This window comes from Equus przewalskii, chromosome 1 (assembly GCF_037783145.1).
Source record: "Equus przewalskii isolate Varuska chromosome 1, EquPr2, whole genome shotgun sequence".
Taxonomy (NCBI): Eukaryota; Metazoa; Chordata; class Mammalia; order Perissodactyla; family Equidae; genus Equus; species Equus przewalskii.
In genome coordinates this window covers 164195008-164339186 of record NC_091831.1, presented here as the reverse complement: position 1 = coordinate 164339186, position 144179 = coordinate 164195008, and the positions used below count along the sequence as shown (strand labels likewise).

At 36.8% G+C, this 144179-nt stretch overlaps 2 long non-coding RNA genes across 4 annotated transcripts; both read right to left on the bottom strand.

The window, feature by feature from the left end:
• Nucleotides 1-23574: 23574 nt before the first annotated feature.
• LOC139084678 (uncharacterized) lies at nucleotides 23575-32947 on the bottom strand. Its single transcript, XR_011542242.1, has 3 exons — nucleotides 32808-32947; nucleotides 31228-31657; nucleotides 23575-24291 (listed from the first exon to the last, which is right to left on the bottom strand). It is a non-coding gene; the product is annotated as an uncharacterized lncRNA (long non-coding RNA).
• A 4834-nt stretch (nucleotides 32948-37781) lies between these two features.
• Nucleotides 37782-133489, bottom strand: LOC139084679 (uncharacterized). Of its 3 annotated transcripts, XR_011542244.1 has the most exons (7): nucleotides 125004-125082; nucleotides 120572-120704; nucleotides 113547-113671; nucleotides 113029-113246; nucleotides 74550-74702; nucleotides 73624-73950; nucleotides 37782-38162 (listed from the first exon to the last, which is right to left on the bottom strand). It is a non-coding gene; the product is annotated as an uncharacterized lncRNA (long non-coding RNA). The 3 variants fall into 3 exon arrangements; XR_011542245.1 differs by lacking the exons at nucleotides 120572-120704; nucleotides 125004-125082 and adding an exon at nucleotides 133406-133473; XR_011542243.1 differs by lacking the exons at nucleotides 37782-38162; nucleotides 120572-120704; nucleotides 125004-125082 and adding an exon at nucleotides 133406-133489 and having other exon boundaries at nucleotides 69252-73950.
• Nucleotides 133490-144179: the final 10690 nt, after the last annotated feature.

The following is a 144179-nucleotide window of genomic DNA, read 5'->3' as shown; positions in this document are numbered from 1 at the left end:
GAAAATAGCATCTGTTTGTTATCTCCCAGTTCTGTAGGTCAGAGTCTGGGCAGGCATAGTGGGATTCTCTGCTCAGGGTCTCCCAAGTGCAGAACCAAGGTGTTGGCCAGACTGGGTTCTTATCTGAGGATCTAGGGAAGAATCCACTTCTAAGCTGATTCAGGTCATCAGCAGAATTTAGTTCCTTGATGTTGTAGGACTGAGGTTCACATTTCCTTGCTGGATGTTGGCCAGGAGTTACTCTTAGCCACTAGAGTCCTTGCACATGGTCCCCTCCATTTTCAAAGCCAGCAATACAACAGCACAGCACAGTACATCTTTACTGTGCTTTGAATATCTCTGACTTTCCTTCTGCCACCATCAAGAGAAAATTCTCTGCTCTTAAAGAGCTCATGTGATTAGGTAAGGCCCATCCTTATACTCTCCCTTTCAATTAACTCAAAGTCAACGATTAATAACTTCAATTACATCTGAAAAACCCCTTTTTCAGTGTAAGGTAACATAATCAGGGTGTACTATCTCATCATACTCAAAATCCCAGAGATAATGGCAGGAAATCTTGGGGGTCCATTTTAGAATTTGATCTACTACACCTGGTTAAATGCAAATATTTCTATGTACATGTAAACTTTGAAAATACTATCTAAGAAATTATAAGAAGGTTTCTTTTCTCTTCACAATGTCTCCACATGCTTAACTGGTTTATGTATATTATTATATTCTAAGAAGGGAATACTCTGTGCTGGTATTTTTCAAATAGTATATCATGTGTCATTGTATCACTTTGGTTCATCATGACCAGCACTGATAATAGAAAAATGAAACTGAATAGAAATTATTAGAATCAATCACAAGAGGTTAAAGGTATTTTTGTGAATCATTTTTATTCATATGTGTAAATATTTCATATTCATTCACATCATATTTATTCACATATCCCTCATGCATGTTTATCATGTGTCAGCAATGTGCTAAGAATTCTACCAAAATTAACACATAATGTCTTGGTTTTTTCTTTTTTGTGAGGAAGACTGGCCACGAGCTAACATCTGTTACTAATCCTCCTTTTTTTCCTCTCCAAAGCTCCAGTACATAGTTGTGTATCATAATTATAAGTCCTTCTAGTTCTTCTATGTGGGACGCCACCACAGCATGGCTTGATGAGCAGTGTGTAGGTCTGTACCCAAGATCTGAACCTGTGAACCCCGGGCCACTGAAGTGAAGTGTGCAAACTTAGCTACTCAGACATGGGGCCGACCCCAACACATAATGTCTTAATAATAATCTTTACTGATAAAGAAACTGAGGCACAGAGAGCCTAGCCAAAAGTGACACAGTTAGTGAGTGATGGAGCCAGGATATGAACCCAAGCTCCACTGGGTTTCTAGAATCTAATTTAGCTGGGTGCTCTTAAGCTCTATAGTAGTGCTATAATTTTTGCTTTTATTTCACTGGTTTTATATTAAATAGAGTTGAAAAATAACAGTCTATTTAACGTTTCCCAAAAATAGATGACACTGAAATCTTTTGTTGAGTCCATCTGTAAAGTTCATCGTCGATCCTGAGAAACATGGCTTTAGAGATGCTTCTGCTTATAGCGTAACAAAATGGCGAATCTTACACAAATATTTCATTTCTAAAAGAATTTCAGTAAATTAAAAATCAATTCTGTCATCAAGCATTGCAAAATATTTTAGAAACCCATTTAAGTAATCCCTCTCATTTCAATATTTCATGAGAGAACTCAGATTCAGATAACCTTCAATGGTTGTTTAGATTTATAAAACAGACCAGGAATTCACTGTGGTAAAGAAATTCTCATCTCCCACTCGAATTACACTCATGGAAGCAAGAGTGAAAGGTATTAAATACATACCATAATATATTAAGCAGCATGTAGAAGCAATGAACTGAATTACTTAGAGCAATATGGAAGAATCTGGAAACATATTGTTAAGTTAAAAAAATAGATGGAAAAAATTTAAATCTTTGAAGTAAAGATAAAGGGCATAGGTACAGACATACAAACAAATAAAAATGCCATGATTTCTTTTCCAAAATGTATACATATCTACAATATAATGGGTGCAAAGTTCAAAACTATTTAAAATATTAGAGACACCACCAGGAGTCATTTAAAAATTGTCATGACCATATACTTCTGCCAAGGAGCCTTGCCAAATCCTGGCTCTCTCGTGGAAACTTTCTATCTACTGGCTTTCACTCCCAGAGGAACTCTGGCTGTTTCCTCCTGTTCCCACCTTTTGTCCTTGATATCCTGCATATCCACTGCCATTGATTATTCAATTCATTAATTAAGTGCAATATTAACGATTGCATCATCCTATTTAACTGATGTGTGTGCTCCTTAGGAAGTCATTCATGTAAAGTATAGATCATGTTATTTTTAGTTGGTTAACTATGATGTCAGTGATCATTTCTTCTAGAAGTTAGGCATCAAGTTTTCAGTCAAGAAAGTTACTTTCTATGGTAACATAGTTTCTATGAAAATATCAATTTAAATTGCAGATTTTAAGGTATCTTTTCATGAACATAAGTTCTCATAAAGTCCATGAATATCCATAGATTTTTGAGGGCTAAAAAAATAAAGCTAATATATCCTTTAATATTTGCCTGTTTATTTAATTAGGATAAAAACTAAGGTTATTCATGAGAATTCACATCAAATATCTGTATCTTTCCAAAGCATTGTTCATTAATAATGAGTTGAAAATTTCCTGAATGTGTTTCTAGAAGTCGCTTGTATAAACATTATATACAAAACGCTCAGCTAAAATAACGCAATTAAAAGAATTTCCTAAACTCAAAAGCAAAGAAATAGCAGTCATGACAACATCTACTATTTCTGTCATTCATTCACTACAATAACAATCAAAAAGATAACAATACCTCAAATTCTTGCTGTGCCAAGATTTGATAAGGTCATTCTACTTTTTTTTTTGACAGAAGTCATATGAAAAAATTTCATTGAGCTTATAGCAAATTGGAAAGCTGAAAAAGCTGAATATGTCAGCTATGGGATGACATTACTCATTGAGATTGCTCATTCAGTGGTGACTCCTCACTTCATTGTACGGTATTACTCATAACAATGGAAAGAGTGTAACAATTCCTCAGCTTCCAGCTTAGGTCATAAATATGCAAGCTTCTTTCCGACACTTTTATTTAACATTAAGAAATATCTTCCAGACGTTACTCGAAAATTGTAAAGGTTCTAAAAAACTAAAGTTTGAACAACAAATATTTGCTTACACTTACTTTGATGAATGAATGAAAAATAACATCTTAGAATAGTTATTATCTAGAAAAAGATTCCCTTCTCCATGTAGGCAGATGTATGGTAAGTCACCCTGTAGAAGCTGAATTACCTATTGGAGGCCTCAGCCTCTATTATACTTCAATAACACACCACAATACTATATCCTTGAGAATATGAGTATATTCTCTCACATAACAAAACAATTTATAGATAATACCATCAAGACAGTTGCGTTGATTGAGAGGAATCCTTTCACAATGCATACGTATATCAAATCAACACAATGTACACTTTAAATATTTTACAACTTTAGATAATTATACTGCAATAAAGATAATTGTTTTTTTTAAAAAAGACAGCTTCATTGAGTCAAATAAAGTCTTAGGAATGCATTTCAAAAACAAATTTGATTTGGAAACCAGGAAACAGATGTGTTGGTCTGCTGTCTTGCAAGATCTTGGATTAATGTTCATTTCGGTTGATAAGATTCAGAAACAAATCACATTTTCATCAATACTTTCCTTAATGAACTCTTGTACATTTTGTCTATTTAGATGGATTCTGCAGTGCTATCCTGTAAATTGACTAAAGAGAAGCACAATTGATTGAAACTAGAGAAACAGGCTTCCTTGAGACAAAAGAATTTATAGACCAAGAAATCAAAAGGCCCTAAAATATTCCAGCTATTATAGCACAGATTCAAATGTAGTTTCAGTTAAGCAAGATAAGTTCGAGAGATCTGCTTTATGCATTGTAGCAACAGTCAACAATACTGTATTGTATGCTTAAAAATTTGTTAAGGAAGTCAGTCGCATTTTAAGTGTTCTCAATAAAACAAAATATAAAATAAAATTTAAAAATAAAATTACTTGGACTCAACGAGTGCTTTCTTGTGCGTACCTCCAGCATTATTTACAGCTGAATTGCTCTGAAACCTAGTCTGCTCCACCTTTTACTTTTTTCTCTTTTCTTGCCATTTGCTCTTTATTCCCTTTTAATCCTTACCAGAGAATTTATCTTGTTCTTCCAAAGTTTAACAATAACTTAGTCGTCAACTCAAATATGTTTTCTTCATCCTCTCCCACGACCTTTGAGTGTCCACTGGAGACTCTCTCTGATTATGACTGCCTGCCCCTGTCCCTTTCTCATGTTCCTCTGACCTTCTACAGCTATTTCTTCTCTTGTCTTCTTTACCGGTTCCTTTTCCTCAACCCACCTTCCAAAATCTGTGTTCTCATCCCGTTCCCCCAATCTCCTCCTTTTTCTGTTTTTTTTTTCTCTTAGCCATCCCTCACAAAATTTCAATGCTTTCAAAATTATTTCTCTGTAGTCCACCAGCAAGTTGACATCTATTACCTTATTTCTTCATCCTCACTTCTGGCAACCTATTTACTTAATCTGCTTTGAGACCATAAGAAAATCTCAAAGGCCAGATTCACAAAGTTGAACTTCTCAGATTCCTAGTTAAAATAACTTCTCCTTTTACAGTCCGTCTTTCCTCTAGTGGCTTGACCGTTTTCCCCACTCATGCACACTTGAAACTTCAGGGTTTCATTTTTTTAGTTCACACACCTTGCCTCCTGCCTATAGTCAGTTGGGAGGCCCTGTGGATTCTCCCACCACAATACTTCACACCCATCCCATATACTCCATTTCACTCTACTGCCACCATCCCCTGCCTGTTACACTGTGTCCATAGGTTTTGTCAACATTGGCATAAATATCTCACTTTTATTCAAATATTCTTTATAACATCTTTTCAAATCTCTTCTTAATTCTGTTTTTTTCCTTTGGAACATACAACTTAAACACATTAATCTTTTCTTAATTTCCAAGATCTCACAAAAGTGGATATAAAACTTTTAAATGGAACCATGATTGTTACCTCCTGGGGAAATATTTAATTGTGAAAATATTGAAGTAGTTTAGGGTTAAAGATAGCTTCACAGTATGAGAACTTTTATCAGACTGCATCTAACTTGAAAGCACTATCCCCTACATTCATTCATTTAGTCAGTCAATTGTTTATTCAGCAAATATTGAGTACTTCCTATGTTCCAGGCACTGTTTTAGGCGATGGGTACATAGTAATGAATAAAACAGACAACTAATAATGCTTATATGCTAGGAATAGTCGGGGAGTAGACAAAAAAATAAATAAGATAGGAGTTACCTACAATACCCTGTGTGCCACCACAGTACAACATAGATAGCAGAGTGCTGGGGCTCAAAATGACCTAGAGAAAAACAAGTCTGTCAGTAGCAGAAGGTATCAGATAGGCTGCACATTGAAAGAGAGCAAAACTTCTTTTATTTCAGCACTACACAATTTAGCACAGTAGAACGTGAGTTAAAGGAAGAGCTGGAGCTGTAGCAACAGCCAGGCTTGAAGTGCAAGCTTCGTGCAATTACAGAATGAAAGACTAGCAGTTCCCAGCTGTTGATATAAGTCTTGATATAGCATTAAAAATTACCAACTAGGACAAGGCCACATTTTACTGGACCAACTTGTTCTTTTTTACTTTGATCACACCTGTTTAATAATTCCCCCAATTTCTTAGTAAGTGTATTAGTTAGAGTTCTCCAGAGAAACAGAACCAATAGAATGTGTGTGTGTGTGTAAAGAGAGAAAGAGAGAGACTGACTGATTATGAGGAATCGGCGCACACAGTTATGGAGGCTGATAAGTCCCGAGATCTGCAGTTGGCAAAGCTGGAGACCCAGGGGAGCTGATGGTGTAGTGCCAGTTCAAGTATGAAGGCCTGACAACCAGGAAAGCCAATGATGTAGTTCCAGCCCAAAGACTGGAAAGAAACCAATGTCATAGCTCAAGGCAGTCAGACAGAAGGAGTTCCCCCTTATTTTCAGGAAGGTTAGCCTTTTGGTTCTATTCAACCTCTTCAACTGACTGCATGAGACCCACCCACATTAGGGAGGGAAATCTACTTTAATCAGTATGTCAATTCAAATGTTAATCTCACCTAAAAACACCCTCGCAGAAACATCCTGAATAACATTTGACTAAATTTCTGGATACCTCATGATGCAGTCAATTTGACACATAAAATTAACCATCACTGAGGAATGAGTGAACTATACCATATATATATTAATTACCTTTAATTAGTGTATAGAGTGTTTATATTATCTATGTAACCTATTACTAAACCTTGATATATACTATTAACAGTCAAAATGAAATACTTACTATTCTTTATTCATATTTTCCTCATCCTATTCTTTTTTACTATAATGTAACACTTCCTCACCATTTTACACATTCAAAATCCCTCCTACTCTTAGGGCGCAATTCAAATGTTATTTCACCCATGAAGTTTTTCCTACCCAAAATAGTCTATTTTATACAGGGCAATCGCTCTGTACTTTGCACATGCAGCACTGTCTCTTTGAATCAACCTCCTAATTTTGGATTTTCCAAGGTTCAATCACTGAGCACCTCCTCCTCTTTATACGCACTCATTTCTTTGGAAAGCCTGTCCAACCTCGTGACTTTTTTTTTTTTTTTTGAGGAAGATTAGCCCTGAGCTAACATCTGCCACCAATCCTCCTCTTTTTGTTGAGGAAGACTGACCCTGAGCTAACATCTGTGTCCATCTTCCTCTACTTTATATGCAGGACACCTACCACAGCATGGCTTGCCAAGCAGTGCCATGTCCACACCTTGGATCCAAACCGGCAAACCCCAGGCCATCAAAGCAGAACGTGCACACTTAACCACTGCACCACCAGGCCAGCCCCCCAAACTTGTACTTTTAAATGCCACTTATTTGACAAGGACTCATAAATTGACTTATCCGACTGAGTCTTCTCTTCAGTGTTCCAGACCTATGTAACCAACTGCTGGAAAGTTTAACAGACTTTTCAAACATGCCATGCCCAAAACTGAACTGATCATCCACCCAAAATTACTCTTTTCTATCCCAGCAGTAAGAACGCCATCCTTGCCGTTGCTCAGGCCAATAACTTGAAATAGTCTTTTTTCCCCCCCAGAAATTTTATTGAGATCATAATGGTCTATAACATTATGTAATTTGGGGTGTACATTATTATTCATCAATTTCTGAATAGATTTCATTGCTATCACCACCAGTAGTCTAATTTTTATCCATCACCATACATATACACCCCTTTACCCCTTTCACCGAATCTCCGAGCCCCTTCCCCTCTGGTAACTACTAATGTGTTCTCTTTATCCAAGTATTTGTTATCGTCCACATACGAGTGAAATCATGCAGTATTTGTCTTTCTCCGTCTAGCTTATTTCATTAACATCATATCCTCAGGGTCCATCCATGTTGTTGCAAATGGGACAATTTTGTCTTTTTTTATGGCTGAGTGCTATTCCATTGTATATGTATGCACATTTTCTTTATCTATTCATCCATAGAAGGGCACGTGCATTGATCCACATCTTGGCTATTGTGAATAATGCTGCAATGAACATAGGGGTGCCGAAATCTATTTGGATCATTGATTTCAAGTCCTTTGGCTAAATACCCAGTAGTAGGATGGCTGGATCATATGGCATTTCTATTTTGAATTTTTTGAGAAATCTCCTTACTGTTTTCCATAGTGGCTGCACCAGTTTGTATTCCTACCAGCAGTGTATGAAGCTTCCCTTTTCTCCACATCCTCTCCAATATTTGTTGGTTTTTGTCTTGGTAATTATAGCCATTCTAACTGGTATAAGGTGATATCTCATTGTAGTTTTGATTTGCATTTCCCTAATAAACAGTGATGTTGAACATCGTTTCACACGTCTTTTGGCCATCTGTATATCCTTCTTTGGAAAAATATCTGCCCATTTTCTGATCATGTTGTTTGCTTTTTGGTAGTTAAGTTGTATGAATTCTTTACGTATTTTTGAGAGCAACCCCTTATTGTATAAATGATTTGCAAATATTTTCTCCCAGTTGGTGGGTTGTCTTTTCATTTTGTTCCTGATTGCCTTTGCTTTGCAGAAGCTTTTTAGTCTGATGCAGTCCCATTTGTTAACATTTTCTTTTGTCTCTCTTGCCTGAGTAGACACGGTACTTGAAAAGATGCAGGGACGGGCCGGTGGCATAGTGATTAAGTTCACGCACTCCACTTTGGCAGCCTGGGTTCACAGTTTGGTCCTGGGGGCAGACCTAGCACTGCTTGTCAAGCTATGCTGTGATGGCATCCCACATAAAATAGAGGAAGATTGGCACAGATGTTAGCTCAGTGACAATTTTCCTCAAGCAAAAAGAGAAAGATTGGCAGCAGATGTTAGCTCTGGGCCAATCTTCCTCCCACACACACACAAAAAGAAAAAATGCTGCTAAGACCAATGTCAAATAGTGTACTGCTTATATTTTCTTCTAAGAGTTTTATGGTTTAAGGTCTTACATTGAAGTCTTTAATCCATTTTGAGTTAATTTTTGTGTATGGTGAAAGATAATGGTCTACTTTCATTCTTCTGCATGTGACTGTCCAGTTTTCCCAACACTGTTTATTTAAGAGACTTTGCTTTCTCCATTGTATGTTCTTGGCTCCTTTGTCAAAGATTAACTGTCCATAGATGTATGGTTTTATTTCTGGGCTTTCAATTCTGTTCCATTGATTTCTGTGTCTGTTTTTGTGCCAGTGCCGTGCTGTTTTGGTTGCTATAGCTTTGCAGTATGTTTTGAAGTCAGGGATTGTGATGCCTCCAGCTTCGTTCTTTTTTATCAGGGTTGCTTTGGCTATTTGGGGTCTTTTGTCATTCCATATAAGTTTTAGGATTCTTTGTTCTATTTCTATGAAGAATGTCATTGGGATTCTGATCGAGATCATATTGAATCTGTAGATTCCTTTAGGTAGTATGGACATTTTAACTATGTTTATTCTTTCAACACTGAGCATGGAATATCTTTCCGTTTCTTCATGTCTTCTTCAATTTCCTTCAATAATGTCTTAAGTTTTCAGTGTGTAATCCTTCACTTCTTTGGTTAAGTTTCTTCCTAGATATTTTAGTCTCTTTGCTGTGATTCTAAATGTGGTTGTATCCTTGATTTCTCTTTCTGCTAGTTCATTGTCAGTGTATAGAAATGCAACTGATTTTTTAAAATGGATTTTGTACCCTGCAGTTTTCATGTGGTTGTTCATTATTTCTAATAGTTTTCTGATGGATTCTTTAGGATTTTCCTTATATAGAATCACATCATCTGCAAACAGCAAGAATTTCACTGCTTCTTTTCCCATTTAGATTCCTTTTATTTCTTTTTCTTGCCTGATTGCTCTGGCCAAAACCTCCAGTACTATGTTGAATAGGAGTGATGAGAGAGGGCACCCTTGTCTTGTTCCTGTTCTCTGAGGGATGGATTTCAGTATTTCGCCATTAAGTATGATGTTGGCTGTGGGTTTGTCACATACTGCCTTTATTTTGTTGAGGCACTTTACTTCTATACCCATTTTATTTAGAGTTTTTATCATGAATGAGTGTTGGATCTTGTGAAATGCTTTCTCTGCATCCATTGAGATGATCATGTGATTATTAGTCCTCATTTTATTAATGTGGTCTATCACATTGATTGATTTGTAGATGTTGAACCATCCATGCATTCCTGGAATAAATCCCACTTGATTATGGGCTACGATCCCTTTAACGTATTGCTGTACTCAGTTTGCCAATATTTTATTGAGAATTTTTGCATCTATCTTCATCAGCAATATTGGCATGTAATTTTCCTTCTTTGTCTTGTCCTTGTTTGTTTTTGGGATCAGGGTGATGTTCACCTCACAGAATGAGTTAGGAAGCATTCCATCGTCTTCAATATTTTGAAATAGTTTGAGAAGGATAGATATTAAATCATCTTTGAATGTTTGGTAGACTTCTCCTTTGATTTCTTCATTGATCCAACAGTTGTTCAGTAACATGTTGTTTATAGTCTCCACATATTTTTGACTTTTCCAGTTCTTTTCTTGTAGCTGAGTTCTGGTTTCACAGCATTGTGGTCAGAAAAGATGGTTGAGATGATTTCAGTCTTAAATCTATTGTTTTGCTTGCCTTGTTTCCCAAGATATGGTCTATCTTTGAAAATGATCCATGTGCACTTGAGAAGAATGTGTATTCTGCTGTTTTTGGATGGAATTCTCTCTCTATGTCTATTAAGTCCATCTCATCAAATGTTTCATTTAAATCTACTATTTCCTTGTTGACTTTTTGTGTAGATGATCTGTCCATTGATGTAAGTAGGGTGTTGAGGTCCCCTACTGTTATTGTGTCAATGTTAACTTCTCCCTTTAGATCTGTTAATAACTGTTTTATGTACTTTGGTACCCCTGTGTTAGGTGCATATATATTATTAAGTGTTTTGTCTCCTTGGTGGAATGTCCCTTTTATCATTATATACTGCCTTGCTTTGTCTCTCATTGTCTTTTTTTTATCTTGAAGTCTACTTTGTCTGATATAAGCATAGCAACACTTACTTACTTTTGTTGGCCATTAGCTTGGAGTATTGTCTTCCGTCCATTCACTCTGAGCCTATGTTTGTCTTTAGAGCTGAGATGTGTTTCCTGAATACAGCATATTTTTAGGTCTTATTTTTTAATCCATTTATCTACTCTGTGTCTTTTGATTGTAAAATTCAATCCATTTACATTTAGAGTGATTATTGATATATGAGGGCTTAATACTGGCATTTTATTTCTTGTTTTCTTGTTGTTCTATGTTTCCACTGTTTCTCTTCCTTTGTATTTCTAACTGCCATTTCATTTGGGTGGTTTTCTGAGGAGGTTTTCTCAGTCTTCTCTCTTTTTGTGAATTTTGGCCCTGGTCTGATTTTTTGTTTAGTAGTTACTATGAGGTTTATATAAAAGATCTTGTAAATAAAATCGTCCATTTTCTCATAGCCTCTTATATCCATTAAGCTAAGGAGGTTCCATCCCTTTTCTCTTCCCCTCCTGAGTTATTGCTGTTACAAATTATTCTGTTTTTAATGTTGTGAGTTTGTGACTGAATTAAAGTGTTTATAGTTACTTTTGATGCTTTCTTTCCCTTTATCTTTTAAGTTATAATTGAGTATTTGCCGCCCTGTTCTGACAGAGAGCTGCAGTTTTCTGATTTTTTCTGTTAATTTATTGCCTTGCTCAAAGCTTTGTAGACCTTTGCCTTTTTATGTCCAGTGTGAGGGATTCTTCAATCATTTATTGTATAGGAAGTCTAGTAACAAAGATCTCCCTCAGCTTTTGTTTATCTGGGAAACCTTTTATTTCTCCATCATATTTGAAGAAAAGTTTTGCTGGATAGAGTATTCTTCGCTGAAAGTTTTTGTCCTTTAGTATTTTGAATATATCATTCTATTATCCCCCAGCCTTTAGGGTTTCTGCCAAGAAGTCCACTGAAGCCTGTTAGAGTTTTCTTTGCAGGTTATTTTCTCCTTCTTGCTGCCCTTAATAGTTTTTGTTTGTTGTTGACTTTTGCCAGTTTTACTATTATATGCCTTGGAGAAGGTCTTTTAGCATTGATGTAATTAGGAATTTTATTAGCTTTGAGTAATTGTCAGTCTGATTCCTTCCCCAGGTTTGGGAAGTGCCCAGCTATTATTTCTTTGAACAAGCTCTCTGCTCCTTTCTCACTCTCTTCTCCTTCTGGAACATCTGTAATCCTTCTGTGGCTTTTCCTAATTGAGTCAGATATTTCTCAAAGAATTCCACCATTTTAAAAAAATCTTAGTTCTACCTCCTCCTCCACCTGTAGAATGTCTATATTTTTATCCTCTAAATCACTAATTCTTTCCTCCATAACGTTAGCTCTATTTCTTAAGGATTCTAGATTATTTTTTATTTCATTAATTGTGTTTTTCATATCCAGAATTTCTGCTTGATTTTTTTGGGGGGAGGGGGGTTGAGGAAGATTCACCCTGAACAAACATCCATTGCCAATCCTCCTTCTTTTTCTTTCTGCTTGAGGAAGATTAGCCCTGACCAAACATCAGTGCTGATCTCACTCTACTTTATATGTGGCAAGCCTCCACAGCATGGCTGATGAGTAGAGTAGGTCCACATCCAGGATCTGAACCCATGAACCCATGCTGCCAAAGCAGAGCACATGGAACTTTAACCACTTCGTCACAGGGCAGCTCCCTACTTGATTTGTTTATAGTTTCAATCCCTTCGGTGAACAGATTCATTTTATTCGTGAGCTCATTTTACTGTTTTTCTGTGTTCTCTTGTACATCATTGAGTTTCTCTATGACAGCTATTTTGAATTCTTTGTCATTTTGGTAGTTACTTTCTGTGCCTTCAGGCTTGGGTTCTGGAGAATTGTCATTTTCCTTCTGGTCTGATTTGCTGTTGCAGTTTCTCACAGAGATTGATGAACTAATCTTTTGTCAGGGCATTTCTGATAGTATTAGGTCACAGATTCCACTTGTTACTACTATGGGGAAGCAGGACTAGACTTTCTGGTCACACCCATCCTGCTGGAAGCTGGGGAGGGGTGGGTACTGTGGGTGCTTGCACCAGCCTGGAGAGTGTTCAGGCACTTGTATGAACTGTGCTTGGTGGGTGAGCCACTCCTTGGGGCCACAGGGACACAGTGGGCTCTCTCCTGCAGGGAAAGCGATCATGAGTGGGCTAAGGGTTGCCGCCGTCTCTTTCTACAGTCACCCTGGGGCATGTTTCAACATTCAGAGTGTTTGTGCCAGGCTGAAAAGTGTTTTGTGCATGTGCACAGAGCTACTAGGGGAGGGTGAGGAGTACTCACCTATCTCCACCACTTTCTGGAGGGCCAGCCAATCCAGCCTCAGATGTATAGCTGTGTATGTCTCTCAGGTGTCCTTCTGTGCTGTATGGGCTTCCTTTGTTGGTCAATGAATGTCCATTTAGCTGTAGTTCAAAAGGGGGAGAAATAAAAGGAACAGCTCACTCCACCATGTTGCTGATGCCACTCCCCTTGAAATAGTCTTTTATACATCTCTCTTTCTCTCACAAACCCTGTCCCATCCATCAGGAAATCCTTTTGGCTCTGCCTTAAGACTATATCCAGAGTCAAACCACTTCTCAATAATTCCATTGCTATCACCTGGTCTTATCCACCATTATTTCCTTGTGTGGATTTTTGCAACATCTCCCTAGCTTATCAGTAGGCTTTTATTCTTATCATTCGTGATACAGTAGGTGAAAGTCTGCAGAGACCTACATGAACCATCATTTCCATTACTTTTCTAACTTCATTGTTTACTCCTTTCTCCCTTGTTCATTCTACTCAAGCTTCGCTCATCTCTTTGTAATTCCTCACATATACCAGGCACACTTCATCATGGGGCATTTTCAGCCACTGGTTTATCTGTCTGGAACATTCTTTTTCAAGACAGTCTTGTGACTCACTTCCTCATCTCTATCAAGTCTTTACATAAATACCACCTTCTCCCTGAGGCCTCCTCTTACTACCCTTTTTAAAATTGCAACTCTCCCCACCCTACACTCTTGATCACCTCCACCTGTTCTATGTTTTTATCCACGGTAATTATTGCCTTCTAATCTGCAATTTGATTTACTTATATTATGTGTATTTGTCCACCTCTTCTCACTGAGACATAAGATCTACAATAACAGGTATTTTAATATGTTTTGGTCACAAATACATCTCAAGTGCCTAGATTGGTTTTGAATGAGTGATTCTTCCCCAATTTAAGCTATTTTATACTGCTTATTCATATTTATAACAAAAGATGGCTGCCTCTAGCTCTCTAGCTTAACCCTCCCTCAAAGAACATGTGACCCATTTCAGTTTCAAAGACTTTGGATTACCTAATATGAGCCATAAAATTTAAACTGCAAAATTTTTTATTCAAGCCTTTTTCTGACCGTTTAAATGACCCTCACTATAGGCCCTACTTCAGGAAACCTGCCTAGTTCAGCAGATATTGCCAATGGAGCAACCAAACTCATTTAAGCAAGTAATAAAAGAAATCTTGACTAGGTTGAAGAATTCATTCTAACTAATTAAATCGATTCCTTTGTCCCATTCATCAGTCATTCTCTTTAAATAGCTATGCCAATTTACTTTGTCTTACTATAAGATTTATAACCTTGCATGTTTATAGTAGAAAGAAATGGAAAGGCAAGGCTAAAAGAAAGTTTCAAGTCCAATAGGCAAAAAGTATATCATCTGCCCAATTTTCACCTGTATCAATGTAAAACCTTTAGGCAAGATGTCTCCAGTTATAGTTCTTAAAAAATCTCTATGGACTAAATTTTCACCCTTTTCCTATCCTAAATGGTCATTTTCATGTCATTTCCTCTGGTTGTCATAAACAGACCAGATCCCAGTTTTCTACATAAGCCCTGGGACAAAACATTATTTAACAAAAACTACAACAAATTTTTAAATTAAAGACAGAGATCTCGTCTCCTTGATATTTCTTTTTTCTTTTCCTTTATTTCTTCTAAATGAAAAATGATGTTTAACAGCTAGAGGCAGCAATAGAGAAAGCTTATGATCAATGTCACTGCTTATCTGGAGATTGAACTATCTCCCTGCCTTCTTTCTCCACTCCATCCCACTCCGATGCAGTTTTAAAACACAACCATAAATTCTTTGACACTCCTCCCATTGATAGGTGGGATCCATGTCCCCTCCCCTTGAATCTGGGGAAGGTTATGTATGCTTTGACCAATACAATACGGTATTTGACTTCCAAAGCTGGGTCATAAAAAAATCTCTGGAATTTCCATCCTCTTTACTGTACCACTTGCTCTTGAAGCCCTGAGCAACCGTGTAACAAGTCTAACTGTTAGAAGACTGCCATGCTGGAGTGGAGTCTGGTAGATCCCCCAATCGACATTCTTAGCTAAGCCCATTCTTCTGTCATCCCAGTCTAGGTGACAGATACGTGAGTGAAGAATCTTGAAAGGAGATCCTCCAGCCCAAACTGTTGCAGTCTTTAGCCCTTTGAATCACTCCCTGTCACTGAATCACTCTACAAGTATAACAAAATGGTTGTAGCTTTGTACTAATAAGTTTTGCGGTAGTTTGTTACTCAGGAGTAGATAACTGGAACTCATCCCAAGGCAGTAGCTGTTTCTTTGGACTTCTGAACAACCTCTCCACTAACAAAACTTTTACAGCCGGTTATCATTTGTAAAGTAACTGATAAAATTCACAGTAACGCATTAATAGGTGATAACTCATTATAAACCAGTAAGCCTCCAACTTCCTAATTATGAAATCAAGGGTACATGCTTTGTAATCTCCTGGGTCCCTTTCACTTTTGGCCTTTAGGGCACTCATGAGCAGTGCCTTAACTTAAAACAATGATGCACCAATGGCGTACTTGTGGGGATACAATTTGATTTCAAAATATTTAGCTTTAGCTTAGAGTCTCTAAACTACATCACTAGTTGTCATCTTCATCAGTTTTATCTATGATTAACTTTAGTCTAGAGACTATGTGAATTCAACATATCTTAAGGAAGAGGTGGATGTTTATGCCTCTTCCTTAATTACTCTTAAATAAGGTGTGTGATTTCTGTGGATAAAAGATCCAGATACTTTCCCTTTTCACAATAATGGATAGACGCAGTTCTCTCAGTACCATGCTAATGTCATTAAATGGATAGAATATTAGACAGAGAAAAATTTCTGGTTATTTGCCTGGCAGGCAAAGAAAAATGTCTGGGAAGTTTCCTAAGGATCAGATTTACTCAAGCAGTATTTTGCCACAAGTATATTCTTTTGTTCATTCCTAGAAATTGCAGTATATTGCTGAATTTTTTTCCTTAAATAAGTAATTCTTGTCCATAGTTATTTTTTTGTTTAATTAAGTATTAGAAGCTGAGGAATTTCCTTCTAGATTTTTTCTCTCTCCCTCCTAATGGTAGATCAGCAATCCTTAGTAAAGAAACTAATGAATTCAGGTCATTAGGGTCTAAATGGAAAGAATGGCAGTTGATCAAGTTATGTTAACTGTTAAAGTTTAAATCTGTGCCTTTCTGAAAATCCAGACATAACCCTCACATCACGGATTGTATGCGTTGTTCCTTTGGAAGTGGAGAATGACGTTAGAATAACTAAGAAATTATTTTTGACTGAGGACATATTGAAAATTATCATTATCCAACTCTGGTGCTTTGACTAAAATGGAAAACACTTTTACTAAAGCACTGAGGCTCTCGTTAAGGAGCCTTAGCTTAGGAAAAGCGCAATTGTTGACCCTCTGCGCTTAAGGCATGTGCTGTTCCATGCAGATAGAGGCTTTTCTACCACATTCCTCTTGATGGTGCATAATGGGAGTTACATGTGCATATCAGGAGGAGAATAGACCTTAATTTGGAATATTAAGTAGCATAGGCACATAAAAAGCCTTCATTAAAATATTAAAAGTGTGCTAAACCCGTAAAAGCTAATAGATGTGTTCCTATGGGAGGAAAATTCCAACCTCAAGCTCCCTCCTTATCTCAATTTCTGACATTTGTTAATAAGAAAGAACATCAACTTAGAAAGCCACTTTTATCCAGTGGTTGCTAAAGTGCTCCTAGACCACCAAAGGATTAGCTCCTACTTTGCCTGTTGCAGAACACCACAGAAGGTTATGATAAACAATCATTGTATGCCTGAAACTACCAAATCAGACAGACTTAAGGCTCATTTTGTCATCTTGAGCTAAATGGGGGGAAAAAAAGTGCTTACAATAACTATTTTCACCAAGACTTTGATAGCCTCATCAAGGTTTTGTTGTTATCGCTATGCCAATGGACAGAAAATGCTCATATTTTCAATGAACATTTAGGAAGCACCTACCATATGAAAATATCCAGAACCCAGGGCTTTTAGATTCGTATTTGACTTTGTAAAATATAAAAAAACAAACCGTCTAGAGATTAATTGTTATACATGAATCATTAAATAAATTTAATAATTTCTGTATTTAAAGAAAATTCATCTCAGAACACCTTTTTTTTAAATTCTTTTGAGGAAGATTAGCCCTGAGCTAACATCTGCCACCAATCCTCCTCTTTTTGCTGAGGAAGACTGGCCCTGAACTAACATCTGTGCCCATCTCCCTCTACTTTATATGTGGGACGCCTGCCACAGCGTGGCTTGACAAACAGTGGGTAGGTCTGCACCTGAGATCCGAACTGGCTAACCCTGGGCCACTGAAGTGGAATGTGCAAACTTAACCACTGCACCACCAGCCTGGCCCCTCAGAATGCTTTTTGAAATCTAACTTTAAAATAAACATTGCATTAGATACACAGGGTTCTTTTTCCCTCTTAAAATTTAGTGCCGTAAAGAAATTACTGTCATTTGCCAAGTAATGGGTGTCAGAAAAAGTAGTTGCAATAGTTATACATACCTAATCCTTAGATATTGTTATTTTTAATGATTTAAAAGTCCTAATTATATATCTTGGGATCTTCCATAGTGCCTGAAAATTGGCTGATCCATAGTAAGCATTCAAGGCCTTCTGTTTAATATACAAATATTTGAATTTGCTGATACTTTACTCTTGCTGAGAATATTTTAATATCATTGCAAGGATAAACATGGAGTGGAACAGTAAGAATTGTTTCTGTAGCAATTAGGCTATGAAGGAGTTTGTGGATGTACAGAACTGAGAAGAAAGCATATAGGAATTGGTAAACGAGTAATGGCTGCTAATTAGTGTATTAGTTTGCTAGGACTGCTATAACAAAATACCACAGAGTGATTGACTTAAACAACAGGAAGTTTTTCCCCACAGCCTTGGAGGATGAAAGCCCAAGATCAAGTATTGGTAGGGTTGTTGCATTCTGAGGCCTCTCTCCTTGGCTTGCAGCTGGTGGCCTTCTCACTGCATCCTCACACGGTCTTTCCTCTGTGCACAGGTACATTTATGGTATCTCTCCACGTGTCTAAATTTCCTTTTCTTACAAGGATGCTGTCAGATTGGATTAGGGCTTATGCTAAAGACATCATTTTCACTTAATCACCTCTTTAAGGACCTTGTCTGCAAATACAGTCAAAGTCTGAGGTACCAAGGGTTAGGGCTTTAATATTTGAATTTGGGGGAGGGGGACAATTCAGCCCGTAACAATTAGTTTCTTATCTCTAAGAACCCAGAGACTCACGATGTTAAAATAGGCATTTTGAAAAAACTGAGAGTCATATTTTGGAGGATACATTAGAAAAAGCCATTAAGGTCCTTGATTATCCAGAAAATATAATAAATTTGAAAAGGTATGAGTCAATTGTGTAATCAATAAAAGTAGACCTCGTATCAACTACATAATGATCAAATTAATGACATGGTTTTATGCTATAAGAATGAAGGGTCACTCTGCTGAAAACAGGTTCTTTTATAACCTACTTGGAAGAAGAAAACAGACAAGATATGAGCTTGAACAATAACCGATAGTTACATTCTGGAATCTTTCTCCCAAAAGATAGGTGTGGGGAGCTTGGGAGGAAAGGCAAAGTTAAATGCTAATTACTAGCCTAAGGCTTACCAACTCCTACAAACCATCAGGGCTTTCCTGATGACCTTAGTTCCTAATCCCTAGAATGACTACATTCCAGTTTGCCCAGGACTGTCCCAATTTATGCCTGTTATTTCTCAGTGTCAAGTCCAGTTAGTATCCTAATTCGCAAAAAGTATCCCAGTTTGGATGATATGATCACCCGCATATCACTATATCCCTTCCCCAAGAGCATGTGTAAACAAGACACCCTTAGCAAGTGTTGGAGATTCAAAAGAACTTTCTTCCATCCTCAATAGATGCTGCTTCCTACCTACATTTACACATCCAACTTATTTTCCTCTTGACCAGTGAGGAGAGGCTGACAGACCGGAAGTTCCATTTTATCCAGTATTTTATATATCGACAATATAACCTAGGTTCTGAAGAGAAAAGAGAAGAGTATCTGTAATATTTTTCAAATTTTCAATTTTAGTTTCAACAGGCATCAGGGTATTATGGAAAGAAGTCTGGGCCAGAGACAGTATCAGAATTTTGGCCCATACTTTGTCAAGAAATTCTGAGACTTTGTGCACGTCATTTAAACTATTTCAGTCTTCTTTTCCTCATTTATATCAAGGGAGGAGGGTGGACAGGAGAGTATAATATCCATCCTGCCCATTTCAGTGTTCAAAGGAATCAAATGAGATACTGACTCAAGGCTTTGAAATCCTTTAAGTATCATAAAATGATAGTTACTGTTACTCTTATCTTCAGAGAGAGAAACAGACAGCATAATAATTAAATAAGTTGATAAAATGGCTTGCCCATGACAGTAGTGATCCTCTCTAGAAGTCATATCTTCTCACTTCTAGAACACTACCCTTTCACACTACCATACTTGACACCATCAAGATTCATGAGGAACCTGGGGAAATGTGACAGGAGAAAAACTGAATTAGAGACTGTATGTGGCTGAACATACAGCTGAATTAAGAATGCATGATTGAGGAACCTAGAAGTTCGGACTGAAGGGAAAGGTGAGGTACAATAAGAACATGATGACACTTACAAGCTTCCCAGTCAGGTCTTCAATGAGCATTTGTGCATTGTTTGTGATATGTTGGGTCCTCTATGCTTTTTATACTTTGGTTGTAGGGGACAGAGAGCCAGAGAATGAGTGAAGGGAGGGAGAATGAGAAAGAAGAAAAGAAACAGTACAACACCACTGAGTAGGCGTTTAGCTTTTCACTTGCTCCATTTCTGACTTTTTGTTAAAAAAGGACATGGGAGAATACAGAAAAATAATGATATGAAACTATATCAATCGACATAGACCTGAATGTATGAAATGGTACCTTCACCTACAATATCCACTGTTTTTAATATGTGTGCACATTTTGTTTTGGGTTTTTTTTTTTTTTTTGAGAAAACAACATACAAAAATTTGTGGGTTTGTACCAGGAAAGAAGGAAGAAGGACCTGGCCACAGAATTCCAAAAAAATTGGCCAGAAAGCCCTATGAATAGCAGCAGAGCATTTTCTGATACAACGCTGGATGATGAGAGGATCGTGCAAAAGACCAGCGGGGTTCCACACTGCTGAACACAGGGTCGCTAGGAGTCGGAATGGACTTGTCAGCACTAACAACAAGAAACTAGGAAAAGCTGTTGCCTATGCCTAATCCTCAATTAGGGCAAAAATTTTTTAAATAAAAAATAATGCATGGTGAATATGGGAAAAAGAAAGTGCTTACCAACATACGTGTAAGCATAATACTCCCCACTTGGCACTATCCAGTATACTGTCATCTTATTCTTTATCTTTCTTGAAATTCCCAGCATCTCCATACCCATAATTTAGGCTATAAATTGCATCTTAGATTGAGGATATATCTAGCTGTGGGTGCTACATATGTGCTCTGGTTTCTAAACAGTCATGTTTATGCTCAGAGAGAATAAGGTCAACATGGTTGAGAAGACACTTGGTGTCAATCCTTGCAAGCATTGCAAATCATTTGAAGTGTTTCTTCAAAAAACACTCAAATCATAATCACTCTTGTGACTGAATGTGGTACTATGACTCTATGATCCTTTGACAGACAGTTTGTTTTGTTTTGTTTAAACAAAACTATCTCATAGTTTGTATTGAATCTGTTTGTTCTTTGATGGATCCAAAAGCATCAAAATTTGGCGAAGGTTCTCTCAGTGATGACTCTTGGCTATGACCATGTCTAGTTGAGGAAACTAGAGAATTAAGATTATTGTCAAGACACTGTGACTCCCACAAATCTAATAACAAAGCAGTTTCAGCTTTTTTCTACTTATATCAGTTATCTGTTGCCACAATAATGCTGTGAATTGAATAAACAGAAAGCCTCAGTGACCTCCGGCACGAAACATTTATTTAGCTCACAGGTCTGCAGGTTTATGGTTTAGGCTGAGCTCAACCAGATAATTCTAGTCTCAGATGAGCTCACCTGCACATCTGAGGCTCTGCTGGCTGCCAGCTTGGAATTTATGCCTCTGGATTAACCGGGTTTTAGCTGGAGCAACTCAGCTGTGCTTTACGCATCTCTCACCTCCCTCCAGCAGGCCATGCTGGTTGTGTTCTCATGGCAGAGGCAGAGGCGTGAAAACAGAAATGTCACTGCACAAGTGAATTTTCAAGCCTCCTCATTCATCGCTCCTGCTAACTTCCCATTGGCCAAATCAAATTACAAGGCTGAACTTAGAATCATGGGGCAGAGAATAAACTCCACCTTTTAATAAGAGTAACTTTAAAGTCACATGGCAAAGGGATGTGAATGCAGAGAGGGATGAAGAATTGGGCTCTTTGTACAATTAGCGTACTTTTAGTCTTCCTCTTTGAATGTCTCCCTAGCACAGAAGGAGGCATGACTTATTTATTTCTAAGTCTTTAGACACCCTGTGAAATTAAGCTATCTTCTATACACACATTAACTAACTTCTAACATATTCTCTTGTGTAGATATATCAAAGGCCGTTCTTAGATAAATAACCTCACAGATCTTTGGAGCAGCTCTACATGGTCTCATTGATAATGAGACCTCTTCCTCCAGTTCACCTCCTCACCCACCCTGAACTCGATTTCACCTGCCTACATGGCTCTCAGATTTCTCAAACTGAACATTTTCATTACTGATTTCATCATTCTTCTCCACCACACCATTACTGACATATTTCTTCTCCTGTATTCCTTATTCTCTATGCTCTATAACTGATCCCACCATGCACTGGGTCAACGAAGCCACAAAAATAGCTCTCTTCCTGCCTACCTTACCCCTGCATTTTCAAACTTTCATCATGTCCTATAACTGCTACTTTAATATTTCTCTTATCTATCTTCTCTTTTCTATTCCTGCCACCTCAGTCTTAATTCATACCTCACCTTTTATGCCTGAACTCCAAAATTGTCTACTTGCCTTTCTATTGTATCCTGCCCCAAAAGAATCTTTCTAAAACAAATAGTTTCATAGGTATGTGCCAACTTAAACATCTTCAATGGCACCTCATGGCCAATAGGATATAAACTGTGAGTCCCTTTGTGATACAGCCCATTCTTACTTCTCCCTATCACTCAGTTGTCCTTGTAGTAATACTAATCTAGAATAATTTACTCTTGTTTTGACAAGCCTGACTGATTCTACTCATATACCACATTTGATCTGAATGAGGTATACACGCACATAAATACACACACGTACATAAACACACACACACAAACACACACACACACCAGTTGATGTAATGTAATCATTAAAGACACAGACTCTGGACTGAGGAAGAGCCAAGTCTGAATCCTGGCTACACTGCCAGGATGTAAATTTCAGCATGTGAAATAAACTCTTTAACACGGTCACTTTAACTGAATAATAATATATTTATTTGTGTAAAAATATAACAACACCAAGCTCCTAAGACTTTGATGGGGCATGATGAGAGCAGTAGGTTAAACACTTAGTTTGGCACATAGCATTTAATAAATTCTCAATCAGTGGAGGCCCTATATCTGTCAGATCTCGGTTCAGAAACTGTCTCCTGTCTGAAATCCCTCCTAAATGACTCAGAGTTCCTTTCACTCCGTCCTTTATACCCTCCCTACATTCTGTGTAGATCTTTATCATAACAGGTGTGGAGCTCATCAATGCACTTACTGGTATACATCTGTCTCCACCTTTTTTTATACTATTCTCCCCTTATATAGATAACTTCTTATGCATCTTTTCAACCCCAGATTCTAGCATGTAACAGATTTGATGTCTGAATGAGCTCAGAGACAGGTGGTAGGAAAAGAGTTGGGTTAAAAAGGAAACAATATAACACGTGTACCCAGGATGCATGTAATATAGTCTCCTGATATTAAATAATGCAGATTTAAGAAAATAGACTAAGCTTAAATCCTTCTCAATTCTATTAAACAATATTCCAGGAAATATGCCACTCTCTCCTTTTCAATCAGTAGTTTCTTCTTAGAGCTCTCTCCAGATGTATAAAAAGACTTTGGTTAGCCAGGCTTACAGAGTAACTGCCAGAGCCAGCTCTCCAGATGGTACTGAATTTGTCAATAATGACAGCATGGAAGTGTTGATGCTGTCCTTCATTTTCTTATACCTGATGAACCAAAAACATGAAAGAATGTCAACCCTACCCTGCTGTGGCCTGATTCTTTCAAATGCACAATTTACAATAGATGAGCCACCTGCTAAAATAAGAATATTCTTGCCTTGAGGAGTACTGGCCAATCATTAAAAATTTTGTTCTACCCTCAGACATAACCCTTTTGATCTCTCAAGGATATTGTTAACAATGAGGAAACACACATAAAAGAAGGTGAGAGATTTAAAATAAATTTTAATAGACAGTATACCATATTAATTATTTATTGACTTCAACAAATTGTGCACATTCATTTAAATGATATACATTCAAATACCATTCAAGGCCTCTGTGTAAGTGGTCAGACAGCAAGCAAAGCAGAAGAAAGGTAATGTTGTGGCTTCAGAATTTCACCTGTGTGAAGGGTCTTTTTCCTTCCTACCCTTCCTGTCACAAACTAGATACTCAGTTATAATATTTTAAAGTCAGAATATATCTGAGTACATCTGAGAATGATTAATAATGAACTTCAGAATGGAGTTTCTGGAGAGCTAACCATGATTCTGAGTTTTGTCCACACTCATTGTCTCCTGCTGCATGAAATACCAGAATGGTGTCTTGATTTGAGTGTTCTGAACTTACAAGGTCATACTAAAATTGACAACTACTATCCAATCCAAGTAGAGAAGGACCAAAGAGTAAAGGAATCTAAGAGACTCACAGAAACAAATAAATAAGCAAGAACTATGAGAAAGTAGATATCAAGAGTAAGCAGAAGCCAGGAGGTAAAAATAGAAAAGCAAGAAGTGGACTCAAATAAAATCAGAAAAATAAATGCAACAGCAGAGTGACTAGAAAAGGGAGCAATGAACCCTTGCCTCTGACAGAACAACTAAAACTTTCTGGGGGACACACAGAGAAATCCTCAAGGCGTGGATATTCGGTTGCTGAAGCAGTTTCTTGGGCTTTCCTTCTTCTCCTGTAAACCTACAAGGAAATCGCATCATGAGTGGAGATCTGAATATGTTTCTTTCTTACCACCTAGAAGTATCTTAATAACAAAGTGAGAAAGCAGAAAGAAGAGACATGTGTTTGTGGTGGGAAGAATTTACAAGCCATTTTTTTCTGGAATCTAGCCAGGATCAAGGCTTTGAGCTCTTAACCCTCAGAATCATATTCATCTGTTGTGCCTCTTTCATCTTACTCAATACACTGTTAACTCTGATATTGCTCCATCACGGGTCAACATCCCCAAGCAGTACATAGCCTACTAGAAAAATGTTACATTAAAATAATATCAGCTCTTTCAGACATGCTAAAGTCCTCCTCTTGGTTCATTAATGTAAATCAAAAAAAAGTATATTAAACCACTAGCCATAAAAAAGCAATATTCAAGCCAAAACGCAAATGAAAGAAGATGGTCTCTGTCTACCATACTTTCCCCAACCAGTATTTGCTCTTTAGTAACTCTCAGATTTCAACCAATTGATATTTCCTGCCTTGAAAACCTCCCATCATGGAATATAGAATGTTCAAAGAAGTGATTTTTCACTTCTCCCAGAATCGCCTTTTTGCTGGTTTGAGCAGATATTCATTCACCACCAACTATGCAGAGCATCACTTCCACCATATATTATTAGCCAAAGCAGTTATGGGGCCTGTTCAGATTCAAAGAGTAGACAAACAGACTTTACATTTTAACGAGAGAGTGGTAAAGTCACATCGCAGAATAGCATATAGGATGGGAGGTATGGTTGTGGCCATCTTTGGCCGATACAATCTGCCATTCTCCAAAATTAGAATGTAAGCACATTTTACAAAATATCTTCTCACCTTCTCTATTCCCATAGTGTTAGCATAATACTTGGAACAGAGTGGATATTTTTACACATTTTGTTTCATTTTCCAAGCAAGCTTTGAGATATTTCTAGTACCAACACACAGTACAAAAGGTAGAGTTTCTTTTTCCTCTTTTGGGTTAAATATAGACAAGAGGATGCCACCTATACAAAGAGGTTTAAATTTTTACCTGTAATGAAATTACTGTCTGCCTCGTTTTCCCTCATGGAAGAAGCAGCTTCCATTTTGGACACAGCAGCTTCTAAAAGCCCCACTTGGTAAATATATTTTCATTATTACATGACTAAATCTGATCTCTGGGTATGGAAAATGTATATTCTTAACCTGAGGTTGATTTGTCTTTCCCCAAAAGATGTAACTTTTTTATTTTAAATTTTAATTTAAAATAAAAAATCTATTTTTTTGAAAGGTCCATTAACATTTTCATGAGATAAGTTTGTGTTTGGGGGAAAAAAACCAAAAAACAAACAAACAAACAAAAACAGCCTTCAATACTCTAGATGAAGGACCTCCTTTCGATTGTTGCCAAGGAGACCTCATCCGAAGCTTCCCTCTGTGCTCGGCATGCATTGGCTCATATTCATCACTATTGACAGTCTCATATGTGTCACTGTCCAGCAAAAATCCTATCTGTTACTATTAAAAGCTACCCTTTGCCATATTGATTAATTGCTTATCTGAGCTCTACAGACAACAACCTCTGTTTGTCTCAGAAGCCTCATGTTAGTCAGAATGGTACCTCTAGCTCTTCACTTCCTGTCTTCACAACATTAAGTACACACAGCTCTGACCTTAGATATTTTCCCTGTACCTGTGTCTTAGCACTTAGACATCTCCCTATACCTTGTTGCAGTATTAACTCTCAGACAACTAAACTCTGCTCCGTCCATACCCTCCAGCGCTCTCTGGACGTTGGGTATGGATCCTCTACCTAACCTAAAAATGTCAGAAATGTCCTGAGCTAACGTGAAATGTCTCTAAACGACGTGCACTGAAGAAATTTTATAAAAACATACTCAAATACCCCACTTTCTACGTGGCTTAGCCCCATTTCCTGATAACAATAACACCAGTTAAATGGAACTGGCATAAAACTATTAGATGTGATATGGTACATCAGCTTTACAGCACTCACACTACACATGAGGAGAGAAAGGCAGAGCTTGTTCTCAGCTTAGCCACAAACTGCACTCAAACAAAGATTCAGATGTTACTGAAACTTCCTGGACAACCAGTGGGTTCAGCCCACTAGGAATTTATTTCATTGGCATCTCCACCTAGAAAATATTTTATCCTGAAGAACGAGCCATGTCAGCTCAACTTGAGAATGATGTTTCAAGTTAGAAGGAGGAGGCAGCTACGAACAGGTGCTTTATTCTTTCACCCAGTCTTAGCCTCACATCTGTATTCTGGGGAAATTGGCTTCAAGAAAAAATAAAAGATACTTTCAAAAAGTCTCCATGAGATATTGGGAGCATGAAGCTGCTACCCTCTGGGACACGTATCCAAACACATCACAAAGGTGAGCAAAAGGGCTTCTCTGTCCCTCAGCATAGAGAAGAATGGTCACACGGAGCTTCTTCAGCATCAATGGTAACTTTAGCTTTGCCACAGCAGAGCAGCCTCAGTTCAGGAGAACATGGACACAACTCAGTTTCAGTGATTATCATCAAGAGACCATCACAACATCAGCAGCCTTAAAGTTCCTTTGAAGGATTATGTGGGCACTATTTTGGTAGCACATATTATCTTAGAAATATGGAGCAAGAACCAGAGCAAAAAGCAGAAAAAAAGGTTACGCCAGAGGTCATAAATTAATTGGGAAAACCTTGAGAGGAGCTGCAGGTCCCACAATAAGAAATTGAGGGAAATAGAAAAAAAATACTATTTGCCATTTTTAAGGGATTTTTTTTCTGCATAGAAATAATCTAAAACAATAGGTGAATTAAGAAGTAGAATTCAGAAAAGCCCCAGCAATTTAGAGGGTAGATAAATATTTGGAATAGGACACAGTGCAAGCCAGGCTTGGCTCAGTTGGCTGTTCACATCCTGCCAAATAGCAATTGGGTCAAAGTCTAATCTTCCAATGTGATCAGGTAGAATGGATTGTGCGCCTACAACAGTGCCTAGAACAGCGGGGTGAATGGTTGCTGTTGGCCTCCCTACGCCCACTCCTTTGTAATCTCTTCCCTGGCCACTTCTCTATCTTTCCTTATTTTGTTTATAGATATTAAGGATATGGGACAGGGCCATTGACCTGAGCCTTTACATAAAATACACCTCATATATACATATGGAATAGACAGAGAAAACATTTTTTTAAATACACTATGCATAAAATTAGAAGAAAAACTTCCCGTAGCACATTCAGCTCAAGTTGCTGTTTCTTATTTAGGATGCTATTATAGCTTCCTTGCTAGAATGTTGATTTCTAGAATTGTTCACTGTTAGCAATTCACCATAAAATTCCAGAAGTATGTCATACGAGATTTCATTGAAGATAAGAGTTAATCAGATTCTTTTAATTCTCTGCATACATTTTCTCAAAATAACACATACTATCCTTAAGAAAATGTGTTCTAAAATATGATCAAAGCAAAAATAACTTGTTCCCTATGGAAACACAAAGGCTTTAGCAAGTACCTTTCCAATTTATATAAACAGAGACAAATAGGTTAATTTTGTTTATTGTTTTTTTAATGGCTCTCAGCCAGGATCTCATTTACACAAACGTTTTATATGAAAACTCTCTTTTAAAAGGGTATTTCCTCAAGACAAAGGAATCTCATGGTAAAATTGGCATGAGTGTGTTATGTGAAATTGAATTATGTTAGCCAGCATTCTTCTAATTACCATTTTTTCATGGGCATCCATTTTTCAACAATAATATTAGAAAATAATTAATACCTTCAGGACAAGAACCTGAACTTTATGCAAACATAGATTAGAGAAGTCCAAATTATTTTTTAATGAGCTATATGTATTATGTCTCCCTATCTAGAGTTCATCTGGACCATGGCATTAAATCAGCCTTGAGTTAATTAAGTGGATTATAAGTATTCCTGGCTTCTGCCTTTATTAGTATGAATCTGCCAGCTCAGAGGCACTCAGCAAACATGGAAATACTTTATCAACACCCACTCCAAAACACCTTGAAATATTTCAATCCTGTCTATACTCTTGGGATAATTCTAGAAGCTCAAACCTATTGGACTCTTTTCAAAATCCATTAGTTTTCTATTTATATAAATATGAATTGCAGGGATAGAAGAGGCTTTCTTTGTAGATGTTGATTTATATTAATAAGAGCTATAGTCAAACAATTGCTCTCGAGCACATGCACCCGCGAAGGTACGATATCTCTTGCTGCAGATACTGGCTCAGGCATCAGCAGATTAAATGAACAGATTTGCTTCATATTTTAGTGTGCTAAATTGAATACCAGTCATAATGGAAATCTCAACATGCAAATGAAATCAGAAGAGCTTTTCTAATTTTCAGGAAGGGAATGAGAAAATCAATCTTTCAGTTAAAAAAAGAAGACCTGCAGATCACTCATTAATAGCTGATCACATTTGGGCAGCAGCCAAACTAATTTAACTTATACCTACTTGTGTTACGTTAGTAAGAAGAGCAAACCCTTTTGGAAATAACTCTATTAAAATCTACCCCAAATTTGAAAGAAACATCACTTGTGTGAAATACTCCTATGGAAAAAAACCACCGTGAATATCAACAGAAAAGCAATAGACATTCATTTTCTGCGAGGAACTCAGCAGGGAAAGAAAAAAGAGCAGAGTCAAGATGTATTTTCCGTGGATCTGGTTCACATTCTATCATACACCCGAAGGCCATATTTCCACAGCTGTGGCAAAACCCTTTATAGGAGAATGATTTGACATTTGAAAAGTCATCTTCCCAGTCTCTTCCATGTAATTCTGTGATGAAATAACAAACACAGGCACCTCGGAAAGGGGGTGGGATATCAAAAAGGCAATGGATTTTGGATTCAGACAAACTAGACTTTAAATACAAGCACTGCCATTCACTATGTGAATTACCTTGGAAAATCAGTTAACTTTTCTCAGCCTCAGTTCTTTCTACAGCAGAGGGAATTCACTCCCCAAACAGAACCATTGAAGGAAAAGGACTCAGCAGATTTTCTGGAAGATAATGGGTACTCAGTAATTATCCATTCACTTATCTCCCTTTCTGCAGGCATTATCACCACTCTCTCATTCTTTATTCTATCACCTGCTACTCAAAAACTTTAGATTCCATCATGTGACTTTTTTTATATTCTACTTTATCCCTAGGTGTTCACAAGTTTTGACTACACATCCTGTCTATCGAAGTCCTCAAGACTTTCTCTCCCCACCACCTCATTCCACTCCTCACCTAGGTCCAGGGGGAAAAAACAGAACAATGAGCAATGGAATCAGCATGGTTAGGTTTTTGTACTAGAAGGTGAAGCTTCTGTTGGAAAGAATAAAGGAATTTTAAAGATAGCCAGACCCAGGTAAAAATACTCTTGGCTCTATGAATCACTTTTCTCTTGAAATACTCTCCTTCTTAGAATGCCTTGTGGCTGGTAGCTTCTTTTCCCTATTGGAAGAGGAATTGTTCTCCACATCCACAACCCTAGAGGAAGATCCCAAGAGAAAGGAACTAAGGAGCAGGCTGCTAAGGCCAGACCATTGTTTAAGTCAAGGTAGTCCTCATGGTACAGATTGGGTACAGCTTTGTTCTCCAGAGAGTTGGATACATAAGCATTTCAAAGCCAAATGAGTAATTAATTCTTTTTCTTTTCATGAAATGATATATCTATGCACATGAGACTCAGGTTAAGATGGGCAAGGAGAGCTGCAACTGCTGTGTGAAACAGGGAGGAGATTCAGAGGTTCAAATCCTGTCCACAGACTATCACTATACCTCCACTGATTACATAAATGTAAGCCAGCTTTCTTGAGTTACATACAAAACACTTTACAATATTATAACATATAATTTTATTGCTTTACTAGAACCGTAAAGATTTCATACCTCAAAAAAAATGGTCTTCTTTTCCAAAAATAAGTGCAAAATATCTAATTATATATTAAAGGAACTCTATTAGATTATATAGCTAGATAATTATTTATGAATACTAATTTTTGATGGACCAGTGTGGTCGGCTGAATAACAGCCGCCAAAATATCATGTCCTAATCCCTGACCCCTGTAAATCCTTTTTTACATGGCAAAGGGAACTTGGAAGATGCGATTAAGTTAAAGATCCTAAATTAGGGAGATTATCTTGCTTTATCCAGATTGACTCTAAATGGAATCCAGCATGTTCATTTGAAGGAGGTAGAGGGAGTTTACTATAGAAGAGAAGATGGCATGTGAGCATGCTGCTGGCTTTGAAGATGGAGGAAGGGGCCATGGGCCAAGGAATCCAAGGGATGCATCTCCAGAAGCTAGGAAAGGCAAGGAGACAGATTCTTCCATAGAGCCTCCCTAGAGAGTATGACCTTGCTGATACTTTAGTTTTGGCCAAGCTTTTGGGGCCCATTTTGAACTTCTGGCCTCCAGAACTATAAGAGAATACAGTTCTGTTTTTTTAAGCCAAAAATTAGTGGTAATTTACTACAGTGTCGATAGGAAATTAGTACAGTCCGAGATGTCTAAGGAAATAGAAACTTACAGAGGATCAAATAATTTGGGAATGTGAACAAGAAATAAAGTTTTTCTCAAATTGTCCAAACCTACTTAGGTGCCTCCCACAGCACAGCACAATCCTGTCTCCTGTATTTCTCACATCCTCTGGAATTAAATTATTTAGTTGTCTCTTCTCCACAAAATAGAAAGCCCGTGCGAGCAAGGTCCCTGTCTGCCTTGTTCATCTCCGTATCCTTGCAGTCAAGCACAGTGACTGACAAGTAGCACAATCTGATAAACATTTGCTGAAAAGATGAATAAACGAATGAGAGAATGAAAGAATAAATTATTTAAGAATGGTGCCAAGCAGAGAGAAACAGGTGAGGTGACATGGGAAGAAAAGAGCATAACCTCAAACACTTACCAAATTGTTGGGCAGAGTAGTGTGAAAAAATCATCCCCTCTGATCCAGGGGATTGTTTCATATTTTTCTTGGTCACCTTTGCCAACTTTTAAGAAACAAAGCACAAAAAGAAAGTCGGAATGAAACCGAAGTTTTGTAAAATTCATAAACTTTTAAACAGCCCTTAAATAATCACAAAATGTAAGCATTTATAGTAAGCATAAACAATATATTTAACTCATTTTATAAGTTATATTTAAAATGTATTTTAGAGGCCGGCCCCAGGGCCAAGTGGTTGGGTTCACATGCTCCGCCCCGATGGCCCAGGGTTTCATGGGTTCGGATCCTGGGTGTGGACATGGCACCGCTCATCAGGACATGCTGAGGTGGCGTCCCACACAGCACAGCCAGAGGTACTCACAACGAGAATATACAGCTATGTACTGCGGGGCTTTGGGGAGAAGAAGAAGAAAAAAAAGATAAGAAGATTGGGAACAGATGTTAGCTCAGGTGCCAATCTTTAACAACAATAACAACAACAAAATAAAGTAAAAAATAGAATGCATTTCATTGTATTATATATCATATAGATATTATTGTTATACTGTTATACTGTGCTATTATATACTCTAAACAATGATCCTTAGTAACAAATTACATATACAGGGCTATTACCATTTTACAGAAGCCAAGAATCAATAGTGGAATTCAAGAGGAATTCTTATCTTTAGAGCTAAACCTTTCACACACCCCAAATGGGTCTATTTCCCTTCTCTACACAGGAAAGGCAGACAACGTTCACCAAAGTTTTACTCTCTTCAACAGCCAAATGCAACAATCAACTTTTCTTTAAAACATACTCGTACACATAGAAATATGAAAGCCTGCTTTGATAGCACTGGACAAGCTGTCTCATAGGCTTATGTGTCCAGTGACTTGCTTGTTACAAGTACTCATATTGCCCAGTCATGAGGGTTAGTTCTCTGTCTTAATCATTTTAATGTAACATCTGTGAAAACCTTATACTTATAAAAGTTTACTGTTACTATGTGTATTCAGGCATAGAAAATCTAATAGATATGTATCCCAAACAAAATATTTCCTCCACACGGAGCGTATATCCTGGGATCTTCTGCACCTGTTAATCTGAAAGCAAAATTTGGATCTGAAATTTTATTTTTTTTTTATTTGAGCAGTTTTGTGCAGCTGTTCAAACTAGTATGCTAATATGAAAATCAAATATCATTTATTCAGAAGGGGAATTAACTTTTATAATAACACACATTTCAGAAATTCCCCATGTAGATAAATATTGTTTTTCCTCATATTTAGATTCTCTTTACAAAGATTTGTTCTGTGTCACTGAATTCTTCTTGTCTCTAGTTTGGGAGCTATATATGAATATGCAAATAAACTGGAGCGGCAGTCATTCATTGCAAACCAAGACTACTACCAATGCCATGAGCATCTTAAAGAACTTCTGCAAGTTAATATATAGTAATATATAGTATAGTGAAAGGCCAAAGAAAAGACCTGACTGGAGGTTAATGTTTATATTTACCATTACAAAAGATATAAATCCAAATGAAGAGATTGCTTACCTGTATATAGTATATAAAAATATGCCTGCCTCAGTGTAACCAAAGCTGAATTTGAAAATATTTCCAGCACAGAATTCAATTTCAAACATTTCCAATGAAATTCAAACAGCAATTAAGAAAAACATTAAAAAATGCAGTTCAAAAGCTTTCTAGTTCATCCTATTAATGCAGATTGGAGGGCGTTTTCTCTTCCTGTTTCCTAAGTTTGCTTGATTTTCCCATCACTACTAAAAAGGAAACATAAGTTTTGTCCTAAAGTATACTACAAAGATTTTGTGAAAACAAATGAGATCATGTGTTTAAAAGTATTTCAAATGTTTTAAACAAAAGTTTCATGAATGTTTAGGGCAGTCATTACCACGATTCCCTGACTTTAAGATGCACATATTTTCATATTTTAACGTTCCTACATTTGTATGAAACTTAAATTCAGTGACATTTCACAACCACATTTTTTTTATTAGTGAAACATAATAACATCTAACAAATGATGGCATCTTAGATTGGTGAAATGTAGTAAATTATTTGGCATATAAGATAAAGCAAATATATATTTTAATTTAAATTTCATTCTATCATGTGGTATATAAAAACAATCATAAACTAGTGTTAAATATTAAGCAATCATAACGTAGCATTATGTATTAAGAAATGTATTAGGGGCCAGCCTGGTGGTGCAGTGGTTAAGTTCGTATGTTCTGCTGCGGTGGCCAAGGGTTTTCCGGTTCTGATCCTGGGTGCGGACATGGCACTGCTTGGCAAGCCATGCTGTGATAGGCGTCCCACATATAAAGTAGAGGAAGATGGGCACAGATGTTAGCTCAGGGCCAGTCTTCCTCAGCAAAAAGAGGAGGATTGGCAGCAGATGTTAGCTCAGGGCTAATCTTCCTCAAAAAAGAAATGTATTAAATAGGGGCCAGCCCAGTGGGGCAGTGGTTAAGTTCGCATGCTCCACTTCGGCAACCCAGGGTAGATGGATTCAGATCCTGGGTGCAGACCTACACACTGCTCATCAAGCCATGCTGTGGCGGCATCCCACATTCAAAATAGAAGAAGACCGGCACAGATGTTAGCTCAGCCGCAATCTTCCTCAAGTAAAAAGAGGGAGATTGGCAACAGATGCTAGCATTAAATGAATGTTAGATGCTTTTTTTGTGGAGTGTATTCACTTATGAGGAGAAAGTAATAGCACATAAATGTAAATGATCTGTCTGGCACTTATGTCCAGTCCTTAAATCTGAAAACATTTTCATAAATTAGAAATGGAAAAAACTATTCAGTACTTTCCTTTTGCTTCCTAAACAATTCTACAGATTAACACTGCCTCACAGGTCTAAAAATCGTACTGTAGATTAGTGTGCATCTAAGGAGAAATATATGGTGCTTATTTACAAAATACATATTTTTATAACACCAGTAAGTATGAAAAAAGGTAAGCAGGTGTCAACCTGTGTCAAAAGATTCTAGAGAATCATGGAAAGCTGGAACTTACACAAATCTATTCCTAAATCTCTCTGACAAAGTGCCTTATAGCCTCAATCCACCAGGTAAAGGCATTGCTGTTGAAATGCCATTATTATCAGAGATGGGTCATTCCTAAACTGCTATTGCCCATTAACACCTAGGATAAGATAACCTAAAAGATTGGTCAGCCATTAACAAATGACTCCCCCAAGGAGTTTTGATCAGGAGCAAGGAAATGTAGCCAAAATTGCAAAGATTCATATCACAGTCTAACTTCAACCAATCGGTCAAGTTAAGAAACATCAATGAGTGATGTCAATGAGAGGTGAGTGATGAGAGAGATCCAAGTACTGTAAGAGATAGGGTTCTGGGCTAAAGGGTAAAAACTGCCACAATCAAGATCTGGCCCTGAAAAGGGAAAAAAAAAATCACGGAGCAGTAACCTCGATTTAACAGTTATCTACTGGAATATTGTTGTATTAAGATCTTGCTTTTTAAAGATTAAACAGATGGCCAAATTCTTTTCTCACTCTAGTGCATCATGGAATAATGGCCTGGATTAGATTTTCATTGAGGTCATCCATCTTTACAGGAAGATAGATGAGAAAAAATAATTTAATTTTGAAAACTGTAGCACTTATAAAAGAAGAAAGTGAGTATTAAGAAACAGCGTTCTTCTTTCCTTTATGGGTAAGAGAAGAAATACAACAGGCCAATTTGGAGCTTGCAAAGAAATTATTAAAAAACGATCACTCTAATTTTGAACAAGGGCTCTACAGACATATTGGAGCTGCTGAACACTTTGCATGTGCAGCTCCGCCAGATTTTTGTGGTCTTTAGTCCTAGTCTGGCACTTCTAATGTTCACACAGACTGTTTCAAAATGAAATCTGCGAAACAAAGAAAGATCAAAGTACATTTAAATATGTGGGTGAAGCTGAAGGATCTGTGAGTAGAAAAGATCTCCAAGACAGAAACTGTGATGCTTAAAAGATTGCTACTGTTCACCAACAGAACCCAAACAAAGCATCATTTTGGTCCAGAAGATGAAGCTGAAACTTTTTTGCAATTAGGTTTGGATTATGGACTTGCTAACTGATTGCTGACTTCCAGCTCTTAATGGTAACTGTTTCTAATCCATTTCTTGAAGAAGAATACCCCACATGACGCAAAGTCAAATTTATTAAGAGGTCAAATGTTAGAAATGGGTGGGACCTTAGATATCATTTAATAAAACAACCTCATGTTACAGATGTGAAAACTAAGGCTTAGAGGAGGAAATTGACTTGCCAAAGACTATACAATCTTTAATGCAAAAGGTGGAAACAGATCCCCCATCTCCTTACTCACCATCAAGTGCTCTTTCCCCCAATATCCTGATGTTTTGCCCTTAAAGCATAACAAAAAGCAGCCGAATGTGAGGGAACAATTTACCATATATCATACTTGAGTTTTGGCAGCATCTCACTGTTTTTTAAAGCCACAGTTATCTGAGTTAGTAAAGATTGACAGTACTATTTCAGCAAAGTTTATTGTTCACATGAAACCATTACAAAGTCTAGTAAGAGAGAGAACAAATTTGATTTTGAAGTTGACTTTTTGTGCTTAGAGCATGTGATCGGGGAAAACGTTCTGACAGTTCAAGCTTACTCAAGCTTAATGACAGGTCTAAATTGGAGCTTGGAGATAAAGGAAATTCTTTAGTGATGCCTCAGTTGTCATTGATTGCTATGAGCAATTTTAAAGCTATTCAAGATGAGAATTGCCAGCTTGGTTTTGAAAGGGGAGAAAGTGGTACATAAGATTAGAGGCTGGTACAAATGCTATCTTGGTTTGAAAAGAGAGGACAGTTTTGTATCACATACATAGGTGACAATCGTGACTACATATAGACATTTATCAGCAGGAAATGACTCAATGGATGTTCAGAGTAGTGTAAGCACCAGCTGTGCTAAGGAAGATGAAAATGCAAGGCGGCTTGCCTTACAAGGATCACCAGCAGCAAGATGGCTGAAAAAAAATAAGCAGCTGCTAAAGCTAAGAGCTAATAAAAAATAATTAAAAAACCAGCTTCACAAATTATAGAATGTCTTCCAGCTACTTGATGAAAATCATTGAATTAAAAAGATATGGAGTCCATTTTGAGAAATTCAATTTCATCAACTGGAAACTGAAAGCATCTCCAATGCTACATATACACTGAAGCCTTCATGCCCCATTTGCACTACTCCTACTGAATCCCATAATAAGTTTCTACCTATTGAGTCCAAATAAATGGCAGCTATCAAATCTTCTATTTTTAACTGATCTTTAAAATCGCTTTATCTCTTGTATTTTATCCTTATAAAATATCCTAAATCCTTAAGACTATTAATTAATAGATGTGTTTTCTACCAAATAAGTTATAAGTAGCATTAATTTAAAAGTAGGAGCCAGAAATAGAGAAATTCAACAGTCATCAAAATATGCTTCTACAAAAAGTATTCTATCCAGAGGTAGGATAGATGACCCCAGAAAAAAAATATATAACCCCAATAGATATTTTCCTCTGAAACTCTCATCTCTTAACTGTTTGTCATTCCCTAAATAGACTGTCCATATTCACACTCAGGGTTTTTTTTAATGAAATTGTCCATCTATATGAAATGCCTTGTCCAATATTCTTTACCTAGTATATACAATGCATCCTCCAAGCTCTAACTCGAAGGATCACTTTAGTGATCAAAAATCTTGTCATAGAGAAATAAATACTCCTGCCTCTTCCACAGTATACACTTCCAGCATAGCAGTATCACATATCATTTATTTATTTGCCTGTTTCCTCCGCTATAGGATAGGGACGGCCCTGTAGTATATTATTTGTCTCTGTGTACATCCCAATATTTAATATATTGACTAACACATAACAAGTATGATAAAATACCTGTTGAATAAACAAATGAAAATGGACCTTATTGATAGGGTTGTATATTTCTTTGCTTCCTATGAAAATTACATCAGATATGAAATTTAGCTACAGACAACCCTGCCAGTGATTTCTTCTTTTACATATTTCACAAAAATTTATACTTTTACTCTAACAGTCCTATAGAAAAGTATTTCATTATGTCAGTTTCCCACTTGTTTATTGTTAATGAATAAAATTGCACAGAAATTGTATTATGTGTTTGCATGATGAGAAAGATAACGTTTCTCCCCTTATTTTACGGCAATATAGAAGAATTCAACAAAAAGGTTATTTTCTGTTGGCCCAGACTGAGATTGATAAACATGGAACTGGAAAGACGATGTAACAGACATTTCAGAATCCACCTTCTTTCAGAAGCTTCTGTGGGTGGGGGAGGAAAGGAAGCGCATCCCACAAATACCTGTGTGTAGACACACACATATTCACACCTTGTCATCACTGACATCCACACCTGTAGGATCATAGCCATCGAGACATCAGGAAATACAGCCACAGTCTCTCAGTATATCTTGCTGCCTGTCAAAGTATTTCCTTGCATAATTCTTTTACAGGAAATAAAAAATCCTCTATGTATTTATTTTTGCTATTTTAGTGGACCTGGGAAGAAAATTCCAGACGATCTTGGTAAAGTGAGCTGGCAAAATCCAATATAAATATACTAACAAACCAAAGCAAATATTTTCAATTGTAAATTATGCCACATCCAGGGAAATCGCATAGTCCACAGATGTTGCAAATTTACTAATAACACGTCCAATCCCAACAGTCTGGGTATCTTCAATTGTTTGTTTGTTTGTTTGTTTGTTTTACCAGAAACAATCCTACTGGCCAATTGCCACTGTTTTCTCTCCTGAATTGAGGTCTGTAAAGTCTTGCATTACTTCCCAAGAAAGATACGACATTCCTGTTCATTTTCTCGATTTGCTGTAATAAGAGAGAAAAAAAGGTTCAATTAAATAACCTCCCATGTAGATGTTTGTTCTCCATTAAGGTGTATGTAATGATTATCTTGAGCCAGAGTAAAAATAGTTCTGATCTCCTCAGGAATGTATATAATCATATATATATATATATATATATATATATAAAATAGTCTAAAAATGAGATAGTTACACTTAATATGCCCTACCTTTTTTTCAAATAGACATTAAAATGATCTAACATGTTATCTGAAATTCTACTATAGGATATTTTACTAAAAAAAATCAATTTTCTGTAATGTTTGTTTATACTGTAAAATTACCAAGAAGCAAAACATTTCTAAGGTGACATTAGAACGCTGTAAGTCGCATCTGTGCAAAGATCAAAGATTTCTCTTTTTTACTAATCCTCTGAAATTATTTCAATCATGATATTGACATAATAGCAGTTATACCAAAATTGATAAAGTATGGCTGCAATTTGGATCTTGTAATAATAAAATTGCCCTGTGCCTTTCTGACATACAGGTAAATTATTACACAATCTTATGTTTCCCTCTAAAACATATAAATACATGTATTCTCATGTGAAAAAAAAGAAAAGCACATTCCATCATGTCAAAGTACACTCATATCTTTAAGATTCTTAAAGTTTTGCAAAACCAAAAGTCATCTGATTATTACACTTTCAGTGACCAGAACTATATAATCCTCAAACTTCTAAACAGTAATGTGCTTCTTTTTAAACCTAAAATAAATTAAATTAATTGACTAAGGTGTATAAACAGAGCAAGCTTATATCAAACCTACAAAATTTGAATTAACTGTAACCAAATTATAATCTGATACTAATTGGATTTTTAATTTCAATGACATTTAATCTTTAGTTCACATAACAGGTAGTGATAAAAATTCAGGTATATATGAAAGTATGGTTAAAGATATTGTTCTGAATGAAAGAATGCAATGCAAATAACAGTTATCAAGACACTTCTGTGAATGTCTTTTTATATAGCAAGCTGCTGAAGAAATTTCACTATATTATGAGAGCATTCTCTAAAGAATACATTGAATGGTGTTCTCTTTTATGAGATTCTGTAGTTTGTGATCTTTTACTGGATCACCAGTTTTGGTTCTTTTTGCTAGTGCTTCTGCCCCATTTTTTGCATCACTATGTAATAGATGGGGGCCCGGCCCGATGGCGTAGTGGTTAAGTTCACACACTCTGCTTCCATGGCCCAGAGTTCATAGGTTCGGATCCCTGGCGCAGTCCTAGCACTGCTCATCAAGTCACACTGTGGCAACACATAAAATAGAGGAATAATATTGGCACAGATGTTAGCTCAGTGACAATCTTCCTCGAGCAAAAAGAGGAAGGTTGGCAACAGACGTTAGCTCAGGGCCAATTTTCCTCACACACACACACAAATATATATATCTATATAATAGACAAGAAGGTCTGATCACAAGCTCAGGTGTGCAAGAAATATAACTTTAATTTTCCATAACTTACTATTTTCTATATAGACGTTTTCCACCTGAGGTTACCCAGCGTTACCCAGTCTATTTTGGAGTTTTCCAGCTATTTCACGGTTTTCTATCATTTCAAGGCCTCAATACTATACATTGGCTTGCATCAATCCTCTGCAGAGTTTAAGAGTAATACAAGACTAGGGCTTGTGGGGAAGGCATTTAATCCTAGGTTGTTGTCATCTACTCGCTAAGATATACATCCCCTCACGAGTAAGCAGTAGAAGTAATGGTTAAGAATACAGGCAAGTGGCTTAATCTCTTGTGTTTTAGTTTCTTCCTCGGTAAAATGGAAATAACAAAGTCTACATAATAGTGTTGTTGCGAAGTACCTGTGAGCACATAGAAAATGCTTAGAATACTTGGCAACTGTCAAGTAAACAATAAATGTGAGCTATTGATAGTTATTATCCCACCCTGTAGTAAATCTTCAATCCGCTCAAGTTGCTAACAGGTTCCTAGTCCTAATTCCACATTGTCCACATTCATTTTCTGGTCCTAGCCACTTATATATATCCCACATTCTTGAATACAAGGCTTCTTGGATTGTGCTTTCTCTTAGCTATGTCTGTATCCTTCTTGGACACAGAAAACATTTGAAATTCTAAGATTGTCTCAGTCTGACCTTCCTAGACACATCAAGTATCCATTTCTACTCTGTTGTCTGTTGTCACATTTTGTTTGGTAAAGGAAAAAGGTTGAGACCAGGACCATTTTGGTAGTTTGGCTAGTGTGAAGAAAAGGATCAAGGCAAAGTCCCCTTTTTCAAACATGCACCCCCCAAATGACTCATCTACTCCCTTCATCTCCCTTCATGCTCTCCCACTTTGTTTGCCAAAAGGCAATGGAAATTTTATTTGATCTGAAAGGGAGGGAGGCAGGGAGGTAATTTTCTCTGAATAGATATTGCATTTTCTTTCAAATTTATTGTTTGTGGGATGAACTTTATGCCCTGAGTTTTTCGTGGCTTAAGTACCTGAAGGTCAAAAGTACCATGTTCCTATATCTCTAAAGAGGCTTCAGATGCTCAAAGTCTGTAATGACTCTTTTTTTCTTTTCTTTTGAAGACTGGCACCTGAGTTAACAACTGTTGCCAATCTTTTTTTGTTTTTAAAAAAGATTTCATTATCTTTCCTTTTTCTCCCCAAAGTCCCACAGTACGTAGTTGTATATTCTTAGTTGTGGGTCCTTCTAGTTGTAGCACGTGGGATGCCACCTCAGCATGGCTTGATGAGCGGTGCCATGTCTGCACCCAGGATTCGAACTGACGAAACACTGGGCTGCCTGCAGTGGAGAGCTCGAACTTCACCACTCAGCCACGGGGCTGGCCCCGATCTTCTTTTTTTTTCTGCTTTATGTCCCCAAATCCCCCCGGTACATAGCTGCATATCTTAGTTGGAGGTCCTTTCAGTTGTGGCATGTGTAATGACTCTTTTGAGGCAATGTCTCACAACCCTACATGGGACAAGGGGGAGTACATTTCCAGGTAGCGAAAACTCCTGGGGGAAACACAATATATTAAAATATTATCCTGCCAGATACAATATGAAAGTAACACTACTGCTCTTTTATTTGTGTTAAAGAAAATATGTAAGAATTAAGATATACTTTAACCCACTTCAAATCTCTATTTCAGGATATCTCTAACCAGTGACTGATTTTCAGAACTTATATAAACTCGAGGAGGCCATATGCTGTTATATAAAATACTTTCAAAACTCTTAAAGTTGTAAATATATAAAAAATGTGATTCAGTAAAAATAAAAATGAAGTCTCATTTCCAAACACTAAATTCTGTTTTTACAAAGGAAATATAAAAAGTCAATAAGCCACAGATTGTGTGTTATATTTGCTTTAATATATACATCGAAATCTATGAGAAAAACAAAATTGAAACCATGGTGGCTCTTCTTTAATAAGAATTATTCTAAGATTTTTAAGTAAAAATGGCTCAACTTTGGCAATATTAGGCCTGCAGAACCACAAGACTTTCATAATCAATGTTGCCCTATAACTCTTTAAATTATGATATACTTTAAGTATGTTAGCATATCTTCTAGAAGGGATATGAGAAAGATGCAATACTTTTAGCAATTAGTGTCAAACACTGAGAATGACAGCAAAACAAGGCAAAAGAATCTCTTTCTCTAAGGTAAAAATAAAACTTTAATGTAAGTTGTTTTTTTCCTCTATGTAGAAAAAAGGTTTTATGTGATTTTTTTTAAATTTGAAGTAAAGTCTAGCTTAAAACTATGGATATTTTTTTAATGCATGCCAGAAAGAAATGACAACCTGAATGCAAAAGAAAAAAATTTGGATTCAAAAACTATTTTAGAACCTTGTGTTGCAAGGACCATAAAACTGTTTGATTCAAAGTTTTGTTATAAAAATATAAGCTATATGAGGACATGAGCCTTGTCTAACATTTCCCCACTGTATCTTCACTTCTCAGAATATGGAATAGAATATGAAAATCAGTCCATAAATTCTTGTTGAATTAAAGAAAATGTATCATTTTATCCTCACTACATATTTGTTACAAACGAAACCTCATTTTCGCCTATTTCATAAACAGAGATGATGACTGATTTTTTTTTCAAATAACACACAGCCATTTAGTCACAGACATGAAATGTTATCCAGTCCTAATTTAGTTGTATTCTTTCTTTGAGAGCAGAGCAAGATTTCTGAAGTTACTAAAGGCATATTTATGTCATTGAATGACTTGAAACTGTTCTTTTTATTCCATACAAACCTTGGAATTTTGCCATATTCAGAAATAATGATTTTTTTTGTTTTGCTTTAAATCTATGTATATTGAAGGACAACCATTATTTCTTCCTAAGCAGTTGTCCATCCGTCTATTCATCCATCCATCCTTTTCATCTTAATATCCCTCAGCACCAAAATAAGGATTCATACAAACAAAATAAAGCAGATAGAGTCGAAACCATTACGATAAATAGCCAAACTTTCTCTACTTTGTGCTTAAAAAGCACTACAACTTTGTCATGCCTTTAAACTTTTCATGGTATGAAATTAATATGTCACATTGGTTTAGCGGTAAGAGGACCAGCAAAGTCTCAACAATTTGACCATTTCCTATCCTCACACCACTCTACATGATTTTTCAAGCAATTCCCTTCTTACTTTATCAGGACAGTTTGATTAGGTAATTCCCTCAATCTACAATTGCAGGATTTCATTCATTCCTGGTAGAAGAGGGAAGCACTTTAAGAAGAATCAAGCCAAAGCAAAACTGATTTAGCAGTGAGCTCAAGATTGCGAAGGAAAGTAAAGCCATGTTGAATGAGAAAGAGTTAAAGGAATCAAAGGAAAATTCTAAGCACGAGGCAAGGTCATGGTCTCTAAACATTTGAAAGGTTGTAAGTTCCAAGAAGGACTATATTTGCACTAGGGATAGAACTAGCACTGTGGATGGAAGGTTAAGGGTACATGGCCCAGTTGAATATGAGGAAGTCAGAGCTATTCAAATACAGAATGGGTTACACAACTCAGCCCATGTGGAAATCTTCACCATTTTTTGTCACTGGACTTATCCAAGTGTAGGTTAGAAAACCACTTGGTGGGGTTGATGTAATCCGATTCAATCATTTCATTAAGATTTGGATTTCATGACCTTTAAAGTCCATTCCAACCCTGAGATTCATTGAAGTCCTGAAACCCACTCCACTGGGAGTGCTGCCTGCCAAATTAATCTTTGCATGAAAGGCAGAAAATGATGTCAATTGTTGCAGCTGCTGTGAGTCAGCTGGAAACTGCTCGACAAAGGCAAAGTTCAACCTAGTTACCAAACCCCGACTAATTTTAAATGATTTTAGCTTTCTTAGATGGTTCCAGAATTACACACTCAATTAATGCTGTTGATTTCAGCCAAGTCTCCACAAAAAGAAGTGGAATGTAAGGCAAATATTCAGATGAATCAAACCAAAGAAACTAGATCTTTCAGTTTGAATGCTATCTTCAGTGATCCTAAAAACTCAGACCAAAAAGATCTCACCATTCAGGACATACAGGGTTGAACTGGAAAGTAGGAGCTCCTGGTTCTAGTCCCTACCATATTTCACAACATTTGTAAGAAAAGAGGTCTCAGAGTCAGACAGATCTAAATTTGAATACTGGTTTAACCATTACCAGCTATGGGGCCTTGGGGGGAGATAGATATGTCTGAATCTCAATAGTCTCATCTATAGTAAGAACAAGAGCAACTCCTACTTATTGAGAGCCTGCTATGTGCCTGTCACTGTTCTAGAGCTTCAGAGGCATCCTTATAATTTTTGGAGAATTTCTATAAGATGGGCATTGTTATTCACATTTTGGAAATGAAGAAAATGAATTTTAAAGAGGTAAAGTAACTCCCCCAGGCCACATAATTGGCAGGATTTTTATCAAGTTGGACAGAACCTTTTTGCATTTCATGGTAAATTCTGGCCAATGTGATATAAAAAATGTGCTATAGCTCTTCCAAGAGGATTTCTTTGATGGTTGGGCCAGGCCCTTCCTGGGTCCTGCCTCCTTCTGCAGTCTAGAAGATGTCTGTGATGGCTAGAGCTCTAGTAACTGTCTGGGGCCACACCTAGGGATGAGGAAGTCAGGAACTGAAGAGAGTGTGGGTCCCTGATAATTTTGTGGAACCTCCATATCTATCTTAAGCAGTTCATAAATGAAGTTCTCTAACATGAGAGAGAAATACATTTCTCTCAGTTTAAACATTGTAGGACATTATTAATTTGAGTTTTAGTTAAATGTTGCTGTACCTGATCCTAAGTGATATATCACACATCCAAATAAATTCTGTGTCCGGGTCAGAGGCTCACACCGGGGCATAGTATGAGAGAGGTTTGATTAAACAAAGTGCGGAAGCTAGAAAGCCATATAGCAACTGAGAATCACTATAGGTTATTAAGTAGCAGAGCATGGCAAAATTTTGGACAGTGTAACTAAGACGTAGTATATATATAAAATAAGTTGGAGTTGAAGGCAAAACTTTGTGTTAATAAATTAGAATACTGACAAATCAATCCTTACTGTGATGATGCTCTAGAACCAGACAATAAATAATAAACCAGTCATAATTTCATACCGGAGGGCAAGAAGCTCATCCTTTGTGTAACCCATTCTTTAAATAATTGTGCCCTATTCTTCTATGTGTCATGATTGCTATTTATGATCAAGTCCTAAGGCTGATGGAAGACACAGTAATTAAAATGCATGATCCCTGCCCTCTAATGAAAAAGACTTAAAATTAAACAAATACACAGAAATGAATGCTGTGATGGAAATATGCACAAGATAACTTGGAAGCCCAGAGAAGCACTTCCTACATGGATTATGGGGAGGCATGACAATAAAGACTTGTGAAAAGACATGGCAGTTGACCTGAGTCCTCAGCAATACACAGGACTTAACCAGGCATGGAAAGAGCAGAGAGACACTCTAGACAGTGTAAACAGGATGTACAAATGTACAGAATCGACACCTTGGCAAATTTGGTCTGGTGAATGAAGTGGCATAGAGGGAGATGAGATTGGAGATATGAGGAAAGGTCCAGATACTGAAAGACTAATTACTTTGGCCAGAAGAGCTTATATTTTATCTTTAAAGCATCAGAGGTTTTTAATGAGCACTGAAATGATCAAGCATACTTTTCAAGATCACTCTGGCAAGAGTTTGCAGGACAGATTGGAGGTGACAAGACTAGTTGCAGGAAAACCAGTTTGAGGCTATTGATGTAACTGGATAAAAGGAATTCTGAGAAATAGACTGAAAGCAGTTGTATCGTAGATGTAATTGAAGGACACTTTGGAGGTATTTAAAAGAACTGAGAAGGGTCTCCTAGAAGCCATTTGGTTCCATTGTGAGAATTTCAGGGGTATATGAAAGCAGATCCCAGACTAACGTGAGCAGGTGACTAAATGAGCAATGCAGAAGTAGAGACGAGTGCAGGCTACATTATAGCTCCTTTTCCATCAAAGCCAAGTTTCTAGAATTGGAGCAAAATTTAAAAAGATGTTCCAAGAAGGAAAACAGGAGGGATGTGCTTTTTCCTAAAGAGGAAAGAACTGAGGACGTTTATATTCTCGTGGAGATGAGGGAATCCTGGAGGGATGTGAATAGGGCCAGCCTGATGGCACAGCGGTTAAGTTCTCACATTCAGCTTCAGCGGCCCCGGGTTCACCAGTTCGGATCCTAGGTATGGACCTACTCACTGCTTGTCAAGCCATGCTGTGGCAGGAGTCCCACATGTAAAGTAGAGGAAGATGGACATGGATGTGAGCTCAGGGCTAGTCTTCTTCAGCAAAAAGGGGAGAATTGGTGGTAGATGTTAGCTCAGGGCTAACCTTCCTCAAAAAAAAAAAAAAAAAAGATGATGAGGGATGAGAATAATAATTAAGTAAAGACCATGAGGAGTTAGGTCACCCCTAGGTTGACGACAGCAAACCTTCAAACTCAACACACAAGAGTGAAGGTAGGAGGCAATTCATAAAGAAATTGCCAGTATTTTTCATAAAGGCAAACACTGACAACGCCGTCAGATCAACAGTAGGAAAATGAGGACAGACTGTGAGAGATTAACACCTGTAAAGAAAAGCCTCAGGATTAAACCCCAGAAATTAAGAATGGTGTCCTCAGGATGCAGTTGTTACAATGGTGAAGCTAGCACATTTTCCATCGTTGTATCCTCTGTGCCTCACACCGTAACAGCAGCAAGCAGTCACAAGTCACTCCTATTTGGATATCTGAGTGGAGAGTGTAACATGAGCCTCCTACCTTCTCCAATATGTGTCACCATCTTCTCAGTATACGTAAGTGTGGGCTTTCTCTGTGCTACTGTCCTTTTTTTTTCCCCCTGCTTTATCTCCCCAACCCCCCCCCCCCGCCCGGTACATAGTTGTATATCTTAGTTGCAGGTCCTTCTAGTTGTGGGATGTGGGACACCGCCTCAACGTGGCCTGATGAGCGGTGCCATATGCGGGCCCGGGATCTGAACCCTGGGCCGCTGCAGCGGAGCGCGCGAACTTAACCACTTGGCCACGGAGCCGGCCCCTGTGCTACTTTCTATAATAAAAGTCTACAGCTTTCTGAAGGTGCTAGAGATGCAACAGAGGCTAGATTCTCTGAGGAAATGGTCATTTATTTATTGGCTCACTCAAAAATCATTTAGTGGGCTCTACTATATACCAGGCGTGGTATTAGAACTGGAAATGCAAAAGTCAAGTCACAATGTTTGTTTTCTATCTAGAGCTTCCAAAGAAGACTCTAACCAGCCGTGAATGGGGAGTGTGAAATAGCTCCTCCAAGCCAACAGAAATTGAGCTGGATCTCACAATAGCATAAATTGTTTATAGCAGTGCTTCTTAAAGTTAAATGTGCACATACTTGAGGATCACGCCAAAATGCAGACAGCGATTCAGTAGGTCCAGGGTGGGGTACAAGAGTCTGCATTTGAACAAGCCCCCAGGTGATTCCAATTCTGCTGGTCCATGCCATACTTTGAGTATCAAGGAGTCACAGTAATTTAATATAGGTGATGTTAACTTGGACATGTATTTAGGAGTTTTGTTTCTAAAAGTGTTTTCTTCATAATGTTCAATCTTTTTGCTACAATCTTTTTCAGTGCCTTGGATTGTTTGTTCTCTGCTGCAATAGTTAATTGCTGTCTCAATTGGGAAGACTACATTTGGATATATTCTTCAAAATAAGATGTACCATAAATAACTGATGACCATCACTATTCAAACATTTTTTAGTGTATTTTGACTCTAAATACTGTATAACTTAGTTCCTTCAAGAAAAATTCTCAATGATCTATTTTCTCATTATTAAAGCCTTATTTCATTAGGATTGGAGAGAGGACATAAATGCTTCCTTATTTTCTCCTGACAACTAAATTGTTCTACCTTTTCAGCATTTAATTGGAATGATCTCAATTATCATTGGAGTAATAACTTTGTTACTATCACTCTGTAAAAACTAGACTAGATAAAACTGAAGAAAACTCTTCTATATTTAAGGAATATATCTACAATTTCTGAAAACCATCAAGAAGCTTACAATTAGCACTCTAAAATTCTGCACACTGAACAAAACAAAACAAAGAAACAAACAAAACCAGGAGCCACTATTACAAACTCAACTACTGATACTCCATATGATAATCCTTAGACTGAAAATATTGGTATAAGAATCTGCTTAATTCTCTGCCCCTATAGCCCTCTAAATCTAAACTAGAATTACCAACCCACCCCTGAATATTCAGTTGCCTGACTCCCATCTTTTTAGAACAAGACCCAGTGAAGAAAGCCCTAGGTCAGTATTTAGCTTTAAACCCTCTTGACCGTTGGTTTGCCCTAATTTTAATAGCAGATTCGCTGGTTGCCGGGTGCCTTAGTCTTTATCAGATACTTCCGGACACTGAAGGGTTGAATTTCCTAACCCTTAATGTGAGTCTCCTCTGGATTAGATCCATAACATCTACTCCTAGATCATCAAAGTTGCAATCTCTTCTCTTCCCTGTAGACATTCTTGATTTGAACTTCAATTGAATTTTTGTCTAATCCTCACAATCTGCCGGCATTTTCCATCACAGACTAAATTTATCAGTTTACATTTATTTTTAATAAATACTAATGCCTGAATTATCCACATTCTGTTATAAATTATTTACTTAATACTATGGATATGCCTAGGTTTCTAATCTTGACCCTTCCAGCATATTCATTCCCCTTGTCACAAAATCTATCCCATCCCTCTGTCATTTCATTCCTGATTCTAAAACTAAGGTCCCTCCTTTTTCATTCCTGCAAAAAAAAATTTATTGAGCACCTACTATGTCGTAGGAACTATCCTATAAATAGGGATACAGAAGAAAGATTCCATCTGTGCAGAGCTTATTTTTAAAATACTATGATTCATTCTATCAGACATGCATATAAATTAAAACATCTTTGAACTTTATTCCAACTATATTTTATTCTTCATTTTGAAAAGTTCAAGAATAAATCATTTTAAATCCATCATTTGTTAGAAGTCTAATTATAATTTTCTAATATACAGTCTTAGATTTCTGTAAAATGAATGCGTTTAAAATCCTTATATGTTTATCTACCTATTTTACCTACAAAGAAAATAGTTTATAATCATCTTAGAATCCTAGATTGGAGTTTTTTAAAAGTATTCAAAAGTACGTAATTTAACATCCCTGCCCAAATAAGGAATATGTTGCACAGTGTCTGTGTACATCTTTTCTCATATGTTCAGGAATTGGGAGTTTCTTATTACACAAGGCAAGCTCACGTCGCTGCTTCTTTAATTGGTACCACTCCATGTTCAGAATTAACAAAGGAAAATATTGTCATAAGACAACTTTCAAATATTTGAATACGACCATCCTGTCTCTCCTTAATTCCTCTTCTCCAACTTGAAGAGCTCCAATTTGTGGCAGGGTTTACAGATCCTTCACCATCCTGATCCCTGTCCTCTGCATGCAAACCACTTGCAATCTTTCTCTAAAAAGTGTAGCTCGCTTAATAGAATGAGATAATCCAGATAGACCAACACAAAGCACCACAAAAACTCCTGAGACCTGGATAATCTAAAAGTGCAAAGGCGTCACATCTTGAGTTCATGCTGAACTCATGGAAACTAAATCTTTTTCTACATGAAGTACAAGCCAGATATCTCTATATCTTGAACTAAATAAACCAATTCTTTATGCTAAATAAACTAAACTATATTTGTCCTTGTTAATTTTTTATTGTTAGTTTCAACCGAATATTCCAGGTCTAGGGAGATTGAAACTTGACTCAATCAGCTATGTTATTAACTACCTCACCCAATTTTTTTCTGTCTGAAAATATGATAAGCTTGTCATATATGACTTCACCCAAATAACTGATAACATTACTCAATAGTATGAAGGCAGAAGACAGAGCCTTGTGGCACTCCCAGATGGCAGCAAGCCATTAATCTTTTTCTTTTCTATTTGTCCCCTTTGTAAGTATTTTCTTATGAAGCTAACGCATGTGTGCTATAAAATTTAAACAATACAGAAATGAATAAAGTAGAAACGGAAGTACTCTTATTGCAATCCTACTCTCCAGAAGTAACAACTGTTAATATTTTGGTACATATACATCTATCCAGATAGATCTATCTATCTCTAATTTTACATGTTTGTAATTTTTTTCAGAAGTGGGTGAACACAGTAAATATTGTTCTGCAACTTTTTTTTCATTTGAATTATCATTGACCTATATTTTACACACCCACACATTTCAAGCCACCTTATTCTCTTTAACAATTGCATTATTTGCCATCTTATATTTGTACCACAATTTGTTTAACTATTCTCTTTCTTATTATCCTACTTTACTTAAAGTTTTTGCTGTTATAAAATATATTACAATGTATATTTATTATAATGTACAAATTTGGAGAGCATTAATGAGAGTATTTCTGTACAATTCATTCCTTAAAGTATAATTGCTGGTAAAAAATTATGAACATTTTCAGATTTAAATAGATACTTGCCAAATTGTCCTCCAAAAAATGATGCTGAATTATACCTCAACTGATGTTAAATTACTATATCCACTTGCTTACATTTTTGTCCCAAAATGAGCATAATCAATCTTTCAATTTGTGTCACTGTGATAGGTAAAAGTTTATCTCAATTTATTTAGAGGTTTTGTGTTTATTAGTGAATTTGTGTTTTAATACTTGGCAGTCATTTAAATTTCTTCTTTAAGTTGTCAGATTCTGTCTTTCCATGTTTTCCTATTGGGTTGCCTTTTGTAACTGATTGAGCTCTTTGAATCACAGAAGTCTTACGTTTGTGACACATTTCCCCAATTTTCCATACTGTCTTGCTTCATTTTTGTTGTTGCTGTTGTCATATAGAATTTTTAATTGTCATATAGTTAAATTTTTAACTTTCAAAAGTCACTTCTGAGTTTCACATTACCCCTTGATAAGCCTCTCCTGCTACACAAGGATTAAGGAAAAACATTTTCTTCCAATAATTTATGATTTCACTGTATATAAGTAAATGTTTAACTAACTTGAAATTCGTGTTGGTGTAGCGAACTTAAAGAGCCATCTTCTTTGTTCTCAAATGCCTAGTTAGTTGCCACACTGTCATTTAATGAATATATTATTCTACACTAATTATGAGGTGAAACCTATATCTTTCTAAATCCCCATTTATACTTGGATCTATATCATGACTTTCTATTTCATTTGACTTGCAAGTATTATGCTGTTTTAAATACATTAGGAAGCAATATATATTTTTACTTTCTCTCTCTATTTTTAGGATTTCCTATAAATCATTAATAGTTACCAATTATTTATCAGTACCATTTTAGTAATAGTAATATTGGGTATTAATATTAGAAATTTTAAGGTAATATATTCTCATTAAAAGAAAAATAGAGAAAAGCAGAAGAATACTGGAAGGAAAACTAACAGTTAGTTTATGACCATTCTTCTAGCTTCCTAAATGTGTGAAGACTTGATCAAATTCTTTCAACAGTAATTCAAGGAACTTAAAGGAATACCAGATCTGACCAAGGTTACTCTCTACCGAACCAAGCAACTGTAGTTCATGGGAAAGAGTTATTATCAAATAATGTGTAACCACTATTGATGAGATGTCTACCACCGAAACTTGGAAACTAGATCCATAAATTTGAAGACCTCTGAGACTAGCTAGGCATAAAACTTAAAGGACTCCAGTGCTGATTAATTCTTTAAACTGAAATCGTTGGCACCATCCCAATCTCATCACTCATTACTGTGTGCATCCCAAGTGTAGACTGAGAAGATTCCAATACTAAAGGCATAAACACAAAAACACATGATGTTCCTTAACTCTCCTTTTCTTTCATTTGTAGCTCCACATTGGATATATAAAATGGATGAAGTCATTTATAAAATGAAAATCAAAATCTTTTCCTCTGCATATGATTTGGCTTCATTATAATGAATGGATATGAGATGTCATCTCTCCAAACAAGAAACCAAGGTAAAATTTGTACTTTTACAAAATAAAGTATCAAGTTTTCCCATAAAATCTATAATGTATGAATTCTTCCACTTAATTAAGTATAAAAAATACCTGTTATATAGCACTCCCCAGTGATCTCAAGCAACAGTTTTTCATTATCCAGGTATTGGCAAGCTCCTAAATGAAACTACTGATTTTTAAGAAAGGTAATATAAAGCTGTTCATCTCAAATCTAGATGACCATAGAATCCTTTAAGGACTTTTAAAACAACAAACAAAGAGACGTCTCAGGCTTGCCACTGGAGATTCTGATTTACTACGGGTAGCATGTGGCATTGAGTCAATGCTTTTAAAAAGTATTTCGAGTGATTTATGATAATTTTCTAAACCATATGTATGTTTTTCACCCATTTCTGCAGAATTTACAACATAGGCTTTTAAACCACCAACATTCAATTATCTGGGGAGATAATTTTAAATACGTATAACTGGGTTGCATTCCAGATACAGTGATTCAGAACATTGAGAAGGACCCGAGAATTCTCATTATTGCAAACTCACTAAGTTTCAGTCATACTAACTCTAATACTAAGAAGCATCATTGATACTAAACAGCATCATTGAAGTAGAAATGCAGAGATAGACTGATTACAGTAAAAGTCCTGGATTTTTATTTATTCTACACTTAGTTCAAGCAAAACAATATTATCCATCATCAAGGAAATCAATGCTGTTAATTATAACTTTATTGGTGCTGTGGTTTTGTTTCTATCTAATTTGAGGATTTGGTATGGATATAAAATTTTCAAAGAACTAAAACTTAAGCCATTTATACTTAGTTGTTGATTTTAAAATATTTATATACAATTACAGTAAAATTAATCTAAGATGACGTTGAGAATTTATAAGAGATTGTTTTCCTTAAAAAGCAGTTTTTGATTGACAATCTAATCTTTGATTGTCGATTGACTATTTCTACAATGAAGCCACTAAGAAAACAGACATTTATCCAAGGAGTTAAAGTATCATCTGTCATTGCCTTCCAGGATGTGATGGTTAACTTTATGTGTCAACTTGGATGGGATACACGACCCAGATTTTTGGTCAAACACTAGTCTAGATGCTGCCTGAAGGTGAGAGTAACTTTTGAATAAGTAGACTTTTAGTAAAGCAGATTATCTTCCAACATATAGGTGAGCCTCAAATAATCAGTCAAAGGCCTTAAGAGAAAAAAGACTGACCTCCCCAGAGGAAGAGAGAATTCTGCTTGCAGTCTCCCTTTGGACTTGAGTTGCAACTTCAACTTTTCCCTGGGTCTCCAGGTTTCCAGACTACCTGACAGGTTTTGGCTTGTCAGTCTCAACAATCATATACGCCAATTCTTTATATATACGTATACGTTACAAAGTAATCAATTTATTGTTTTGGGGTTCGGGTTCCAGGTAAGATGAAGTAAGCACACCTCCCTGTCTCCTGAATACAGCTATAAGATCTGTACAGACAACATAGGACAGACTTTTCAGAACTCTAAAAAATGGATAACAACAGGCAGATCAGAGAACACAAGAATATTAATGCAACCAGATGCCAAGAAATGAGGACTGTGGTACGAACAGAACTCAAAGACAATGCAGAAATCTCTTTATTTCTTTTCTCTGTTCTTTCATGCTCCAGCCCCAGGAAACCCATGGCAAAAGTAACAGTGGTAGCCACAGGAGCCCAAAAGAGTCAAAATTCTGAGGGAGGGGAACCTTCCTCTCCATTTTTTGGAGTGGTTCCAACTAGGTGGGGTCAGCCCTCACTACTTTTTTTCTTTCTGTCCTCACATCACTTGGTCCTGATTGTAGGCTCAGAAATGGAAGTGGGTGACAGAATAGAGTAATTAGAATACCAATGTTCTGGCCTGAGCACTAAAATGGAAACCCCCAGGGGACTGGAAAGTTCCAGGGTGATGACAGACAAGAAAGAACTCAAAGAAACAACCCAAAATGTTGACTATGAACTTCAGGGCTCATTCCCAGCTGCCAAAGTGTGGATCTGATCCTAATTAATATACCAAATGCTTTGAAAACTGGATTGATGGGAGACCACCATCCAGGTTCCAAACTGAGTACTGGGTGGTACAGCCAGAAAAAAATCCATAAAGCACTACAAAAGCTTCAAAAACTGAACTATTAGAAACACAGTCCACAGAAGACTAGGTGGAACTTGTTGCCTGAACATAAGCAAGTTGATTTTCTGCTAAAATGTAAGTATCAATACTCTGAATAGGATTAAACAAGACCCAGAGTCTCATAACATATTTAAAATGTTCAGGATACAATCCAAAATTGATTGGCATATGAAGAGCCAGGAAAACCTCAACTCATGTGGGAAAAAACATACAACAGATGCCAACATTGAGATAACACAGATGTTGGAATAATCTGACAAAGACTTTAAAGCAGCCACTACAAAATGCTTAAATTAGCAATCTTGAACACTCTTATAACAAATTTTAAAATAGAAAGCCTTGCAAAAGCAATACAAGATGTAAAGAAGAACCAAAAGGAAACTTTAGAAGTTTCAATAACTTCTAAAATGCCATAACTGGAGGAAAAAGCTCAGTGAATGGACTCAATAGCAGAATGAAGATGACAGATGAGAGTCAGTAAACTTGAAGATACATCGACAGAAGTTATTCAGTCTGAACAATACAGAGAAAAAAGTTTTAACAAAGGGCAGAGCCACAGAGAATATGGGACAGAAAAAAATGTTTTAACATCTGTGTCATCAGAGTTACAGAAAGAGAGAAGAAACTGCACAGCTGAAAACACATTTGAAGGTATAATAGCCAAAAAATATCTCAAGTTAAGCAAAAGCTCTCTCTAGATTCAAGAAGCTGAGTGAAACTAAAATAGGATAAACCTAAAGAAATCCATGTCCATATGTATTATAATCAAACCATTGTACACTAAAGACAAAAAAAATCTTGAAAACAGCCAGAGAAAACAGTGTATTACCTACAGGACAATGACTCAAATAATGGAGATTTCTCATCAGAAACTGTGCAGGCCAAAAGAAAATTGCACGTTTTTAAAGTTCTGAAAGAAAAGAACCGTCAGTCCAGAATTCTACATCCAGTGAAAATATCCTTCAGGAACAAAGGTGAAACAAAGATATTCTCAATTTATGTAGATATAGTGCATAAGCAAACTATAGCCTAAATTGGAGGCAATAAGGTAGCAAGATCTCCACGTTCCAACTGAAGTGGTAAAATACTGATTCTAAGTAAACTGTGAAAAGTTAAGTGTATTTTGTAATCACCAGAGCAACCACTAAAAAAAAAAATTGAGATATACAGTCAAAATCACAAAAGATAAATTAAAACAAATGCTAAAAACATGTTTAAATACCCCAAAAGAAGGCAAGAAAAATAAAATAGAGAATGAAAACCAGGAGGAACAAACATAAAACAAACAATAAAGTGAGAGACCTAAGTCCAAACATATCAAAATTCCCATTACATTTAAATGATCTAAACATGCAATTAAAAGACAGATTGTCAGAATGGACAAAAAGACACGACCCATCCATATGCTGTCTTTTAAAAACTCACTTCAAATATAATAACATAGGAGGATTAAAAGTAAAAGAATGGGGCCAGCCCTGGTGGCCTAGTGGTTAAGTTTGGCACACTCCACTTTAATGACCTGGGTTTGGTTCCTGGGTGCAAACATACACTACTCATCTGTCAGTGGCCTTGCTGTGGTGGTGGCCCACATACAAAAAGAGGACAACTGGCAACAGACGTCAGCTCAGGGAAATCTTCCTCAGTAAAAAAAATAAATAAAGCAATAAATAAATAAAAGCAAAAGAATGGAAAAATATACTACCAAACACTAATCAAAGGTAGTTGGAGTGGCTAGCTTAAAATCAGACAAAGTAATCTTTACAGCAAAGAAATTTTCAGGAATAACAAGGGGCATTACATAGTGATAAAAGCTTGAGTTCACCAAGAAGATATACCAATCCTAAATGTTTATGCATCTAACAACAGAACTACAAGCAAAAACTGATGGAATTAAAAGAAGAAATAGATAAATCCACAATTATAGTTAGAGATTTCAACACTTCCCTCTCAGTGAAATATAGACAGAAATTCAGTAGGGATATAGAAGTTCTAAACAATGCCGTCAACATATTGGGTCAAATTGACGTTTATAGAACCCTCCACCCAACAACAGCAGAATCCTTCTCAGTATCATCCTTATGATGATATCTTATATCTCATGATGATACCTCCTGGGTATCATATTTATCTCACTATACATCCTTCTCAGTATCTTTTTGTTGTTGCTCTTGAGGAAAATTGGCCCTGAGCTAACATCTGTTGCCAATCTTCCTCTGTTTGCTTGAGGAAGATTGTACCCAAGCTAACACCTGTACCAATCTTCCTCTATTTTGTGTGTGGGAACCGCCACAGCATGGCCTGATGAAGAGTGTGTAGGTCCACACTTGGGATCTGAACCCACAGATCCCAGGTCACCAAAGCAGAACATATGAACTTAACCACGACACCTCCAGGCAGGCCCCTCAGTATCATGTCATGACTTATCTTACATAGATGTTATAACTTCAGTCTGGCTGTATACCTCTCACACATGTTCTCTCCTGTTAGAGACTGAGGATTTCAGCTACACATTTCTCAACTGAGTGAGACCCCAGGGAGTGTCTTAGCTACCATTCTCCTCTAACTTAAACCACTTTCTTTCACTCCAGCTCACAAAACTTCTACATCTACTAGGAACATCCAGTACCAGATAAAGAAAAGGTGAGAGGAGCATATAGAAATAGATATTGTATTTTCCTCCATAATTTTATTTTAAATGCATTTAATTTTAAAATATATTTCAGAACTGTATATAAAACATATAAGTAAATTACAAAAACAATGATAACTGTCGGATTTTACAAATAGAATCTTGTCAGTGTCTTAGAAGACTCCTGTGTGTCCCTCCTTAATTACCTTTCTCTCCCTCGTCACTAGAAATGACCATTATTCTGATTTTTATGTTTTGCTACTTATGAATCCCTAAATAATTGTTTGATTTTTCCAGATCCTCAATTGTATGAAATCATCATACAGAAACTATCATATTGCACCTATCCTTTTGACTTTCTTCTTTCACTCAATATTACGTATATGTTCATCCATATTAGGAGATGTACCATAAAGTATCCTATTTTATGAATAGATCAAAATGTTAAAATTCTACTATTGACAGACATTTGTGTTGTTTCCAGTTGGGGGTTATAAAAAAGGCCACTATGAACACGTGATACACACATAAGGTTTTTTCTAGAGTATACAAATAGAAGTATCCTATTTTATGAATAGATCAAAATGTTAAAATTCTACTATTGACAGACATTTGTGTTGTTTCCAGTTGGGGGTTATAAAAAAGGCCACTATGAACACGTGATACACACATAAGGTTTTTTCTAGAGTATACAAATAGAAGTGGGATTGCTAAGTCATAGGATACACACATCTTTAATTTTCCTAGATAATGCCAAACCTGTTTTCTACAGTGGTTGCACCAGCTTTCAATCCACCAATATAGTGTGCATGTTCCCATTGCTTCACATTCTTGCCGACACTTGATATTTCTGACAATTTAACTTCTGCCAATTTGATGCATATATTATAATAGCTCATTGTGATCTAAACTCACATCTTCCTTTTTATCAATAAGGTTGAGAATCTTTTTATATGTTTACTAGCTCTTTACACTTCTCTCCTGTCACTTAATACCGTTTAGAATTCTTTTGGAATTTTGGGTTCCACCCTCCCTCTTTCCCTAGCAGTTTGTCTGAGAATAAAACTTGTCGTTGATGTTGGCTTTCAGATCTCTGTAGCCATTTAATATCACCTCCAAAAGTTCATGAAATAGTGGCATCCCTAAGAGGCACCAAGTGTTCCCCACCTCACCAACATATCTGTTTTCACACCACTATGCAAGTTCCTCCAGAACTAATGGAGAATCACATTCCAACTGAACACCACCTCATTCATTGCACCTCATTCCATTACGCCTTTAGTTCTGAAGAAGGCATTAGGATTTGAAGCACTCTGTAGAGTAAATGTCTTGGACATTGAAGGTCCATGGAAATAATTCATCATCTACCCTCATCCCCTCATTTTAGAGAGGAAGGAATAAAGACTATGAAACGTAAACAGAACCAGATTTAGAATGTAGGATTATTTCTTTTAATGATCTCTTCCAAAATTCTAGATAAAAATAGAAAGATTGTTTCTGCAATTATGAAAATAACATATATTCATATAGGAAATTTAAACAATAAGAAATTATACAAAGAAGAAAATAAAATTCATCCAACTTCCCACAAACGAAAGTAACTACTGTGTATTTCCCTGAAATAAACTACTTGACATCTTTCTCTCTCTCTCTTACTCTGTCTCTTCCTCAGTCATTACTTGGCATTTATTTTATTTCTAACTCTTTATTGTAAACAATATTGTAATAAATATCCTTTGTGATATATAATCCCCACATTTATTTAATGTTTTCCTTATGATAAATTCCTAGGAGACAATTGGTGTTAAAACACATTCTTATTTTAGTAGTTTACTCCCATCAACTTCCCTACAGGAAGTACCAATTTACCATAAGAGAGCTAGTTTCCTCAGGCCCTTACCTACATTGGATACTATCAATCTTTTTAACATTTGCCAATCCGACAAGAAAAAATGTGATAGATCATTGTTTTATGTGTATTTCCTTGAATACCAGTTATGTTGACATACCACAGTATGTGAAAATGTGTCTCTCCTGACATGCTTTAGCAGTCGGAATTAGACATGAGATACAACGCAGCCAATTAGTAACTTCTACCCAGGATAATGAACACTGGGGGAGCAACGTAAAAATAATGGGTCAGTTAGAGATTCTATGAAGCATGTACCAAGGAGTTGAGAGGCTAATAGCATGGCATAAAGGAAATGTTAAAAGATGTGGAGTCCAGCAGCATATCAGGTAATTGTCCAATGTCATCAGGGCCAGCAGTGTCACATGCCCAGTGACAACTATGACAATGGTGATAATCAACATGAAGTAAATACATACATCAAATACTTCCTGTAACAAGTCCTGGTTCTCATCCTTCTTGTTGATTATGTGAGCCACCTGATACTTTTATCATCATAAATTAAGCAGCATCAATTTTCATTTGCACCTCTCCTTCATGGTTAGCTCCACAATTTTCTTTCCTTCTACCTATTTCCAGACCTTCTACCATCTGATCATATAATTGTTACCTTTTTGAACTAAAACATAAAGCAATGAAAAAATCTTCACTGCTTTCTCATTAATTTGTATAACAAAATTTCAGGCATAATTTTCAGACAGATATTTGGTGAATTTGCTTTAGGAAATTATATTTAAACAAGCAAGAGATTAGGTCTAGACTCGCATATGCCTGGAGAATTCTAGATTTGCATTGCAATTTTATTTTCATTTTAAAAGGAAAAGTATGATTAACTAAAAAAGTAAAATTTTTACTTTCATAACCAGTTGATGAAGAAACATGGAAGCATTAGTTATAACAGGTGCCACTCACCACTACACACACATGTTGAAAGCTGCAAGGGCATTGCTGTACTAGGAAGACAAGCATATAACTTTATTGAAAGTAAGTTGTTCTCAATAATATTATCAACTACCAAATGTCAGAAACTTTGAAGAAAGAAGAAAATGAGTGATTTTTCAATTAAAACCGCACATGAAGCAAAATAATTTGCAAGTTTAATTTGACACTTACAGACATCTGGAGAAACATTTGGTAAATTTAGAGACATTCCACTGGATGTTTTAGAACTCCTTACTACATATTTCTCCCATTAGACCCAAAGACAAATCATTATTTAAAACGACATCATTTTTCTCCCAGTAATTTAAACTAAAATCTAACTTTTAATAACATTTAACTGTACTTTACGTTTTTAATAGCCATTATCTCTTGGTATGTACAAAATTCCAGAAAGTTATATCAACTAGATATAAAGGCAAATTGGCTTTACTCATTAACATCCTAATTACCATGCCCAATTAACCTTGGGCTTATTTTCGTGATTTGCTTTGGCTAATGGAAGGTGAGTGGATGTGACATGTGACCGAGCAGAAGCTTTGAGGGTGTGAAAGGTTGGACGCACTAGCTCTCTTATTTATACCATGAGAACTGTATGGCCTAGTAGGGACTGCTTCTTCTGCTTAAATCCCCAATTAAAAAAGACACATGGAAAAAGCAGAGTCGTCACTGACCAACAGTAGCCTGAAGCTAATGTGTAATGAGTGCAACCAATGTAACTTTTTGCTATAGCAATCGAATTTGAGAGATGTTTGTTATACATCATAACTTAATGCAAGCTGACCAATACACATGATACCAGTCCTCACTGTGATCCACCCTACCTCATCAGATCAGATAATTCTGTGTATTATGTATTACTTAAAAAACTAATAATAATGAGAGAGCAAGCTTCTTAATCCCAGAATTCCCAGCAGAATTCTGTTATTTATTGTAACTGGAACAACCTAAGTCATCTACTAGGCCTGAGTTAGGTTAGGAGTGTAGAACGAGGTACTTAGTTTAGCCTACATCCTCCACTCCTGGAGTCGAGGGTGCAAGCAGTTTCTCTAAAACCGCAAAGATCACTGAATGGAAATTGAGGGCTATTGGAAACTGAGAAGGGGAAATAGTCAGAAGACAGTTAACAAATATTTGTTCCACTATGAAATAAGATATTTTTTAGTGCTCCCTCATAAATGATATTGAAACTTTTAAAGAAAATGTATGCATAGTTTATATTCAAAGGTATTTAAAACATGGACAGAAATATAAATTTAGATTACTGGTCATTAAATGACCATCTGTATTATGACTGCAGTAATTTCAATAAGAGTAAAGAGTAAAACTTCATAACGGCAGGATCATATATAGCATTCAAACAATATAAGTGAATTTGAGGATTAATTAAAAAAGGAAAATACTGATGAGTTTAAAAGATATTCCATTTTGGGGGGCCAGCCCTAGTGGTCTAGTGGTTAAATTCAGCACTTTCCACTTTGGTGGCCCAGCTGCAGTTTGGTTCCTGGGTGTGGACCTATACCACTCTGTTAGCAGCCATGCTGTGCCAGTGGCCCACATGCTAAAAAATAGAGGAAGATTGGCATGGATGTTAGGTCAAGACAGATCTTCCTTGGCCAAAAAAGGAAAAAAAAAGACATTCCTTTTTTATTTCCACTACACACTTACCTACTAAAGAGTTACATGATCAGTTTGAGAGAGAAATCACTGGAAAATATTCTTTACCCAGTCAGAAGGTTATGAAGGAAATCTAGATACTTGTATACATATTTGAGTCTGTGGTGCATTTCAAATTAACTAATAGACATAGCTAACAGAGAACATTTCATCACTTGTATCTTCAAAATATATATCGTCTTACCTCAAAATTAAATACACATCTGTCATGCAGTATGTCTATTTCACTTCGTTTATCAATATTAACCAGAACAAGAATGCATATGTCTTGTTCTATTCTTAAATTTACTAGAGATTTTTGACTATATTTAACTGTTCACATGAAAATGGATAAGAGCTGGCCCAGTGGCCGAGTGGTTAAGTTAGTGCGCTCCGCTGCAGGCAGCCCAGTGTTTCGTTGGTTCGAATCCTGGGCGCAGACGTGGCACTGCTCATCAAGCCATGTTGAGGCAGTGTCCCACATGCCACAATTAGAAGGACCCACAACGAAGAATATGCAACTGTGTACCGGGGGGCTTTGGAGAGAAAAAGGAAAAAAATAAAATCTTTAAAAAAGAAAAAAAAAAGAAAATGGATAAGTATAAAAATCAGACAGGAGGGTAGCAAAGCATATTAGATAAAGTTAAGGAACTGAAGGTGCCTTAGGAATGGATAAATGCTAATTCAGATGAGGTGCCCTTAAGATTGGAGAGGGAGAGAAACGTAGGTGGTAGAAGAGTAGGTGCCTTACTCCCCTACAGGAATTAGAAGCTGAGAATAATCACTTTGATAGGAAGAATTTGAAAGTTACTTTTCTTTTATAATATGCCACATCAAACTCTTTCCCCTCTTTCTATAGGAGTTTATGAAAAATTTTCAGAAAAAAAAAATGGAGTCAAACCAATGACATTTAGTTGTTGTATATTCCTAAAAGCTTAGAATGGTGAAGAAATCTATAGGTAGAAAAACTGAAAGAAGAATGTCATTATCATAGCTTTTAAGGATATCTGTTTTTCTATCTTTATTACATAGGAGAAAACTGAAAAAGAATTTGATTGTGAAAATGACTTTCCATCCTTAAAAAACTGCCCTTCAATGAAATTATTAGTAAAACTCGGCCCAACTGCATCATCTCCTGTGAGCATACAGCTGCATCAACAAGGCTTTTTTTCTGTTTTGACAAAGCAAAAGAAACATTCTTAGGCATGAGGTGGCAAAGGGAGGGCAAGTAATTTTGTTGTAGTTTTTTTTTCCATTTCTGGATTAGGTGAACTCACAAAAATGAAATGATAGATGCAATAAGTAATATATGCCCATCGTTGTTGATGCCGCTATAATGACTTTAAGAGGCTACCATGCTATATGATTAAGCTTGTAGTCACGCTTGCCTGAAGTCGGCTCTCATAACTGGAACTATAAGCAGGAATCAGAAATCTCTTGGCTTCCCTTCCCTTGTAAACATTGCTCCGTCTTTACCATCCTTCTCCTCCAGAAGCCTTCTTTTCTGGCCTCATTAAGAAAAGGATTTATGCAAGGCTTTACCTTCAGGCAGGTGGATTCTCACTTGAGACTAGGGCGGCTGCATTGCACAACTCCAAGGGTTAGAATTCGAAATGTAGCAAAAGCCAGGATGCAGATTTTTTGAATTTCCTAGATTTCCAGAAGGCACTATTCACATAGAAAACAATGTGAATGCTGCCCCTTGGGGTTGAGGGGCACACTGGTATTGCTTGGGGCATACTATATGATCCCCTCAAAACTTTGGGGCCCAAAGAAATACAGGGCCTGCAAAACCCTTGTTTCACCACCACCTCCTTCTAACATTACAAATAATAAAGTCTAGGATAAGGGCAGAAGTCACTGGCAAAATTCTACCTGCTAAATCTGACTCCTTTCTCTCTTTTACACTGTGGCTACTGCTTTGGGGAAACAGTTGATAAAGTTATATATGAACAAACTAACAAACAAAAAAACAGATCATTCTGCTTACGTACCATGGCAAATTGATAGATTATGTTAACCGTGTAAAGAGATCTTAGATAGTCAAAGAACTGGGAATTGTAGACTACAAAATGACCACGTTGCTCTGTAGCTGCAATTTACAGATGAGAAAACTGAAGCCAAGATACGATCAGAGATCATAGACTAAGAGTCTAGGTGTCTAATCAGATTCACCCAGAAAAGCTCTTCTTCTATTTTATTTAAAAATGCTTCCATGTAAGAGGCATTCTTCACAAAGATTTCCATTTTCCAGCATGACGCTGTCTTCTGCCCAAGCCAAGACACACCTACCTCATGAAAAGAAATTCTAAAGGACGCACTATAGGCAGAAGGACAGTGATCTCAGAAGCGAAGACCAAAGCAAGTGAAAATGAGCAAGGGCCATTTACAACAATGATAACATGTTTTGTGGTTAAAAACTAGAAGTAAAATACACAAAATCAACAACATGTAAGTCTGAAGATGGAGTGTTAAATGGAAATAAAATGTTCTACAGTTCTTATATCTTCTGAGAGGAGAACAAAAATGTTAAAATACATTTGGACATTAATGAATTAAGCATGCAAATTCTGATTTCTAGGATAATCACTAAAAGGGTAGAAAAAGTATATTTCCAACTGAGTTTAGAGGAACTAAATTCTTTAGATGTTTCTTCTGCTATTTTCTTTCACATTTCTAAATAATTTGTTGCATGTTTATAGGGCTGCTGTTCACGCCATTTCCTCTTCTTTGTTCCCTATCTTCTCTCAACATAGTTGTATCATAGTTCTGAGCTAAATCCATATTCAGATTTAACATTATTATGACTATATAAATAATGTTAGTGCTGACTCAAGGTTACCGAAATTGCATTTCCTTTCTTGACTTTTTGTCTTTTTTCTGGAGTTAATAATGACCTCATTTTTCTTTTGCATGGTTCTCTATTACTTATCGAAAATTCTTTACAAAATAATTGAAAGTAATTTGTTCTGGGGAGTGGGAATTGGAGATAGGAGCAAGGTTGAATTTCAAAATATTTGACAACCAATAACATAGAGAAATCAATTAATCCAATGCTCTCTGTCCATAAACAACCAGCAAGGCCACACCGGAGTGTACCCACAGAACATCAGCCCTGGGGAGGGGAATCTGGAAGGAACTGGTGGACTAGGAGATTGCTATTGCTTTGTTACAAGCCTTGGAGTACTATCTGACCTTTCAAATGGCATGTATGGGTTATACCAAACAAAAATGAAAATTAATTTAAAAAATAAATACCTTTGGTTATATTCAGTTCTTTAACCCTATTAGATCTATTTGAAGCTAAAGAATTTTATGTGACATATACGCACAAAATAAAATGCTAGGTAGTATTTGAAACAAAAGTCCAAAGGGGGAAAAATGTTTCTGCTGTTTAACAGGACTTCCCAACAACTGATGTGTTTATTTTATAACAAACAAATATTTTTGCCTCTGTTTAGAGCTAGAGGCTGAATAATACACATCAAATTCTTCTAGACAAAGTGAATTGAATTAAAGAAATGGGCAGTTTTCCTCTGGAGGAAACCGTTAAGTAATTGCAGCCTATTAGGTGTTAATTTTCAACAGGTGTTGCTCAAACGTAACATAGTATCATCCTTGTATTTAATAAGGTCTCTGAGTTGAGAGTCCCTGTGCCAAATTTTATATCAATTCATTTAAATTGGATGGAGTTACTATGCTTTCCCCCAAACAAATAAAGATAGACATGCTATTTAGTATCTGTAAGGGGCACCACATTAATTATCTTTCTTAATTTCCCTCCAGAATTCATTTCTGTCAATAATACTGTTTCAACTGAGGTGAATGGGAGGCAAGGGTATTAGGTTTAAGTAGTGGACTGCTGACAAACTGGTTTGGGGACTATAGTGGAGATTAGATTATGAAGCTACTAAATAGAGGAAAACTGTCTTCCTCTTTGTGATGTACAGACAGAAAAGAGAGGCCACTAATCTTTCCTAACACTGAACTATTATTAGAAATATAGAGTATCTATGAGTACAAGGACTCTTACAGGTTCTCAGCAAGATAGAGCTTTAGCTTTTTTTTTTTTTTAATGGATTATCAAAGGAAATTTGTCTTATTATCCTTTGGAATTTAAGGGCAAAGCTTTGAGGCAAGACACAGGAAGAAAAATTTAGAAATATAAAGGTACAGTTGGACATTGAAAACAATATGGAATTTGCTATAGAAAAATATGAAAACTGAATATCAAGCAAAAATTTAAAAAATAGCAATATATGTGTGAGTTACAAAGTAATACAAAATTATTAGACATTAATTTATTCAATTAAATAAATACTTAAACAATGAAATGGAGATATAAAATGGTACGGTCCTGCCCTTATGATAAATGCAATTTAAAAGACAGACACATAAGCAAACAAGTTTTAAATAACCAAATAATTATTAGACTCTGTGGTTAATTTTGCCTGGGGCTGGATCAGGAATGACTTTAAGAAAAGGCAATTGGAAATATGTATAACTGACCGGTAAATTGAAACAAGAAGAAATGCAGATGGAACAGCAAGGAAGAATCAGAGTGCACAGCATATTGAAGGAGGTATAAATAGTGTGACTATTAGAATTTATGACAATCTTTGTCTAAAGAGAGCACATACTGAGGGAAAGTAATAGCACGAGTCTATTACATGTGTTGCTGTTTCCTGATATTTCTCGGACAATTAGATAAATAACCTGTCTATTGTTGTGCTCTACATTTTGTGAGGAGTCGTTCCTTGCACTCCAAATAGAAACCCTCTTTCCTAACTTGTACAGGAATATTCCTTCCCTAACCCTACCCTTGCAGCCTCCAACAGAATCTAATGCACCGTCTCACAATAGAGGCACATGCTGTCAGAAGCATTTACAAATTTGGGCAGAAGTCTTTGTAAATTTTCTTCCTTTTTCTATCTTGTACTGACTTATACCATATTATCAAAATATGACATGAACCACGCAAGACTAAATTTTTAACTTAGTTCTTTTCCACCACATAAACAAAGAAATAATTATTGTCCTCTATTCATGAAAATGCTATTTCAGGGATTTTTAAGAACTACAGAAATTCGAACCATTAGAATAAACTGTGAGAGCATCCAGGTAATAGTTAGCAACAAAGACAGACTGTACTTTGGGGCATAATTTTCGTCCCCTTAGAAAAAGTAGAACTTTTTCAAATGTATAAAAATATAATTAAAAGTTTGGCATAATACCTGTTTGTTAGTATGGCTCTGTCATCCTGCCTGACTTGACACAGTGCAGCCGATATTTACATCTTCACATCATCATTCTCCCGATGTTCTGTCTATGTTGCCAATAAACCCGAAATGTCAATAAAAGTTTTACGGAGTCTTTGGAGGTCCATATTTTGGCTATTGCTCAAACAAAGGAAATTCAGGTGACTCCCAACTTTTCAACTTTTGATAGCTGAATTTTCAGTCCTTGCTTTTGTTAACTTGTTCTCATAGTTAAGATCTCACAAATCTCATGTTTATAATTATATTGGCTATGATATTGTTAACACTCCTGATTCTGAATTATTCAAACTCTTCCTCCTTCAGCTCTTACATTCTAAGACTTTCAGAGGCATTCATGTTCATTAAATGTTTTCAATGTTAGTGACACCAAATTTGAATGCCAAGTATTTGACAGTCATCTGAAGGATCTTCTAAAATGACCATGTGTGGTTACTCTGGCTCTGAGGGAAAAATGCGCCAGCCCTGACTTTCCCTGTACTTGGAATTTCCAGGTATAGAAATACCAAGTGGACATGACTTGACAACCTTTAAATCAAAGGATATGCATACCTACACTTTCTGAATAAATTGTAAACACAAATATTTTAAACAAAATTTAAGAAAGTGAAACGTTTTAATATTTTAAATGTGGAATTAGGTCATCAACCTTACATCCAGATTTGTTTGTCAAACATCTGCCAAAATTTCCTAGATTATTGAAAAACTAATTTCATATAAGGCAAGTGATGAACATGTCAACATACATTAGTTTGTGAGCTGATTTTTATCCAAATTATTCCTTATTATAAATATTATCATTTTAAAAGTATAAGGAAAGGAGTACATGGTTACTGTTTGCATTGATTCATTGCCTGGATGTTTTCTCCAGCAAAGCAAAGAACAAAATAGACTTTGGAAAATAAATCATCTATTCATTACCAGATATCTATGGAAATAAATTTATATTTTAATATTTAAACAATCATGCTCTTGTCTGGAATCATATGAGAATTAGGAACTTAAAAACTCTTGCCAAGGGGGCGGGCCAGGTGGCACAGCGATTAAGTGAGCATGTTATGCTGCAGTGGCCCGGGGTTCGCTGGTTCAGATCCCGGGTGCGGACATGGCACCACTTGGCAAGAGATGCTGTGGTAGGTGCCCCACACATAAAATGGAGGAAGATGGGAATGGATGTTAGCTCATGGCCAGCCTTCTTCAACAAAAAGAGGAGGATTGGCAACAGATAGTTCTGGGCTAATCTTCCTCAAAAAAAAAAAAAATTTTGCCAAGATCTGATGGAAGCCCCATTAGGATAGCTAACGTCAGTCATGATACTTAGAAGCTTACAACAGAAAGGATTTACCTCCCCAGCCAAGGAGGATCATCAAAACTGTACAGCTCTCACCTTTCCTCTAAGCCATCCAAGGATAGTGTTAAGAAGGCTTGCCCACTCTCTCATCCACAGTCAATATAAAAGAAAATATGATACTCAAAGAACCTTTTTACTCACGTATTCTCAAGGACAACTTAATTGGTTTTCTTCTTAGAAAGAAACTAAACTCCACTTAGAATTGAACATTTTTTTTAAAGGAAAGCTGAAAAACAATTTAAAATTTTGAAATTTGTTTCCAGATGCCAAGGTTCAGGAAATCCCATGGTTGTAATTTTTCAAAGATGTAAAATATTAATAGAAAACAACTAGAAATAACTGATAGCATAACTAAACTGAATGGTCAAGGAGAAGATTGTGAAAGTAACTCAGGTTATAAAAGGTGTCACGGAATCCCGAAGTCCTAAGCTTTATTATAAGCAGACATTACCAATCAGATGGGAGGTTCAGGAACATTTTTATATGGTTATTTTACTGGAGTTTATAATGAAAGTGTCTGTTATGTTCTTCTATGTGAGCACAGGGAACATAATAAATAAAATAGACAGGCCCCATGCCCTCAAGAAAATTGCCATCCATGTTCCTCATCTTTTCCACATGGCAAGAGCTAAAAAACTTAGATACCTAAGACACCTCTACGCTACAACATTGTGACTGGCATTTTTATTTCCCAACACCAACGGAGTTATTTTCAATTAACAGGAAGAGGAAGGAGGGAAGAAGAGAGGAGAGGAAAAGACAAAAAGGAGAAGAGATAAGAGGGAAGAGGGAAAAGGAGGAGTAGGGAGGGGGCGGGAAGGGAGGTTAGCAGAGAGGAGAGGAGAGGAAAGGAGAAGAGAAGAGAATTTTACTTCTAAACAAGCAGTTACACTACCAACTTTCATGTGAAACTTGCAAAGTATGATATTCGCTTTTATTGAGTTTTTCCTACCAAACATCTCCCAAACATGATAAATTGCAAAAGGATTTGGCAAAGGAAATCTTCAAATTTGCTTTTTGTTGTTGTTGTTGTTGTTTTAGGAAGATTAGCCCTGAGCTAACTGCCACCAATCCTCCTCTTTTTGCTGAGGAAGACTGGCCCTGAGCTAACATCCATGCCCATCTTCCTCTACTTTATACAAGGGACGCCTACCACAGCATGGCTTTTGCCAAGCGGTGCCATGTCCACACCCGGGATCTGAACCGGCGAACCCCAGGCCACTGAAGCAGAGCGTTCCCACTTAACTACCAGGCCAGCCCCATTTCAGATTTGTTTTTAATGAGCTATCTTTATGAGTATAAAATATTGTCAAGCTGTTCCAATAAACGTTTACGTACAATTCAAAGTTTAAATACCTTGATAAACCTTTAACTGTAGCATTAAACAGGAAACCACCAACTTGTCTAACATTGTTCAACAGCTTTCAGAATTTTAATATTACATCTCTAGTAAAGATATTTTAGCAAAAATATTTGAATTCCTCTACAGAAGCAAAATGTGAAAGGAGAGTGTTACTTGAAATCCTCAATGGCTTTAGGCTAATTTTTACATATTTTTATGCTAATTAAAAACAAAACTCTTACACTGGTAACACAGGATTTTTCTTACTTAGAAACATATTTTTATTTTCCATTGTTATTAAATTATTTAAAAGTCACTTTGCTATAATTCTGCACAATATTTTATACATTTTTCTTTAACATGGACCCACGGGACAAATGATTAAAATTAAATCATAGAATGATTATAATTACTAGAACTGAAAAGGATCCCTGAACATGGAGCTAAATATTCTTTAGTTCATGAAGCACACAGGCAGCTGTAAAGAAATCAGTGATTCAAAATTTGTCAAAAGTCATTGTTGATATTGAAGCTTAGATATCACGACATGTCAAACTGCTGTCTTCTTGTCACAGCAAGTCCACCCAACTCTTCACTCCTCCCTCCGTTTCAGTACAGGACTTAATAAACAACATACAAAACACACAACGAACACATTAAAAAACCCCAACATTTTAGAGTCTAATTTAATGATTCCAGGGGAAATGTATACTGCTTTATTTAGGTTTTTGTTTCATATTAAGAGACAGACACAACCTGGCATTTGAAATATGATGTGCTCCAATTCATCTTACTCATAAAAACACAAATGGACACAGAAATGGTGTTACATACTCTGTATGTCTCCTAAAATTACTTCCACAGCATAAAGAAGTTACAAACATGGTTGACATAAAGAAACATCCACTTTCGTTTTTCTGATCAAGCTTTGCTTCTAGAAAAGTAAAGACCACATGAAATTGAGTGTTTGAGAATTAGGGCGGTATTCTGGACTGAAATGTTAGGCAACAAATGAAAAAGAGAACTAGGAACTTAGAGCCCATTCTCTCATTTCTTCTTCTTCTCCAGAGTCAACTGCTTTCTTTTCAACTGTTATTAGCTTACACCACTCACAACACACATTTTGGTCAACCCTAAAGCTTGCAAATTATTTTGAAACATAAGAACTTAAAATTCATTGAAGTGATATATTTCTCATTCACTTCTGCACTGGTTCCCTTGATCTATAGTTTATTTTGCCCTCTGGTTGACACTATACATAGCTAAGAGTATTGTGTGATGTTCCGCCATTACTGTTCTTATACCGTTATTACTCTGGTTCCCTATAATAATCACAAAAATGTTCTTGCAAATTCACCAGCCTTTGAGTATGACATAAATTTATATTCTTGTTCAATAACCTCCAACAAAGTGTCAGCAGCTATTTATAAGAATCCCCTTAGTTATATTCAGTGATATTTCTGAGGTGTCTTTCTGTGCTCAAGGATATTTCTTCCCCTCCAGCCTCCCCACCAGGTAGCCCCACTGCTGCCATTGCTGCTGCTGACCTTCCTAAGACTGTGGCTCCTTTTCTCACTACTCTCCTCGATGGGGGATGACCACTATTACCACTACTCTGGCATCAAGGGTGAAGTCAGACATATCCCTTGGGTCATTCCATTCCAAGCCTGATATAAGCCCATCCCAGTTCCCTATAATTCAGCAAAGACCAAACTATATATTTAAGATATATATATTTTACTGAAAATTGGAGTAAAATGAAAGGTAAGTACAACAAAGAGAATTACTTATAAAGACTACAGGATGTCACTACTCTCAGAGTCAACAGGCTAAGCAGACTTCTTCAGCAGTCTTCACTAGGACTTCTCCCCATAAATCTCCAATGCTGTCACAATGAGTTAAGATTCAGCTTACTCCCAACACTGGGATTACTTTGTGTATGTCTGTAGTTCTAAGTTCAGAACAAAACAATCACAATGATACAAAAAAGAAGACTTATTTTCTTTTCCTTCAACAGTGTCTAAGTCTGTCTCCTTAGAGCTTATCCTTGTTTCAGAGACCCTCTTAGATGATAGACAGGGAGAATGTACATTCTTCTCAACCAAAGCCCTTCTATTTTTCAGATGAGTATACTCTTATTTGGCTTTGAGAAGTTCATCACACTGGAATACAAACTCTAACGTTAGCAAATTCTGTATTGTTCAGTCTTTAAAATATCACCAACCATGGAACATCAACAACCCAAACTGTATATGGCTACAGTTGAAAGATGAAATCAGTTCCATAGCCTTTTCTCCAGTGGGAGTAGGGGAACTTGCACATAAAACTATCAATACAGTCACAATTTCTATCAAGAAAAGCTACACTTAATCTCTTAGTCCATGACATCTGCATTCAGGTAACTTCAGCCTTCCCTAAGACTGTTGCTTTTCTCATGCAGAACTAAAAGGCTTATGTTGATAATCTGGCTGCCATATCCATGGAGGGCAAGTAGACGGGAGAATGATTAGTTTCATCTGGGGCGACTTATACACCAGGGTGCCCAGCACATGACATAGCTTTTAAAATTAACATTCTTAAACTAGTCTTCAGGACCATCCAAAAACTTCCAATCATGTAATTAATCAATATCTCACTATTTCTATATATGCTAGTTAAGGTAATCTTCATGATCCAACACAACTTGCTGATTTCCACGTTACTCCTTCTATTCGGAATCCTACCCTATCTTCTCTACAAGTCTATGTTCTTTTAGCATTCTTTAAAATTCAAGTCCAGCCAATCTTTGTCGGTTGCCTTCTCCGCACTTATCCCCCTTTCCTCTTCCTAATAGTTTCTTGTTTCCATTTGAGATACAGGTCTTTCCAAGGAATTTAATTTCTATTCCAATGGCAGTGATGGAGCATATGCATTCTATCCCTCTCTAGTCACGATAATTAGTTCAGAGATTCAGAGGTGCTCAGAGAATTCCAGACTTTATCTGAGGATAACACCCTCAGGAGAAAGAGATGAGTGTATAAAGTCTGGAATTCTGAAATCACTGTTTCGGTCACCAAAAGAGGGATGCTTGACTGTGATGCCAACACACTAAGGAGAGAAGAGCCAAAAGACTGCAAAGAAACGGAGCCTGACTCTGATGATATTATGTACCTCGGGATCAATCCTTTTCAAAAGCCAGATCTACCTTTGAATTCTGCAACACAAGCCAATAAATCTCCTTTATTTTATAAGCCAGTTGGACTTGAGTTTTCTATTACTTGCAATGGCAAGTATATTATCTACTTTACACAGTGTAAACCTCATCTTCTTCAAGAAGCCTTTCATTCTTGATCTCACCTGACTGTTTCTCTTCTACTTATCTTTTCCTCAGCTGTTAAGCAGCAGAATACTAAGGGAATCTGCAATAATCCACACTAATAGCAATTTAAATTACAGAAAATCTGTTTCGGTAGTTAAAATGTTCCTAATTAGATTACAAGCTTCTAAAGGCATAAAGAAAATCTTCTGTTGCACTTTTTTGCTTTCAAGAACCCCATACCGTCTTTCTCTCTAAAACACAAGTTTAGTAAATGTTGAATGCCAATAAATGCGGTCAACAGTGAAGATGGTACAATTCTGTTTTACAGACAGTGACTTAGTAACATATATCTCATGATTAACAGATTATCTAACACTCCCAAAATTTCACTTGAGAGAGATTGAATTTACCTGGTCACTTAGTCATTTCTTTCTTTAACTGATGTTAAGAGCGTAAATGTTTAGTATTTGATAGAGTTTCCTGCAACTCTACGTTCATCAATTTCATCATTTTGCCTCAATGTTTTAGTGACAGCTTTGCTTCAGTATGGAAGAGTAAAATGAAGAGTATAGGTCCTGGCTAAGCACCAAAAAAATCAACTCGTAATTTTACCTCCTATCTTCACAAATCGCAGTCACCCAGAAGGACAGTTGCAGTAAGACCAATGCAGTGCTTGAAGAAAATTGTATATACAATTGTCTGAAACTGGTATGCCAACTGCAATAGCAAAAAAGACCTGCTAAATTAGCTCAATATTTCAACAATTTTATTCCCTACGTAAATAAAACACAGGTGCCTGAGAATGCTAATCCACAGACCTAAAGTCCGTGGTAATAAAGTGTTCTTGTAAATTCCCTTAATATTCCTTCTTGAATTGTTGCAATCATTGAGTTGCTAAAGTTGTGTTTGAATACGATGATATTTGTTTCCTAGATCAGAAATCAAGTACACTGAAGTTTTGGAAAGCTTAAAATCCTTTGCTCTGCAAGCAATCAAATCTCTTTTAAAGACAAGGTTTTGCTCGGCAAAGATCTGAACAACTGCACTTAGCCTTTCAACACCGCTGTTTCCAGCACATGGCTTCCTGACAGAGTGTACTCCACCTCTGTGCATCACTGGTTTGTTTTGCTTCTGCCTCCTGTGCTAATTTCTATCACTAACAGCCTGAAAACTTGAGTAAAATACTCTGGAGTCTCCTGAGTGTTTATAAGTGATAGCAGATTAGTCCAGGATTTGATTCCAAATATCACAAGTTGATCATTTTGCTAGTGATAAAACTGTCCATTACACATTTACGTAATAGTGAATGTTTGTCATGAGGCATCACTTACTTTTCTGCAGAACATCAAATCCTCAATACAGACAATGAATGTAGTAGGAAAATTGTTTAAAAGTCAAAATAGGTTCTCAAATGCTGTATTGAGTTTATAATTTAGATTTATAAATTTCTCTTTCCAGATTTTATACTGGATTGAATCCCATAGCAATCCTCTTCTTTTCCTAAAGTCTCAATTCAAAAAATATTAATTGAGAGGCCAGCCCAGTGGCGTAGCAGTTAAGTTCGCCCTCTCTGCTTCAGTGGTCTGGGGTTTGCTGGTTCAGATCCTGGGCTCAGACATATGCACCGCTTATCAAGTCATGCTGTGGCAGGTGTCCCACTATAAAATAGAACAAGATGGGCATGGATGTTAGCTCAGGGCCAATCTTCCTCAGCAAAAAGAGGAGGATTTTCAACAGATGCTAGCTCAAGGCTAACCTTCTTCAAAAAAAAGTAATATATTAATTGAGTACCTACACTGTGCCATGACCTGAGCACAGCAATAAGGGGACAATGGTAAGCAATATAGCAGATCCAGGCTCTCGGGGAGCTTTCTGTCCAGTATGCAGTTCAGATATATAAAGAGAGTAATTTCAATGCAATTCGAGAAATGTATTGGAAGAGGAAACTCAGATGCTATGGAAGTGTGTGAAATGGGTAAGCATAGTACCTAGGTTTGGAAGAATCCCAGAAGACTTCCCAGGGAAATAATGTCTAAATTAAGAACTTAAAGTTGAGGAGGATTTAGGCAGATAAATTGAAGACAGTGATAGTGTTGGAAGAATACTGCAGGAGGAGAGAACAACATTGGTGAAGGACTGAAACAAGATCTTTAGGCAATGGTGATTTGATATTTCGCATAGTTCTGGATTAACAAAACCAACTGAGTACACAGAAATGCAAATGTTCTGACTTTTGAATTTCCAACATGGTACATACCATCATCTCAGTAGCTAGAGCACGCAGGGTCAGGGTCAGAGCCACAGATAAGCAAAATGGGCTGTTGGATTTAGGGCTCTCCCATTATTTCATTGCATAAATTATAGCTGTTTGTGTGGATTCTTTCAGTTAATAGTTCTAGTAGGTTAGCATCTAAAGAGAAAAAAATATGAATTAATTAACTTCCATTTGTCCCATATCAAAGGTTAAAATGCATTATTTGCATGGAACAGTCTCAGATAACCCTACTGTTACCCTATACTAGGTGTTCAGTGGGAGTGGGCAGGCCATTCAGGGAAAAGGGAAATGGAAGAAATTCATATTTAAGTACCTACTACATGCCACTGTATTTTATATTTGCAGTCTTATTTAATTCCAATGGGGAAGGTTTTATTATTCATATATATATGAGGATAGTGAAGCTTGTGATGTTTAAATTACTTGTTTAATTAAACACATAAAATCTGTTACATATACTAGAATTTTAAATCATTGGAACACCAATGATAAACTTGTGCAGCTATGTTAGTCCATTTGTTGTACAACCTTCACAATAAACCACGTAAATGAAGTTCTTATGATGGGGTCATTGATTAGGAAACTTGTGGTTCGAGTCTATATATTTTAGATGGAGGCTTGCACATAACGTCGATATAAAATTGTACCAGTGTGTACACTACCACAGTCCTCATGTGCCACACCCTGTACACACACGTGTATTTATCTGACACATGCTTTCTACACAGCAAACTGCCAATTGTAAAGTAAGTGAGCATACAGACTGTGAACTCACGACAGCGTTATATCATGGACTGTGCTTTTACTGAAAATCATTTCTACTTGTTTAACTCTAATGTTTATGACAAAAATAAGAGGCATTAAAAGGTGCTTTTTCTCAAACAACTAGCAAATTAATCCAATATCCATATGTTTTCCTTTCATCCCTCCTGCTTGAGAGGTCAATATTATTATCTGGTAAGTTCTTTATATACATGGTTCTATATTATGCACTAATATTTTCACTGATATACTTATTCTGTTTGCATATTTTGAATTTTTAATTTCAATGTTCCTTTGGTTGTTCTATTGTGATTATTTTTTAAAATATATATTATAATCATTTTGTCAAGTTTTACCCACAAAAAAATATTTGAATTTTGACTAAAATTACAAAGAATTTGTAAGTTGTTTAACTTTGGTGAAATGAAAAGTAATAAGGCATTAATGACTCTATTTATTATGGAATTCCTTCTGCAGTGTATTATAATTTTTCTCCTTGAAATAAAAATAAAGAAATAAAAAATCACATTGCCTACGGAAGTTTTAGGAAGTATAATGTTCTAACTCAAAATACGTCAAGGACCAATTTTACAAAGCAGTACAACTTAGCCAAAAAATAAAGTGGTTTGTATCATTGAACTTTTGCCCCATAAAGGAGTAAGGTAATTGAGTATTAATTAGAAACTTATTCCTCTGAATGGCAATATAAGATGGAGCTACCTTTTCTGGGGGAAGACACTTGCAGGCAGTTAGCCTTACTCTGATAAATATCTTTTCCTTAAATGCCTCATGTTAAAGAGAGGTTTTGATTGAACTAAGAAAGTAGGCTAGGAAGAATTAAGATTCCAGAAATTTACTACCACTCATGTTGCTACATTTAGCAAAGTTTTGTTTATAATACCTCTAAAAATAGTTTTGCATATATTTTCTTTGTTTTAATATAGAGATCCTGCAAAATTCTCCATGAAGTTTAATTCCAGTGATATCATAAATAGGATACATTCATCAAATTTGCTAATTGTTTCTTGTTGGCATATAGAAATGATACTGATTTCGTACATCGATTTTATGAAAAATCACTTCATCGAATTCATTTATTGGGTCCAATAGATTTTCAATTGATCCTCTTGGTTTTCTCAGGTAGATAACTTATTGTTAGCAAACTAATAATGATTTTGGCAACATTGATTCCAAAGTCTATACATTTTTTATCTCATTTTATAGCATTAGTTATCTCTTCAAAAAAGAAAAAAGAATGACAGTAGTGATTAGCTTTGTCTCCAGTACACCTTCTGCTGAAGTTATATCAGCACAGTTTCAGTTACATGGCAAGTCAAGACAATATTATTATGTAAAAATATTCCATGATCAAATAAGTCTGGAAAACATGTTAGTTTAAATTAGGCAAGACTCACTGGTGAAAAAACACTTAGAATTTATATATAATGCTTATTTTGAATCTCCTACAGTATATTGTGAGCTGTATTCCCAAATTATTTGACCAGTTTAGATCACTTATTTATCCCAAATTGTGAGCACATTAAAAACAGATACAAATTAATTTTATTTTCAAATAGTTAACCCTATCAAAATCGTAATTTTCTCCAGAGATTTGAGAAACCATTGTAATACAATATTTACATTTCTTGTCCAGTATTATGGAATTGTTGTTGTCTTTATCAAAGACGTTTTTCTTTATGTTTATTAGAGCCATTCTGGTTTGGGTTTATTTTAGTTGGCTTGTACATATTAATCTTTTATCAAGCCACCTTATGAGAACTCGCATTTACAATTCAGTGCCCCATGGATTGAAACTTTAGCCAAATAAAATGACCCAATTTACTTAATATCATTATAACTAATACAATTTCATGTTTTGTATTAAATATTTATTCGTTTAATGTATTTATATTTTTAACTATTTTGTTTTTTTAAGTATCTCTTGTAAACAGCATGTGGTCTTTTTAAAAGAAATTTGACTTAAACTGAAATTGACGTGTTTTAACAAGTAAACGCATCTCATTCATATTTATTATTATTTTATTTTATTTCAGCCAAGTTTTTCTAAATGGACTACTTTTTTTTCCACTTTTATATTATCCAGCGCTTTAGATGAAATATATCTTTTCAAAGTGTAATACTCAATTATCAGAATCAAGTATTAATTGCTACCTTTTGGAACCTGACTTTCTGACAATAAATTTCACATACTCAGCCCTAAGATTTTTGCCTTTGCATTTGGCTTTTTTACCAACTGTGCGTCTTTCTCGAGATTTGAATTATTATCTGTATACACACCATAAAATGAAATGACTACCTCATAATCTAAATATTTCTAAAAATAAATTACTATAACATATTATTCAATTACAAAAAGACCAAGAAGGAGTTGGAAGAAAAATGAAATAGAAGACAATAATCAAGTGTATATTCTATCTTGGTTTAATTAACAATGTTGTAGCTTTAGAATTATTTTAAATTATATTATTTATGTCAATTTCATGTTGAATTTGCATTTTCTTTGCGTTTTCCACCACATTCTCTCTTTCTTTCTCTCCTCATCTTCCTTTCTTCCTTCTTTTTCTCCTTCCTTCTCCTCTTCTTTCCCTCTGACACATCTTCTACTTCTCCACTCTGGCTCACCTTCTTCCGCCATACTTTCACATCCAATCTGAGACCACCCACACAGATATCTGGGCTACTTTAAGACTTTTCCTTAAATAAATGTATACTCGGAAGTAGCTATATTTCTATTTTAACCCTTTGACTAGTAGCCTCAGAGACTGATATTAGACTACCTCATGCAGCAGCTATATGAGTGACGGCGAGGGAATGGAAAGATGTTCTTTCATTCACCTGTCATCTGAGGAAATAGTACCATCATGGGGTGGAAAGAACCATGGCAATAGTCACAAGGCTTGAGTGATGTCCCTGACTTTGCCAAGAAATCTATACTAGGATGGAAACAAACAATTCCTTATTCTCACCATTGTAGCTCCAACACCTATCCAGTTCTAGTACAATTATAACGTTAAAATTGATAAAGTACAGTCTAAATTAGAACAATGACCAATACCACCACCAACATTCAACGTTATTTAATGGATTATTTGTTTTCCTTAAATAAAGTCAAGGTAGATATGACATGTATTGTTATGCTTCAGGTTATTGTATGTATGCCATGTGATGATTCCATTCTTCCTCCACTGTTTCTCGTCAGACTCTATGACACCTTTATTCTCTCAGAAGAGCATGGCCTTCATTTGATGAGGATGCATTATTTACATGCTGAGTCCACATGTGTTCTTTTCTCATTAGCCAGTGACAATTAAACTAGTACTGCATTTTTTTTATGATGTCAAATTAATGTTTAAATCTATTGAACAACTTAAGAAACTAAATTATTATTCATGAAAATGTCATTTAGTTGCAAATTTATTTTGCAAAACAATAATGTTTATAACAGATAAAATAATTTAAAAACAGTGTACAGCAGATTTTTGTTCTCATTTTGACATTAAGACATACCATCTTAATGGCAACTCTGCTCATTTTACCAGCACAATAATGTTAAACAGTGTTACTTTAGGTGATCACTTAACAACTATTAAATCATAAATATTTATGCAAATCCAGGAACTGAAATCATAATGCAGAATGTGATTACATTGACTTTTAAATTGTTATTAAAATAAAGCACACAAAATTTAAAATTTCTATAGAGTACTCAGGAACCATGAAATTGCATCTTCTGTCCACAGTTTGAGAAACAGTGCACTATACCACACTGAGGATTAAAGGAATGAAAGGCATAAATGATTTGATCTGAGAATGAACTAGAGATAGGCAGGTTATAGCTGAGATGTCAATGAACCAGACATCTGCTAGAAGTCTCATTTTGCTGGAAATTTCATCTCTCAGCTGTTTGATGAAGCAATGAGGGACTACTTCTCTGGACTTAACTTGGACGAAAAAGAACTGGTTCATGAAATTCAAGTGACAGGAACCTCAAGAGAAAGTCAACTTGTCATCTTAGTGCTTGAAATAGCCAAGAAAGGAAACACTCAGCATAGTCTGACAGGTACCTTAGACTTTAGAAAAGCAGATTGTAAAAATGTTAGAGAAGAGATCTCAGTGATTCCACAACCTTAGTCTTTTAAAAGGATTGGAGATCTTGAAAAACAAATTCTGATGAGAAAATTATAAATGGCTACCACAAGGTAGAAACAAAAAGGAAAGCTATATGAAGGAAATTAACATAGCTATGTACATTTCCCTGCATGCACTGTAACAGAAGGAAAGAGAAAGGATTATATTTTGAACATCTTTTATATGAAAACAAGATGCTAAATTGTTCACATAGAGGTGTTTCTATATCCATTTTACTGATGAGGAAACTAAGGCTCAAGGAAGTTAAGGAGAGTTCAGAAGTATAAAGTCAATTACAGAGTTATTAAGGTAACTAAAAATAATAAAAAGATCTGTCAGCCATGTGAAAAGCATTATTTAAAAAGAGAAATGGTTAATTCCACTACTTGATGCTGATCGTTTCATATTAACCAAAAATAGTCAATAAGCGTAACAGTTAATGCTCACATTCCCTGTAATGAAAATGTATCTTCATACTAGTAAGGATAAACCAAATGCAAATAAAAGACATTAGATGGTTATACCTATAACAAGAGGTAAATTTATATGTCCATGGATAGATAAATTACATTCTATATAAGCAAAAACGTCTGTCAATATGTTGGCCTGTCTTTGTCCCCTTCTCAACAATGTATGCATTACAAAAACCTCAGCCGATCCACTGGCAGCTAGTAACTAAGCAGATTCTCTTTCTTTAAGAACATAAACTAAGATACTCAGAAATAGTAACTAGTCAGATAAAGGTAAGCAGTAGAACTGAAGACTCATTTTAAGTTAGCCCAGGGGTAGCATTTTATCAATTCTGCGCCATCTGCACATTGATGTCACGGAGGAGCAAAGGCCATGAGTAGCCAAAGAATGCAAGTATTCTGAGCGCATCAAGACATAAGATATGCATATAGAGAAAAGCATAGATGAGAGACCAGGTGGCCCAAGAAAGAAAGGAAGTAGCCTCAGTTACTGTCTTTCCAATTCCAGGCCTCATGTGTCCAGCTGCCTTTAGTTTCTCAGCCTTGGATACCTAAAGGAGATACCATGTGTAATGAATATCTGCTGGGTTGTCTGTATAACACCTTTACTTCTGAAAACTCCGCTCTACCTCCTACCATCTACATGATTAACAAGGTAGTCATGTTCATGCAATATAACTCTACCCCGTGACAATACAAATTAATCCAGACATGGAAACCTTGATCAAGTGAAACAAAAACCCTTTCTTCATAGAATATGGAATAAGCAATTTCAGCCTAAAGTAGGCCACTTTCTGAAATAAAGAGGATATAAATTTGAGAGTTATTGGGAGTAGCCATTATGTACTTGTGAACTAGAAAACAGAAATATTTCGTGCCATGGAGAAGGAAGAAGAGAAGGAGGAGGAAAAGAAAAGGAAAAGAAAAGAGAGAGAAAAAAGGCGATGTGAAGAGGAAAATAGAGAGAACAGATGGAGAGAACTTTTGAGGTTCCCTTCAAATGGACTAATATATGGTCCATTTCTGAGATACAATTGCATCCCTACCCCTGGGTACCACAAGACAACCCTTATTCTGCATATAATTACATCACCAATATAAGAAGTATCTGGATGATGATGGTGACTGGGAAGAATTCTAGAAAGTGATATAGAGGTCAATATTTTTCTAATTTCCATGTAAAATTTTATGTACATACTGAAATTACACATCATGAAGCAGTCCGTCAATTCCCAGCAAAATTCCAAGACATGTAATTAGACAGATGGCTCATGAACACCTAGAAAAGGAAGTGGCAATCACCAATAGCCATTTTAAGTTCACTAAGAATAAATTATACCAAATTAATTAAATTATATAGACATATTAAATCTGCATTTCAATGAGGCATTTAATGCAGTGTTCTGCTGATGCCTTTTTGGAGAAGATAGATGTGGAGAGGATGTTTCTAAATTATGTAGATACGTGTTAGTTGAACAACTATTCTCAAATCACGGTGATTAAATGGTTCCATTTTGAACCTGTTGTGAGCCTTATTCACAATTTTGAGTTAAAAAAATAGACGCAGACATAGAAAAGAAGTGCATGAATTTGGAGAAAAAGCCAAATATTGAATGACAGCATCATGATAGAAAAATCAATATTTTTTCATTACAAGAGTTAAAATAATTGATCAAATTGGGAAAGGAGAAATTCTAGAAGAAGAAAATAAAGACTAATGCTTCCGTTTAAAAAGTAAACTTCCCAAGCGCAGCATAGGAAAGATTGTGAATAGGAAAGAAATAGCCATCTCCTTTGAGGAATGGGACTATACCTTATAGTTCCATATTCACAGCTTCCAACACAATTCCTGGAACAAAGCAGGTGTTAAAGTTAGTCAATTTTTTAATTAATGAGACATTTAATATGAGCCAACAAATATAGTGCACACATATCATATTTATATAAAGACAATATGTAGCAAGGGAGTCAACAATATCCTTGTACCTTACATTGACAAGAACATAAGTGGAGCACTGTGTCTCCTTGGGAGCCATATATTAATTCAGTGGAATAGTGATAAATTGTAGTGGTTCTAGAATAAAGTAAACTAGATGGTAAAACAAAAAAAGGAAGATTTCAGTATTAGTCAAGGCTATATAGAGAAATAGAGCCAACAGGATGATCTATATCTACACGTATATGCATATCTACATCTATATCTACAGAGAGAGAGAGATTTTTAGAAATTGGCTCATGCAATCACACACTTGTGGAGACAGGCAAAATCTGCAGAGTAAGCTGGTGAACTGGAGACCCAGGGAACAGAGAATGTTGCAGTTCAGGTCTGATGGCAGTCTGCTGGCAGAATTCCCTCTTTCTTGGAAGTTAGTCTTTTTCTTAAGGCCTTCAGTTGATGGGATGAGGCCCACCCAGATTATGGAGCGCAACCCGCTTTACTCAAAGTCTACTGATTTAACTGTTAATCTCATTTCAAAACATCTTCAAACGACATCTAGATTAGTGTTTGACCAAATACCTGGGTACCACGCCCTAGCAAAGTTGACATAAAATAACCATCATAACTCCAGTGTCATATGATGAATGATTAAGAGGAAGAGAGATATTTAACTTGAATTAGAGAAAAATTAGGGGGATATATGGCATTTATTTTTAAATATTTCAGATTTTAAAATAAAGAGAGGATTAGACTCAGCCGTTATAAATCTCAAGTGTTATCTTAGGACACAAGATACAGATTACAAGTGAACCCAGAGAATAAAATTTTTAACAGCTAAACTATCTAATTTAGATGAGAAGTAGGATACACATAGAGAAAGAAATATGTGGCAAGGTCTCAATCCTTAAGGAAATTTACAGTTTAATTATGGAGACAAAAATGCAGATACAAAGTAAAACTAATTCATTCATTGAACAAATATTTATTAATTACATGTGACAGGTACTTTCCTATATTTTAGGAAATACAATAGCATGCAAGAAAATCCCCCTGCCCTCATGAACTTTATATGGTAGTGAAAATATACAGATAATAAATAAAATACATAGTTTTAATATATAGTGTGTTAAAAGCAATAACTTCTAGGGAGACCAAGGACTCTGGCTCCTGGTTTAAAAATCTATGTGTGATTTTTCCGGCCCAACTATAGGCAGTCACAAAGGCTCTACCTGGCTGGCCTCATGGGGGAACTCCCCTCCCCATCCCAGACTTGGAGCACAGCCAGTGCATTGTCATTTGAAGGGAGTCGCTGCCAAGGTCTCAGGCCTCTTGGCCAGTCACGCTCTGACGCATGTCTACATTCCTAGCCCAGGTCCCTTCATTCCAAGGCTTCTTTATTGGGAGCCTTCAGCTGAGGCTGTCTCTGGGCTCCCCTACTCACATCTCCTTATGTGGGATGGAGGAGACTTCAAAGCCACTTTTCTCCACTCTGAAGTAGTACTCAGTACTCTTCCACTCCTAGTCCTTTACTCCCTCCCCTCATCCACCCCTTAGGTCCGTAAAACTACAGGAGCCTTTTGTTCAGGGCTTCCTCAGCAAAGAGACTACCCTCACACACCTCTGCACTGATCTACCTGCCCCTTTCCATGGGGAAAATGGAACGGGAGGAGTCCATGTTTTCTCCAGTTTAACTTCTTGCTTCTGATCTAGAAGTAAGTGATTGCAGGTCTGACTGTGACTTTATTTTGGCTTGTCTTAGGTAGCTACTCTGACATCTGACAAGTCAGCTCTCTCCAGACCAGCTGAGCTCCAGAAAGATATTCTTAGTCAGTCCCAGCTTCCATAACAGAATACCATAAACCAGAAGTCTTACACAACAAATATTTATTTCTCACTTTTCTGGAGGCTGGACGTCTGACATCAGGGTGCCAGCATGGTCAGGTTTTTGGTAAAGGCCTTCTTCCTGATTTACCAATGGCCATCTTCTTGTCGTATCTTCACATGGCAGGGAGAAAAATCATCTCTCTCACGTCTCTTCCTAAAAGGGGACTAATCCCATTCATGAGGGTTCCACCCCCATGACCTAATTACGTCCCAAAGGCCCCACCTCCTAATACATTCACATTGGGAGTTAGGATTTCAGCATATAAATTTTGGAGGGCCATAACATTCATTACATAATGGAGACAGAATAGAATAAGAAAGAAAGATAGGCAGGGACAAGAGAGGGAGTGCCATAATGTGGTCAGGGACCTAAGAAGGTAATACCTGAGTAAACACTCAAAGGATGTGAAGGAGAGAGCTTGGAGGCTATCTGGGGAAGAGCACTAAGGACAGGGGAAAGAGCAAAGACAAAAGCCCTGAGGAAGACACAAGTAGTGCTAGACAGCAGTCAGATGCTGAATAGCCAACCATAACGAGATAGAAGAAGTCTTGCTTCCTCAGTTCTTCCAGCCTCGTTAGAAAAAGGAATAGTTACTTAGAAGGCTGTGGAAGTGCTGTGACAGAAGAAATAGAGGTATCCTTTGGAGACACAAAGCAGAGATGCCTAAGGATCATGGAGTAGTCACAACAGACACCCCAGAAGAAACAATGGCCAATCAGAAACAAGAAGAACAAGAAACAAGAAGAGTCAGTCAGACAGGGTCCCACAAAAAAACAAAAAAGTTAGTAATAGGTAGGGAAGTCATGTTGCACAACTCTAGGGGGCTCCACTTACATCATAGTCTTGGTGTCACACAGCACACAGCTCTGAGGCCCTATATGAATGCCCTGAAATTAGAAGCTGAAAAGAACATGCTGGCTTTGGGGAAGCAAAAGCATTCAATAGAACTAGAGTACAGAGTGACTCAAGAAGTGAAATGGTGAAATCAAGAGGGAAGCAGAGAGTTATACAAATTTTTAAAAGTCATGGAAATATTTTAAACAAGAAATTAATATGACAAAAACTCTGTTATGATGTGAGAAGCGATTGTGGGACAGCAGGGAAAACCAGTTATGAGACTATTGTGAGAAATATTTTCTTGGCGTGGACAAGGGTCTTGAAAATAGGGTTGAAAAAAAGCAAGTAAAGAAAAGTAAAGGCAAAAAGGGTTGGGAGTTGATGGAATGTGGATGAGAGTGAGAAAAGTTAAGGATGAACCCAAGGTTTTAATTTGGACGCCTGGGACAATGGTGACACTTCTGACGCAACTAGACACTGTACACAAGATGATCTCCTTAATTTGGACTTTATGCACTTGAAATGCCTGCAGGAAATCCAAGTAGAAAAGTAAATAGTATGAAATATAAATAGATATTCCACAAAAGATGGGTTCCCTGGGGGCCAGCCCAGTGGCGCAGCGGTTAAGTTCACACGTTCTGCTTCAGCGGCCTGGGGTTTGCAGGTTCAAATCCCGGGTGAGGACCTACGCGCTGCTTATCAAGCCATGCCGTGGCAGGTATCCCACATATAAAGTGGAGGAAAATGGGCACGAATGTTAGCTCAGGGCCAGTCTTCCTCTGCAAAAAAGAGGAGGATTGGTGGCAGATGTTAGCTCAGGGCTAATCTTCCTTAAAAAAATTTTTAAAAAGATGGGTTCCTCTGTCAGATGTATCTGGGAAATACTATATACTTTATCCTGCTCTTGACGATCCCTTCAGTTACTTGTTCATTCAACCTACATTTCATAGTTCCTACTTTGTGCCATTAAACATGTTCCGCTCTGGAACACAGAAGTGATTAAGATGAACCTGGTCACTGACTTCAAAGAGCTTATAATCTATGAGGGATACCTGAATTAAACAAATAATTATTTAAATTATAATCAGAATTTTACAAATGAGCAGTACAAAGTTCCAGGACCGTGTACAACGGGGAGCCAAATCTAACCTGAGGAGCCCCCATGTCACTCTCACATTAATGTATTTAGATCGTACTGAAGTGAAACCTCTCAAAATTATTTACATAAGAATTTCCAAGAGATGTTAGATGTTTTTAAGCATGGAAATTGCTTTATTTCCCCTGAGAAATATCTATTCCGTGTAAAGAGCAAACTTTGGATTGTAGTTTGGAAAACTCTCAGGGAGAGAACAAGGGAAAATTTAACAAGGAGTTGAGACTTCATTGCCGGCATGTAGTTTTCCTTTTCTACAAAGAAAGAACAAGACCAAAGGTGTGGAGGCAGGACATACAAGGCAGTTTGGGGCACAGGAAGTAGAACACCCCGATAGGAAGAGCAGCAGGCCCAGCTAAAGCAATTCTGATCAGTTGGCCACTAAAAGAGAAACTCTAAGTTACTGGGCCTCAGTCAATTGACCACCCAACTTGCTTCCATTTCCTACCTCACATACTAAAAATGATAATATTCATTTTTCTCTTTTCCTCCCATTCTAGAGACACAGCAAGACTGTCATAGCCGTGTTTAATGAATGAAAGAATGAGTGAACTCTGATCTCTTTGGTGTGTGTAATGAATAAAATATTATTGGTTATTAATAATGAAATAGAGTTATTTAACATTTAACTGGCACAGATTGAGATTTCATTTCTGATGTCTGGAACTGTGCTTTGAGTCATCAAAGGACTTTAAATCAGTTGAATGTTCAGGCTGAATATATTTATATTATACTTTTTTCTTTTTTTGGTGCGAGTGTGAGTCAGGGATACTGGAACTAGAAATATGCCCTGGGAGGAAGCAGGATGTAGGGCACCCTCTCAGATCTTCCTCTCTCTGCTGCTCTTGTCGGCCCATCTACATTCTACTAAATTCTTGGTCAAAATTTTTACAAGACAATTTACATGGGAGCAATTTTAGATACCGACCATTCATGAATTCACTAAATAAGCTAGAGTAAGTCACTATAATTAGATAACATGCAATGATTAAAAATATACTGCATTTAATGGTGTACAAAGCTGTTAAAAATATGTGAACTAAAAAAGAAAATTTAGTATAAGCTCCCATTTTTGTGTAAAAATGCATCTGTGCAGATATATAAAGAGTGCTACTTTCTGATGATTAAAAAACAGGTTTTTCTGTTTTTTATAAATATATATTTTCAAATTTTTCTATTTATTGTTTTAATAAAATATTTGAAAAGTTAAGTCTCAAAGGCTTTTTAGATGAATATATATTTTGAGGTAATAAATATGAGTTTTTATTAGTAATAGCTGCGTTGGATTTACAAGTAAGTTTGAGTTTTATTCACGTTTAGCTTTGTATTTACAGAAGCTGTTCTGACACTTGGTAAATATTCTGTCCAATAATCTTTCCACTGTTGCCTTTCCAAACCCCCTACTCCCCCTACTTTCACTATTCACTAGCAAAGAATGAACAGCAATGGCACCCGCTTGCTAAGTTTTGATGATTCAAGTAGCTAAGTTCATCAAGAATTATCTGCTGCAGGCTGCACATTCTGAAAGAAATGGTCTTGGTGAAGGATCTGTCTAGGTGAAGACCCCTGATCATGAAGGCCAGTTTATACTTAAATATCGAGCGCTTTCTACAGGATCCTGAAAAGAGAGTTGTTGAAGAGAGGCTCTCTTGATGACTAACTCTACCTTTTTTGCAAAACTATACTTTGTTCTATGTAAAATAACTCCTGAATGGAAAAGTGGGACATTAAAGTGACAAACTGACTTTCATGAGTCTATGAAGTCTCAGCTTCATAGTAACACTACAGAAATTTTAATGAACACTGTCTAGGTACCAACAAGAAAGAGAGAAAGAAGGAATATGGGTGTTACTTATGTGGTAGGGGATGAACTGAATAATACAATTGGTAATGAAATTATTTCTGCTTTCGAAGTGTTTACAAAATAATAATGGAGATGGACAACCAATCCTGATGCAAGGTGGAATAAACTAATCTAACCCTTTGAGGATTAATGGGTTTTTGGTGGGAAGAAAGCAGGGAAAAAGCATTCCAAGTTCATCAAGACCAAAAGCATGAGGGCATGAAACTACATGGTATAATTATAAAAATGGTTAAAATTTAAGCTTAAAGGAAGACGACATTGGGAGGTGCTCCGAACAGGCAGACTGAAGTCAGTCGCAGCCTCAGTCTATGAACGCCATTTTAGGAAATCTGACTGTATTCTATAAGCCACAGACAGTCTAAGTTTTTTATTTACAAAGTGATACACCCTCTGACCCACGTTTTAAGAAGCTAATTCTGGAATGAGCATAAAAGGTGGAACAGTATACTGAAAGGATAAAGACAGAAACACCAACTGGAAAGCTACCGGAATTATTCTGGGTATGGTGTCACTGCCTGCCGTATGAGAGGGACAATGAAAATAAATGATAAACTGATGAAGCACCGTTGTGCAGGAAGAACAAACAGAACTTAGTAATTTATCAGTGGCTGGGGTGAGGGTAATGAAAGACACAAAGATAACTGAGGTTCTTCCTGTGAGAGACTTGAAAGACGAAGTACCAGGTCTACTGAATTGAGACTAATTTGGCTTTGAGATGTCCTGGAAATTCTTGGGATTTAGAGTTAGAATTTCAGGAAAAGCATGTCAACTGAACAGTTATCACCCAAAAGCCATGGCAGGATATTTCCCAGGAAAAATTTATGTTAATCAATAAAAAGACCTAGACCAGAAATATAGGAAAAGATTACATATTTGAGGGTTAATCAAAGGAAGCAGAAACAGCGATACTGACAAATAAGGAATGAGAAGAAAGATTATAAACTGCTTTAAAATCAAGAATAAGAAAACAATCTTTTTTACCTGTTTGATCAGAATGCAAGAAATACAATAAAACTAAGTAAGGAATAATGTCAGGGAACCAATGGAGCCAAAAGGTTAAAGAATGAACAGTAGCCAATAGTGGTCAAATATAGCAGAAAAATTGGGGAAGTTAAGGACTAAGAAGAATGACTAGAAATGGCAAACAGTACAATACTGATGACCTCTGAAACAGTAGTTTCAGAAAAGTGTGGAAGATAGAAGCCATAAAGAAATATTTTAGTAGGTGGTAAAGAAATGGAGACAGCCATTTAAAGCAGTTTTTCAAAAAACTTAATAAAGTTAAGAAGAGATATGAGGTAGCAATTTGGCAAAGAAGCTAGATCTGGAAAAGAGTTGTTTTATTCTGTTTACATTTGAAATATGGGAGATGATAGCATATGTTGACTGAAGAAAATCAAACGAAGATAAAGAAATTAGATATAAATTGAGTGATAAATTATGGGACAAGAATTATGGAACTGAGGATAATGATGAATTCAATCAATAACAACAATGAATTCAATCAAGGATTAAGGGACTAACCTTGGAAACTAGGAGCAATTTTTCTTTAAAGAAAGGACAAATATTTTGGAAGTCCAGAAATAAATCAGTTTATTGGGAGGGAAGGAAGTTGAGGGCAGTGTGTTGGCCTGTTGTACTACCAAAACATGGAGCAACCCTATGGCTTAAGGTGATAGGTAGAATTAATAATTTGAGATGCTATCAGTGGTTCACACAACAATTTTGAAATGTCAGAAAGCTTTGAGTGGAATATCATCTGACATAACTGGGTAGGTAAGGGTATAACTCACAGATCCAGAAGATAAATGGACCCCCAAGAAGAACTGCCACTGCAATTAGGTTTCCTTAGGCAACACCTTTTCATTAAACCAAGAAAGTGAATCTATTCAATGCCTGAAAAATCCAATTGCTACACATGACTCAGTGAGCTACACAAAATCATGCCACTACTTTTACGTAAAGCTACTTTCACAGACACCAGCTACCTTAGAAAAAGATGGTGTCAGTGAGATGAGCAGCTAGGGACAATGCCACAATCTTTCTATTCAGAGTAGGGCACAACCAGCAAGACTGGGGTCATGATGCCTGGATTCAAAATCCAACTCTGCCACCGTGGGTGTGACCAGAGTCACAAGCATGTTACTTAACTTTCCACGCCTCTTTTTCTTCAATGAGACCTGTTTCTTGTGAGGATGGAATAGCTAGTGCATAATAAAAACCCGTAAAAATTAGTTGGCGCTTTCTTCCTCCTCCTTCTTCTCCCCTTTCTCCTCTTTCTCTGTCCCCTTCTCCTCATCCTTCTTCTTTCTTCCACTTCACTACAATTGCTATTTAGCTCCTCAACAAATTTGTATTGAATATTCACTTAGTTCCGGATACTCTATTATGCCCTGAGTTTTACACTGATGAACAAAATAGACATGATTCCTGAGCTCTTTGAGCTTGAAAACTAGTTCAGAAGGCAAATGTTGAACAAATAAAAATATAAATAAATAAGCGATTACAAATTGTGATGATTTCATTGAAGGAAAATAGCAGGGAGCAAGAAAATAGAATGATATGAACAATTATTTCAATGTGGAGGTAATGGAAGGACTCTCTGAAGAAATGACAGTTAAGTGGAGATATAAACATCACCAAATTTTAAAGACAACAGATATTACTTAACTTTCCAAAAATAACCATCAAAATTTATTTATTCCAAGTCAATTCAACCAATTAACATTTTAAGTGCTTTACCACACATAATATACTTAGAATTTATGTGATGAAAAACAGAAAAATTGATGCTTGAAGTCTAAGATTGTTTCTATGGGAAAACAAGTTAATCAACTAAAAGGTAGTAAATTCCATTTAAAATGTCAACAAAATATTAAAACAGAGCTTTAAATGAGTGTTACATCTTTTAACTAAACTTAATCAAACTAGTTTGTGTAGAAGATACAATCTAAAGCTAAATTAACAAAATGTATAACCTTAAGGAAAAACGACTTTATATAAGAATCAAAAGGACAATAATTATAGTTAATTTGCATAATATCAGGCCTGTAGACATTGCCATAAAGTTGTCTGAAGTGTCAGGAAAAGGTTCTCAGCTCTTCCTCCTGATATAACATGGGAAGGGAATTATAATTAGCCTATAAGACCGATGAAAACATCAACACTAAAACATTCAAAGAGAGTCAATGGAAAAGACGGTGAGATCATACAGGTTTCAGAATTTGAGGTGAAGTAGAAACAGCAAAAGAAAGCAAGTTTTGGCAAAACTAGTCATGAAAATCAGTAAAATAAAAGAAGAAATATGAGTCAGATGGTTAAGTCAAGAGGATCAATTTCCTTTTCCTTAATCACACTGCCAAAATGCAGGAGTTGGGGAAAGCAAGGGAATAGCCATGGTTCAGACTCAGAGCTTCGAGCAGAAGAAGAATAGAAACTGTAGGACCTGACTGCTTGGCGCTTGTCTTCACTGCCATATGACTTGAAATACGCAAGTAAATGCCAAATTCACGGGCCTTGCCTGAAGGACTTGACATTCAGGAAAACCAGCGTACAAGTATATCAGATCTCTTGACAGTGATTTTGCTTTTATAAACCTTTTATTTTGATTTTCTAGCAGATAATATCATTCCGTTGAAAAGAGTAGAACAGCAAAATCTTGGTGAGTATGTTACAGCTAACAATTAAACCGAGGCCACTATCCACGGCAAAGAAAAATAAATGTAGGTAATTAATGAATCAGCTATGACTATGTCACTTATGAGTTATTATCATGTGTAGTTTAAGCAAGACACATATTGACTGCAAGAAGAGTATATAAAAATATTAAATATACTTGGTTCCCTACCATAAAAATAAAAATATATACAAAAGTATACTTGGGGAAACAAATCAAATATATTTAAAGAAAGGCACCATTTTTACTAATGAAGGTGGACATTAGCTTCAAAGTAAAAATGATTAGCTCAAACAACAAATGTGTGAAGTCGATGTACTGGAGATTTGCTCCTTTTCTTTAGCTTTTAATAAACATTAGCTTGAATTCCATATTCCTATGCGATGTGCACTTTTCTGTATTACAGCAATTATCAGTTAACTAGTGCCAGATAAATGAGTACTTTAGGAGTTTTTACCTCTACTGACCACCCTTCTTTGCACCTGCTTGTTTTAAAATCAAGACATCATTTCTTTGGAAAATCTTTAATTACAATTCATAGCTTTTAACAATTTCTACACACCCTATGAAAATTTCACTATGAGAACTTCAGTTGCTGAGTTTACTGTGGATGTTGTCATTGTAAACAATTTATAGGTTGTATTTTTGCTTTTGCTAAATGGTATGAGAAACAAAAAACCTAAAATATTTAATGGATGTAAACTCTTTCCTTTTGGACCTTATATAAACCATAAAAAATCAGGGGGGAGAAAGGATTCTCAGGGAAGCAAGACTAAATTCAAGACTATAATATTTGTATGTTGAAATTTAGTCCAGTGATATTACACACATACTGACTTCTCATTGAGATGAATATCAATAAATTGATTAACCTAAGAGATAAATATTGATTTTAGCAAGCCCAAGGTCTCCATTCATATCAGACAATTCTTCTTGATATTTCCTAGGAGGCAAAGTCAATAAATGAATTGTCATATTTATATTCTGACTAATTTCCCAAGTCTGCGGGAAAGTTAGGTTTTCCACGCTGAGGTGGAGAAGTGCTGACCAGTTTACGTCTATATTCCATGATTACTTACTAAAAATATCCAAACAGAATATCTCTCATATTTGTTGCTCTAACATCGGATTCATTTTTACATGAATATTATTTTAATTTAATGCTGTTCCTTATATTCAATATCTTTCCATTTACTGAATTTCTTTTTATTTGCCACCAAGATGGTCAGTATTCTTTGACATGAGGTCAGCACATATGGTCATTGAAGTTAGCCCAGAAAAAAAAAATTTATTTATTAGATGAAGTGTTCTGTTCTGATCATTTGGCAGTAATTAAAATAATCATACAGATGTTTGCATGAGCTGTTTTTAAATTTAAGTGAATAAAGTTTCTGGTATTCTATACGCAAGCATAAGATTTCTTTCTGTACTACAGATATTGCATTGTCCTCTCTCACCTAGGTTTTATGGTTTTGATTTAATCTAAAGAGGCTGACGGCAGCACTAGGTATATGCTTGAGTTTTAGACTGACATCAAGGTATCTGCTTAAAAATAAATTCAGAGTCCTGATGATGATAGCCTGAATTTTTGAGCCAGGAATGAATTACTATCAATGGCAAGACAGTATAGATAGTTAAACTAATGTGTATTTTGAACAGTGCCTCAAAGTATTGTTATCCCTTTGTTTCCACACTGAGTCTTGATTCCAATGAAGGCAACAGGGTATAGTTCTTCCTTTCTCAATCTCTTGGGAGAATGTGGTGATGCAATTGAAGATACAGAAAGCTACCATAAATACAGCATATCTTTCTTGAGTATGATTTTTACCAAATGATAGATATATACTTTGCAAGGGCTGCCATGGCAAAATACCACAGACTGGGTTGCATAAACAACAGAAACTTATTTCCTCACAATTCTGGAGGCTGGAAGTCTGAGAAAAGGTGTCAGCAAGGTTGGTTTCTTCTGACTGTCTCTGTCCTTGGTTTGCAGATGGCCAGTATCTTCTTCCAATATCTCCACATGGTCTTCCCTCTGTGTATCTCTCTGTGTCCTAACCTCCTCTTGCTATAAGGACATCAAGTCACATTAAATTAGAGCACACCTCAATGACCTCATTTAACCTAATTACCTCTTTAAAGACCTCTCCCCAAATACAGCCACATTCTGAGATACTGGAGATTACGACTTCAACATTTGAATTTTGCGGGGACACAATTCAGCCTATAACAGTAGGTAAGGAAAGTAATTGTTTTTATTTAAAATTAACATGGAAGTGTTATGGATAGAATACAAAATTTGCATGATTTAAAGACATACAAGTGACTCCAGACAATATTTGTTCAGACAGCGCTCCTGGAACTCCAAGGTATTGTGTTTTCTGCTCTGGAGATGTTTCAATGGAAATATTAAAGGAGCATTGGTAGTGATAAAATAATGAGATTTAAAATTAAACGATTCCTTTTTTAATTTTTTCTTTTTAAGATTGGCACCTGAGCTAACATCTGTTGCTAATCTTCTTTTTTCTCCCTCTCTTCTTCTTCTCCCCAAAGCCCTCCCAGTACAAAGTTGTATATTCTAGCTGTAGGTCCTTTTGGTTGTGCTATGTGGGATGCCACCTCAGCATGGCTTGATGAGCAGTGCCATGTCTGCACCCAGGATCTGAACCGACAAAACCCTGGGCCTCTGAAGCAGAGTGTGCGAACTTAACCACTCGGCCACTGGGCTGGCCCCCAAATTAAACAATTCTTTGTTCAAATCCTGACTTTACCACTTGACCATCTCATATTGTGACAAATTATTTGTGATATCTAAGCCTCAGTTTTTCCTCTTATAAATATGAATAATAATAATACCTAGATCATAGAAAGAGTATGATTGAGATAATATTGTAATAAATTAATTAAGTACTTATATAAACATTAGATTTCCTTTCAAGAGTACTTCTATGTCTTGATTTGAAAACAAAATCTTAAAATAGGACTTGACCTAAAAGATACTTAGAGGGAAGTTATATTTGAAAAGATAGCAAAAATTGCAAGCATACAAGCACAGCATTTAAAGATAACTTGCTTCAAGGGGCTGGTCCGGTGGCAAGGTGGTTAAGTTCATGCATTCTGCTTCAGTAGCCCAGGGTTCACAGGTTTGGATCCTGGGCACGGATCTAGCACTGCTCATCAAGCCATGCTGTGGTGGCATCCCACATGAAATAGAGCAAGATTGGCAAAGTTGTAAGCTCAGGGCCAATCTTCCTCACACACACACACAAAAACTTGCTTCAAGACTACTTACAGATGTTAAATGTTATACAAAGATATTCAAATATGAAAACAAATACACTAAGGAACTTATGTATGATTACCTCTACATTATTTCAGGGAACTTCGGATCTTCTTTGCTTTTAATTTTTTGCAAATACACATGTAGTATAGATATATACATACACCTACATATGCATTTGATTCATATATGTGTATATATACATAAAAATTAAATATACCTTTAATATATATAAAAACATGAAAGTTTGGGAGCTGCTCTAATAAGTTATTATATGTATAATTATATGTAGTTATTTCCTAATAGTAAGTATAAGGACGAGAAGAGCTGACATTAAATTAAGCACTTACTGATTTAGTACATGGAAAGCCCTTAGAAGAGAGACTGATATCTAGTGATCAACAAATGAATGTTTGTGATTGGTAGTACTATTATGCATCAGTTACCATGCTAAGCAATGTATGTGTGCTATTTCATTTTATTATCTCAATATCCCCATAAGTGCTATTATTATCTGCATTTTACAGGTGAGGATGTTGGGATTCAGACAGGTAAACTCAGCTAGTTAATGCAAGAGCTATGTTCAAAGCAAGGTCTTTCTGACCTTAGAATCCAAACTCTTAACAACCATGCTATAATTCCTCTCCCACGTTTCCTCATTAGTGGTGATGGTAAACATTTCCCTGTTAGGTTTTGAACCATTTCTGCTTCAATCGTGCTTTCCCCTCCCTCTTCACTTAGTTAGGTGACCATCTGTATTCCAAAAGGTCCAACGCTTCCAAAGTATATTAAATAGTGGCGCCATAAACAAAGGGGACGCTGCACCTATTCCTCTTCTCCTTTCTATTTTCTTTTTGTTTAATTTTAATAAGAATTGTGTATTTCTGGGAGATATATGATCATATCTGCAAATTGAACCAACGAATTTGATTGCTTTCTCTTATCAAAATGGCACAAACCCGCATAGAAGGAAAGAGAAGGATCAAACAGTGAGAAAGATGACTGTCACGGATCTGCACCTCTGAAGGAAACAACGCAGATAAGTGATGATTTATATTATTTTCCTATGTCCCAATCCAATATACTTTCCAGAATAGCGAGGTGCTTAGTGAGCCTGAATAACTAATTGTACAGATCAAATATATTTCTAATGGGCCTCAAATTTCTGAGAAATTATTTGCGAGGATGTTTTACTATTGTTTGTGAAGTCAATATGCTGTCCTGAGTTCTGAATTCTGGCTACCGTTTTTCAATTTTTATTCCTCTCTTCTCATTTTCTGTTTAGTTATTCTGCCGGCTTTACTTCTGTATGCATGACTATTTCTGAATCTCAGATTTAAAAAGCAGATAACAGATTCCCTGAACCTTTTTTGAGAAGACATTAAGGAAAAGTAGGATGTCGGTTTAATATAATTTGTCACTGTTCACCCCAAATCCTCTCTGGTAGATTCCCATGAGGAAGCTGTCGTGCCACATTCATACATTTTTTCGTTTAATCTGCTCACCTAACCTTTAGAGAACTTAATTAGGTACTTCTAAAAATAATAGCATATACTTCATAGAAAGAGAATTTTCCATTAAAAGTTACCAAAACAAATGGATAAGAGCTTGCATAGTTGTAAAGAAAGACAAAGTGAGGATGTCAGCTAAAGGGAGATAAAAGATGGAAAGAAAATTACTGTGTCATCAAAAAGATAATGAAGTTTAAAAGAAATAAAAAAGATGAGACATTTTGTAGGACATATAAAACAGTCTGACTAGAGCCAATAAAAAAGAAAGAAACTTTGGTGAAGGAAATGTCACTAATTAGGTATTGTTAAAGCCGAAATGAACACTTTATTTTATGCTTTTATAGGCTAACAAATAAAAAATAGGTAGTTAAACAAGCAATATCTGTTTTTTCTACAGATCAGGGTAAAGATTGTGTCACATTATCTCTACAGGAATACAACCTAATCACGTGGCACGATGACACCATGAGGTGATGTGAAAATACATTTTGGAAAAGACCTTGAACTTGTGTGCCACGTACAGAAGGAAGCAAATGCACTTTTGAATCCCTGAAGAGAATGGAAAGGAAACTGCTAGAATATATGCCTTTGAAAGCAATCTGCAAAGAAACAAAAAAGCAATTCTATCCCAAACGCTCTAACCTCAGATTAGTCTCATTATCTGCTGCAGTTGAAAATAGTAATTATCATAAATATATCACCTTATATTTTCAAAATATAATCTTATACTTCAAATAAGTGTAATAACAGGTCATGATGAGATATCATTTGTCACAGTCAGACTGACAAAGGTGAAAATATCGCCAATTTCTAGTGTAGGCAAGGATGTGGGGGAAAAGGTACTCGAAGGCAGAGCTGGTGGTAGCCTGAAATGCGAACATCTTTGGGAAGAACAATATGACAACATGAGTGAAATTTAAATATAAATATCCTTTGACCCAACAATCCTATTCCTAGGAGTTCATTGTAAGTAGAGATTATAAAAAAGATGTAAAGATACAGTCACAGTATGTTGTCTAAAATAGCAAATAAAAAAGTTTCATCAGTCAAACAGAGATCGTTAAACGAGATAGTATCCTTTAACAATGGAGATGCCTTATCCATTGACATATCTCTCAAAGATATTTTTAAGAAAAATAAAACTATATATATACACACATGGATATCTTTTGTTTGTATATACATATAACATATGTGTTTGTAAGTGTATGTGTGAGAAATTTTGTTTTCTTTCTTCCTTTATTATATGTTTTAATATTATTTGCACTTTCTACAATGAGCATATATTTGCCTTTCTAAACAGATAAAGTAAAAAATAAAAAGAAATCAGGTATTGTATTGGATACACGGAATCAAGAAGCAGAGAGATGAAATGACATGCTCCAAGTCTCACGGTTAGTTAACAACAGAACGAGTGCTAAAGCTCAGGTTAACCTGCTGCCTCAGTCAGTACTCAGGCAATAGAAAGGTTTGAGTTTGTGTTCCATTAACATACATTAATATGCAGGATTACACTGAGCTATAAAACTCTTCCATTTGAGAAAATGGCTAAGAAAAAACAGTTGAAAAAGAGAGTAAAATAATCATAACATAAATCCTAGAGATCCTCACTAATCCAACTTTGCATATTTTTATATGATGATTGCCGAGTTCACTCTTCATGCCTATTATGTGAGCAAAACCTCACATAGCTGATTGCCAGCAGAGGAACCTCAAATAATGTAATATATTACGTAAATTTTCAACAAAAAGAAAAACATTATAGACCGCTAGAACATATAATTTTCTCCTGGAAGAGACCTTAGTTTCATCTTGTTCAAACTCCTCATTTTATCTTTTTTTTCTTTTTAAGGAAGATTAGCTCTGAGCTAACATCTGCTGCCAATCCTCCTCTTTTTGCTGAGGAAGACTGATCCTGAGCTAACATCCATGCCCATCTTCCTCCACTTTATATGTGGGATGCCTGCCACAGCAGGGCTTGACAAGCGGCGGGTAGGTCCATATCCAGGATCCGAACCTGCAAACCCCCAGATCGCCAAAGTGGGAATGTGCAAACTTAACCGCTGCACCACAGGGCCGGCCCCAACAAATTCCTCGTTTTAAAGATGAAGTAACTGAGGCTCAAGTCCAATTTGCTCAAGCTCACAACTAAATAAAGCACCTTGTAAAATTGTAATTGTAATTGAAATGGCATTCAAAGTGTATAGAAAGCGTTACGTCTACTGTTCACGCATCTCATTCAAGGACAAATATTTATTAAGCACCAAAAGCAGGAACTTCAGCCTGCTACTGTTTATTGGTATCACTCTTTTCCTTTTGTAGACAGTCCCTTCTTATCTTTATACCTTCTCTGCCTCCATACCAGCAGCATAGAACACAAATATTCTGTCTGCCTACAGGAAAGCGACTGAAGTTCCAAATGCAGATACTGAATTTTGAAAGAAAATAGTGCATTAATGTCATATTCCCTCTAACACTTTTACCCGTGAGAATTTAGATGATCATGGCATCCCAGCCAAATATTATGACAATTACTTATATTAATAAAGTTGAAATTTATAATTAAATTAAACAAAACTAAAATAAAGTACTAGTAATGCAACCAGATATTTAGGCATAGTTGGGGCGAGAAAGGTAAAAGGAAATTTCTGTCTTCTCAGTTTTGCACTGCTGACGGCCCACTTACTCTAATTCTGCCCAGATGTCACAGAATTTAACTTCTTGATCTAGCGGGCTGAATACAAGAGGTTTCTATGCCAGGGTTGCACCTCACTTGGACATTTAGCCCAGGGCATCAGAAAGTCAGGCTAATGTTCACCTAATTAGTCGCAGGACGACCTCAGGAACAAACAAACAAACAAACCGATTAAGAAATGAAATAAATCATTTGCATCTCACCGGGAAGAGTAAAGAAGACTTTTAGAAGTCCTTCCAAAGTTACCTTGATCCATACACCAGGGAACGCCTGCGACTCAGTCTCCTGGTTTCTCTTGGAGGGAGTACTAGTTATTCCTTAAGGTGAATAACCCTCTTGGATCACGTCTTAGTCAGCTCAGGCTGCTGTAACAAAATGCCATAAACTGAGTGGCTTAAAGAAGAGATGTCTGTTTCTCACATTTCCGTAGGCTGCTAAGTCCAAGATCAAAGTACCGGCAGATTCATTTTCTGGTGAGAGAACTTTGCCTGGTTTACAGACAGCCATGTTCTCATTGTGTCCTCACACGGCAAAGAGAGAGCAAGCTCCGGTCTAGTCCCTTTCTTATAAGGACACTAATTCCATCATGGGGACCTTACACTCAAGACTTCATCTCTCTCTAATTACCTCCCAAAGGTACCACCACCAAATACCATCACATTGGAGAAAGGGCTACCACATAGGAATGTCGGGGGTGGACACAAACATTCAGTCTGTAACAGGTCACTGGTACACTCTAAACCGGATAGTACACACTGATCGGAGTATTTTCCTGGGGCACAAAACATTTTTGGCTTGGGGAGAGACTGGAAAGGAAAGCAGAGGATGCTTCCTCCCTCAGACCTGTGAGGACTAACAAGGCAACCAGTGCTCCCTTCCAAAGGAGACCTTACCTACGGGTGAATAATCACATAGTATAATTCAAGGCACAGCAAGAAGGCTTCTAAGTGACAATGTCTCCCCCACACCAATGCAAACAATTATTAGGTTGAAAGTAAACATTCCAGGAAAGGATAAGGGGGTGACGTATGGCATGGTTACCAAACACTTCAACTTAGGTTAATTATGATTACTCAGATTTCTCCCTCATTTTTAGCTAAACTTCCCTGAGAGATTTTTAATGAAAGGGACTGAGGAAAGAAAAGGTAATTTGGGATTGGAGGCGCTACATAGAAAGGAGGACATACGCATAGGGCATTGAGCAGCCAAAGGCAATGGGAAAGCATGTATGCGAAGAGAGAATTGCGGATGACCAGAAGGAAATAGAAAAGGAGACAGGTAGAAGGAAGGAGTGACCTTTTAGATTCTACTAACAACTAGCCCAGCCTTCTCCCTGTATTAAAGGAAGCGCAGCACCCACTGAACATCCGTCAAGAACCCAGCACCCAGGAACCTCGAGATGGATTGTAATGCAACAAAACCAGCAACAGAGAGACAAGGGAGAACTGGCTTGGTAATCAGGAGACCTCAAAATAATCTGGAAATTCTGGAAGGTCACGTTCCCTCTCTGGGGCCTATTTCCCAAGTTGCACTCTCTTAGGCAGGGTTTCTCAACCTTAACACTATGTACATTTTGAACCACATAATTCTTTGTTAGAGGGGCTGTCTTGTGCATTGTAGGATGTTTGTAAGCATTCTTGGCCTCTAGCCACTAGATACAGTAGCATTCTTACAGTTACGACAAGAAAAGATGTCTCCAAACATTGCCACATGCCTATGGAGAACAAAATCTCCTCCAGTTGAGAACCACTGCCCCGCTACTTGTAAATTTTTTCATTCTATAATTTTATGTGTTTAATATGTCAAAGTAATATAGAGAGAAGCAGTAAAGAGCACAGTGTCTGGACTCAGAGTACTTGGGGTGAAATCTCTTTACCACTTGGAAATTACTTTTGGCAACTTATTTAACTCATTTGTAAAATGAGAACAGCAATATCTATCTCAGAGTGTTCACGAGGCACTCAATGTATATCATCTACCAAGAATAGCATCTTGCTCATTGCATGCAATTTTATAAGTATAGGTCTTTTAATTATTATAGCCCTAATCCTTCACCTGGGACATTGTGCTGGTTCTGTGGTGACACAGAAAGGATTCTTTTGATTTGTTTCCCCAGGCTAACTGTACATATCAAATCTGAGTACACACATGTTATATGCATAGCTATCCTTTGCAGGAAATGGTGGCTAGATTTTCAGCACCACCAGAATAGGAACCAGATTGATGCATTCCTCTCTCTATCTTTAAGACCCCAGCATAAAACCTGGTATATAGCAGGCATTCAAGAAACACGTGCTGATGCGTAGATCAATTAATGGAAGAATGCTGCAACACACTGATAATTTCAAGTGTATTGCCTGAGATTCCAAAAAGCCTAAAAGTGGGTAAAGACATTTATTATATATCTGAAACTATCCTTTGTGCCAAAAGATAAAGAAATCATATATCAAAATATCATATCTCTGGGCTTGAGAATTTTACAGAATAGCATTACTCTGATATTAGAAAATAAACAATTCTTTAGCCATATTTCTTGCAATGCTGGGGAATCAATAAAAAGAATCAAAAATTAATTTGTCTGCCTCTGCAGCCTGCATTCCACTCTCCACTGATGACACTGGATGCTTAAACTTTAGTGGAGCTGTTTAAATTCATTCTTCCTCTCTCTCTCTCTCTCTCTGCCTCCCTCCCTCCCTCTCTCTCTCTCTCCCTCTCTGTTCATGCCAAACAGCTCTATGAAGGAAAACGAAAAACTGAGAGAAGAAACTTGTGAAATATAATTCTCCCAGCAATAAGGATTTTTATTGTCAATCTAAAAACAGCTGACACTGCCTGAAAGTAGGACCATAAAAATAAAATACAGCACAAATCTTCCATTTGCCTACACTTGAAGGAAATGAGAAGTTCTCACAATTGTTATGGCAGCTAATGTTACTATGTTTGGTAGTTTTCAACAAAGAAAAAAGGAGAAAAAAGATCTCTTGAGCCTTAGGATACCTCCTTGCTTTTCAAATTGAAACAGTTTAATTTAAGAAGCTATATATTGAAAATACATCTTCCTGATGAAAATGTGGTTCATCTTCTTCATAGTTCTCATTTGACAGCCCTCCTCTGCTAATTATAGGACCAGACAAGCAGCTCTTCCACTGAGACTGCTGGAGTCATTTCCTCTTCTACTTTCAAAACTAAAATTCTTCAAAGCCAAAACATTTTGACTCCTTCTTATATTGGTCTGCCCAAATATTCCAAATTTTACAATTCTTCCTGAGACTTCTACTCCTCCTATCTCTGGAGAAAACTTTCTTCCTACTTCCCTGAAAAATACATTCAACCAGGCATTAAGTGTCTCAATGTCCAGCTTAAAAATGCACTTGTATTTCAGATCTTCCCAGATCAGCTACGTCTTACGTCTACGTCCCCTTCCCAGGGACGGTGATCCATCAAGTCTTCTCTTTCCTACCCAAACCTGTATCCTCTTCTTCTCAATGGACTCTTTTCTTCAGAAGGCAAACCTGCTCAAAGTTTTCCAGTCATAAAAAACTACAACCCTGCATGTATCTCTAGCTTCCCTCTTGCTATCATTCTATTGGTGCATCCCTTTGGAGTTATCATCTTAAAACAGTAATTTGTGCTCTTCTGTGCGTCAGTTCCAACATGGTTCTACCTATTCTCACGCAGCCTCTGATCCCATTCAATAAAGCCATTCTTGGGAAGATCAGTAACAAATTCAAAACTTCCAAAATCTATATTCCTCATATGAAAAATGCAAAATGATTAATGTATGAGTATTATCAGGCATTCCCCCTCCCAGACCAAAGGTTTCTGGTTTTGCCCTTTCTGTTTCTCTTACCTTCCCTCTAAAGATGGTTCTCTCTTGCCAGAAGGGTTTCTTTGGGATTTTATGATGGAGAGTTTGGAAGAAAGGGGCAAGAGTTTAGGATAAAGGGCAAAGAGCTAGTGGAGGGAATTTGGGAGAACATCTTTTTTAAAGGGTGCCAAAAGATCAATCATACCGAGAGAAGTAGATGAGACAGAAAGTGAGAAAGTTAAGAAGTTTGAGTGTGGTTATAAATTCCCTCCATAGTATTAGACCAAAAAAGGGAAAACTAGGTTGTTTTGAAATAACTTTTCATACTACTTGAAAATCTGCTTTTTATTATGACATTTCTCAGAGAGTGGACAATTTTTACACTTAGTTTACCTGACCTCATCATTTTACATGGCTAATTAAACTCTTCTTGCAAGTCTATTTTCTTCACTCCTATTCACTTTCTTGGACCTCATTTTACATCTCTAGCACTTTTATTGATATCATGTAGGAGCTTCTCTTCTTTCCTATCTAAGGAAGCCCATGATTGGAGACTGATCTCAATTCTTTCCTCTCTCCACCAAAGCCATACCCTCCTTACACTGAGAAGATATTTGTTACAGGCTGAATTTTGTCCCCACAAAATTCGTATGCTAAAGTCCTAACCCCTACCTCAGAATGTGACTGTATTTGGAGATAGGGTCTTTAAAGAGATGATTAAAACGAGGTCTATAGGGTGGGTCTTTTTTTCTTTTTGTTTTGAGGAAGTCTAGCCCTGAGCTAACTACTGCCAGTCCTCCTCTTTTTTTTCCTGAAGAAGCCTGGCCCTGAGCTAACATCCGTGCCCATCTTCCTCTACTTTATATAGGGGATACCTACCACAGCATGGTGTGCCAAGCAGTGCCATGTCTGCACCCGGGATCCCAACAGGCGAACCCTGGGCCGCCAAGAAGCGGAATGTGCGAACTTAATTGCTGCACCACCGAGCTGGCCCCTTTACGGGGAGTCTTAATCCAATCTTACCGGTGTCATAAGAAGAGGAAATTTAGACACAGAGAGACACCAGGAGCATGCAAGTAGAGAGGAAAGATCATGTGAAGATCTAACCAGGAGAAGGCCACCTGCAAGCCAAAAAAAGAGGCCTCAGAATGAAACCAAACCTGCTGACATTTTAATCTTGGACTTCTAGCCTCCAAACCGTGAGAGAATAAATGTCTGTAGTGTAAGCCCCTCAGTCTGCAGTATTTTGTTACAGCGGTCCTAGCAACACAATACTTGTTTGTTTTGGTATTAGATCAAATAAAGATTAAGTTCCTACTGAAATCTAGTTCTGACTCTATATTCGAAAGCAAAATTACAGAATATTAAAGCTGGAAATTTCTTAGAGATCGTTTAGTAGTTTTTCATTTTTGTAAGGGTCACCAGATTCGTCTGTAAAATTTACGAATGCCAGAGTCCCTTCTTCAACAGAGTGAACATGAGAACATATACACAACATTTGCATAAATTTTATTTTGTCTCATTAGGAACTGATTTTCTTCACATAGGCAGAATATTTTTTAAAAAACACTTTACGAATAATTTTTTCACTCTCACTTTTTATGAAAAAATTGTCACTTTTTGAAATAAAATAGAAATGAAGTGTATTGAGGAAATAAAAAGAAAACTAATCTGGCTCAATAGTAAATTTCAGCAAGAAATCTGATTTAAAAGTTTTAGTTTAGGGGCTGGCCCAGTGGTGCAGAGGTTAAGTGCTCACGTTCAGCTTCAGCGGCCCTGGGTTCGCTGGTTCAGATCCAAGTGTGGACCCACGCACTGCTCATCAAGCCATGCTGTGGCAGGCATCCCACATATAAAGTAGAGGAAGATGGGCACAAATGTTAGCTCAGGGCCAGTCTTCCTCAGTAAAAAGAGGAGGATTGGTAGCAGATGTTAGCTCAGAGCTAATCTTCCTCAAAAAAAAGTTTTAGTTTACTTTAACATAGCAGTATCTTGGATATTCAATAGATTTGTGACTTTGTTGTGGTTTGGGGGCAAGAGGTAGTGAAAAAAATGTAGCTCACTGTATAAGATGGCGTTGCCATATTACAGAGAATTAGAATAACCGTTATCATCTTTCCCAGTCAAGGATAGGATTGTGTGAAGGAACAAAACATTCTCTAAGACCCTTTGGAGAAATTCTAGTCACATCATTTCCTCCGGTCAATAAGGTCACCTTTGGCAAGTACGGCATCACTGGTCCTGTCTATTTCAGCAAGAAAATAAAATAAATCCATATTTCGATGTTAAGGTCATAGGAGCGGGGGTAACTTTCAGAAAAGTTTTTCAGTCCTTTGATACATACAAAGATTTCTGCCAATGGAAAAAGTGACAAGACTGTCACTCTTAACTCCAGGCTCCAGAAGCACTTCCCCTGGAACTAGAAAGTTCTTATATTTGTCAACAGCCATCTTCCTCTCGCAAGAAGAAACCTTGGCCAAAAGAGTTCCTTCTTTTCAACAGCATTCACAGGCAATGAAAGATCCTTAAATCAGAAGATTTGCCTTATTCATTGGACCAAAACATCTGCCAAGTGAGCCAATCCATAAATGCATTTCTCTCTCACAAGCTTTTCTGTGACTGGGCTTTCCTATTCTCACAAAGGAAGTGAAACTTCTGCTTAAAGTTTAGTCAAACACTTAAAACGGTGGTAAACTTCTCGACACTCAAAAACTTTATGCTATGCTTGAATCTGTGACAAAACTTCTTGAAAAGAGAATGATTAAAAAACCTGGCTCTGAGAAAATTGGTATCTTTCATAACAGTAAACAAAATTCTTTTCATGATTGCTGGCTGGGTCTCTGACACAAGTGCATCTTCGTGTCCAAAGCAACGAGAACTCATTACGATGTGACTTCTCCAAAGCAGGAAACCCAGATGGATAGTCAAGCCTGTTTATGCTTCATTGGGGCACAATAAACTGAGCTTTTTTTTTTCCCCAGTCAAAGGCTTTCTCAGTGAAGAAAATTCTTACCATTTTGAAAGTCTCTATGGCCACTGACGTTTCTAAAAGTGATTCAGAAATTAGAACATTCTTTTTGATAGTTTTAGTGTGCACATAAATCAAAGAAAAAAAAAACAGGGTTTGTCAGCACAGAAAAATAACAGTGGTGTCACCTAGCTGCACACTGGAAGGAAAATGACACAGTCGTGAATTCCCCCTGCTTGAGGGTATTAGAAGAAATGTCAGCAAGTCTGATGTGTGTGATGTCATTTGTTAAAGAAATTGTTTCAATTTTCTTCTATGGCTTCAATCACAAAATAGCTCAATAATTTCCAGAGAATAAGATGGTGCCAAATGTCTCCAATTTTATGTGGCTTCTTGAGCTTAGCAATGTCGTAAGTGAAATTTTATCCATAGAAAACTACGTAAAACCACAAACTTCATCCCTGTGTCAAAGAATCATCAGGAAAGAATCATTAGGAAAGAGACAGCATGTGCTCAGTAACAGTCTCTTCTCGAACAGCATGCAGTATTGGCCATTTTTCCCTCATTGGCTCAGACTCCTGCGGTGATCAGTGGTAATGGTGGGACAGTGTCGTCCTTATGCCTGTCCACGTCATTTTGCCACTGCCCACACTGTATGTGATGGCTGCCAGTATATGCCAAGGTGTCTTCTTCCAATCTCAAGGGAAATAATATCTGCACCAATTGGGGTTTTGTCACTGCCAAACCTTCTGAAACTACTCCCCCGCTCACCGCAGAAGCTTCTGGCACAGCAAGCAAGCACCAAAAGCAATCCAGGGCAGGGTTGTGCTCTCTGCCAAAATGAATGAATTCCTTACATCTTTGCTTTAAGTTATACATGTGCTCTCATTATTCACCAGAGTGTTTAGTGGCTACAGTCTTTAGGCTTTACTTAAACATCTAGGACTCAAGATATGAGCACTTGGAGCTTGAGATTAGTAATGCATATGCCACAAACAAAATTTGGTCACATGTATGTGTCTCAGTCTCCACACATCTGTTCCTCTCTATAAAAGCTTTCGATATGCCTGCCTAGTCTTACGGGCGACACAGTTTAGACTCAAGCGAGAGGTCATGCTGTGTTGCTAACCTAGTTTGAAGTTTCTTTCCTAGTTGACTCCTTCCACTCACCGCTTACCATTTTCAGTTTAACACTATCAGGAAAATATTCTATGAACAGCTAGATTTTACTGAGCTTTAGACAAATGCTTCAGATATTTAAGCTGACACTAAATAACAGGAAATTAGGCCACCGTGTCTGCCATTCACATTCACACAAATACACACACACAACCACAAAAGTATTTGTTCTCACAACACCTATAATTAAACTACTCCACATTTTTTAATCACCTTAACCACAATCATTATGGAGACCTGCTCTACCTCCTAAGGCACTATTCAAGGAATGACACCACCATCTACTCAGTCAGGAAATTAAAATCCTAGGAGCCATCTTATATTCCTCCACCTCCCTCATTCTTCATACCCAACGGAGTATTTCAATTCTTTCTTTGAGGTTTCTTCCAAATCTATTCTCTTCTGTCTTTTACTTTCCATCCCTATCTTCATCACTGTTTGCCTGGATATCACAATGACCAGTTTGGTCTCTCCGCCTTTCTCATCATCTCCTTCTTTTCCATCTTCCACATTGTTGCCATAAATTTGCTAAAATCGGCAACTTCAGGTTTTTTCCCTTGGTCATCTTTATCCTTAGAACCTTGGACAGCACCCAGTACATAGTAGCAACATAACAATTGTTATCCTATAAGTAAATAAATTCCTCAAAAAGAAATGCTCAGCCAATACAGATTCTTTCATGAATAAACTTTTAATTCATTAGTCTTGTTTAGTAGACATCCCATTTTCCATTCCTCTACAACTTTCTGATATTAAGTTGCCAGAATCAGCTATAACTGCTCTTTTCTCTGTGAACTGGAAATACTTCTAATGCAACCAGAAGCTTCCAGTTTCCAAATTTGATATCTAAAGGAAAGTTTAAGTGTAGGGACTAGCCAGGAGATCCTCTCTGCTCTAGTATTGTGAAGGTAGCTCCTGAATAGGGACTGTGAGTCACAAAAGATGGGAACTTGTTCAGAAAAAGAATCCACATTTAAAGAAAAAAATGAGATTTATACATTTCAAAAGAAGCTACTTTCTCCTGGCCCAATGCATTAATACAAAAAAAAAAAAAAGACGGCAACTTGCACAGTACCATGATCTTCAAAATATGGGAAGCAGCTGCCATCCAGAATGGAGATGGAGCTCTAAGACAGCAAGGTCCTTTCATTCGTTAATGGTAGACAGTTTTGACCCAGCCAGAGGGAAGCATGGCAAGTCCATAGGAGACTTTTAGAGTGAGATGAGATAGGAACTATTGTACTCCTTATTTACTTTACTCTCATGACTCCTGTTGTGGTACAGTCCTGCATAGAAAGATAGGAACCCTATGTTCTTTCTGGTTCTACTGTCAGGGCATTACATTGTCTCTAGGAATGACAAATTAGAGTTCTTTTATCTTGGTCTATACATAAAACTTTGCTTCAGATTGTGTACTGCTAAATCAGACTTTGAAAACATTTTGTAACAGGTCATTTTTTAGCTAGTTGATCCAGAGTTGAGTAGCTGGTTGAATATCTAGAAGGTAGAAGTTACGCTAATAGCTGGAAGCTACTAGTATAAAAGAAAACTTATGCTCCCAGTTACTAGTATCCATTTGTATCCATTGATGAGCATAGAATTTTCACTTTATAACTGGAAAAAAATGGAGGAAATTTAACTGGAATCAGTGCATTAGGAGAGCAAAGGAGGATGAGAGAGGGGATGACATGGCATCTATCCCCAACTTATTCTTTGGAATTATTTTGGAACTTCTATGAACAGAGAGATTGAGGCAGAATATGACAATATTTTCAAGTGCAGAACACAAGTAAAGCTGCTTTGGACCCAGGTAACAGGGTGGGGCATAGAGTAGGGAAAGAAACCATTCCTTATATATATTAGTCAGGGTTCTCCAAAGTAATAGAAACAACAAGAGATACATATATATAGATATAGATATAGATATAGATATAGATATAGATATAGATATATAATGAAATTTATTATAAGGAATTGGCTCATTGGATTATAGAGGCTGAGAAGTCCCACAGTCTGCCATCTGGAAGTTGGAGAGACAGGAAAGCTGGTGGTGTAGTTCAAAGGCCTAAGAGCCAGAGAGCCAATGGTGTAGATTCCACCCTGGGTCTGAGGATCTGAGAACCAGGAGCATCAAGGGCAGGAGAAGATCAATGCCCCAGCTCAAGTGGTCAGGTATTCAAGTAGTAAATTTGACCTTCTTCTGCCTTTTTGTTCTATTCAGGCCCTCAATGGATTGGAGGAAGCTCACCCACATTGGGGACAATCTGCTTTACTCTAAGGCCACCAATTCAAATGTTAATCTCTTCCAGAAACACCCTCACAGACATACTCAGAAATAATGTTTAACCAGAAATCTGAGAATCTCGGGTCCCAGTGAAGCTGACACACAGAATTAACCATCACACCATACTTCACATGGAACCACGAAGTGCTCAGCTGTCCTGAGGACTAGAAGTACAATACTGAAACAGTATCTTTAGCCTTTACTCCAGTGCTCTGGTGCTCTTATGGTGGGTATCCACAGCAGTGAAATCACTATAAGCAACTCTGCAGAAATCAGAAGTGAACAAGTGAAAACTGAAGAAGCAGGAGCAGAGAACAAGGAGGACACGCTGTGTCGTGATGAATTCATCTGATAGATAGCTAGTTTGGGGCCTATGAGAGACTGCCTCTGAGGGAATCTCAGAAATAAACCGGAGACATTTTGAGGATGCTGTTTGCAGGCAGTCAATACAATGGGGATGCATCTCATTACACTTCAGGTATAAAAAGAAAGTGCTGTCTCTCCTTATGGTCACAAACTGTAAGGCCTAGAATATTTAGACTATTTATTGAGACAATATAAGCTCTTGATTTAGCATAGAGAAAGACAAGAATCAGAGAATCCCAGCCATAAACGTAAATTGGAGTGATTTAGAGAACAAGTAGGACATTGAAGCCAAACTCTTTACCCCAAAACAATTTGAATTTGGACTTTTTTAACATAAGGGCAATAAAGATAATATAAACGTATCGTGAACTAGTGATAGTGAGGAATGCAATTTATTGCTCATGAAGTTAAAGTAAAGAAAAATAATCGAAAAACAACTTGAAGCCCATTAGTAAAATTGGGGCATCATTGTTTGCTTACATATTATAGACTCATCCTTTCACAAATATAAGTATTGCCTCCATGTTAGGCATGAATTACATACAGATATACCAAATGAAGTTTATAATTATTTTAAGAATTCATGGTATGAATGTTAGACTTAAAATGAAAACAATGTACATGTTCAAGAAAATTGAAACAAGATTTTTAGCACCATTTACTGTTTGAACCTATTTTCCTCTACCTCTTTCTAAATATTATCATCAAAATGTGTCCTGTTTCCCCAGAAAGTTTCCGTAGTTACTTTGCCCCTTGAGCAGTTTAGCAACAGTCTGCATATGATGTTTTGAACACTGTAGTAGGTTTCAGCACACAGAGAGATTAAGAAGTCAACGTGGGAAGACGTGAGGATCCTGGATACACAGTTTCTATCCACTGATGCCAGCAAAGTAGATCATTCTTCAATGATTCTAATCAAATTACACTGTTCCCCCACATCTTACAAAGTCCCTGCCCACCACCCGCCCCCCGCACACAAACACACCACCACAGCCACCGCCATTGCCTCCACATTGTCAAATGGCATGAGGAGATCTGTGCAGGAGAAAGCTGCACAAATTCTCTGAAAGGCACTATAGGGCTCCATGCATCTCATAGGTCACTTCAGGAGAATATTCTGGATAAGCCCCAATAACCTAAAATGGCCCTTGGAGCAGCAGCAAGTAGTTTTCCAGAGCTTGTACTTCCTGCCAGTGACTTGAGTCCAGTTTTGGAACATCTCCCAAGGGCTTAGAAACCTCTAAGAAAAAGCTCCTTGGCATTTCCCAGCTTTGCTTACAATGCATCAGTACGTACCTGGGTATCAATCCACTGTAAATTTGGGGGATACGTGTACACTTTCCACTGTGGTGGTCATTAAATGGGCCTTCATTTTGGTTACAGGTTTATTTGCTTCCAAGTTCTAGCCCTGAATAAATTATTGGTTTTATTAACCTATTATTTAGAACGAATATTTATATCTATGTATTAGTCAGGATTCCCACACCTGTACAACGCTGATATATTTCTAAGACCTAAGGATTAAATTCATGCTCATCCAGAATAAAGGCACACGATGCATTATGTTATTGTATAACATGATGCCATAGAGCAGGAAGAAAACTGGAGAGTTGGCATAATTTATTTGCTCTGCATTAGATCTAATACTATCAAAAAAGATGAGGCTTCATTTTTTCAAAAAATGTCAATTTCCCTGTCTTCACTTTTTTTAATTTAAAAAAAATTAAATTTACAGAAAAGTTGCAAGAACTGTCACATGTCCTTCACCCAGAAGCCCCGTTCAAGTTTCATCAACTGTCCCAGTAATATCTGCTGTGAAATGGTCCAACACAGGATCACACGTTGCCCCTAGCTGTCAGGTCTCTTCAGTCCCCTGCGGTCCAGGACGGCTGCTGTGGGCTGCTTCCCTAAGCAGTCACCGTCCTCCTGAGGGATCTTACCCCTGTGGTGTCATGCCCGTCGATTGTCTTCTTCCTCTGAACCAAGGCTTCACCCGGGGCACTCCCTTGCTCAAGCCCTGACAGCTCCTTCCGCAGCCACCTCCCTCACTCCGAGCAGCCTCATGAGTTTGGGCTGAATTATCTGCATTATATTGTCTTCCTTAAAGGTGTTGAGTTCTGCTTTGGCTGGCAGTTAAACTACTGGCAGATCTTCTTGATCCTACAGGGTTTGTTTCACGCTTTGTTAAAGAGGGTCCATTTCGGCTTTGTCGTTGACCTTGGAATGTGATCCTTACTTCATTCTCTAGTGGTTACTCCTAAAACGTGAACTTTCTGGAGTACCAGCTAAATGGATGAGGTGTTCATCAAGGCCTCTCTGCCCTGCCTGGTCCTGAACACTAACATCCCAGCACTGCATGACCTCCGGTACCTCCCTTCAGCTGTCAGCCCTGTAGCAGGCGCTGTCTGCTACGCCTCATGGTCTTGCCCTGCACAGGGGCAGCAATGTCTCCACCAAGACCCTCATGCAGACTTCTGGAGCTCCACTCCATCAAGCTCCTCTTCTGAAAAATTCCAGCCACTTGAGCAATCCCAACTCTGATCTCTATCTGCCCAGCTCAGTGACCCTGTGGTTCTGCGTAAGCTTCCCGTCCCTGCTCGGCAACACTGAAAGTGCTCCAGGCAGAAAGACACAGCGAACCTGGGGCACACCTCGCAGCTTTCCCTGCTTTCAAAGTTCTGCACTGCCTATAGTCCAGTCTCAGAAAATAGGTGCATTACATATTTTGTTCAGTTCTGTAGTTGTTTACAGCAGGAGAGTCATTCTGCCACCAGTTATTCTGTCATGGCTGGAACAGACATTGAGTCTGTTTTTAAAGTTAAAATTAATTTAACGCGTGAAAATACAGTCAGATACACTGAACATAAATTAAATTGAAGTGTACACGTTTGGAATTTTTTAAAGGGCCTTAGAAGGCAAAATGGATGAGAAAATGCTTTTAAAAGTATTAAGTGAATTTGAATGACTACAGCAATACTTTATTTAGCACAGCCACATAGTTATGATTCTTCATAGCACTGATCAGCCAGTATGACAGGTTTTCCTCTCATGTAAATAAATGCTTAGCTCCTTTACTGCACTTTCCTCCATTTTCATGGCATTTTCTAATCTCTTTATTTTGTTTACTCCACAAAGGTCCCTTTTAGTGCTATTATGCCTTATTATCTGAAGACGCTTTGATTATTTTACAAAGAATAAGCAATCATAGGTTACAGTGTGGGTTGCATTAAAATGCCAGTTTTACTGTGAGTCTAGCAAGTGAGTTCTCAGATTGAGGTAAATTATATGCCAGTCCTAGCGAAATCCACCATTAGAACAATTCTAAAGGATACAGAAACATAAAGTCATCAACCAATAAAGCCCTAATTGTATGTTGATTGATTTGAATAAATGATGTTGGGGATGCAATTCCATAGGGACCAAGCCAAGCTGACTGTGACAGCACTGATTCATTTAGCCCTGCTATTTCCTGGAATGCATTCACAGGGCTAAGCTTGGTACAACTGGACTATTATTCATGTATACCATACTCTGAAAAATATCATCTTCAATGTCTCTTAGACTTTTACTTCAAGTGTACTTAAGAGAGACATTACATCTTATGGGAATGATCACAATATTAAATTGTTACATACCTTATACAGATGATTTTTAAACATCATATGCCATGGTTGAAATGAATGATCTTGAGGTCTACCATTGGAAGAGAGTTCCAAGAACTGGAGAGTGATGACTGGGTGGTTGTCCTAATTTAGCAAGTAGTGAGACATGTACGTCCTCTTCCACAAATGTCACCTAAGATTTTCTTCCGTGCAAGAAGAAATCTCCATCTACAGCTCTGATTATCCACACGCTACAGAGAACAGAAAACATTATGGCAGGAAGCTCACTTTTCTCATATAGTCACTTAGGAGTCTCAACTAATTCCAAGGTTTCAGTAAGATGAAAGGGATCAAAACTACTGTTCCTTCAAGAGATACAGATATTACTAAACAATTTTCACTGAGACGTAGTTTGACACAGAAATCTTTGTCATTCAGCGGTGTAGAAGGTAAGCAACACGCAAACGAGTCTCCTCAGAGACTACGGAGGACATCTCAGTTGGGAATGACATTCAGTAGTATTCGATGAAAATCTGACTAGGATGACTTACCAAAATAGGGAATGGTCTTTCTCATGTAACCGAGGTACATAAAAAGGAAACCCAAGGTGGATTCAGCTGCTCCAGAAAGTATCCATGACTCGTAATAACGATGCTTATAAGAGAATTCCTGTGTTCTGTGAAGAGAAAAAACGTTTTTTTTTTTTTTAAGTGAAAGGATGTGTTTGCCAATCTGTAAAGCATTTAGAGAAGTGTTTAAAAACATGGATTAATGAGGGTTATATGAGTGTTCTGTGCAAGCTACTTTGACAACAGTGCTATTTCAGGAATGGACATGATAGCTCTTCTGTAACGCATTTAGAGAAGTGTTGAAAGACATTAATAATTAAAGAAGAAAAGTGTTCATGGCCCTAGGGTCTTTTCTCATATCAAAAGATGGCTACTCCACCTCCACAGATATCTGAGTTCTAGGCAGGAAGAAAGTGGAAAAATAAAGGGCAAAAGACAAAAGCCACCAAAGAAGCAAGGAGGCCTGTCCCTTTGATGCCACTTCCTCAGAAGCCTCTTCTCCCACACACAGAAACTTCTGAATGCATCTCATTGGCCAGAACTGTGTCACATCATCAACCCTAACAGCAAGCAAGGCTGAAAGATAAGTATTTAATCATGTTGGATTTGGTTATTAAGCGACGGGAGAGTAGCTATTGGGTAGGCAACTAGCAATGTCTGTCCTAGGGTCTTTTCGACATTTTTGCATTTCATTGGCTGTGTCTAATTTAATCTTATTTATCTCTGCAAGACCAATGGAAATCTTGAATTTTATTGACTCTCTATCTACTCCAAGTGAAATCTTGAATTGTATTGACTCCCTATCTACTTCAAGTTCCCAATGGGATATTACTCTGCCCCCTTACTTGGATATTAGAAAATGAAGATAAAGTAAGAGCTAAATATGTCACAAAACTTTATATTTAAATAAGTCTGGCAATTATTAATAATAAAAACAGGAGAGTACAAATTATTAATGATTTAATGATTATTAAAATAATACTATAGATTTTTTTAAACCATAGATTTTGTAGATTAGCCATAAGGCCATCTAAGCAAGGTAAGCATTAAGACAGTGGTTCAAAATTTATAGATGCCTTTTTTTTTATTTTTTGAGGAAGATGATCCCCAAGCTAACAGCCACCACTAATCCTCCTCTTTTCTTGCAGAGGAATATTGGCCCTGAGCTAACATCTGTGCCCATCTTCCTCTATTTCACATGTGACATGCCTGCCACTGCATGGCTTGATGAGGAGTGCGTAGGTCCATGCGTGGGATCTGAACCAGCAGACCCCGGACCGCCAAAGCAGAGAGCGGTGAACTTAACTGCTACGCCACAGGCCAGCCCCTATATACACATATTGAACAGAGTAAAACCTTAGACATGTGAGCAGAAGCAACAGTGGAATGAACACTATGTCTGTGAGCTCAATGTCACCATCCCAGGAATTAAAAACTCCATGACATAAACGATTAACAAGACTGCTCTGAAGGGAGCATGCCCAAGACTTTAACTAGACAAGAAGAAACCAACCTTGGCTGGATCCTCTGAGGAATCTCACCTGTGCTGCAGCAAATTATTTTTGGAAAGGATTCCTATGGGTGAGATAGACGAGAAATGCTGATTCCTGAGTTCATGGACGCCTACAGCTAACAGTTCAAGTTGATCAACAGCTATAGATCCTAGATTTTAAGCGACAGACACTGGATTATTATGCTACTCCTTTTTCTTACTCCACTGAGTGAAAAACAACTACTTGTCTAAGGTCTTTTTTCTGGGGAAATTTAAGTATTAAGCAACCAGGTAGCAAATTTTAAGCAATTAAAAATAAAATTACAGTTTGTGACATGATGGCACATGATGAGAAAAGTGTATTCTCAAAGAGTATCATCTAGCGCCATAAATCTATTGAAGTATTTCAGCTAAAGAGTTTGTTCAGGACAAGCATTGTTTAGGAATTCTTAAGGAAAACATTTGGAAATTGCGTAAAAAATTATTCTTGTCCAATTAAATAATGTTAAATCTGGACAATCATTTGTCCAGATCCTAAAATGAATCCAAACACATCCAGAGGACTTTAAATGGGACAGGTGGCTAAAATACAATAGTCTACTCTGCCTTATTTTTTTAATCTTCAAGGGAGTCTACAGTGAGAGATAGGGAACCCTTGATTTATTAACCACATATTAAAAGCTATGATTTAGTCATAGATGGAAAATATAAAAGATGAAAACTGTCTGCAGAAGGATGAGACCAATGAGAATCAACTTAATTCTCACTTTGATAGAAAATCTAGGCAAAATCCTGGAAAAACTCTTGATTTTGAAGCACCAGATATCTCTGAAAGCCACAGTGAGGGGTGAGGCTGAAAACAAGAGGTTGGGTGGATAATTTGCTTCAGAAGTTTGAAACGAGATCTTCTCCATCTTTCAGAAACTGCTTCTCCCTCGCCTAGGGGGGAATACATCAGGTTAATGTACAGAGAGTCTGAACAATGGAGCTATGGACCTAGGGACATCAAGCAAAATTGCAGGCCAATGTGTGGCCATATTCAAAGTAAAGGAAATCATGAAATCCTGCATTCTAAACAAAGAGACCCCATCCTAGGGTCCCTTACTGACAGCCAGACAAACCCCCAGGAAGGGGAATGGAGGCTTTGTCTCTGAAAACTAATCATCCCAAGAGAAAAGACATATAAATCCTAACATTTAAAGATCCCCCAATATGAGAGTCTACTTCTCACCCAATAACCCTGTATTGTGGTACGTAATGACGAGCCTCAGCCACACATGCTGGTGAGAGTCTCCCCAAATTCTAGCCACATCAGAATTAACTCTGATGACGTCAAATGGCTTTTTGGTGCTGCAGTCTCACATTAAAACTATCAACTTGGTATCTTTAGATATTCAAGGAAAGCCTCTAACATGAAAAACAGACTAAAAACAGAGAAAGGACTAAAGAAACTTTAAGGAAGAAATAAATTTCAAAAGTATAAGCAATCAATGACATCAGAGAGAGCATAAAAATACTGAATCGAGAAATAATCTCAGGTGTTCAGCCCCATGGCTGAGTGGTTAAGTTCGCACACTTCACTTCAGTGGCCCGGGGTTGTCAGTTCGGATCCTGGGCGCAGACCTACACACCACTGATCAAGCCATGCTGTGGCGGCATCCCACACGGAAGAACTAGAATGGCCTAGAATGAGGATATACAACTATGTCCTGGGGCTTTGGGGAGGGAAAAAAAGCATAGGAAGATTGGCGACAAATGTTAGCTCAGGGCCAATCTTCCTCACCAAAAAAAGCACACTTTAAAAAGAAAAAAAGAGAAAGAAAATCATATCAGGATGATACGAGAAAAGAAAATATGAGATCGATAAAATAAGAACTGCCAGAAATTACCACCTTTATAGCAGAAATTTTAAAAATTTAATAGAAGAGCTGGAAGGTAATGTCAAGCTAATCTCCTGGAAAATTAAACAAAAAGACAAAGAAATGGAAAATAAGAAAGAAATTATAAGAAAATCAGAAGACCATTTCAGGAGTTCCACAAAGAGAGAACAGATAAAACAAAGGGAAAAGAATTTTCAAAGAAACAATACAAGAAAATGATTTAGAACTGAAAAAACTAAGTGTCTGAGTTAAAAAATAAACAGTTAAGAAAGAAAAAACAATGAAAAAAGATTCATAAAGCACGATGTCATAAAATTTCAAAATAAAAGGATAGAGAAAGGATACTGAAAGCTTGTAGAGACAACAAGGTCATACACAAGGACTCACACTTCAGAATGAAATCACTCTCAGCAGCAGCAATACGAAAAATGGAAGACACTGGAGCAACACCTTCAAAATTCTAATGCAAATTTACTTCCGACTGATAATTCGTTACCTAGCCAAAATATCATATCAAATGGGAAGTCAAACTTGTCATGTTTAGCTACGTAAAGATGTAAGCTGTAAAAAAAAAGTTATGCAGATGTAAGAAGAGCTGTGTTTATTCACTTATCCATTCTTTTTTTTTTTTTTGCCTTTTCTATGCAGCTCAATGCATTTTTCTGCACAAAATTTATCTATATTTCCACTGTCTCAGAAGGAACAAATCTCCAATGCTTAACAGGCTTTAGGGAATACAATGGCAAGGGGAAGAGAGAGAGACAGACAGAGTTGAAATCAAAATTGCTAGTATGATAATTTCCCCGAACAAGATTTCTAAAATACCGTAGAAAAATAGAAGGAAAAAGGCATAGGCTCCAGGAAAATGCTGATGCAAACCAGGAATCAAGCAAAGGGAATCCTGTGTGATGGTAAATGAAAATCCTAGGATAACAGCTGTGCAGCAGGGCCAGAAAGCAACAGTCCAAACTGCAGCAAGAGGTTAGAAGGCTCCAGAAAGCACTTCTCAAAAAAGGATGGAGAAGGAGGACTGACATATTTAACAGGATAAAAGAAGTGTTCTTGACTCTGTTGGCCAGTATAGGGCTGAACGTGTACTAGGAAAGGAATAAAACAAAGAGATTGGCCCCCACAATTCTGGCCTCCTGGTACTTACACTTTTGTGTAATTCCCTCTCCTGGAGTTTGGGTGGGACTTGTAAACTGCTTCTTACCAACAGTGTATGGCAAAGAAGTTAGGATGTCACTCCTGTCATTACATTTTATAAGACTCTCTTATGCTAGGAATTTGATCTCCCTCTCCTGCTGGCCTCGAAGGAGCAACAGAAATAGAAATAAAAAACAGCAATGGAAAACATTAACCCTAGGGGAAAAAAAGTTGCACAAGAAAATAAATGTACAGTACACTATGTGGCTTAGCCATGAATAATATTTATGGGCATAATCATGTAAATTCTGACTGCCAACTCTACAAAAATTCTGAATTGAGAATGAGGGGAAAAGTATGGTAAAAGGAAGGTTTATAAGAAAACTCATTCTTCGTCTTCATGGTGGTAGTAATAGCAAAATCAATTTTTGCATTTCCATACACTGTGCCATTCTCAAGCACCAAGATACATTATTTCACACATTGATCAGCAGCTTTATTCACCAGCTTTCTGAGCAATCCTTCCTCCTGCCCTTTTCTCCGCCTTCTCATCCACCATCCCTGACACTATCTTAGCCATGCCAGTCCAGTTTGACTGTTCAGTTTGACTGTCACTCGCGTGACCCCTCCCATTTTTCTTAACTAAAAAGGCTGTGCATGGACATGCTGGGTGAAACCTTCTGAAAAGAACTAATCTCCCTAGTGAGAAGAAAAGGGTTTAGACCACAGGTAACACCAAGCCTCCTGGGTTATCTGAAAGAGAAATCAAAACGACTGCCTTTTACAGCCACTGGATAAGGCAGTGGGTTTTCCTTGAGGTAAAGACCTGCAAAGTTCCTCTCAGGGCAGCCAAACACAGTCGCAGCTGCTGAGGGTCTCCCCAAAATTCCAGCAGCATCAGAATTAACTCTGATGATGTCATTGAAGGCGGAGGGGAAGAGAGAGCTGACATCAAAGAAAGTCATAGGGACCCAGTGAACAGAGACACATTTTATAAAATATTTCTGAATTTTTGCATTTAAAGTGTTTTACTTTCACTGATTTAATTTTATTTTATGAAGTCTGAACACTTTATCAGTTTTATTTTTCATTTTCAAATGTGCCCAGAATTCATAGAATAAAATATTAAGCAAAATAAATATTGAAATGTTAGTATTGCCATTTTGCTTACGTAGTGTAATCAATACATAGCAGGGAGTCAAAAGATACTATCTAAAACTTTATAAGAAAGAAATAGCCACAGAAACACATTTCTATGGAGGTAAATACAAGAAGGATTTGAATATTACCTCTTTATTCTACAGAATATTGATGTCATATTTCTATATGATATAGACTCATATCGTTCTTTTAACATGCATTTTGAAGTTATAATAATTAGAACAATGTGATGTTGGCCTAGGAGTCAATAAACAGATTGATGCGCCACTGTAGAAACTCAAATCTTTTTACAAATAAAGTTTGTGATAAAGCAGACTTTTCAAAGGAGCTGGGAAAGAATTGGTTAAATGATTGGCATCCCGAGGTAGATACTCTTGTGCACAGATCATCACAGGCCTCATCTGCAAAACAAGACAACCCTCAGGATAGAAAATAAAATCGCATGTTTAGTAAATAGTGAGTACTGTTTTGGTGATCTTTAAATTCGCCATTACATTTTTCGTGAAGACAGCCTGCTAATAACACAAACATAAAACTTTCATCTCTCTCGGAAAATATAGTCTCTCCTGCCTTGAAAAGAAAAATACAGACTTCTCCAAACCTCTTCCAGCAGCTGTGCTTTGAGTCAGAGGTAAGAGTTGAGGTCCCATCTCTGCAAACCAACTTTGGAGCTTTGGGTAAACAATATAACCTTTGAAGCTTAGCTTCTCTATTTTAAAAATGGGGAGAATAACTGCTCATGAAAACAGGCTATCTAATTTAATTTCATGGCAACCTTGTGTGGACCTGCTTTGAAAACAATAAAGCACCTAAATGAGCAATTAGTATTAGAGTGATTATTGCTTAAAAGGACAAATTCACATAAAACCCTTAGGAGGAAAAAAATATTCCCAAGATCTGGAAAATATGTAAGGTCACTGTCCTTAATTAGAGTATATTGCACTTTTTTGTAGCTCTATTTTAGAAATAACACATTCCAAGAATGAATTACTATATTTTCCTGCTACGAAGTACCTGAACTCAACAATAAGACGAAAAACCCAATTAAAAAAATAGGCAAAAGATCTGAACAGACACTTCACCAAAGAAGATATACAGATGGCAAATAAGCATATGAAAAGATGCTCAACATCATATGTCATTAAGGAATTGCAAATTAAAACAACAATGAGATATCACTACACACACCAAAATCAAAACACAACACCAAATGCTGGTAAGATGCAGAGTAACAGGAGCTCTGATTCACTGCTGGTGGGAATGCAAAATGGTCCAGCCACTTTGCAAGACAGCTTGGCAGTTTCTTACATAACTAAACATACTCTTACCACACAATCCAGCAGTTGTGTTCCTTGGTATTTACTGAAGAGTTGAAAATTCGTGTCCACACAAAAAGCTGCTCATGAATGTTTATAACAGCTTTATTCTTAATTGCCAAAACTTGGAAATAATCAAGATGACCTTCAGTAAGTGAATGGGTAAATAAACGGTGTTACATTCAGACAATAGAATATTATTCTGCACTAAAAAGAAATGAACTAAAGCCATGAAAAGATATGTAGGAAACCTAAATGCATATTACCCAGTGAAATCAGCCAACTGAAAAGGCTGTCTATTCTATGATTACAATTCTATGATATTCTGGAAAAGGCAGAACTGTGGAGACAGTGAAAGGATCAATAGTTGCCAGGGATTGGAAGGAAGGGAGGGGGGAATAGACAGAGCACAGAGGACTTTTAGGGCAATGAAACTACTCTGTAGGACTCTATAATGGAGAATATGTGTCATTATACATTTGCCCAAACCCATAGAATGTACAACACCAAGAGTGAACTCTAATGTAAACTATGGACTTTGTGTAATAATGATGTGTCAACGTAGGTTCATCAAACACAGCAAATGTACCCCTCTGGAGCAAGATTTTGATAGTGAGGGAGGCTGGGTATATGTCGGGGCAGGGGGTATACGGGAAATCTCTGCATCTTCTGCTCAATTTTTCTGTGAACCTAAAAGTGCTCTAAAAAGTAAAATCTATTTTTAAAAAATACCTGATTTCCAAACAAATATGTATAGTTTCATCTGCTAGAAGCACATTTAAATAATAAAAATTAAAATTAAGCTGTAACATAGGATAGATAGTTGGTGATTTTTTTAGGGTAGATAGCTTTTTAAATAATGCTATATTTAGAATCCTAAACACATTTTGTTTTTAATTTATTCTTTGCAATGTTCAATATTAAAATAAACAAATCCTTATATGAATGTTGGAGGCCATAGAAACCATTTGAATAGAGATCATTGGTTTTATGTATTTAAATTAGTTCAATTCCAAAAATTCCATAATAATGACCTTAAAGGAGTGAAATTTGGGATGCTATCAACATTATTACCTGTTGAAATTAATTTCTGAAAAGCACATATCTTAAAGTTAAGCCAACCAGTTCACTTAAGAGTTTAAATTAATTGCCAAATCTTGGAAAGTTGGAGAAACGTAGACACATTTCGTACCAAGGAAAAATCCCTTTAAATAGTATATTAGGGGCCAGCCCCAAGGCATGGTGGTTAAGTTCAGCATGCTCTGCTTTGGCGGCCTCGGTTGGTGGGTTTGGATTCCAGGTGTGGACCTATATCATTTGTCAGCCATACTGTGGTAGTGACCCACATATCAAGGAAGATTGGCACAGATGTTACCTCAGGGCTAATCTTCCTCAGCAATAAATAAATAAATAAACAGTATATTAGTTGGGACATTTTCAATTTCAAATGACAGAATCCCAACTCCAACTAGTCTAAGGAAAATAAAAGGAGTTGGGAGATTTATACAGTTTCCTGAACAGAACAGATGGAGATCCAGATACTGGATTAGGTCTCCCGCTTCCTTCTTCCTATGCCCCCAACCTTGCTGCCTTCTTTCTCCCTCCGTTTTTCTCTTACTCCTTCTTTTGCTCTCCCCATCTTTCTTTATCGCTGTTTTTTTCCTCCTCATTTTTTCCAATTGAGCATTTGATGCTTCTAAGTAGTGGGAGATGGGCATGGCCTGCGGTTGACTCCAGGTGCACAAATCCTGGGTTAGCAACACCAGAGGAAGGAGAGAGCATTTATTTGCCAGAGCCTCTACATAAAATCCTAATCAAGTAACCCGATTGACCCCAGCTAGCATCATGTGCCCATTTCTAGCCCACAATCTGTGGGGCCTCTATCATAACCTCATTCGAACAGAAGGGAAAGCGACCCCAAATGAAGAGAGCTGAGAAGGGAAAAAAAAAAGTGGGAAGGGAAATTAGGAAGACAACAGTTTGATTCATATATTTAATTTGGTTAATTTTGATTACTATATTCAATAGAAAAAAATGCTGTTTTAAAGACGAAAGTCCCAGAACTAAAATGATAGTTTTACTTGGAAATCCAGAAAGGAGTTATATTTTAGGATAATCTGGAATCTGATCATGAAGATGTAGAACAAGTTAGCCAATCAGATGATGCTCCGTACTTTAGGAGAATTTTCTCGAAAACTAAATGTGGCTGATATTATCCTTTATTATTAACTATACTCTCCTATCAAGATGAGGTTCATTCTGCACCAGCCTGTTTAGGTTTAAAAAAAAAATTGTTTTTCACTTTTCAGGCTGTAAAGCTTTGACTGATTGGTTTCCAGGACAAATGACCATGGATTAGATTCCAAAGTATTAACAGTAAGTTGTATTAAAATGTTCTCCATAAAAATAAAATAAAACAAAATGGTTTTATCTTATTTCTGAGATGAAAGCTAACGTGAAATAGTAAATAATAATATTTAATATTTCATGGATAATTCAGGTTTTTAAAATCTTGTTTTCCACAATTGGATGTTTTGGAGGTGTGAAAGTTTGCCTAAATTAGTTAACATTCCTTGCCTTGTGTGACAATTCAAAACTCAACATTATGATAAATATTTGGACTTTAACAAAACCCTCATCTTTAGAGCAGCCATTTTCCGACTGAGTTCCCTGGAGTTTTTCTTTCATAGAAATGTTGATTGCAACAGGCTTCTTCTGATCGCGTCTGCTCTGTTCAACGAGATCCCAGGGAACAAGACAAGAGAAACTGTAAAGTAAAGTTAGCCTAAATTCAATTTCCCAAAGATTTGAAGACCAGTGCTCCTGAAAAATGCCTCCCAAATCCCAGTTCAGAACTCAGGAAAACAAGCTTGAAGACCTTGTTCCCTGTTCCATTTCCATATGCTTCCTCAGTAAAAGTGTAGCCTCAGATGGCTCAGTGGCATCTCAGGTTCCAACTATGCCACCTCTGGCCCAGCTCACAAATATCCATCAATCTCTTTCCCTTCTAATTTTCCTGCAGCTCATTAACCATTCACATATTTACATTGTAATTAGGTTTGGTAAACGGCTTGGTGGTGGGAGGAGACAGGAGATTTGAGAAGGCTAATGCTCCTCATTGTGTAGAGTCCTTTACAGTGCTTTTAGTCTCAATGGACTAAGACAGAAGACCAACTGCAACCAACTAGGGAGCACACACAGAGAGACTGACTTGACACGACTTGGCCATTCATAAACGGAATCAAATTCCACAGCTCTTGGGTCTGGGATTATAAATAACATCTGAAACGGGATTTTTCCAATATGAAAGACTATTTTGTCTCTAAGCCCTTAACCTTGACCTTGATCTCCTAGGCCCCCAGAGATTTGATTCATTTCTGGACACCTGATTGCCACTGTTAAATGCATTCTGTTCTCATCTGCCTGGTGGTTACCTGGATGCAACTCCTAGATCCTAGCCTGTGCCTGCATTTCTATATTTTGACTTTCTCTTTTTTTAATCTGACTTCAACCTAAAGATTTTCCTTGTATCTGTGTTTACTACTTTGATTCAGCACATTCGGGCTTCTGGTTTCTGTTCCCAGATATATCCCGTCTCTGGTGGGCTCTTGACTAAAACATCACTAATATTATAATGTGTTTGCCTTTCTTGAGGATATAGCAACTGATGGCAATAGGAAGAATATAGGGAGAAGGCATCTTTCAATTAAACATTCTCTGTAGAAAGTCCACAAATGATTCCAACATAGCTAGACCTTCACGAGTTGGTTGTATAAAGAGGTTGATTAATTATACCTAATTATTCATTTGTTTATTATCTAAAACATTTCCATTTCTTTATTTTTTCTAGTATCTACCTTTTTACCATTTCACTAAATCAAAACATTAACATTTCTTACACCAATACCTAAAATGAGATTTAGAATTTTGGAGTTTCTGTGATTTGTGAACCACTGTCAAATCAAGAGTCAGTACTCTCTGGAGAAATATTTAACATCTAGACATGTCCAAAATATTTAAATATTTTGTCATTCTAAAATTGAGGTTTTCAGAGGTGCAACAAGGTGAAAATGTAACTTTTTCTGAAGAGTAGTGGGGGGGGATCAATTTATTGATGCCAGTAGCTAAAACATTTCTCTAAACTAATGTGATTTCCTTTTGGATAATTTGTACATTACATTATCCATTCACCCAAGTTCATCCATCATGTGTGTTATTGTTTCTGGGTGTTATTATGTGAAATAACTGCTTCAGTGGATACTTAAAATTCAGTAGAATAATAATCAAAACAATTTCATCCTTGGCCATTTTAGCATTTCACTGCGCTGACAAGAATATACAGCATTGTAAAAAACTGAGGATACCATTTACACTTATGTTTTAACCTTATATCTTAAATCTATTCTTGTATCTTGAATCAGTTATTTCTTATAATTTAAGTTACTTGAGTATGGCTGCTTTGTTAGGCAGGATTTTTTCCAAGCTTCCTTTTTCAGTTGCTTTCCAAAGGTGCAAAAATAATCCTGTCACAACAGAGAAGAAGAGCTTATAAAGATGCTTTAAAAACCTTATCACCAGGAAACAGTGCACAGTGTATTGTATAATATAGTGTCTTAAAATACTTCTGCTTACCTCCTCATTGATGCTGCTACAATATTTACATAACACTGCTAACTAATTCTTCATTATGTAGGTTATTTATCCTTTCTCTTGGAGACTGTCTTCCCAGCATATTTAATATCATCGAATTGAGGCATTGTTTTTATTGGTACCTACTCTTTAGCTGTGGTGTATCTCTTCTCCGTTCTGAGGCTGCATTGGTGGGTCAAGATTCATGTTTACTGCTCCTTGGGGTAAGAAATGAAAGAGTAGGAGGAGGTCCGGGGCAGGACAGAGTCTTGGCTAGCCATCAAGGCAAGTTGTTTATGTCTTCAGGATGGGTTATTTCAGAACCAGAAAAAAATAAAAAAGGAAAAAATAAAATAAAGGAGCTGTTTTGGTTCAGAGGAATAGTTGTCCTGGGAGCAAAAAGTAAAAGTGGAAACTAATATTTTAGAAAATACTCCAGCAGAAAGACATTTTTAGTGCAAGATATCTCAGAGGCTAGAGAAAATTATTTGAAGCATTAAATATTTCCAAGTCTTTCTGTGGTGAATACATTTTTAAACCCTAGGCTAGATGTTTTTGTTAACATTTCATGTTGAAGATTTGATTCAAATCAGAAAAGAAAATCATATTTCTGTGTGACCGAGGAGCACTCCAGGGCAAATAGCATGTAGCGCACTGGGCTCTACCTAGTTTCAACCCGAAGGTCAATGCAGATGGACAAGGTCTTTGAGTTCGCTCTTTAGCACTTCAACAGTCTGTTAAGCCTGGTTTCCCGTTAATCTTCTTGCACATGTGTCCACCATTATAGCACAGTGCTTCGGGCAGACATCACCTAGCTTCCAACACAGTTGTCGCTCCCACTCCACAAATAAGTCACCTCATCAAGTCGCAACCAACAGCATCTTGGCCAGTACCCACACCCTGATCTCCTGAAGCTTAAATACACTGCTTCCCAAATACATTCTTCCTCCAGCAGCTGGGAAAGGAAATCTAGAGGTCACTTCCAAGCTAGATTTTTCCATATGATTTCTACCAATTCCCCAAGCAACCCCAAAGGTAGGTATTTACAGTTATAGAGTTGCTGAACAGCCTTAGATTTGCTAGAAAGAAAAAGAAAAAATTCCAGGTTAACATTTTTTTCCCTCAGCTGAAACGATAAGCATCTAAAATTTTAGAGGTTCTATAAAGCTGTGGATTTTTCTTTATGTACTAAACCCGGCTGTGTATATATAAAGTGGCCATACATCTTCCTTCTCACCAAGTAAGACAATAAAATCAGGATCATTCTGTCAAATAAATGCGGTAGTCCTTCCAAAACTAAACTCATACTGTAATTTAATGAGCAAATTAGACCTCTTAATGTACCCAAATAACTAAATATAAAAACCAGGTGATAAGGCTTTGAATGTATCTTACTAGAGTATAAAAACCTTACTGTTTCTTACAAAAATAAAAAACAAACAAGTATTTATTGACTAACTAGTAGAAACCTGACATTGATCTGCGGACTTTTGCAGTTGCCTCTCAATGATGCTACGAGTTGGCTTTTATCATCCTCTCAGACTGAGAAAAACAGCCTCACGGAGAACAAATGACTTCACAAGGTTACTCAACTCATAAATGAGCTCCAACTCCGTTCTCCTAACTGCAGCCCCAGTGTTATTTCCACTACTTGATGCTGCAACTCTTCATTTGAAAATTTAATCATAAAGAATACTACATCATTAATCTACGAACATGTTTTCGTTCTACCCTGTAAAACTTGCTGAGTACAAAATGCTGTCCTCTGCTAAACTGCATAACCTTGGGCAGAGCTGGGGTAAGTTTTGATCTGTTGAAATAGATCTGATTAAAAACCTAAAGCAAAAATACAGGACTAAGAATTTGAAAAGCAAAAGTACGTTTTCAAGCTCATGGTAAGTTCTGTTTTCAGCAAGAATGTTTTTAGATGATTTCTACTGGGAATTTTTCGAATTACTTATTACAATAAAAATACTGGATTGTGCTCAGTAATGATACATAAGCATATTTTAAACAATTTTGAGAGAATGAACGTGATTTAAAACTCTTTTCACTAATTTCTGCTTGATAGAGAGGACTTAGATGCATTAAGGAGATTTAATGAACTTAAGGCTAAAACTTAGAACAGAGCACTTTCTTTAAAGCTGAATTTTAACTCTCCTACAACACTAGCTTAAGAGTACATTAATGAGCTTTAAAAAAATCTGAGTAGATTTAATGTCTTTGGGGTTTTATATTTTGTCTATTCCTACTGCAGAAGAGTGTGTTGTCTCATATGAAATTTTGTTAAACTGTAGATAAAAAGTCATTTTTACGATCCTGTAAATAGTGCTACATATTATACTAAGTGTGTTTAGTAGGCGTTAAATATTAATCTTGACTTAGTTCCACAATTTACCTGTAATACATTAGTTTAACTTCTGGACCAAAGAATGGTAGGCCAAAGATACTATTTCACAATGGGAGACAACTGAACGACTACTATTCTGTTACAAAGGAAGTTAATGACAGCTAATATTTCAGAGGTGCGGCCATTTCATATACAGTGTATTCATCTCTGGAGCTTTAGATTCTTATGTGATTTAAGTCATAATATAAATAAAAGTACATTTTGTCCTTCCTCTATGATCCCCAGTGAGCATTAGTTGTCATTTTCTCTATGTTAAGCAACTTACCCTTATTTACAAAGAAAGATCAAGGTAAAAATAGAGAAAAAAAGGCAAACTTCCTATAGTATTTTTTTAAATATAGGGTTAATCATTTTCAATATCTATCAATTATTCTAAATCAGCAGGTATTTTATTTAATCACCACCTCCTTTTATTTTTTTCATTCTGTTAACTTGCTTCTTGGCTACCTGAGCTGATGTAAGTTTCAGGCCTTCTGAACACATTGGTTTTTCACTTATTTTTAGTTTAAAAATCCTCTTCAGCATTTTTGTATGCTAGCAACTTGGTTCAGATAGAGCCTGTATTCCCTACATAATCCAATAAAAATAGCTTACGTGTGTTTAAAGTCCTTTATGCATCTTAATATTCTTACTGATACGTTTGATCCCCCAAGTCCACAAGAATATTTGAAAAGTTTATGTGACTTACCCAAGTGCCATTCACTTAACCGCAGGCGTGACTCTAGAACTCTGTATTTCCCAATGGGAAGAACCCCAGTAAAAACATATGTAGTGACATCTAGAGAAAACTAAACAAGTAGAGTAAATCCTTGGAAACTGTGGGAAGACAAAACATGCACAAATGGCTTGGAATTAAGAAACTTTCCCAAGGGTGACTGTTGCCTTCCAGGAAACAAATTCCTGAAGAGTTTAAAGGCTGCCCTACTCTCATGGACAAACCAGTCTCTAAATTTTCTAAGCCTTGACTTCTTACCTCTATAAAGGCAATAACAGCTGCTATATCTAAATCCTCTTCAGTGTGCCTCCATTTTTGTTAGTCCAGATCCTCCTGAGCAATGTGGAATTCTGTGTAGTTTTTCGATTTCGTTACTATGATATAAATATTGTCGCTACACCATTTGGAATTTCATAGTCCCATTTCATTGGATAATGAACCAAATAAGTTCAATTTTAGAACTATAATCATAATCTGCATTATTGAAAAAGTACAAAATATGAAAAAAACAAAAACTTTCTAGTTGCTTTTATGATGGCGAAATTGTATTTCCATAGAGAATACAATTATTTTTTTCCTGAAGAAGATTCACCCTGAGCTAACATTCCTTACCATCTTCTATTTTTTAGTGTGTGGGTCACCAGCACAGCATGGCCACTGACAGAGCGATGTGGGTCAGTGCCCAGGAACCAAATCTGGGCCACCAAAGCAGAGTGTGCTAAACTTAACCACTAGGCCACTGGAGCTGGCCCAAGAATATAATCTCTTAAGTGAAGAAAACTTTGGATGAAGAGAGACATTCAGAAATAGATTGAAGTCACAGATTTTAAGGACAAAGCTACCTCTCTCTTTCTCTCATTTTCTCTTATTTTTCCATGACAACCTAGGAGCCCAGAATTAATGATCATAATTCACATTTCATAGCCACAATAATCATTGGACTGTGACAGGGACAAAAGGTTGTTGAATTCATCTATAAATGAGAACATGCACAAAAGAGAGAAGAAAGGGGTATAACGAACAACAAATATTTGAGTGGCTGAGAAGTATAAGAATGATTTTTTCAAAGGAGAATAACCAGAATCCAGCGAGATTTTAGCAAAAATGCTAAAGACACGCAAAATAGGGTTGCAACTTTCAGAGAAAATGAACATGTTGCTTCAGAGAAACATTTTTACAACACATGACAAAGAAAAAGTCACACCACTCAACTTTTATTTTATTTCCATCTTCTCTGTCAAGGATAGCAAAAATAATGTTGGTAAGAGGAAATTGAAGCCCAAGAACTGTGAGATTGTAAGAAAGCAATTCTTCCCCTAAATGACTTTACATCTTTTGTCCCAGATGAATTATATCCCAGGTTATAAAAGGAACTTTCAAGTAAAATTTCTATACCACTGAACTATTTCTTGAGGCATCATCATTAATCAGAAAGATAAGCAAAATACTAGAGAAGGGAAAAAACTGTTATAATTTTTTTTATTTAAAACTCAAAGGATTCCAGGGGCTGGCCCAATGGTCTAGTGGTTAAGTTTGAGTGCTCCACTTCAGCGGTCCAAGTCTTGTGGGATTAGGTCCCAGGCATGGACCTACATACCACTCATCAAGCCATGCTGTGATGGGGTCCCACATACAAAATAGAGGAAGGTTGACACAGATGTTTATTCAAGGCCAATCTTCCTCATCCAAAAAAAAAAACAAAAAACCCAAAACCAAAGGATTCTACGGGCCAGCCCTGTGGTGTACTGGTTAAGTTCAGCGCCCTCCACTTCAGTGGCCTGGGTACACAGGTTCAGATCCCAGGCACAGACCTACACCACTTGTCAGCCATGCTGTGGCAGTGACTCTCATACAAAACAGAGGACTGGCACAGATGTTAGCTCAGGGCAAATCTTCCTCACCAATAATAATAATAATAATAATAATAATACTCTGAGTGTAACTTTCTCCCAATTGAAGGGCATCATCAGATCCAAATGGGAAAGACAAAAGTTAGGCAAATGAGAAAGATTTCAATATCTTTGAAACTGTGTTAATCTAAAAGTAGTTTATGTTTCTCCAAAGGACATCAATTTGCTAGTAAACCAGAGGTCACAGAAACAACAGAAAAATAGCAACTGCTTTAGAGAAAAGACAAACATGCTCCCACACACACACACACACACACACACTCCATTGAATTAAGGAAACAAGGCTTCCTTTCTTTATCAGGAAATCGCCTCAAGATTCCCTTCGCTTCCTCTCCTCTGCTGGGCATAGTGGAAGTCTCCTTCTATTGCAGGCTGCCTTCTTGATGTGTATTAGTGTAGCTCACCATCTATGCTGTAGAGGTCTTTATCTTCCTATTTTTATAACCAACCTGGTGGAGTTTAACTTTCCATTATTTACATCTTTAGGAAAGACTAAAACGTACTTTACTTTCTCTTTCACGGATATACCTAGTGAGCTTGACACACCAGCTCTCCAGATGTATATGGATAGTCCCAAATGCAATTTAAGCTGGCAGCCAGAAAACACAATGAGGGAGATATTCAAAGAAGAATCACTCGGCAGGCATCTGAAGATACTAGATAGGAATTCAGGAAAAACTATGCTTATGGACATAGATTTAAGAATCATCTGCATTAAAGGTATAACTGAAGAATCAGAAGAGATAGATTTAATGTGGGAGGGAGTGTAGAGAGACCAAGCGAAGGGTCAAGACTGAATCTTAGAAAATGCCAATGTGGCCTGGATTTGGGGACCTGTTTGAGCCTCTCTACAGCTCAGCTCTTACACATTTCCACAGGTCTCTACTAGCTCCCTGTGTTCTTCATTTCCTTCTCTTTGCAGAGGCTCCCACAGACTCAACCTTCTCCACTTGTAGTTTCCACCATCCTTCCAGCTCTTGGGATTCTGTTCGTGTCAGCTGTGGGGTAGCACAGTCTCCCCAACTTTCTTGACTTCCTTGGAAAATAAGTGTGCAGGCTCTTTATCTTTTCTCCTCAGGGTCTTCCTGGTGACCACTATAGTAAACCGCTAACATACAGAGAAATACACACAATTGTACACACATGCCATAGGCACACATAAGGGACATCAAAAAACAAAACAAAACAAGAAACACAACTGTAGTGTTTTTAATCTCTCTTTCAACAGAGGGAGGTAAATGAATGCCTGATTGTCTTCACTTAGCCCTCCGCTTTCCTATGTCCTGGAGATGAGAGTCAATGACACCTTCCTTCTTGCCTCGTCCGTTGTCTTAACCCCTCTTTAGGAGACACCATTTAAGAAGTTTTCTTATACTTAGCACAGTATTTTTCAAACTCTTTTACCCATGACCTAGAGTAAGAAATACATTTTACATCATTGCCCAGGAAACACATAGCTGAATGTGTGTGTATGTGTTTGAAATAATTCCTATCCGTACTGCAGCAAATGATATCATTTTCCATTCCTTTTTTTACTGTTGGTTACTACCTACTAAACTAATCTCAGAGCCATCTATTGAACCTAGAGTAGACCCATGTTTTGAAAAATTCTGAGCCAGATACAGCAGTCATGCTGGAAGATAAAATACACGGAGAATGAAAGGTGTTCCCTTTGTCTCAAGGGGGTCATTTGCATTTCCCTTGACCTCCTGGCAAGCCTCATTCACAAGTCTTCTGCCCTGCTTAGCATTTGCCCATATTTACTCAAATTTCAGCCATTTCCCATATTTACCCATACTGTGTCTATGGGGAAAGGGTTGAATCTCTGGCAAAAGATATTCCTAATGACAAGGGCACAGGATGGGGTCACAGGATAATAGCACTTCCTTCATTTCTTTTCTCAAATGTCACTTTCTCTTTGAGGTGTTCCGTGGTCACCCCATCCAAAATCCAAACTTCTATAATGTATACGTCTCATTCCCCTTCAATACTTGTTTTTCCTTAGCAGTTGACACTAATAGTCTATATATTTAAGATACTTACCTTATTTATTATCTGTCTCTCCACTGTAATATTAACTCTAGAGGGACTGATGCAAAGAGTGAGGGTGTTTTTTTGGAGAAAAACTTACCAACAGAGGAACAGCAAAGCAAACATTTTTCCTGAGCTCTCTTCATCCCAGGAGAAGAGTGTGTAGGCCAGAAGAGTATGTGGCTAGACTGCATGCCCTATGGCAGACGTGCAGCTGAGAGGAAACTTACCCCTGCAGTGTGCCACACATTTATAGGGACAAAGAGAGAAAACAGCTTTGCATGTAAGAACGGAAACTTCTGATCAAGAAAGTAGCCTTCTAACCTTTTCTTAAAACCTATGAGGAGTAATTAAAGATTTTAAGGAAAAAGACATGATCAGGTTTGCCTTTTAGAAAGGATGCTTTATTACAGTGTGGAGAAGTTGGTCAGACTAACTAATACTAGCAGTTTCTCTTGTCACTCTCTCTACCTTCTGAGAAATTGGCTAAGGCCCTCTCTAGGTGAAGGACTGTGGCTGGTCAAGACCTCAATAAATCTTAGTTCAGGGAGAAACTTGGCTGCCTCAGCTGTAAAGAATCTGTGCTCAAGTGTTGCCCAACGCAGTCATTATGTGCAAAGCAGAGAGAACAGGGATTACAGTATGATGTTTTCTACTTTATTCCAATTTTTAAAATTATGCTGGATAAATCAAAAAAACCTCCTTTTCACCTTGTAAATCGAAGGAGCCTAATCAAAAATCTTTGCTAGCTGGTGTGATTTGTTCTTTACAAGATTGTAATAAAATATGCTTCCCCTCTACAAGGACTCTAAAGTATGAAAACATAGTTAAACCTTTTTCTTTTCTTATACGGATTAGGAATTTTCTTAGAACCTTGAATTTCTTGAATCTTCTCATTTCTGGATCAGCATTATTCAATACAGACATAATGTGAGACACAAGTTCCTCTGTAACTTAAAATTTCAGATGGTACACAAAAAAATAAAAAGAAGCAGGTGAAATTCATTTAATAATATATTTTATGCACCTTAATATATCTAAAATAGTGCCATTTCAACATGTAATCAGTATAAATAATTATTAAATGAAATATTTTGCATTATCTTTTTTTCATAATAGTCTTCAAAATCCAGTGTGCACTTTATACTTACAGTACATGTCAATTCAGAGGAGCCGCATGTCAAGTGCTCCATAGCCTCGTGTGGCTAGTGGTTACCATAGTGGACAGCACAGTTCTAGAACATTTTTGAAAGAAAACATTGACAAAATGAGGGCAGAGAAGGAATGTTTACTGAGTACCTACTGCCAGCCAGACCATACCAGTACTTTTACATTGATTTAAAATTTAATCCTCACAAAAGCAGGTGAGGTGGCTCTTACTATCTTCATATTTCAGATAAAAAACTGCTACTCAGAAGTTTAACAAACTTGTCAAAAGTCATCCAGCTAAGAAGTCTGTCTGGTCCCACGCTATCGTCTTCCACCCCCTCTTCTCTTTCTCAAAGCAGGCATCTTTACTAAATTTTTCATAATTAATAAATGTTTAAGCTATGTAAATATTATCAAATGTCTAAATTGCTAACTATTAAGGTATGGAAAGAAGAAACTGTCTTTATTTTCTTTACTATTTCAAAGGAGATGCATACACTGCCATCATATCACTAAAAAATGGAATTTTGGATCCACTGATTCGTATATTTCAAGACATGTTTTTCACATAGAGCAGAAATTTGGAATCTCTAAAATGATATCTAAAGCTGGAGCTTGTCAGCTTCTGTCATTTATCAAATCAGTCTTTTTACAAACTGAATTTCTTGGTCTTGATTGTGAAGGGCATATGAATATGACAGTGTCAAGGTCTGACATGACTCAAGAAAATATGTTTGTTCTGATTTGCTGTGCATGAAAAATATTAATCCCACAACATGTAGGCCTACATTTACAAACCATTGCAAATTGATGCTCTGCATATTTTGGTCACAGTTAATTCTGATATAGTTGAATGCGAAATTGGCCATGCAGTATTATGAAGATGAAAAAGTAATTGTTGTACGTATTTTGTTGTTTGAATTTGATACATAGTACTGGTTGAGAATCGTTTTATTTAGAAAATCTGCTACTGACTTAAAAAAACAGCTTTTAAGAGTTTATAAAATGTTTTTATGCTTTGTCTGATTGAAAGACAAGAAAATAATTTCTTTTAAATGTATAAAATTCCAGATACTATTATTGTGAAAAAATAGATTATAGAAAAGAAGCTACTTTTGAAGTAAAGATTGATTTAGTCCTACAGGAAAATAATGACACATGCATCATAATACACAGGTAAAGATAATTTCATAAAAATATTCTATCAAATAAGAAAAATGTTGTAAAGTTTTATCTATCTATGATTTCAGTAAAACTGAATGCAGTATGTATATAAAGTATACAGTGTATCTATATCAATATATATTATATAGGAAATTAAAATAAATAAAAACCAAAAAGAAAATCTTTACTTTTTGATAACTTAGTAAATCACTGACTAATGAATAATTCATATGCTCTTATTGATGGATCGGAAGTTCACTTTTTCTTGAAAACACTACCGCTTTTCTTTACTTTGGTTTCTTTTTAAAATTTTGATTATCTAAATATTTTTGATATTCTAAATATTCGAGACAAGGTTATCTGTAAACAACATGATTCAATAATGAGAATCCAGATTCAATCTGAGGACCTGGACTTGATACGGCTTTTGATTGTATACAGTTTTTGTCATGAAAATAAGACAATACAACACAGAATTGGACATAACTGTAAGTGTTTTGTCTAAAATCTGTGATTTTTCAAATCAAATCTTAACTGAACTCCAGCATAGAAGAGAATACGAAATGCATGTGTTAACTTTGGTATAACTATGCTTTGTAAGTTCAAATTTCAAATAGTTATTTATTGTAAAGTAATTAAATAAGAACAAGGATAGTGTTTCTATAATTTTTAAATTACAGTCGTGGGTGAATCATAATAGCCTCAACCTCAATATTCAATTAATTTCTAAATGTTACTTTGGTTTACATGTATGTGAAAATCTTGATTCACATAAAACATTGATTTCTGAATGCAATAGCTTTGAATGGCATGCCTTGCAATCTCATGACATACCTGATCATGAGTGATCCACAAACATGAAAGAGGATTCATAGGAAATTATTTCAAAGTTGAATTATTACTAGTTATAGTATAATAATGGTTAAGGGCATAAAGTTTGAAGGCTGAAAGATCTGAGATTAGAGTTCTGCCTCCTCCATTTAATTGCTATTTGACCTTGACCTCTTTAAACTTCTTTCTTGAGATTTAAATTAGAAATACTAATCATACCTACTTCATAGGATACTAAGTGAGATGATATTTACAAATGGATTGGCTGAAATTATGACATATAATCAGAGCTGTATTAATTTTGAAAGAGCATGGATAAATGGGCTCAAATAGATTTAAATCTTTATAATGAAATATTCAGTTGTGCCATTTTTTTAAAATTTGGGTAACATGCAAATTCTTGTTAAATTTTCCCTCAAAATTTCAAAACAAGTTTCTTCTATGCCAAGTTACTTACAAAGTAATAAATGGTCTTATATTAACATACAATATAAAAACAAGCAAATGGGGAGCTCTAAAATATTTTTTCTCTTGTCCAGTTGAATTGTAAAGATTTCATGTATGTCAGCATATAAACTCATTAGTCGAGTAACTGTATGCACATTCTTGTATTCTCTTAGCTTTCTTTTCAGACAATGTACTAATTGTATTTTCCTGGCTGCCTGCTAATCTAATATAATTGTTGCAATATAATAGAATGTCATTTAATAAGTGCATTTTCAGCATCAGATTCAAATTGTGTTTGCATACATTTTCGATAACATTAAGCTGTTTCATTTATTCTGAAAGAATCTGAAAGCCTTATTTTTATGCTCACTTTGTTTTGTTTCAAATGATGTTGTAACTTGGCAGAGACTGTAGAACTCTTTTCAAAATTTCACTGCATAAATACACTGAGGGTTTGAGTAGTTTTTATTCCCATAAAAATGATCCCAAATGAAAATAACTTCTCTTCAACTTTCTTGTCTTTAAATGGCTAGTGATTTTCTCGAATTTCTGCCGTAACGTTTTATTTTTTTACGTTTCTGTTAATGTGAATGACATCAGCTACTATAGTCAATAATACATGCTACTTCATCTTAAAGCAGATCAATATCATCATCAGATTCTTTCCAAATTTTTTACCAATAATTTTAGCTTTGAGTAATTTAATGCTTTTGAAAAAAATAATAGTTATAAATTTAAAAGTTATGCAAGAACAAAACCTTATAATACTACTTTTATAAAAGCTCGTAGAAGAATCCAAAATTTAAAATAGGTGCTGAAACTATTTTAATACTCTGTGTATTAGTCAAGAGTTCTCCAGAAAAATGGAATCAATAGGTTGATAGGTAGGTAGATAGACAGATAGAGATAGAGTATAAGGAATTGGCTCACGTGAGCATGGAGAGTGACAAGTCCAACATCTGCAGGGAGAGTTGGCAAGCTTGAGACCCAGCAAAGCTGATAGTGTAGTTCCAGTCTGAAGGCAGGCAGGCTGGAGACCCCGGAAAAGCAGATGCTGCAGTTTGAGTCAGGCCTTCAACTGACTGAATGAGACCCGCTCGCAATATGGAGGGTGATATGCTTTACTCAATCTGCCCATTTAAATGTAATCTCATCCACAACTAACCTCACAGAAACACCCAGGATTTGTTTGATCATATATCCGAGCACCTTGTGGCCCAGTCAAGTTGACATATAAAATTAATCATCACACCATGTCATACACACAATTTGTTATGTCGTTATTTGCCACTCCATAACAAAATATTACCCTACGATCTGAGCCTGCACCAGTAGATATGCCTGAGACTCACCTGGCATTAAATTGAGTGCAAAAACCTATGCACATGCTATAATAGTGTTCTCCCTTTCACGGTTTACAATTCTTGGAATGCAGGGGTCTGAATCTTTTTCATACCAGTGTAGCATTAAATTATACTGCGATGAGTAAATGAAAAGTTTCAAATGTATGCAGAGAGATGACAGAACAAGCTTTTTCTGAAATACGTAGAAAATGACTTAACCTGGCACAGGAAGTTAGCTGATGGTCTCTGATGTTTTAAATTCAGCACAGAACATCCTTGTTATTTTGTTCTGCTTTATTTTATAGTTAAAGTTATTTTCTATTAAATTTTTACCAACTTTTGCAGAATTGGAGTCCTTTTTGTACCAATCCCTGGCAGCCACTTTTTGCTCATATTTATGGGTCACAGATCATTACCTGAGAAAGTAGCGCTTTGAACATCAACTCTCTAAAATTCACTGTAAAATATCCATGAAACCATCTGGAAAGGAAGAATTTTTCATGCAATAATAAAGAACAAGCATATTCTAGATTCTGCCAGGAACTTAAACAATCCTCTGTCGATAGTTTGCTGTTAAAAATCAGTGCCTGTCTGGAATCCTCTCCTTTCTACCTATTTCTTGTTTTCCCTCCAGTAGTTGGGTTTCTGGATATATTTGGTAAGATCATTGTGTCAGTTCAACTATCGTACAGGAGCCCTCTCTGTCCACTAACTTTGCGGCTTTATACCCTGTATTGGCAAGTAAATTGCCTCTGGACATGTGCACATTTCATGTATTTTAAAAGCACATCAGCAGAAGCATTTGTCTTTGTGGTCCCAGCCCTTTCAGAAACCTTAGAACACAAATCATGTTCTTGTCTGCTCACCTTATTTTTGGCCTTTGATTCCTACCTACAACCTGAGTAAAATTCAATGCCACCTCCAACCTAGACGGCCTCATTGCATTTTACTTAGAAACAAATCAGTTTGACATCTAAACCCCGAACAAGGGTACTTAATCCCTAGGCACCTGTATATGTATGCAAAATTATATATGTGTGTGCCTGTATACACATTTTCCTGGATAGAGAGTCTACTATTCATTCAGTCGTGACTACGCTTTTCATCTCAAAGAAGTAAAGCCATTGATGCATTAGGAAGAACAAGTTTCACCAATGTCCTCTGCATTAGGGTTTCCCAGAGGAACAGACCCAGTATATACATACAGACAGAAAGTGAGTGAGAGAGAGATTTTAAGCAATTGACTCATGTGATTAAGGGGGCTAGCAAGTCTGAAATTTACAGGACTGGCTGTCAGACTGAAAATTCTGACAAGAGGTGATGTCGCTATCTTGATTTCAAAGAGTCTAGGAGCAGAATTCTTTCTTGAGGGATCTCAGTCTTTTCCTTTAAGGTCTTCAACTGATTGAATAAGGACCATCCACATTTTGAAGAGTGATCTGCTTTAATCAAAGTCTACTGATTTAAATATTAATCATATTCCAAAAATGCATGCATGGCAACATTTAGACAGGTATTTGATCAAAAATTGGGTACTACAGCCAAGATAAGTCAACATGTAAAATTAACCATCACACCTTCTATACCCAAGGGCACCTTTCTGGGCACTCTCTCTTTTTTTTTTTTTTTTTTGAGGAAGATTAGCCCTGAGCTAACATCTGCTGCCAATCCTCCTCCTCTTTTTGCTGAGGAAGACTGGCCCTGAGCTAACATCCATGCCTATCTTCTTCTACTTTGTATGCGGGGTGCCTACCACAGCATGGCTTGCCAAGTGGTGCCATGTCTGCACCCGGGATCTGAACTGGCGAACTCCAGGCCGCTGAAGCAGAACATGCGAACTTAACCACTGTGCCACTGGGCCAGCCCGTCTGGGTACTCTCTTTTGATAGTAGTATCCTGACTCCCAATAAACATTCAATAAACGTTAGCTTTGTATTTGTATATTTCAGCCTGCTCTTCTGCTTCAGATCCGAGAGGGGCTACCTACCATATCTCGGCTAAAAGCAAAATGGATTACAATCTTTTTATCCTAACTATCCTCCAGAAGCTTGCCTGAATCTCTTTGTCTCTATTCAAAAAGGAAAGTATGTACTCCGTAAAACCAGTTCCCCAACATCCACAATAATGTCAATAAGACCAACTACTCAAGTTAAAGGACAAGTAAACAGACAAAAAAAAAAATTCCCATAATGAAAAAACCAGAAGTAGAAAGAGAAAACAAGAGAACTTAGAGGTAAATCTTTGCCTTTGCCCTCCAAGTTGCTAACTGATTTGCTTCCTGAAATAGGACAAAGTCAAAGAATCTTGAAGGCCCAGTTTTCCAAAAATTTATACTGCCTAAATTTAAACCCACTAATCACTGCTGTTTAGCAATGCTGTCTTGACTTTATTGTTCATTCCCCATGAAAAGAATTCTTAGGATCAGGAGGGAGGTTAGAGAGGAGAGAGATTGTAGTTGACACCATTTTTCCTTAAGATGAAAATATACTATCTTTGGAGGACCTGCCCTCCCTGGAGAAAATACCTGTTGTAGTAATAACTGTTATAGATAGGGGGACATCATATTCCTTGGAGATAGTGCACTGGCAAAAGTCTGAGACTGCTTCTACAGAAGAATCATAGAATTGTTCACACAGCCACGTGCTGTTTAATGACAGGGATACATTCTGAGAAATGAGTCGTTAGGTGATTTCATCATAGTGCGAACATCATAGAGTATACTTACACAAACCCAGACAGTATAGCCTACTACACACCTAGGCTATCTGGTACCAGTCTTATGGGAGCACTGTTGTGTATACGGTCCACTGATGACTGAAACGTCATTATGCAGTGCATGACTATAGTTGGAAAGGGTCTCAAAGTTCATGATGCTCTATCTCACACTTGAACAATGAAATCACAAGGCCCCAAACAGATTCAGCACCTTGCCATAGTTACCAGATATAACAGCTATTTCAAACCTTTTCCATGCTTTTCAAGCCGCTCTCCTCTCCCTTTCCTTGCCTCTTGAAAAATCACCCTACAGCCTTCAAATTAAAACTACTATCTTCATTCTACCTTAATTTAGCTCTCCCTTCATACTCATTTTTAATCTTCCCTTGCCCCTGAGGAAAAAACTGACCCCTTTCTTTATCAAAGCTAACCCAGTAAATGATCTTTGTCTTCCCTCCTCCTCTCCCCTTCTAGGACCTGAGATCTTCAACACGTGATCTGAGAACACCAGCACCCGAAACACATTTTGCTTATTTAAAGTTCTCTTTTCTGGTCTCCACGTTAATATTACTGGATCAGAATTTCTGGAATGAGGCCCAGACTATACATTTTTACCCAAATTGTCCAGGTGCTTCTTATGCATACCAAAGTTTGAGAAACACTGCTTTTGATAATCTCCATCAATAGTTGCCTCTTTCCCTAACAGATCCAGAAACTTCCCCTTAACTGGCTCTGAAATTTGGCTCCTATTCCTCAATATCATCTACAAATTTCACTTAGAGGTTACTTATAACCCCCTAAATGGCCTTTTCCCAGTACCTATCCTTCCTGACGTCTTTGTAGCATAAAAGAATAGTCATGTCATAAAGCATTGAACTTGTGAACCTTCAGTTATGCTCACTTGGCCAAAGACAAAGGAAAGAAAATGACAACATAAGCAGATGATTTATGTACCATTCCAGTCAATGACCTCTGCTTCAAACAGGCATCAGATGGGATACTTGAACCCACCACCATCCAGTAGGTCTCTCATACTGTGAGCTACTAGCTCACTGAGTGTGAGTCCAGTGTTGAAAACTCTGTGTTTTACATTCAACATGATCCCTACATAAAATTCAATTATGTCTTATGGATTGGGGAAGGCAGGAAGGAAGGAGAGAAGGAAAGAAGGAAGGAAAGAAGTATGCAATCCAATTTGGGGAAGAAAATAAAACTTGTGTTGAATTTTTATAGAAAACCTGTGTGTCAATATCTAATGTGGCACTTCTATAAAGGCTTTTGTAAAATAGTTTCAATTTCATGCCATTTTCAACTTATGTCATGAATAAAGAATCTAATCGTGAATAAGATGAGAATTCACTGTATAACTGACTATACTCTTTATTAAGCCACTTCTTTCCTTAGCCTCAACAAGAGACTCTCATCTGGCTTTTCTCTTATATCTCACTCTTCCTTCTTGGATCTCCCTAACTGGTTCCTTTCCCTAAAAATGAAGGCATTTTTAGCCCCTTCCTTCTCCCTCCTGCCGTTATTTTCTCTGGCTTCTTCCACTGATGGGTCCTAATAGTGGACAAGACCATCGTTTAGTTTCTGAATTAGGCCCAACCAAGGGCAGAAGTCTTCCAGCGGCACCAACTCCACCATTTAAGTAGATTTGAAACTGAGTCCTAGTTCCTAGTAATGGAACCTAGTGGCTCAGCCACAAATGTCAGGATCCTGTGTCGCTCCGCCAAGTTTCCTTGTTACCTTTCAGATACATTACTTCGGTACTTGGGGACAAACTGCTGGTGCCTATGTCACTTGGAAGTTACAGGAAGTCTCTGTATCCTCCTCTGCTGACCTTGTCAGTGGGCTGACTTGTTGGCCTATGCTCTCTGTTAAACATTATCAGCTTCTCTAATTTTAAGTTCTACCAAATAGTGAAGCTGAGGAACTGACCAAGTGGCTGATGAGATGGATCAATGCCTGGAGACAGAGTTCCAGTGGACCCAGTCGTGGAGACTATGGGAGCTGAAAGTAAAAGAAATGGAGAGACAGGGAACCCTATTTTGCAAAAGTTTATCCTCTCAGGCATTTTTTGTTTCATAACTACTATCCAATATTAGACTGAACTTTAATAGTAACTTTTACAATTTATGATATGCTCTGACTTTTATTCAGAAAAGACACACATTTCTATGTTTGAAAATGTCAAAGAATCACTATGAAATTAGTTCTAATCGGATCCTTGCCATTAGTGAAGTGTGTATTCAGCAGCATTCAGAGGAAATGGCTTTAGGAACATAAAAGTTAATCTATCATGCTAAAAGATCATTGAAAACACTATTTTATAAGCCAAATTGATGGCAGCTATATTAACCAAAATATATTTGCAAAGGAAATTTTTAAGAAGTATATCTTTATTTCCATTAGATGAAAGTGTGTGCATATCTCCACTCATATGAGCAGACAAAAGCACAGAATATTTGATACTTGGAAAGGACTTAATTACATAGTCTAGCACTTTCATTTTATAGACGAAGCTACCAAAGCCTAGCAAAGGCAGTCTAAATAACATGTCTAACATCAAGTTACTGACCTTACCAACTCTAGGGCTCTTCTCCAATGCTATTTCATTTATGCAACAACTGTCTATTGAACACCTTCTCTGTGTACTGAAGCAATGATAAATGGAAAGATCCTGTTCCCAAAATCCCACAATACAAAGGGAAAAGCAGACATGCCAATAACATAACCCAAATATCAACTGCCTCAGCATTGAGCTACCACACTTCCCTTAATATTTAAACGAACTCTCTTAAGCTCCTATCATGTATTTTTTGGAAACCATAGCTTTCTTTACCATCTATTGACTTCTCTGGAGGTTCATATTTCTCCTACTGAAATTCGCTCTAATTTCCTGTTTTTGATAAATTTGCACAGTCGTTTTATCTTTTGTGACCAAATCACTCTAACAGGGGAATAGAGATAATTTATCTCAGATTTCCCAAAGCACCCATAAATGTAAGACTTTAATATTTAACTTGGTTTCCTAAAAAGTCAGGTATAGTGAATGGGATTAAATCAGAGCTGTAGCTTTTAAGATCTTCTGGTTGTAAGCAATAAAAGAAAAAAAACTCAAACAATCCTAAACTATTCATTCATACAATAAACAGTTCTTGGTCCAGGCACTGGGGAATTAGCAGTGAAAAAACAGTCAAAAATCCCTGTTCCTGGGGAGATGAATTTTTCTTGGAGGAGTCAGATAATAGACAAGTTAAATAAACAGATATGGGTGTACAGTGATTATACTAGAAAGAAGGTTAGGGCAGAGAAGGGCATGAGGTATAGAGCATCTTTTAGATAGGGGAGTCAAGGGAAATCTCATTGAAAAGGTGCAGCTAAAGAAAAAGCTGAAGGAACTGAAGAAGTGAGCCATGGGGACATCTGGGAGATGGAGTTCTAGGCAGAGGGAACAGCAAGTGCAGAGACACTGAAACTGGCATGTTTGAAGAAAAAAAGGCTACCAGCATGTCCTCAGCAGACTGACAGACCAGGAAAGCAGTATAGAAGGCCTGGAAGATAACGGTGGTCTATATCAGAGAGAGCTATTTAGGCCAATCGAAAGACTTGAGCTTTTATTCATAGTGGAAGTGTATGACAATAGTGGCATGGTCTGACTTACAGTTACAGAGGATCTCTCTGTTTACTGAATAGAGAATAGGATGGCAGGAGTGAAAGCAGAGAGGCATTTGGGAGGCTATGGTTATAATTCAGTAGGATGATGTGGGTTTAGATTAAGGTAGTCGTAATGGAAACAATAAGTGGTGAGATTCTGAATATACTTTGATGGAAAAGCTGACAAAACTTGCTAATGGACTAGGTGTAAGAGAAATAGGAGAACAACTGGGAGGATAGAGGGGCTTTAGAGGAGGAAGAACTATTCTCCTTACCCTCTAGGTTCTTCTGGCTGGCCTAAGAATTAAACTGACATGAGACAGAATAACAGGAGAAAATCAGATAACGTTTAGTAAGATGTATACGTGGGAGAAACCCAGAAAATCCGAGTAACTTGCCCAAACAGCAGAAGCCACTACCTTAAACATCATCTTTAGCTGAGTACAAAGGAGGATGTTGGGGGTAGTGGTTTGGGATTTCAAAGAGGAGGAAGGCAACTTACATTTATCAAGCAAATGTTTGATAAACAAATGTGGACCATGCTTTGCAAAGACAATGAGAGATAGAGAGGACTTTGATTAAAAAGCCCTTGTTAGGTTCCTTCCTGTCTATCACATCT